The 117,309-nt window shown below is 39.7% G+C and overlaps 5 protein-coding genes across 7 annotated transcripts; 1 reads left to right on the top strand and 4 right to left on the bottom strand.

Moving 5' to 3' along the window:
• Positions 1-1,984: 1,984 nt before the first annotated feature.
• Positions 1,985-73,127, bottom strand: dnah7 (dynein, axonemal, heavy chain 7). The gene is made up of 66 exons (XM_058623008.1): positions 72,845-73,127; positions 72,587-72,689; positions 71,619-71,754; positions 71,286-71,367; positions 70,552-70,732; positions 70,382-70,454; positions 70,033-70,158; positions 69,395-69,514; positions 68,782-68,965; positions 68,505-68,684; positions 68,070-68,345; positions 67,252-67,379; positions 66,095-66,173; positions 65,637-65,861; positions 65,351-65,497; positions 64,876-65,055; positions 62,679-62,819; positions 62,224-62,585; positions 61,219-61,405; positions 52,083-52,276; positions 51,364-51,562; positions 51,053-51,193; positions 50,065-50,277; positions 49,871-49,980; positions 47,590-47,758; positions 46,885-46,987; positions 45,786-45,913; positions 45,330-45,542; positions 44,939-45,037; positions 44,476-44,724; positions 42,944-43,093; positions 39,968-40,150; positions 38,471-38,641; positions 38,088-38,219; positions 36,055-36,276; positions 34,684-34,881; positions 32,454-32,609; positions 32,191-32,359; positions 31,488-31,614; positions 31,041-31,260; positions 29,740-30,366; positions 28,789-29,034; positions 28,224-28,453; positions 27,768-28,098; positions 27,292-27,638; positions 25,870-26,050; positions 25,437-25,622; positions 24,527-24,690; positions 23,766-23,920; positions 21,975-22,165; positions 20,017-20,150; positions 19,441-19,776; positions 19,191-19,317; positions 18,301-18,495; positions 15,895-15,987; positions 15,589-15,765; positions 15,227-15,388; positions 14,925-15,125; positions 14,587-14,748; positions 13,544-13,729; positions 12,104-12,241; positions 9,053-9,283; positions 7,693-7,845; positions 5,531-5,708; positions 4,732-4,835; positions 1,985-2,497 (listed from the first exon to the last, which is right to left on the bottom strand). The coding sequence occupies exons 1-66, from the start codon at positions 72,914-72,916 to the stop codon at positions 2,291-2,293; spliced, it is 11,970 nt and encodes a 3,989-aa protein (XP_058478991.1). The 5' UTR covers positions 72,917-73,127; the 3' UTR covers positions 1,985-2,290.
• Positions 73,128-74,001: 874 nt separating this feature from the next.
• Positions 74,002-88,615, bottom strand: esyt3 (extended synaptotagmin-like protein 3). Its single transcript, XM_058622650.1, has 23 exons — positions 88,108-88,615; positions 87,016-87,057; positions 85,614-85,748; positions 84,611-84,687; positions 84,447-84,516; positions 84,265-84,354; positions 84,136-84,191; positions 83,316-83,436; positions 82,988-83,164; positions 82,699-82,781; positions 81,646-81,694; positions 81,314-81,403; positions 81,146-81,208; positions 80,975-81,034; positions 78,758-78,829; positions 78,563-78,649; positions 77,829-77,978; positions 77,298-77,626; positions 77,107-77,205; positions 76,023-76,154; positions 75,839-75,944; positions 75,668-75,717; positions 74,002-75,560 (listed from the first exon to the last, which is right to left on the bottom strand). Exons 1-23 carry the CDS (start codon positions 88,462-88,464, stop codon positions 75,521-75,523), a joined length of 2,535 nt encoding a protein of 844 aa, XP_058478633.1. The 5' UTR covers positions 88,465-88,615; the 3' UTR covers positions 74,002-75,520.
• Positions 88,616-89,848: 1,233 nt separating this feature from the next.
• Positions 89,849-101,656, bottom strand: parp14rs1 (poly(ADP-ribose) polymerase family member 14-related sequence 1). Its single transcript, XM_058653673.1, has 17 exons — positions 101,482-101,656; positions 99,695-99,798; positions 99,112-99,145; positions 98,086-98,316; positions 97,743-97,967; positions 95,408-97,650; positions 95,063-95,293; positions 94,698-94,919; positions 94,496-94,574; positions 93,817-93,963; positions 93,551-93,613; positions 93,180-93,356; positions 92,186-92,431; positions 91,401-91,997; positions 91,093-91,229; positions 90,745-90,919; positions 89,849-90,506 (listed from the first exon to the last, which is right to left on the bottom strand). The coding sequence occupies exons 1-17, from the start codon at positions 101,654-101,656 to the stop codon at positions 90,223-90,225; spliced, it is 5,370 nt and encodes a 1,789-aa protein (XP_058509656.1). The 3' UTR covers positions 89,849-90,222.
• Positions 101,494-107,047, top strand: parp9 (poly(ADP-ribose) polymerase family member 9). Of its 2 annotated transcripts, none has more exons than XM_058653694.1 (8): positions 101,494-101,635; positions 102,767-103,655; positions 103,880-104,095; positions 104,591-104,806; positions 104,933-104,993; positions 105,504-105,979; positions 106,061-106,220; positions 106,638-107,047. In XM_058653694.1, exons 2-8 carry the CDS (start codon positions 102,783-102,785, stop codon positions 106,922-106,924), a joined length of 2,289 nt encoding a protein of 762 aa, XP_058509677.1. In that variant the 5' UTR covers positions 101,494-101,635; positions 102,767-102,782; the 3' UTR covers positions 106,925-107,047. The 2 variants fall into 2 exon arrangements, with proteins under 2 accessions (XP_058509677.1, XP_058509667.1); XM_058653684.1 differs by lacking the exon at positions 101,494-101,635 and adding an exon at positions 101,645-101,786.
• Positions 107,048-107,638: 591 nt separating this feature from the next.
• On the bottom strand, positions 107,639-112,395 carry faima (Fas apoptotic inhibitory molecule a). 2 transcript variants are annotated; one of them, XM_058653706.1, is made up of 5 exons: positions 112,134-112,395; positions 111,347-111,477; positions 110,747-110,975; positions 109,112-109,161; positions 107,639-108,582 (listed from the first exon to the last, which is right to left on the bottom strand). In XM_058653706.1, the coding sequence occupies exons 2-5, from the start codon at positions 111,458-111,460 to the stop codon at positions 108,433-108,435; spliced, it is 543 nt and encodes a 180-aa protein (XP_058509689.1). In that variant the 5' UTR covers positions 111,461-111,477; positions 112,134-112,395; the 3' UTR covers positions 107,639-108,432. The 2 variants fall into 2 exon arrangements, with proteins under 2 accessions (XP_058509689.1, XP_058509697.1); XM_058653714.1 differs by lacking the exon at positions 112,134-112,395 and having other exon boundaries at positions 111,336-111,461.
• Between the last annotated feature and the right edge of the window lie 4,914 nt (positions 112,396-117,309).

The raw sequence follows: 117,309 nt of genomic DNA, 5'->3' as shown, positions 1-117,309 counted from the left end.
TTGTCCATGAACTGTATAGACAAATGGGCGTAGACTTCCAGTTGCTAAACGACGCAAAACAACCGGGAAAATTCACAGGCGTCACCTGCAACCAGGTCATTTACTCATCTTCTAGCGCTTTATCCTCCACATAAGTGTCATGGGAGGCAATGGTGCCAATCCGAGCTGACATACATGTAGGGCAAAAGGCGGAATACTCACCCTGGACAGGTCACCAATCCATCACAGGGACACATATAGAGACAAACAACCATCCACTCTCACATTCACACCTACGGTCAATTTAGAGGGACCAATTTACCTTAAAATAGACATCATATTCTATTGAATTAGACCTGATTGAGACCAGTAACTAATCACGAAAAAGTTTACAGTTAGGAATCAAGTGAGAAGTCGCCCTCTATTCTACTTCCACAGCTTCACTGTTCAAACCGGGAACACCAGGTCCATTTTTTTATATCCAGTCTATGGTTGTGACACGTGAAAATCATGTGCCTGACTGGCCTCATCGAGGATAAAGGCCTTTTTTTTTTCCACAGCAGACATTTTGACACTGTCACAGTAGGAAAAGTACAAGTTCCATTGTGAGGAGTTTCTATTTAGCTTCCTCAGTCTCAGGATGAACGTTAGCTCACTGTCACAATGTCCTGACGACTGGAACTGAACAAAGACGACTGTTCATCACCGCGAGGCCTTGGCGAGCCACGGCACACCGACCCTGAAAATGAGAGAGCTAAATGCAACTCGGCCATCATTCGTTTGATAATTTGCACCTGTGCTCGTCCTAGCGTGGCCTGTCAAAGTGTCTGCCATGATGAAAAAGGACCGTTCCACCTCTTTTGGCTGTTGTGGCGCCTTTACGGTCTTTGGTCCCGCTGAATGGTGACATGTCGTCGTCCAGTGTGACGTGACGCATTAGACTGAACGTGAGCAGAGGCTGATATAGTGAGCGACTGCCACCACAGAAACACCACCGTGTTTGACGGATGAGGTGGTGTTTTTAGGTCGTCAGCTGTCCCTTTATTTCCTTCACACATTTCTCTTTCCATGTTTTAAAATTGACTTTGAGCTTACTTTGTTTGATGTGTTTTTGTGAGGTACAACCATTGACTGTACATACAAAAGGACCCAGACTTGCGATCTCAAAACAACAACAAGCCGTTGTGTAGCCTCAATTCTATTCTTGATTTGACAGGCGCCAATCGGAGCATCACCTGTAACCAAAGCTGTGATTTATCATCCATTTTTCACTACATCATTTACAGAATTGACATGTTCTATTGAGGAAGACCTGAAACTAGTGATTCAGGCCAAATAACTCCTCAGAAAAATGTTTAATGATATTGAAATGGCTGCCACCGGAGTCGTCCCCTAGTGCAGTAAATTGTCGAAGAGCCAATTTTTTTGTAAGCTATTGAATATTTAGGCCAAAACATTGAAACAAAAACCCACGTTTGCTGCCTTAAGGTAACAATAATGTGGACGTTGTCTTTACTCACCAGTTTGCTATGTTGTGCATCGTTTAAATTTAAGAATTGCTGCTTCTTCTTTGAGCCTATCACATGCAAGCAGTTATTTTTAACGGACATTTACTCCCCAAACTTGGCTGTTAACAGCAGTGTTTTATTTTTATTTTCCAAACCAAACATTTACTTTAAGTTAACTGTCAATTCCAGCAAAACAATCTATTTGAATAAGTTCACATTTTTTCAGAATAAAAGCTCTGAACTCTATATGAAATTTAATTGTTTTTGTTTTAGGATTTAAGATTTAAGATCAGATTTGTTAAATCATCTGCCGGGCCAGTATTGGCCCACGGGCCACCGATTGCTGACCACTGTGGTGAATCTGAGGTTATACCATGACGTCTGCATCTAAATTAATCGCTAATTGGAAAAGTGTTACGTAAAAAGTGTGAACTATCTCACACGGTTTGATTAAAGATATAACAAATAAATAAAGGTTAAATAAAAATCAGATATGGTACTTTGATGCAGCATATTTTATTATTGTTAAAAAAATAAACTGAGTGAAGCTCAAAGCCTGAGAATGAGCCATTTGTTTATGAATTGTATTGTACCATGACGGTCACATGGATAGGTGATTTCTGTTAAGATACAGTGTCACAGACAATAATCCCGATTCCAAGTATTGTGACAACAGTTCAGAATTGTTTTGTGTAGATTTCTTCTGCACTGCTTACAATGAATTTCCACATGAGAAAGTGTCAGTTGTATTAAATAGAAAGCCCCCGTTACTGACCGCTATCCGCCTATTAGTGACCTTTGCTCTAAGAGCTGAGCTGGCAGAGCAGAGCCACGCCTCGTCTGACCCAGTGCTCAGCAGCCTCGCTGGTGTTGAGCGTCATGGCGACGACATAGTTGGTGGAGTGGCCCGTGGTGGACAGCGTGCCGCGCCGCTCGCTGGTCTTGTAGACGGGCACCACGTAACACATGGTCTGGGGGATTTCCTGACGCTTCATGGGCTTCAACCACATCTGACACATGAGGGAAAGAAAGGTGTAAGAGAGAGGTCATCATCAGCAGGGTCAAAGGATGCGGCACGGTCAACCACACTTTCATAAATAGCGCGTAGAAGAATGAAATCTCACCTTTAACTCTTCACATGCATCAAGAAACATAACATAGCTTTATTATTAGTAATATTAAAGGTCCTAATGTCATGGCCAGTTACTCACTGTGTTCACACCTAACGCAAAGCAAATGTTTCCTATGATGAGATTACAGACAAAGTCAGTACACACACACACACACTGGTACTAGACTGTATGTAGTGTTGACACAAATCACATGAATCCAGCCATACAAATCCCATGTCACTCGCTTGAGTGAAAACATTTCAGCTTGAGCAAACAATGTCATGAAAGCCAGAGATTCTCCAGTGTCCCGATGTTGTATCAGAAATGGACATGACTGTTGCTGTACATCAGAGGTCTCAAACTCACTTAATGTCAAGTTATAAAGAGTTATTTCTTTGTTTTGTTTTTTTATTAACAGATTAATTTTGCATCATAAATGTTCATATGGAGATCATTCCATATCAAAACCAACTTATTTTATTTTGAAATATCAAATATCATCATATATATTATTCAAATGACTTTTTCTTTGAGTTTGAGACCCCTGCTGTAGATGCCGCACCCCCCCCCCCCCCCCCCCCATTGATGTTTATTATTTATTTGATAGTATGTTAAACATCACGATTGACATACTCAAAGCACTAAGGAGACTAAATGGCGTCATCGGCACAATATGGCAGCACACATATAAGCAATGTTTTCACAGACACCCAAACCTGACCCAGCGGAAAGGAACCGCAGTAAAAATGTAAACTTTGGCTGACAAACTACTGAAATAAAAGCTCCCCTTTGGTGAATTAAAACGTCTTGGTTATGTAAAGGGATAAATTGGGCCACACTTTACTTTTGAGTTCTGAGTCTTTTGTCAGAGTCTCTTTTGCTTCCATAACAGACGCCTTTGTGAAGATTTGCATTTCACAACCAGCTATTGCTGCCTTTGTTGTGTTTTCTTTCTTTTTTTTACCCCCCTAACAAATAATAAACAGTTTTAATTAACTCCTGGTCTTGTCAAAAAACTGTTTATGTTAATAACTTGCTCTGAAATGTTTGAATATTAAAAAAAAAAAAACATCAGGCGTCTGCATTATTCATGATCACTTGAATGCGTAGTGAAGAAACAGAGGAAACAGAGAACCAAACAGAAAACCGGATCAGTCCTCGCTCCTCGCCACCGGCGCTCGGCTTCCATCACACTGTCAGTGTGCTTTGATAAACCATATTATACGGTGTTAATGAATGTGAGAATGAGGAAGGAGCGAGGCTTTCTCCAGGCACAATGAGAAGAATCCCTGTATTGAGTTCAGAAGACAGGGAGCCGTTAACATCCTCCAGAGTGGAGCTGCACATATAGTTGCTGTTCACTTCTCTCCTCAGAGACTCACAGTCTACTGATAATTAGAAAAAATAATGAATAGCCAGATTGTAGGAGTTTACAAGCTGACTAATGCAGAAATGACAGAAGTTGGCTTTTTTTTTTGGACACCTAGAGGGATTCACGGACGCAGAATCAATAATCCTCTTCCCCACAAACATCACATTTATGTATCGCGTTATGCAACAAACTGTTTTTGTTTTCTCTTCTGACCGGTTGCCTGCAGTGTTTTTCACTAATAATTACCAAGTTATCTCACACTAAGGCTTAATAGCTGCCCACGCCGAGGTGTAAACGCCTAACAACAAATAAAACCCACACACATTTCTTGCTGCTGCCCCTTCTTCTTCTTCTTCTTCTTCTTTTTAGCTGAAAACACTTTATCTGTGTTGGACCCGCACCTGCTCCAGCAATTATCACCAGAGCAAGACACAGCACAGTATAAAAATATAGACTTTTTGATGGCTCTCTAATTGCAGAAATGAGCTGCACATTATTCACATTTCCATGTGTGAACACAAAAGACTTGAAGGTGTCGTCGGTCTCTGTAAAAGCAAGCAATTATACACTTGATTAAGAGTCAGAAAGTACTAACTAAAATTATAAAACTAAGATCAAGTTCAGTTTTAAGCAGTCTGACGTGTGGAAGAAGTAAAATGTTTCAAATGATAAAATAAACAGACAAGGGAATAAATAAAGCTCAGTTCAGTCAAACAGCCAGGCTGTTTCTGATGATCTGTGTACTTGCAGAGCTCCTCACCACAGGCATCGGATCATGCAAGACCTTTGGGTAGGACTCGGCAAGAAGTTTGGTCTTCCTGTCCCAGCGGGCACCGTCGAGGAAGAGTCCACGGACGTAGACGCCTGATGCAAAACATTTGGAGGTAGAAGAGAGGCGGTGAGTGTTATTAATAAAGTCATTCACTGCCTTCACAGATGTAATAAAACTCTACCACATACACGGACACCGGCTCGTCTCTGCAAACACTGACCTTTGTACGTTAATATGGCAGGAATCAAGGGGTGAGATTTGGAGATAACTGACTCATCACACAACACCCAAATGCACAAACACACTTTCAGACTGATAGTTTGGCAGCACGGGCTGTGTTAGTGTGATGAGGCCCCAGCTGGGCTCTGATTTGAGGGTGAGACTTTGACTGAGGAACTCGCAGCAGAGCGGGGGGCACAGTGAGGGGCTGATTCAGATCTGCACGCAGACGAGCGGCAGGGAGGCTTCACTCTAACTTTACGCTCACTTTCTACTTTTGTCTGTCTAATTTTATGCCCTGTGTCAGTTTTCATCTGCTTCTTCTTTTCCACCCACTGATTATTTGTCTTTTCTTTTTTTTTTGAACGTTCTACTTTGAAATTTCTTCAAATTTTCATTTCCCTTTGACTCCCGTTCCTCTCGAAGTCCTTGCTATTTTTTTCATTAAGCTCGGGGATGTTTGAATATTTCTAATATTAACTTTGAATAGCTGTTCTAATCCTACTACCATCCTCCCACCCCCGGCTCATCCCTCTCTCCTCTCCGTCTCCCCGCAGCAGTATTTTACCGTCCTTTGGGGGCTGTTTGTATTGTCTGTCATCCAGCACTTCGAAGTCAAAGCCAAGCAGGTCAATAGGGACGGCATGTTTCCTAGCATAGTTCTGCTGGCTGGCTGTGAGGAATGCCTGGGTGAAGAAGAATCCCGATATCCAGAATACAGCAGGCATACCCTGATCATACCAGTCCTTGACACACAGGAGAGAAGAGAGTGACATTTTCCGACCACAATAAGACAGAATAATATAGTGGACACACTCGACAAAAGAAAAACAAGACTTGTATGAAGAGTACAAAGCATATTCGTCAGCTGAAGAAAGTGTGTGGGTCAGGGCAACATGAGCACTTTGATCTCTGAAAAGTAACTGAAAACACATCTGACCTGAGGTGACTGCAGTATTGAGTGTCCACAAAGAATCAAACACCATGTTCAGACCTGGCATTAACATCCATCCTGAGTGATCTCATCACATGCAGACAGCGAACATTCATTTCTCAACGCACACCCAATGCATCATGCATGTGTCCTCGGATCACAAAAACCACATCAGGAGGTGGTTTGGTGATGCTTTGGGCCATGTTTCTGAGCGGGCATGATCGCGATCCATTTACAGCTGATGCCCTCTGACCCACTGCCCACTCATACATTGAATTCTTTAAAGCCAACACCATGATAATAACATTGATCTTCACATGTTTTTTTTTTTGTTTTTTTTCCTGGTTCATGGTTTACATCTTATTTCATGTTACAGCAGCGTGAATAGTGCTTTAATTCACTCAGGCTGAAAACAGACACATAATGGACAGTTGAGGCCCTTTTCTACTATGGATACTATATATACACATATATATATAGACTATATTCACACATGACATACACAAACAAGTGACTAGTGACTTGTAAAGCAGTTGTTTTCAGTGTAACTGAATCATTAGAATCAGTTAATTTAAACTATGTTCAGTACTTCCTCCATGACCGGAGCACAGCCTCGGCTAGCTGGCAAGCCGGTGGAAACACGCCATTAGACTCTTTAAAAACATAATTTTTGTTCATGAACAAAAATGACAGTTTTTCAACAGTTGACACAATGAGTAAGCACATCAAAATTATTTTTGAAGCTACAAAAAAGGTGCAGTGTGTTTAACTTTAAAAATGTTTAAAACATTTGCTCAACAGAGAAGGTATTCTGCTCAGAAACTGCATTGTTTTTGGGAGCTTAAGATTTTCCTGTTAATCCTGTTCACCCAGTGGCAGGGTGAGGGTGGAATCTCTCTCCCTCTCGTTCTCTCTCACACAGACACACACAAAGCATTCTTTAGATTTGGCTTAGTCATTATTAACAGGGGGAAAAAAACCCGTCTGCAGTGGAAACAGACAAGGAGAAACATGGGAACTGACAGTTCAGTGAAGCAGTTCACTCACATGATAGACTGTGTGTCTGCCTGTGCCTTCTGTACCGGCATCTACATAACTCCTACGATTATGAGCGATCTTGTGTAACTGAAGCGTGACACAGCTTAAGGCAAGGTGACAGTCGACTCAAACAGTAACTGTATGTACTGAACTTTTTCATGTGATCCCAGCTACTTACTTCTGGTGCCAAATAGGCCATGTTTTTTTTCTTTTTTTCTTTTTCTTAAAACCCACAAGTGAATGCTGATAGTTTTTGTGAAAAAAATATTTTCACTGATTTTAGAGATGCAACTGGAAATGTTCTTGAAATACTTTACAGGGGCTGTATGTGAGAACACAAGTATCAGACTTTTTTTTAGAACTATTCAAGCCAGAACCCTGGTGCAATTTCAGGAACACATCCAAGTGGGTCCGTGTGAGAACACAGAGGCTCCGCCATGACTGCTTCAGAAATGCTCCTGCTGTGTTGAATGTGTCTGACCCAGACAATCTACTGCTGCATGACTCATGTGGACAATTGGGTCCCGACAGTTACTGGAGTCCATGTCTGAAAGCAGCGAGACGTGCCTTTGAAAAGTAGAGACCTTTCTATTTTAAAACTATATAAATTCTCTTCTCTTGTTTCCTTCTGTCTTTCCCTTTGTCTCATTTCATTTGTGCCTAAATTGCCTTAGCCACATAAAATCCCTTTTATGTAATGAAAATGAAAAACCCAACACACTTTTTGTAATACTGCAACCTCCCGATTATTTCAGTACCTGCAGAAATGTGAGTCGCTCTAGGAAGTCATTGACGTAGCTTCCCAGCGGTTTGAGGCTGGGGTAAGACTTCTTTAACCACAGGCTCGGGACGCGACCCTTGAGGATGCTGCTGACCACTTCCTCCAAGTCTGCAGACATCACGACGAGACCCTGGAGCACAAACACACGTATGCAAAAACATTTTTCTGCATGTTGTGTGTGCATAATTAAAGTGTCCAGTGTGGTCTTCAAGTTTCAATGTGCTGTGTGTTAACATTCTCGTCTGACCTGTGGCTTCAACGAGGCCATTTTTGTCCAGAGAACGGTCCATATTTTTTTTCAGACCATTCTCTGTGAACCCCAGAGATGGGTGTGCATTAAAATCCCAGTCTATCAGCACTTTCTGAAATGCTCAGACCAGCCAATCTGTCACTAACAACTGTGCCACATTCAAAGTCACTTTAATAACCTTTACTATTCCAATGCTCAGCTCAACTTCGGCAGGCCGACTTGCGATTGACTGATTAAGCATTTCAATGGGTGTACCTAATAAAGTGACCAGTGTACTGTGCATATGTACAGCCTCGCAGATGGTTTGGTTAGATAATAACTTAGCTGAAATCAAGGTACAGTATCTTGCAGGGTTTTGTTGCTGCAGGAGAAAACCGCTTCTGAAGTTAAGGTCAAACACATCAGCTCATGATTTGAAGATTTAAACGTTGGCTTCATCCCATTCATCGTCTCTCACACACACACACACACACACACAGTCAACATTTCTATAAATTATCCAATACCTGTACCTTACCTAAAGACATTGCCCCTAAGAGAGAAAATCAGTAACACACTGAGGGAAGTTATGTTGCTGTATAATCGATAATTATCACTCCTTTCCCCAGTGGTTCCTTGCTGTAGCTATTAGAGGGGAAAAAAATGTGGTGTTGAATGTTTAGAGTATTTGATTTCTGAAAACACATTACCAGAGTTTCTTCCTCTAATTGTTCAGCAGAGGTGAGCCTCCACTGATGAAATACTGCTTTCACTGCCCAGAAATACAAAATCAATAATGATTCATCATTTGGTCTGATTGTTTATCTAAAACAAACAAATTTAGTCTAATTACAGCGGACTGGGCCATATATCATGCTAAAATTATAGCAAATAATGAGGATCAGTGAGAGTAGGACCAGGATCGACTTTAAGGACACAACCTCTAGCTCTTATTTCTCATGTGTAAGGTGCAAACTGTATAAGCAACCTTTTAAACATCCATTTAATAATAATATCTGAATTCAAATATACTTCCTTTGAATTAATTATGTGTATAATATAATGTAACCTGTTTCCCTTCCTCCCACAGATCCACGTATGATTGTACCTTAATGGCCTTCTGAATGTTGACGCAGGATTCTCGGATGGTGCATAGCAGGTTGTTGAAGCGGCCCATTTCTTGCACCATCACAGTGTTCATGCTCTGATTGTAGCTGGTGGGAAAGCGCCTCATGACTGCCTCCAAGTCAAAGTCTCCAGGCAGCTTGCTCAGGATGTCAGCTGCCACATCAAACACCATGTCATCTGAGGATTTGGCGTCTCCGCTTGAGGAGCAGGACTGATCAGAGACACAGAGGGACAGAGGACGGATGAGAAGGAGATGCGGGGAGTGGTGGCAAAGATCGCATTGACAGTTCCTCCGTTTTTCTTTTTCCTTTTCTTTTTTGGAGAGGGGGGATTATCTTGTGCAATCTTTGATTTGTCAAATTGGGAATTTAGGATTCTGTTGCATTTCATGTGAAGCACTTTTCACTTCTAACACGACATTGCCTTATTTTGCATTATCTCTGTGCCATATTGCTTAAGATAAATGCTGTTATGATGACACAAGGATACCACTCAGTTTTACCTCCCTATACTTAACTCAGGGTTATTTCTCAGGGTTTCCTTCAGACACTACTGTCACGCCGTTTACAGAGGGATTCTAGCTTTCGAGGTTTAATCTGAGGATCATTTTAGGCCCTCCGCATTAAACCTAACACCTTCCACACACAGCCTCATGAGACAGAAGGCCTAATGGCATTTTCCCCCAATTTCCTCCAATGTTCCACTCAGTAATTTGATGCAGAATTATTAACAATTTTATTAATCATTCACACTCATATTCACTCACTCTCGTCTGTGACTCCTTCCTCTCGGTATAACTTGCACCATTTACCTACTTGATCCTCCGACGGTAGCCAGCGTTAATGGATAATCATTGGCTAATAGCACACTGGGTTACAGTAGGAGAATGACAAATAGCTGCTTCATCCCATTTGAAGGCGTCTTCATGTTTATCGGTCATTGAGACGGATGAGACCGCATTAGATGCAAATAAAGTTCACACATGACTGAAGCCATTATTAATCTTGTTGAATGGAGGTTATATGAATAAATGTCAGACTCCATTGGGCTTTAATTTTAACTTGAAGTCTCAAAGTGGCAATGCCCGTGGAAATAATTTGCCATTTGTTTGTAGCAAGCTGTTCTGTAGCTGTCAAAATATACTCTCGCTGTATCCAAGGAGCTGAAAAAGGCACATACAGAAACACACATTGGGGTGTTCTGCGTTGAATCCCTGCCCTTGTTTAAAATAAGTTCAAATCCCACAGGAAGTGAAACAATTGAAACTTTTGAAAATGTTTAGATGAGAAGAGAGGCTGTGCGCTGTTTTTTTAAATAATTTTTAAATCAAAAAATGGATACAAATCTCTTTTTTCTGCTTTTGTGGAAGAAGCTGCACTTCTGACATGTTCAAGCAGGCCTTGATGATGTGAAATGTCTTAGATTTGCAGCAAACATTGAGTGCAATGAGGAAGCTGAAGGATGAAAATCCTCAACAAGCCAACACAGACTAACTCTGTAGAGCTGAGATGTAATGAGGTGAGATCACAGATCCTACACAGTCACTGTGTGTCACATTGTGTTTTTGCAGTGCGACTTTGTGCTCTATGAGAAGTCTCTGTAACAATTGAAATATCTCTCTATATTTTCTATTTAAATAATTCAGCACATTGTCCTTTTGTGGAGTATGGAACATTGATGAGTCTGCTACTAATTAGGACATTTTTTTTAAGTATGTAAAAGTATTTTATTGGATGTACTGCATTCTCTTTTCATGTCTCTATCCATGCCATGTAATTGCTGTGAGACCGTGCTGCGCGTCGTCTTCAAATTGAAAATCTACCGACTAAGTAGTGACATTTCTATCGAAGCATCTGTGATGTTGGCACTGGTTTTGGTGTGGCACCAGAGCCGCTGGCTTTGTTTTCACTGGTACCCATGCCAGGCCACATGCTTGATATTTTATCATCCAGTTGCATGGTGACAAACCTCCCTTGGCCATTCATTCGTATAGTGTATCAATTCATTTAAGATCACATTGACTCCTATTGTTTTAGTGCTATTGTGCGGGAGTGTATTCAGCGTTATGACTTGAAATATCCTCTGGCTTCTTTCACTTGACACATTCTAGCAGGAGAAGTACTGGTGTTAGAAGACAAGTTTTCAGCAGCCTGTTTTTATGCTAATTATGGCTTTGGGCATAAAACCTAGAATGGAAACACAACATTTTAAAGAAATGTTCAAGTAAAGTTGATGTATTGATAATAGGTCAACATGCAAGAATGACGTTTAGAAATCACGTGACTGAAACCTAACTCCAGGCTCCGCATTTCACTGCAATGGAAAATATGGAGGAAACAGTGGACAAGAATGTAGACTGATGAGGAAACTCCACAACGTTCCCTTGACTTTGTGGAGGACGCACATACACATTCAAATATTTGAATGGTTTTGAGTTACATTGTCTTATGTGATTTAATTAGTTTAATTAAAGGTTCATTGGCAACCTTTAGGATGATGAAAAGAGCCATTATTGTCCCCTCTCTACCCACAGCAAAACCCATTTGACCCATAAAATGAAAGATTTTCATACAGATAAACTATATAGACTATATATATATATAAAAGAATGATGGTTTGTTGCATTTATGAAATTTAAGAACTACAAAAAGAAAACTGAAAAATAGTCCTTCCATTGTTTGTGGCAAATTAATGAAATTAAAAGTAATGTACTTTGGTATAAATAAGCAATATTTGCTTCTTTGTGTACACATTACTTCATTTAAGTGTCGGGAATGGCTTCCCATATTTCAAACACAAGTTTGTTGAGTTGTTTTTAACATCGCATTTGACATAGACATTGGATGTGACACACAAATATGAAAACACTTTTATAGCATTGATCTCGAAAAAATAGGTAAAAAATGAACAGCCGCAGGTTGCAGACCCCTGGGCTAGACCAAGTCAAAAAATACATCAGTCAGCATCACGATTAAATTTGCTGACCTCTTTTGATGTTGTGCTGCGGTATCGTATCTTTAGGTGACTTTACCTGTGTGAGTAAGATACTGTCAAACAGTAGCTGTGTCTCAGCCTGATCCTTGGTGATATCTGCATTGGCGTTCAGGCCAAAAATCTCTGGTGCTTGGTTCAGTGGCAACGACTTGGTGTATTCTATGTAGCTGTGGTGCTGCAGCAGAAAGGAGAGAGGAGTGAAGTGAGAGGACAACATCAGGGAACATCTCCAATAATAACAGAGAAAAACAAGTTGGCTCCTTAGACTGCTGACATTTATGATAATGACTATGTAAATGTGACTTTATGAATAAAAGATGCGGTTGCGTGCGGGAAGGTGGGGGTGGGGGGTGGCGGGCGAGTGGTGGAGAACAAAATGCCAAATAGAGGAGCGCACCATGGAATTGCACTTGTGTTAACAATATATCAACCTTCACTGATCGTGGTTGCCTGCTGTGCCTTGTTACACACATTTTATCTCCTAATGACTTTCTAAATGCAACTCAACAATATTGCTAAGCAACTGTGTGTCCTGTGATTTGCTCAGTTTAAATCCAACACATTAAACTTCGGTTGTTTGAAGGCAATGATATGCCCGGATTCATGTAAATGATGTGTCTGTGGTCAAGGAGGTGTTTCTGTCTGCTGGTGTAACTAAAGTAAAGCAACATTTTGGAATATATATATATATATATATACATATATATATAAAAAAAAAGACCTAACATGAGTGTAGTACATCACAAAAAGGCCAAACTCCCATGAATGTGGCCTAAAAATAGTGTTATGAAAGCAAAGCACAGCACAGCCATTGCACATCTCTATAAAACATGAATGTTTGAGTAGAATAAATACAAGATAAGGGTAAGGAGGCTGGGAGTCCATTTTCATCTTGTTGACAAAGGGTCGTATTTTCTGATTAGGTTCTCCTCGGACGTACACACAACAAAAGAAAAAGAAGCCCTTTACCACACACTTTACATTTACCAGCAGTAATCTTCAACTTTATGTGAATGGAGTGAGTGACACATCACTTCTGAGAGGGGATTTGCATCTAAAACAGATTTTGCCCAACTGCGAAATACTATGTAAAGATTCCCAAGTAATAACATGGCATAACCTTAGACTTTTAAAAAATCCTGTGGGTATTTATGTAGTGCAGTCAAATCTAAGCTAAAGCTGTGACAGACCCGGCACAAAGAGGGGGCTTCATTTGAATGTTAATAAAATTTAATATTCAAAACAAACAAACAAAAAAACTAAAATGACTTAATTACCCCAAGACAGACGGACATTAATTCACTACTTAAATGACTTTCTTACTAAAACTGCAAACTTTACTTAGTTGTGAATAAAGGTTTCGGCTCTAGGCCTGAGCTGTGATCTATAAAGAACTCTACTTGATGCCAACGCTGGTGTTTGCTCTTATTTTTTGCTTTTTCTTTGGCAAATGAATTTCAGTTTTTCTTTTTCTTACATCTCCTTCAGCTGGTGCATAGTACAGCCCACTGGGATCAAACTTATACTCGGGCTCTTCAATGATCCTTGAAGTGTAGAACATGGACAGAATTGTGCGCAGTGTCCGTCTGTCCCAGTCGTCTGTCACACGCCCTCCATAGTTGCACTCACCGGTCATGTAGCGAAGGGCATCAAATGGCACTTCCTGGAGGAAACAAGAAATAAGGCTTTTCCACGGAAACCAAATAATGTGCATGCATTAGGGTTAACAAATGATGTGTTTCCTGTAAACTGGTTTTGCAATGGAAACGGATGTAATTGCAGATGGGAGAGAGTGGGTTATTGGTCACTGTGGCATGAGTGTCACTTAGATACAGATGAAAATGTCACTGTTTTGAAAAAAATATCCTCAGTAGTTAATCAACAACACTTATTTGCAGCTACAGCAGAGGATCTGAGAGGAGACGAGGATTGGAGTGCTATCTGTCAGAAAAATGTCAAGAGGGCTTTTGAATGTAGCAGAGGCATCCTCTTGTAAAAACTTGAACTTTTATTATCTGCTTAAGATGTGAAGCTTAGCATAAGTGCAGTGATGACGACTGTCTATGCACTTATTCATTTACAGTCATTCTCTCGATCTTTTCACTTCTCTTTTTAGGCGACTGTGGATGTTCTCAGTAATCTCACCAGATCTTTTCATAATCTCAATCACCTTATCATATCACTGATGTTGCATTTTTCCAAATCCGTTCTCTTCTCTTTCGCAGCTGGCTATCATTTTAGTGATTTGTTTCAACCCTCCTCCACCTGATTATCCCCTTTCTCAATATCCAGCAGATTCCACTTATCATCATTCAGATCCTCGGGATTCTCTTCATCCCATCTCTACCACCGCCAGTGTCAGAACCCGCCGATACACCTGATGAGGCTTTTGCAATAATTTATACTTTACCAGTCTTTGTTAGTCATGTTGATGGAACTTTCTCCTCTTGTCAATAAAACCAGTTGATTGTAATTTAGATTTGCTTGTATTTCTAAGAACTTACTTTAAGACGAGCCTACCTGGGACTGTTCCAGGAACATGTGCAGCTGCTGCACAGAAATCCGGAGGTCAGTCTCATTGAACTCATAAGGAATGTTCCACCCTAAAGGTCCAAACTTCCTTCTCTCCTGGGTCAGGGCGTGGAAGAAACACAGGCCATACAGGAGCTTCTTGAAAACAACCTGAGAGGTGGATATGCACAAACGTAGGGCGCAGTCACAGATAAATAGTGATGATTATTATGTATAAGCACAGGCGGAACGAACGCACTTTGAAATGCACTGCGGGAGATGTAACAGATACAAAGGAGGAAAGGACACCCATTGATAAAGGAAACAAGCCACAGGCACACACTGACCGGTTTGCTGGAGCTCTCAAAAAATCCTGGGTCAGAGATGGGATCCATCAAGAAGGAGCGTGTGACGTTTGAGCGAAGGCCCTTGGGAGCCTCATTGGTCATCTTCACCCCGTTCTGAAGCACCGCCACAGGGAAGGTGGGGGAAGGGTAACTGGTCAGCCACAGCCTGAAGTCTGGGTGGGTGGTTTCTGGGTTCAGTGCCTGCTCGCAACCATGAAGACCAAGTTGATAAATTAATATACAAGGAGGAAAGTGACAGCACTTCCCCCACCTGTGTACAGGAAGCATGTGTGTGTTCTGACCTCACAGACTCTCTCCAGTGTCGACATCCAGGAAGTGGCCAGGTGGCAGTTCTGTAGAACCACCCATGTGCCTTCTTTTATGCCACTCTCAATCATTTTCATAGCAATAGGACCCTGGCCTTGGCCCAGAGAGAGGGAGGTCAGCTTGTTACCACTGAAGCCCTGAGAGAGGTGAACATTATCAAACACTTACTCACTGTAGGCAGCTGCTTCTCGGCCTGTGAGTCAGAATAACCTGCAGTGCTTTTAAAACCAGTGTGAGAGCCATGCAGTCAAATCTGGAGGATTCAATTTCTATTTCATGACCAGTTTTTACAAATAGCGGGCTTCAAAGCTGTTGAATTTCCCAGTTGCCTCCGTACCTTTTCATCTCCAAACTTGAGCAACGCAGCCATGGGGTCTGAGCCGGGGGAGAGGATGAAGATGAGGGACGCACAGCAGTGGCTATCAGCGAATGCCTTACTCAGGTTAAAGGGAGGTGCTTCAATGAAGGGACGACCCAAAGAGTCAGAAACAAACTCCTGTACCATGGGAATAACCTGGAGGGCAAATTATCATTGTTAATTAAAGATGAGTTGAGTGCATGTGTGAAAAGATGACTTTAATTCTCAATAGTGGAGATGTCGTGTCCAAAGGCGGTTGATTTTAATTATCCTTGATGAACTGACCTTGTCTGGTCTGAGACAACGAATCACCAGCATCCTCTGGAACTTGCTCAGCTTCTCCTGCCACTCATCAGGGAAGGGAGTCAGATGGGGATTCTGCAAAAATGCACAAATAGCACAAACTGTTGATAGAAGAATGAGTACTATGTACACAGTATGTCATTTCTGCTGCTAGGGGTCTCTGAATCAAAACAACAACAAAATACCTAGTTCGAGGATGATGAGAAGCAGCAGGGGATCATGGGAATTGTTGTCTTTTCTCCTTTGGTGTTTAAGCTTTATAGCGAGGGTATTGAATATACTGTACGTCATCATGTAAAGCTGTTTTTATTCATCAGTAAAACAGGAAATGTCCTGATCACATTGTATTTATGAAACCTGTAGCTTAATGTCTTTTTGCTGGGACAGGCTTTGGCGTTGGACTGTACTGTGTCAAGCTGTTGTAAGATTGAGCTATTTAATTAAGCAGAAAGAGGGATAATCTGTAATGTGATTTGGGAGGAGTATAATCCAAGGAGATGCATTAATATTGTATGAAAAAGGACAGACTCAGGAGAAGGGAAAGTAGAAGAAAACAAAGCGGCTACACAAGAAAGCATTCGGGACTCGGTCTGAGCAGTATGTTTGATTCATTTTTGGAAGTGAACCAGAAGAAAATGGCTGTGGGAAGTTTTGGTATCATTTTTCCAGGTCTGTTTTTCCAGAGATTTGTGGCTGTGTGTGTTGGCAGGTGCCTTGAGATGCATACACCTATTTAGGATCTCCTGGGGAATCTGTGTGTGTACAGCGGTGTGTTAATATGTGTGCGTCGCAGTGCATGTGTGCTTGATTGAACAGCTGTTGTTACATCAAGATTAAATAAACGTGAATTCTACAACTGGAACCAACTAGATCTAATTAGACAGAAGTGTTTATGACTGATTCTGCTGATGAGAAATCAAAGACGGTGTGTTTCTGTGTGAGTGTGTGTGCAAAGAGACAGCCGTGTGTGCAGCAGAATTTGATTAAACAGCTGTTCTTGCATTTAGATTGCGCAAATTTGACTAACACATCGAAAACAGCACAGATTTAATTAGACAAAACTTCAATTTTAGATTCTTTAAAACTCAGAAATGGAACCATCTAATCCTGACAGGAGAATCATCTCTATGTCTTCTTTTTCTCCTCTATACAATGTATATACAAAATAGTAAAATAAAATGGACAAAGAATCTCTTTTGAACCAGACACACACGGGAACAGCAATGTGTTACAAGATACTGAAAAATGATTAGTGCGTGTATTTTAACAACATGCACACAGTCAAAAACAACCTTGAACCACATCAAATCTATTTTGCAGGTATTAAACATTGTATTATTTTCAATATATTAACAGGTAATCCCTGGAAAATGGGTCAACATGTAATCTCATCCACAACAGATTTGGTTAGATAATGTATAAGTGATTATGTGTTCCCAATGAGCTCCCCTGTCAAGCAGAGGCTGGCCTGAGGTTAATGTGTCAAACCCTCTAGAAAGATGTAAACAATTCACTCTGCCTTTACTCCCTTTCTCACCCAACACCTATACAGTATATACACTGTATCTGCCTGTGAGATCAAAGGGACCATCATAATTAATTTCCTCTATTCCGCAGTTGCCTCTTTCACATGCAGGAGAAATTTGTTTCATACATTTGCCAAGCAGTTGTCAGTCTGGGTGAATCTAAATAGTCCAAAATCACAATATGAAGGAAATATGTGAAGGAGAATACAACCACAATTTTGTTATGGATGTATCACTGGTCACAAAAGTGAAATATCTACCCATACTAACAACGTGGACGACCAATACTTTACATTTTGCTCCTTACATATTGTACTGTTGGGCAGAGATAAGAAAATACAATGAAACTTCTTTCTTTGGCGTTTAGATAATTCAAACAGCTCCTATTATGGTAACTACTGAGAAACATTAGAGTCACACATTTAGGAACACGATTGATCATTTAGATGCAACCCAAAGTGTGTGGGAAAAAAAAAAAACCTGAACATCTTTATCATCCACAGGAACTTGCAGGATAACAAGTCAAATGTTTTTGTCAGGGCTAAATGTGTCCTACTTTCAAGACAACTCTCCTCACCATCTACATTAATATACATAATAACTAAATCTGCATTCTGGGAAAAGTTACAGGTTTTCTTCACCCTTCCACCCTTGGGTATTTTGATTTAATGGCGTCTTTCTTTACATGCTGTTTCATAAATGTAGGCTTTAACCTAGTTTGTCTGGTGTCTTTTACTAAGTGTTCCAACTTGTGAATATTTGTAAGAAATGAAAGCATGCTGTCGTTTCCCTCTTTGTCTTTAACTTAACAGAAACATTAACTACACCAAGAGGAAGAGCCGGTCGTCCGAATGACACTCACTTGGCTGTCGTAGACCTCCTTCCACTCGTTCCTGAGGCGAGCCATGTCATGGCGCAGACCTATGAACCTCTCCATCTTATCCAGGCGGCAGATTTCATCCCAGGACTTTTTGGGGAGCCAGGTGCAGGGATTAGAGTGGGGGTTGTCCAGGCCAACACCACCTGTCAGAAGGAAGCGCCACTCGCCGTCATCCACCTACAACATTAATTACTGTGATGAGGCCATTTGACAGTTACCACTGAAGATGAAAAATACAGATAATCTATGGTACATCATCATAAGCAGATCTCTTTTGATTTGCAAATCACTTAATTACTAAACAACCAGTGCTTCTGCACATGTTTTATATAGGGTTGTAACAACTGCCCTGTTTGGTACAGGATGTTCAGTTCAAGTTGAGTCTTGATGCATGTGGTTTACGATTATAAGAGAGGAAAAATATATCCATGTCATGTTGTACCTTGGAGATGCAGATCCAGTGTGTAACATTTAGGGTATGTTGATAAAAAAATTGATCCATAAGTATATTATATCTATGTGTATAACCACTCTAAAACTTGACTTGAAATATATTAATGTATGGCATTTGTAGACTCAGGTGGAGAGTGGAAGAGTAGAGAGATTTATGAAAGAGTGATTACACCTTTCTGGTATGTGAAGGCCACCGTAGTTCTGTGAGGCACTTGGGAGTCTCACCATTAAATATCACTAATTCTTACAGATTGCATTTGGGTCACAACAGGAACGGAGCCAAACATTGTGTAATGAACAGAATGACACAGAATGTGTACTGCTGCTACACCCCTAGTTATCAAATAACTTAAAATAATTGTTTTAATGTAAAGTGTTGTGTGTGTGTGTGCGCGTGTGTATAGTGTGTATATTCATACCAGCTTTTTGTGCATGAGCAGATTGACACTGAGGCAGAATGAAAAGAGCAGCTTGTCCTTCTCAAACAGCGAGCGACAGACATTGACATATAGTGCATAGGTGAAGTGGTCTTTCAGGATCTGTAGTCTGAAAATGGACATATCAGCATTTTAATTCAACCAAACAGAAAATAATATCAGAACATTTAACAAATCTTGGGTGACTTGCAGGGATTAGTGGTTGGCTTTTGCTTTTGCCAGCCGTGCTCACCTCTGCTCCAGGTCATCACTCTTTTCTGAGCTGTCAATGGAGCTGATGAAGAGGTTAATAAACCAGGTGAGGGAGTACTGGTACATGGGCTCAATATTAGCCAGGTCAGCAATGGAAAAGAACAAGATGGCTGAATGCACAGCGATGGGTGTGTAGCCCATGCGGGTCTCATCAATCTTCTGCTCCGTCACCTCAGCCACAGCCTGCTTTTCTGTGATTTCATTGGCCAGCAACTTGGAGCAGGAGAGGATGTTGACAGCCGTCTCATCCTCCAGAATATTGCCCTCAGAAGAAGAGAGCACCTCCAGGATTTTGTCCTCGATCTCCTTCAATTGTCTGGCAATAAAATACAAGGACAAAATGAACAATTCTGCAATTTGCACTTTGAGGAAGGAGACATTTTATTATATTACCTCTGCCAAGGAGGTTATATTTTTGCCTGCATTTGTCAGGTTTTTAACAAAATAACTCAAAAAGTAAAGAGGACTAAAGAAGAAATTATTAGATTTTGTTGGTGATCTGGTACAGTATGTATAGAGAAATTGCTTTCATTAGTTCTGCTGCGTGTTACAGTACCTTTTGTTCTCTGCTCCCTGCTGGATGAGAGCCTGCTTCTCTTCCTCCAGATCCGGCCTCTCTCGGGCCACCACGATGCCCAGCAGCTGGTCCTCGATGCCCTCTGGGGTGATCATGAAGTTCAGTAGGGTCACCTAGATGCACAAACAGGGGTTACAGGGTGGGGGGTTGTCTTGCATCAAATTTCCTTTTGGACATGCAAGTGTGGAACTTTACAGTGAAGTGTTGATTATCTCAGTGGAAGACCTGAGTCCGCACTAACCTCCTTACTAATCAATTCTAATAACCACTCCGTAGGATGCATTTACTTTTTTCTTGCCTGCGAAAAGGTGTTACAGCTTGAAGCAAAGGAGTGTCTTTTACCATTGCCTTGGTCATCATGCTTTGCACTTACGGAGAGGTTAAAAGCCCATATCTGCAATCTACTCCTCACCATAATAAACAAGTGCACTTTCTCTGAGGCCTAATTCCATTTCTATTGATGCTTCGAACACACTCAGGCAATGGTAAAGACTGAGAGCCAATATAAATCAGCCGTTTGTTCTTTTCACACATACACCCTCCTTCTTCACTTCCTTTTGTCCCTTGAGCTCCGTAACAGCTGGTTTCCTTCATTCTTGCCTCTTTGAAAAAAAAAAAACATAAGCAAAAAGTGTGGGGGGGGGGGGGACTGAGGCAGTTGTGAAGAATGAGTTGAATCTATCTAATAGCTGCCCATAAAGAGCAAATAGATGCTTGAAATGTGAGCTTTGTAAATGCTTTCCAATCCCTTGCCTCTCTGTAATGCAATTTCCTTTAATGCCCCTTTTCTTGGAATACTTTCTTGGGAGACTCCACTGAGGAGGTGGTATCAGTGAATAATGATTCACTATGTTGCAATGGTAAAAACGTGCTGTCCTTTGAGTGGTGTGATTTAAATAGACCTTACAAGTAAAAGTATTGCTCATCTACTGGTAGAAATAAAAAAAAAAAATCAATTGTGAAGAGTGATACAGCTTGACAAAACAAGCCCAAAGTATTAACTACAAAATGGCCTGTAACATCCAGCACATTTCAAGGTTCTGAGTTCCAAAAGTTCTGTTTTTGAGAAACACTAGGGATAGCACAACAAACTCTTGTTACTACTGAACGTGATAAACACACACGCACATACAGTATATCTTAAAGGCAGAGAAATGCAAACGTCTGTGTTGGTTCCTGTGAGAGCGCGCATTTCATTACTCCCTTCAGTGCTGGCAGCAGCTCTGCTGTGGAGGATGCATCTACCCAGAGCTGTGGTGGGACTGAAGGGCACCTGTTCCATCTGTATGGATAGGGTGCGTGCAGGAGGCATGGAGGATTGGGACCGGGCTCATTACTACAATACAGGCAGCTGCTGAAAACAACCATGACATTTGTGGCTACTGTCAGAGAATACTCTGACTTACACTGACTGCTATAACTAAAGGTGTTAGCAGACTCCCGTCTGTCTGTCTCACGGCGGTTGTTTGTGTGTGACTGCTGTAGGTGGGGATGGAGGTTGCAGTGGTAAAAGTAATGGGACTTTTTCAGATCCCTTACACACAGGCCTATAAATGGACACCGGCAGTGTGGTATGAATATATAATCAAGTCAGACTATGGGGCGCTGGCACTGATATGCAAGTTATTGCAGCACTGACAGCGTTGTTACACCATCCCTTGTCAAAATGTAGCAAACTGGTGTCAGGCCATTATACAGCGGTACACAATAGAGTAATGGAACTGCTGCAAATCCACACGGTTCTAATTAAAATGATGAACAACAATGTACCCGCTCTTAAAAAGTTATTTTGCAAATGTTATTAGCTATTAGCTATTTGACTAACTGTGTTTTCCATATTAATAACAAAATGTGTTTCTATAGTGTGAAGAGAATGACAGTGTACTGAGATGCAAAAAATATAGCAGTGCCTGAGGCAGTCCTACTCTAGCCTGTACCTTGACAGCAGTCTCAGGCAGGTAGTGGGGGTTGCGCAGCTTGGTAGTGATGTAGAAGCGAAAGTCAGGGGCATATTCAATTGTAGAGTCTCCCAGGCGGATACACATGGCACCTCCCTGTTTAAAAGTCTGTCTCAGCAGCAGAGGCTCCAGGATGGGGTCCAGCTCCTCACCGACATTCTCCAGCAGCACTGAAATAAAAAAATGTTTATCAATATTTTCAAACCAAAGGAGGCACACTATTTTTAGGAGATACCTGCCTTTATTCTGACACTCTAACAAACAAACCTGAGAGCAGTAAATTCAACCACAGTTGTCTAATGTTGACCAACTCTGCTGCCTCAACAGCTGAGCCGCCGCACACGTTCCAACATTCTGCAGTGAGACGACAGGCCAAGTGTTTTCCCACATCTCAGTCTTAGCTTTGCAATCTTCTGGCGTTCCAAAATAAATTCTTAGTAAATAAAGTGTTTTAACTTTTAGTAGAGCTCTTTAAATTAAATAGTTGTTCTGTTATATCATTGGAGCTACTACGTATTCAAACTTTCCCAAACAACAAAGGTCATACTCCAAACTTGTATTAGTTAGTAGGAGTCAACATTACTTGTTAAAAACACTTCATTCCCACAGCATCATTATTAATGCCATTTCACATCAAGTATGATAATGCTGTTTTCATGTTAAGAACAATGACCCATCTATAACTGGCATTACGCCTGAGCTGACTAAGAGGCAGTGACAGCTGATGTCTTTTCTCCCACAACATAGTTAACTGAAGCAGGGCAAGTCTTTCCAAAGTGTTCTGGATCATCATTTGGTCTCAGTACATCACATCAATCCTGCTAACATCTCAGTAGATTAAACAGTGCTTTATATTGTTTGATAAACATACGCCTGGCTGAAGAGATTTGGCAGAGAAGCATTAGTGCATTCATGTTAAATAAAAGAATACTGGCTAGCTGCAGCACAAACACCAAAAAAACGATAAAACTGAGAAATAAACAAACAGGCTATGGAAGGTGAACCCATAGCCTCCGGGGACTATTTTGCACCCTCCAAGGACAAGCTCCTTTCTGAACTGTAAGACTCACAGTCTGCAAGTAAGCAAAGCTCTGATGGCTGACGGAGTCATTATTTAGATGTCTTTTTAATGGCTTTATAGCTGTCCCTGTTTCTCTTTAATTCCTGTCTTGCCGTCACTCTTATACCCTCCAAACAATGCTACGAGAAGGCAAAAATATTGTTCCTGTGCTGTTGCGGTTGTTACACTGTGTTTTCCTTATAAAGAGATTGTCGTTTATTTTCTGAAAATCAGCTCATGAACCAAAAGGTCACATCCACACAATAGCACTGGGGATTCATGCAATGCTGTTCCAATTTAAGGCTAAAGAGAAGTGTATTCATAAAGACACACAAACAGACACTGGGAAAAAAAGCACAGAAAATATCATGTCTGTCGACACATGTCAAATTGATCCCGACAGGAGAAAAAGAATTGTTATGGATTTCTCCCGGGCTTTATGTTTGATTTACAGTAGTTTGACATGCTTATAGTGCAACAGGGTAATTGGAACACCTCACTCAGAAATATTGCTCAAATGAATTTTTCCACTGCAGAGCAGAGAACAAAGGACTAAAAAAACACCCTGTGCTGAGCAGTAATTATTCACTGTGGTAAAGTGAGACCTCAGCAGGCAGTAACAGGAACTACATTAATGTTGGGTTTAAGGTGCTTTTACAGACTGGGCAACAACAGCAGGGGGATCACATGCGAGAAATACTTCTACTCACCTGGTGTGCCAAACTGGATGCAGTTCTCTAGAGTGCGGACAAAGTCGGCATCAGTCAGTTTAATAACATGCAGGCTGTTGGCCTTCTCCATGTTTTTCACCCACTTGTTTGCCTGGCCTTGAGGATCAATCATGAGAGGCCACCGCCTGGCATTACTACACACACACACACGCATAAAGGGAGAGGAAGGCAGAAAGGATACTCAGAGATTCTGTAATTGTAAAGTATAAGACATTTTAAACAATAGGGGGTATTGAGAGGACAAAAAAATGGAGATGCAGAGAGCAGCTTCCATGTGAACGTTCACTCTCAGCACATTTTGACAGCTCACAGTTGGACAGCACACCGGGGGCCATGAGTGTTGTGATTAAAAAGCAATGTTACTGCTTCATTGACACAAACAAGCAGATGTCTTGTAATGGTTTTTTTTCCCTGCACAATGAGGATGAATTAAACAATGTCACATGGGCTTGTACAGCAGATTGCAATGTTCTGTCGTTGTCTCATTCTTATTTTAAACTGACTGGACATTAAACACTCGGTGGTTCAAATCTATACACACACAGAGAAAGGGTAACAAAAGTAGTGGCATACAGTAGCCAGTGATTTCAATGAGGATATTGTAAAAGAGGCCCCTTTGAAAACAACACTGATCACTTGCCTCCAAAGTGCTGCTATAGTGAACCTCTAAATGCCATAAATTGCTAAAGACTACTGTTTCTCCTTAAGAGAAATGACAGTGTAAAGGGTTTGATACTCACGCAATGATGATGGCGTTATCTATGGAGAAACTGTCTGATGGTAGGCCAGCGATGGTCCATGCACAGATCTTTACTGGATCACCCAGTGACGTCATCAGAGACATGCTGAGGGAACATGGGATTCCCTTAGTCTTACACAGATCCATCCACTCCTTTGTCTGATCCTGTGGAGGAGTGGTAATGACTTTATTAGGCTAATTCTGAAAATCAAGCATGTACACTCAAACAGACAGATTATAATAGCATAATGTACACAGCCAGAACTAGAGTGATTTCGCAGGCATCAAAATAAGCCACACTCTTAGATTCACACATACAAACATGCACTTGCATGATTAAAAAAAGGCAAATTAACTGTCATCCTTTGTGTTTTCCAGCACTACAATGGAAGATAATGGATACCTATCAGCTAAACTGCTGTTTACGTTTGATATTTGATGTATTTTTTGTCTCTTTGCCGAAACAAGACAAAGATTTTTTCATTAAATTATTGAATATGTTGACATGCAGCATGCAATGCCTCAGACCCTTTCATATGTCCAGTGTGGAAAATGTATTGGCAAAAATTTAACATACTACCCATGAATATGTTTGTATAAGTGGAGCTGCTTTAAAATAAAAATCTCCTTTGGTTTTTGTGATAGCATATCATGTTTCTTCAGCAGCCTGAATGTTTTGAATTGAAATCTTGCTCCACAAAATGAAGAAAAATGACATAATTTCATGTATACAAAAGCCACTATGGATACTTTCAGTGTGTGGGAAATGGAGGAGTGAGCAGAGCAGTCCTTCATTTGTTGCAATCTGCAGTCTCACTATTAGATGTCACTAATTCTTACACACTGGGCCTTTACTGACAACTAGTATTCCTTTCCACTTCAGCACAAAAGTACCTAATCCATCAGCTCACCTGTCTGTAGCTGGAGGTGAAGGCTCCCAGGTAAGCTACGATGCCTGCTGAGATAAGGATATCCCCCGTCAGATTTCTGTAGAGCTCTCCGAGATTGAGGGCCATTTCGCTCCAGCGCGTTTTCTCTCCACCCAGGCCTCCAATCAGCTGCTCTGCTCGCTCAAGCTTCTTACTGCACAGATCCACCTGTGAGACATAATCAGAAGAGGGGAAGAAAAATGTGTTGCCCGGCTGTATTTTTATCCAGGCTAAGGAAAGGAAAAAGGTCCTGCTAACCAGAGCAAATCTGTGCAACTCAGATTGGACCTTAATGGGTTAAGGGTAAATTATCTTTGCCTTGCTGTTCTCAGACTTTTACTTGAGACTGCGTTTAGAAATAAATCTTCTTTCCGTTAAAGAAAAAAAACATCTTTTGTCCAGAAAAAAAGCTGACCTGATTCTCCAGGTCAGCTTTCTTGTTTTTATTGGCTTCCAAAGTCTCCTGAAGCTTTGCGAGTTTATCTTGGACGTCTTTGAGGGCAGCTTGCTTTCTCTGCAGGCCCTCCATGGCCACCTTCAGCTCCCCTTCAGCTTGTGCAAGCTTCTCTTTCTTTGGAGCCACCACCTTGGCCACTCTGAAAGACAAATGAAGCATTCTTCATTTGGTTGGATTCACGAGGTATGACTACACATGACATGAAAAGAGCACCATGTTAATGGTGAAAACAGTGACTCCCAAAGGTCAGTCCACGTGAAGTTTGAAATTGTGTATTATTCTGACTTTACACATTATTTGGACCTAATAACACCTTTGGAGGTGTTATTAGTTTTGTTGACCCCTCACATTCTCACTGGAACTCATCTTTTTCTTAGATTATGGAACACCATTATGTTCTGGGTCTGGCATGAAGGAAAAAATAGATAGGTGCATGTGTTGGGCTGTGATTAAAGGTAATGAATTCATTATTTAAATGATGTTGTAGCATAGGTTGAATAAGGAATACTTCTCTGTTGTATCAATTCTATGAGTATTTTTACTCATCAGCTGGTCTCATCTGTCCCAATAGAGCTGCATTGGCATCAGTGGCATATTTTTTATTTTATTTTTTAAATAGGCTGTCCTTGTCCTCTTGTGCCTTATCCTCTGAAGTGTAGATGAACTGGATTCGCTTGAGTTTTCCTGAAGATGTTTCACCTCTCATCTGAAAGGCTTCTTCAGTTTTGAGTGTCTGCGGTCTCATGGGACCCATCATTCTTCACACTTCATTAGTCTCACCAGGTCACCAACTACCATCACCACCACCAGTGTCTAAACCTCAGGGGGATTGTCTCAGTTGCTGCTTAGAAGCAGATGCCCTCAGCTTTGATATCTCCCTCATGTTCAAGATTTTTTTTTATAGACGATTGGCACATTATTCTGTTCAATCTACAATAAATTCATGTTTCATCCGCTAGTCTCTCCTGATTGAATTGAACGAGGTTGGGATAGAATGGAAACCTTTTTTCCATTTACATGATGTACATATTTGAACAAGTGTACAGTATGTAAATATTATATGATAAAATGTATATGATCTGTCTGACAGTTTATCTGGGAGAGTGACAGCCAAGGCAGAGACTGTAGCTTCCATAAAGTGTGTCAGTATTCAAGACTGTCAGAGCAAGAATTGAAGTTTTCTCTTGAAATAATTAGCTTCTTGGATCACATTGAACCTGACCCAAGCATGGTACACCAGGAAAATGATAATTCCTTAAAAGTAATTAATGACAAAGCTCTGCTAATAAATAAGACAGATTAAAGCTCTCCCAAGCCATGCAAATACACATCAGTTTTTATAACCGAGAGCACAGAGGGAGAAGAGAGAACATTACTTACTTGTCATACTTGTCCATGGCACAAACCCATTTGCACAAGCCTTCAGCTGCAGTGGATGCAGTTCGAATCTTCTCTGGTACAAAGTCTGGATTAGTGATGTACTTGCTGCGGATGATGCTGATGAGATTTGATGGGATGTTGTCCTTGTCATACTCTTTGAGGCTCTGGAGAAATTTTATATCTCCCAGAAGCTTTTTAGCTGGGCCCCAGAAGTCCTCCACTTTTTTACCAGAGCCGGAAGGGTCTGGCACACGATCTGGCTTGAGGCCTTTGAGAATGCAGATTGCCTCCATCACCAGCTTGACAGCAGGAGGCGGGCTCTTCATGGACTTTACCACTGTGATATCCTGCAGATAAAAAGAACCACATTAGACGTTAGATCTTCCCTCCTCACTTCCCTATATCATTACACCTGGCATTTCATCCAACTGTAAGAGTATGATCTTATATAAAAAAGGAAAAGGAATTATCCTAACCTGAGTAGTGAGAGTGTTCAAAGCAGCCAGAGCTGACTCCAGCACAGGCAGGGCTTCAGCGAGGTCAGCATCACACTCATCCTTAATAGCCTTTGCAGCCATGGCTTGGTCATTGGCTGTGGCCTCATCCACTTTCACCACTTTCTCTGTCTCAGCCACCTCCACAGATTCATGCTTTATCACCACCATCATCTCATCCACCTCTTTGCTGGCCACAAGCAGCTGTGGCTGCAGAGCCTCCAGCTCAACCTGCATGGTGGCCACCTGATTTGCTGCTGACTCCAGTTTCTCAAGCCCCACCTCGTAGCGATGTTTCAAATTCATTACCTCACTGGACAGAGGACAGAAAGATATCATGAAAGATTCTAATCTATCAAGTCCCTTATAATTACTGCAAACATGAACCTTGACAGTTGTTTCTGATTTATAATCCAATCTGAAGTGAGAGGATCTTACCCTCTTTTTGTCTTTAGAAGGGCTTTGAAGGTGGAAATGAGCTCCAGGTACGAGGTTGGAGTGACATAATTGTGGCGCTGTAACTCAGCCAAAAAGCGGACTGACAGCTCAATAGTTGAAGTGTGGAAGCTCTTGCACATGTCAATGCACCCTTCTCGGCACTCATCTGTCATCTCGACATCCTCCAGGAAGCGGCAGGCCACCGCCTGCAGGGCATCTTCGGGCCAAGTCTGACAAGGCAGGAAATATTCAGTATATTCAGTGTATTTTACTCTCTGCTATTGTTGCAATTCAATAGCAGAACTTTATTTTAATCCCAAAGGAAATTCTTTTTCTTGAAATGCCAGCACAAATATCGGCTGTAATTGGTCATATATAACGGATTATAGGTTGAAGTTGAGAAAATTAATAAATAAATAAATATTTTGTGCTTCAATTGCCAGTGATGAGGTGACAATATTCATGCATTAAACAGTGCAACATTTCTGTCTCTGATTAACTACCCAGAGCACCTTGTCGTGCAACCCGCAGTGAATCCACACTCATGCATCATACATACACTTACCTGGAACCAGTTAATGGTGCAGCAGTTAATGAGAGCCGGGAAACGTCTCAAGCGGTTCCTGAAGGCATCTCCGATGGGACTCATGGCCAACACCACATGCAGCTGTGTGCGACAGCGCTCGACAAACATGTTGAAAAGAGACAATGAGCTTCCGTCCGTCTGCTTGTCCCGGTCACGCTGCCTGTCCAGCACGTGCATTCGCTCACAGATTTCTTGCTTCTCATCAACTGCAAACAGGTTAGGCACCTGGAAACGACCAAAACATGAACGTAGTATGGTATACATTTGGAAAATCACTAATAAAACACAACACCTTATCAGAAACACATTACATTGACTGTACATAAAAATAGATTGTTTGAAAAGTGAAGCAGAGGAAGTGTGATAGAAGTAGCAGTTAAGTCCTCAGGGGCGACCCCGCTTGTTGCAAAAATTAAAAACTGGAAAACGAGCCTACTTCTCGCTTGATTTATATCCTCAGAAAACATTTTCCTGAGGAGTTAATGGTCTCAATCACGAGTTGCAGGTCTCTAATAGCTCATGATCTCAATTTAGCAAATTATGTTCCCATTCAGAGGAATAGATAATGAAGCGTGGTACATTTGAGTGGACACCAGTGTGATTGACAGCTAGTGTCTTCCAGAAGGTTGCAGTTTATGTCTGTGAACCTCTGGTGGCCAAAACTGTCATGGTGCCAGTCAAATTGTGAATCTTGACACTTCAAAATGGGAGTCCCTTTTGCAACCAGGAGACCTTGTCTAGTTTTTATCTACAGTCTAAGAGTAACATTCACATCCACACATCTGACTATTTTCTACATCTTTGTTTACTTCTTTCTAAACATTTTACTAAATCTTTACCTGCAGACAATCTTCTAATTAGCTTGTAAATATAGGTGCATTAATGCATATTTTGATTTTGATTCTCTGTGTTCCCTCCCACCCACTGTACCTCACCAGTGTTGAGCAAGTTGCCAATGTCCTCCAGAAATGACTCAATTTTAATTTGTGTGTCTGTAAAAAGGAAAACACCATGGGCTTCACCCAGTGTGGACTTCTTCATGATAAGCTTCAGGTCATCATGCCATTCAGCCACTCCATATGTCTTGGAGATCTCCACTTGGAATAGCTCTGCTTCTGCCATGTAAGCAGCCAAGCGGGTGAGAGACTGACGCCCACTCCCGCCCACACCCACCAGCAGGGCGTGTCCACCCGGCTGCTTCAGGATGCGGGAAATGCGGCACACATGCTCAATGGCGAAGCGAAAAAGCACCAGATTCATAGGCGCTTTGCTAATGTTGTTAAATTCCTCCAGGTGCGAGTCAACCACCTGTCGCAGTGAGTCCAGGTCGTGCACTTCACGGTAGTTGCGGTCCTCGCCCTTAGGGTCGTGAAAGTCACAAAACATAAGGCTGCGCAGGTCGTCCTCGGTGACTTGTCCATCCCGGTCCTGGTCGAGATGTTGGAAGAGCTGATGGAAGTATTCTTTCAAGTGAGTCTCACAAACAACCTGTAAATGGCTTACAAGCCAGGAGCGATCTTTGTCATGGACTAATCGATCGTAGTACACCCTCAGGACCTGAGGCACAACAAAACAAGGAAAATTAAAGAAAGAGTCAGTGGTGTTGCAGCACAGACAGCAGGTTGCAAATTCAATTCATGGAACAGTGCAGTAATGGTACAGACAATTGTGAACACTGGCAAAAAATTAGCAGTAAAACATCAGTAGTATATATATAATATATATATATATATATATATATATATAATATATATATATATATATATATTATAATATAATATATATATATATATATATATATATATATATATATATATATAATACATTTCTAATTACTGTTTCCAAGACATTTCTTTATTTGCAGATACTTTAATTGGTGATATAATGGTGATATAAAAACAACACCATTCACACTCACGCTAATCCTCTTTAAGCCATGCTTTTACTATGTTTTTTGTCTTTGCCACTAGGATGACAAAATAATTGTATTATTCCATATTCAAAACACAAACACTGCATTGTGACAATCAAAAACTAGCATTCACCCAGTATCTCTTGTGACACAACACACTGGCTCTAGGGAAAAAGAACCTGTGTCCTTATTATCATCTTGTCACATCTTGTCTTTACAACAGTTACCAAACAGAAACCACGGAGGACAATAAAGTTGTCTGTTGCCCATTTAAGTAGCCCTCAGCCATTTTAAACAGTTTGCCTGTGTCTAACTTTACCTCATGCACCCACAGCCGTTTGAGGACACCCGGTTCATCTGCAGTCTCTGGACGTGAGAGGCAGATGCCCTGGATGACCCGTGAGACGTCACGCAGATTGAACAGATAATGAGACTTTGTGGGAGTTGGTAGCAGGTTCTTGGTGGCTTCTTTATACACAGACATGGTGCTATTAACGATCTGAGAGGTCAAAGCAGCACATGGCTCAAGGAAAGCAAACCTGTGGATGTCAAGACAGATAGTCATTGTGCAGATTGTATTTTTGAAAATGTATTTGTCTTTTTTTGGTGAATTAACACTGTCTATAAACTATCCATATATCTGCTCTACATTCATATAAATACAGCATGCTTTGTAAATATCATTTACTGAACAATGACACTGAGATCTTTGTTTTATGAAGGTTTGGTTATGAAGTGACACAAGATACATATTGTGTATAGTTACCGTATAGTAAAATGCCAGTCTACTATCCTAGAGAAAATCGTATACATCGTCTTCTCATCAAAAGTATTAATGGTAATCATGTTGAAGTGGCGCAGAAAACGTGGTGTGACAGGGTTCCGCCCTCCACCTGGAAACAAGCAGAACCAATTCAATTCAAAACATTGTGTGTATCTATTTCATGTCTCAAAATTCTCTTTTCAATCTGAATTTTATTATTTATCTCGAAAACCACAATAGCATTAAAAGATAACTCATTGAACATGGTTTTAGGCAGATATAACACAAACTGCTCACATACTGTTAAATTGTACAAAATACCAGATTTTGCATTTTAACTGTGCATTGATAGCATATTATTGTTGCCAAAATTATCTTAAACATGATGTTAGAAAACAATAAAAAAACAAGCTTTTCCATTAAGGATTGTCAGTACAAGTGTGTGAGCACCTGAGAGTGGCTGCCAACCTCTTTCTCTTGTAGCTGTCGTTGCCAGCTGCTTTAGTGTGGTCTGGGCTGCTCTCATGCTAGATGGGTAGTTGTAGTGTGGGTGCTCAACATTTGCAATTTATAAGCACTTTAAGGCAGCCAGAAGCTGAACAAAAGCACCTTTACTTTTTTCACCAGTCTAAAGCAGTGAAACGATATCACTGATATAACAATGATGCCTCTAATAAAATGCAGGAATGTTGCAGCCGCTCCTTACCAGGTGGTCCCATGGCACATATGATCTGGGTGTCCACAAGGTTGATCATGGAGCAGTCCTTCATGTCATACCAGTTCCCATGATCCAGCCACTGTCGCAGCAGCTCCACAGGCGGCTGGGCACCATAGACCTCCCTGGCTGGCATGTTCACATCATCCACAAATACCACCTGATAACATGTAACACAAATGTACATATAATAAATATAACTGTTGATGACACCACAAGGAATTAATGAGCGTACACTGATAAGGTGAATGTACCATTTTCTTCCCCGATGGAGGGCCGAACAATCCCTTGCGACGCTTATCCAGCTTGGACATAAAAATGTTTTGGGTCTGGGCAGCTGTAGTCTGGGCTGAAAAGTTGATGAATAAAGGGCTGTACACATCCTTCTGCAGCCGGTTCAATAGGAAGTCCTGAGCAAGAGATATTAGGAATATGAGCATGAGACTATCAAGACAGGTCACAGTATGCAACTATATTGTTTACTCTATATTATGGATGGATTGGGTGAATGTTTGCTAATGAACTGTGGCTTCTCTGTGTATGATTTTCAAACACCAGACACCTAAAGTGAAGGTTACGCAAGTCCATGGAAATGTCATGGACTTACTTCAACAAATCAGTGTAATCAAGGAACTCCTTTGGTTGATATGAGAACACTTGAGGCAAATAAAACGCTCATTACAGTTTTGAATTTTTGAATTTGAAGCATGTTCATTTTGTTTTCAACACACAGGTTGAACAGATATAAAATGATAATTTCTAATTTGTTTCTGACAATGGTTGTGATGAGTTTCAAAATCTAACCAAATGTGGCAATTAGTATGTATTTTATTAGATAAAAAGTAGATCTCAGTTAATTCTGGAAAATGACTTTGGAATGAAGTAGGAAATTAGTTACCCTTTGAGGACACATTCTAAGTAATGTTCTGTGGGTCAAAAGGGTAAAATCAATGAATTTTAGAGTCTCCACGTGGGGTTAACAAAGAGCCTTTTACCAAACACTAAAAAGGCATTTTACAAAAGGTCATTTTGATAAATGGGTCTTCTCTCTCTTTGTGCTAACAGCGAACATAGAGAAGAGAACACAGTCCTGTGTGATTTGATGTATTTAATTACAATTTAATCTATTGCCATGGCACTTTTATTACGGTGTGAGTTTGAAGCATGGTCTAGCTTTTCCGTGCACATGTGTATAAGCGTGTGCTCATCGTTCATACACATGCCTGTGAAATCCTGGGTAATGAGCTGTATAATTGAAGTGGGCTTGTGATGAGAATGATCACAGGATGCAGCCAAGGTGCATCATTATCCTCTTGTCTAAATTATAATCCAGTGGCACAGCTTGCCTCTGACTCACTTCAGAGATGTCTGGGGTCGGTGATGAAACACTGTGTGCATTTATCTGAAGGCACAATGCTAGTTATTTTTTTATGGACTGAGTTCATCACTAGATTTCCCCAATGAGATGATTTCTCTTTTTCCCTAGAGTCTCAAGTTTGAGTGCATGTATGGATGAGTTAGTGAAGGGAAGGGAAGGAAGGGGGATTATTCCTTCATATAAATAGCCAAGTGTCGGCTTAGAGACACTTCATTTCACACCTGGTACCAGTGGCTGAGTTGCTTCCAAATTATTTGTGTCTTCATAGCACTTAATCTGGTTTCCCTATGGCCGGGCCTATATTGCTTCGATATGAAGGCTCACTCATCCTATGGGATGATATTATTTGCGACGTGTTTTCCAGCTTATGATAATGATTTTTGCTACTAAAAATATAAGCCTAATCTTTACTTTTCCAAGAGCACAGGGTCAGTCTGAAGAAAAAATTAAATGTGTAAATCCTCAAATATGTATTTAAGTGTGCTGCTAATGTTTCACTGTGAGTAAAGCAAATTAAAGCAGGCCAGTTACAGTACTTTTTAAAGCTGTTGTCTGTGATGTTGTCTATTGGCTGACTTTTGGTTCCACGTACTTCCCTAAATAAACGCTGTAGATCAGGAATAGCTGTCAGAATATAAAGCTATTTAACACATACCTTTAAAATAGAAACAAATCAGATCACATAATGCTAATTCAGCTCCACACGACTCTCACTGTGTTCCTTAGTATAGAGCAGATTCTATCTCATGTGACTTGGCGACATTTCCGCCCTGCACACAGCATTTGTAATTTGTTTTATGTCAAGACGGATGGAGTCAACACTAACATTGCACTAGCAAAGTGAGACAACTGCAAACAGGTTGGGGTATGACTGAGAACACAAAGAAGCAACCACGTAAAGTTTCAGAAGTGAATTCCTCTGCGCAAAAAAACCCAAAAAACCAAAAGAACAGGCTGTGCAGCAGTTTCCCCCACGCTACTACTGTATGTACAAACACTACCGTCAGTCGGGTCTGATAGTATTGCTCGTTGTCAGATGAAGTACACAGCATATGTTGCAGTGTTTAGAAACTGATTATGACATTTAAATATAATAGTCAACTCACTGTAATGTAGACACTCTTGCCAGTACCAGTGGGGCCGATGAAAATCGTGGGCTTGTGGTGAGTGACGAGGAGCTGCATCAGAGCCATGTAGCGGATCGTGTTCTCAGTGGGTACAATGATCTCATTGAACTGTACATCTTTGCATAGAGGGGGTGCGATCTTTAGCTCATCTGTCCACAGCTCCCACCTGCCCCGTCCCTGAAGACAACATCTGTTTATTGATTTTGAACGTGGTATGGAGATAGAACAGATCAAGCATACAAAAAAACCCATGTGCAGATAAAAAACACATCGGCAGAAACACAGGAGGAAAAGTTAGACACATAATAAACCCATGTAACTTAACATAAGAAAATCAATAACAAGGCATTATGTTATCATTTTTCATTGATATAAAAACAGGTTTTGTACATCATAGTTGTTTGATGTTATGGGACAATTTCTTTGTGTAATTTACATCAATGAGTCTCTTTCACAACAGACATTTTGACAAGACACAGAAGGAAAAATTACAGATTTCCATTGAGCTGAGTTTCAGTTTATTGTTGCCGACAGAGTCACGTGTCTTACTGGGAAGTGAACAGAGCTGTTATTGATTTTATATTAGTAACATAAAGACTATTCCTATGTCAAGATGTCTGCTGCAAAAATGCCTGTTTAATTTATTGCTATATGTTTATGTTATACTGTGAAGCACTTTGAACACTAACATTTTATAAAGCAGACATATATAGGGTTGGTGGTTACAGTATATGTTCCAGAGTCACAATTAATAGCATTGTAACCACCAATCCTGATCCGTGGTAGTTATAATTAATTTTCACACTTACTTCCCCAGCCAAACATGACAATGGCAGCTATTGAGATACAGTGCACCTCACACACATCATTTCTTTTTCTTTGAAACCCTAAACTTTTCATAGTAGTAGTCAACAACTTTCCTATTTTCTTTTTTAAAAAATACTTATTTAAATATAAACTAGATTGTTTCTTTGATTTTTATTTTACAGTGAAAACATTGCTCTGTCTACCATCTTTCTTGATAGAAAATCGAATTTACTGGCAGCAAATGCCAGGCAGGTGAAGTAATGGGACCCATACTCCGGCGTGACACTTTGTAAAGGTTAAACACACAAAAACAAAATAAATAAATAAGCAGATACAGTATATGTTTTGCAACTCTGTACAGTCCACGTATCTCAGATGTCGATGGTGATTTCCCTGGTCAGGTATTGTAATTTAAAAAAAATACTGTACAACCATTGTAAACTCAGCTCATTATGATTTAAGTCAAAATATCAGTGTTTGCTGAAACCACACTCAGCGTAAATTGACCGACCGCAGCTGCAGAGTGACCAGTGAAAGACGTACCTCTTTAATGAAGCGATACTGGTAAAGTGTTCCCTCAGTGGGCAGAGGTACACTCAGCGGTTTAGGTGGAGCCTCCACAGTGATCTGAATGCCGTGGCGGGCCACCGTCTCATCACTGAAAGGACCACTCAGAATTTCCCTGACCACAGCGTCAAACTTCACGCGGCCAGAATCATCACAGCTGGCACCGAGTGACCACACCAGGCAGAACACAAAAATACCCTGTATGAAAGTTAAAGACAAAATGGTTCATGTTTTTTAGTGATTATAATGTGAATTGGTCCAGGAAGTCAGGTGTGTATAAAAGGCCTTCATTTAGACTGTACTGTATGTACATTATGTATGTAAATTGTTTGAGAGTTGGGCTTTGTCAGTGCAATTGTTTTAGTTTTTGTATATTCTATTACATATTTAATGTGTAACAAATGACAATATGTGTTTGATTAGTGTTGTACATAAGCTCTGAAATACACATATGGAGTTTGCAAATTACATATTGATTAAAATGTACAGCAACCATGTAAATGTGTAAACCAGTGTACAGATAATGTTATGAGACAAAAAAAACCCCACAGAATCCACAGAGAAGAAAATGTCTTTGTTAGACAATAACAGCAGGAATAGTGTAGGATTTGGAAATGAGGCTTAGCAGCGTCATGATAGCTCCTGCTGTTAAAAGGCTGATTAATTCAACACTTTGATAATGACTGGCTGAGCAACATGGGAGAGAAGTTTGAAAGGCATTCATCAGTGCAGCGTGCCACAGGGGGATAATAGCAGTGCTTTCAAAAGACATGATTCAGAGGCAAAAAAAACAAAAAACAATAAAAATCATTTGCAACTCGTGCAGGGGACAGAAAGACAGAAGAAATGACTCATCTACTAAAACTTCTCTGCTCTTTGTGGGCCTTTGTACGGGCTGATATGATGAGCACGGAAATATTTAAAAGGGAAAAGACCTCTTTGGTGTGTGCTGTATGTTGTGCCAAATCCAGTGCAACATGTTTTCAGTTCATAACAAGCTGAGTCTGAATTAAGCTGAAAATAACTTCAGGTGTGGATAAAGGTATTTAGGAAATTCAGACTCTTGTTTGAATTCTGAATTTAAGACAATAGTTATATTTAAAACAAAATGACAATTTCATAAAAGATGTCACAACATTTAGTCTGGTTTGAGTGAATTGTAGGTATTTGTGTAATCTGTGAACATGTACTGTATGTAGAAGAAATTCTCTCTCATGATACCGATTTGTTGTTTTTCCTCTTACTATTTCTATTTTTAAAGCTAATTAGCTACGATAATTGTTTACAATACAGACTTTATGCAAGTCTTTTTTGTTTGCTTCCACTAGGACAAGATCACATGAGAACTATTGGCTGGTTAGTTTTGCTTGTGTCACAACAATGTTGTTTAAAAGGTATAGTGCAAATTTACACAATGCTGATTAAACCTATCAGCTCCACACGACTCTCTCTGCGTTTCTCAGTAAAGCGGCGATTAGAGGCCGTTATCAAACGAAGGACGCGGCACACAAATACTCTTAGATCGTTTCTCTTCATGAAGACCAGAGGAAGAATAATAACATCATCATCATGAAGCATGTGCATGTTCAAAAAGTTGATTTCACAACGTGATGACATGCAAGCTTCTTTGAACAGAAGATGTGATGAAATGTGAGGCAACAGGTGAATTTGTCTAAGGTGGTCAGTTCAGTGATTTTTTGAATATGAACACTACATGTTGCATCAGGCAAGTACATATTAAACACTCGTAAAACAAATGAAACTGAGGCAACGGCTGTGCTGAGACTTGTCACAGTGGGAAGTGAATTTCATAATTGAGAGGCTGTTTCCAGGAAGCAAAGCTGAAATTCATTTCTTTAATTATTGTTGGTCTGCAATGATGCCATCTATTAGCATAATGGCTTTCACTAGTGGCGTAGCCTGCTGTGGCTTTACATTGGTGATAATACTTTAATAATAATCATTATCAGTGGCAAACAGTAATTGTAATAGAGAGCATGGACACAAACCTCCAACCAGGAGCGAACATCTTCCTCCTTCATGCTCTTTATCTTTTCTTCATTGTGAAACTCATCCATCATGCAGTCCATCAGATTCATTAGAGACTTAACAAGACTGGTGTCAGATGTCGGGGACAGTTCCTGTAATTAAGCAGAAACGGATGCATCACAAATGCAAAAAGAAGCAATAGTTGACCAAACCAGTCAATCAAGATTTATGGCTGTATAAAAACTGTATAACGTAAAAAATACACATACTGCACATTAATGTTTTTGTAGAGGAACACCAAAAAGATCCTCATTTGGATTCAGAACACAAGTTTCACTTTTACATAGGAACATTAGCTTTCATTTGCAAACTGTTGCTGTACTTCCTGAGGATGGGTCAGCACCTTGGTGGCCTTTCGAATGAGCTGTATGCAGGCTGGCAACACACGGCTGAAAAGGGCACGGATGAGGTCTTTGTGTGCGGCATTGATTGGCAGGGTATTGAGCCAGGACAGCATAAGCGGCTGCCAACCAAGTATATGTGGCTCCATGTAGATCATGCCACAGCGAGAGACCTGCCACAAACATACAGTGTAAACACATCTGAAAGCAGACATCTCCACCCAGTACTATTTGTTCATCAGATTATCAATATTAATGCAATATATCTTAGTTAGTGAAAACAACAGATTTTTTTTTTTGCCAATGAGGAAACTAGAAGAAGTAATGAATAATCAAAATTATGGATTTTGATTGCAGAAAATTACACCACCGTGTGTAACTATCTGGTTAATAATCAAAGGAAGTTGTGAATCTACACTGAACTGCTCCTTCGCTCATCATCAGTCAGTGGCATTATTCAAGACTGAGAACAAAACAATAAACCTTCACTTGATCATTTGTACTCATGCAAATTTGAGAGGAGAACAACAAAGGGAGGATGAGGTTTTAAGATAAATAACTTCCACTAAAAAAAGAGATATCAACAGAGAGTACAACAGAGATAATGAACAGAGTGGTCACAAAAACTTTGATGCCACTGCACGGGGCATGATGAAAGGAACAGATGCCAGACTACTATCATGAATCAGAAATAAATGTATAGAGTAGGCTAGACGCATTGAGGGAGATTGACCGTTTTAACAAGCATTTCATACAGGAAATGGTACATAAAAGCATGTTTATACATAGCATAAAACCTATACAAAGACTGCATTTCATCTCAAAGAAATGGAGACAGGTCTAACAACAGTCATCTCTATATGTCTGGAAAATTTAAGAGCCACTGCTGAATACATTTTGTTTGAAAAGGTGATAACATTAAGGAATATACTGTTAGGACATGCAGTCAAGGAATGGTTAGCCATCCAACTAACTTTTAAAGTAAGTACTTAAGTACTGCTGTCAGTGGAATACTTAAGTTGAAATATGAGTCTTTCAGTCTCTGGGCTCTGACAGTAAATTTAGGGGAAACTAGGAGGGACTAGGAGCAGCAACTACCAAAAGTTAGCTTGTGAGATGACATCACTGACAGTAGCTTTAATAACTGTCTTTTCACAGAGAGACACAGAGTTCCAACTCTATGTACAGTATAACACCGCACAAATATGTTGTTTTTTTTCTTCCTCCTTTTTGTTTGCCCTTTTCTACACAACTTGAGTACATAAGTGTAAATGGATTTTGCTTGGAGGGCATTAGAAATCAAAGCTTTTGTGTAACTGGGAGGATGAAAAAATGGAGGGTGTGAAGAAGCTGTTGACACCACTACCCAAAAAGGTGGTCTGAACTGGTACAGCACAAAGTTACAGTAAGAAAACAACCATGTGAGTAACTGATCCAAGGGGGTAGAGAGAACGCCGCATATTACAATAAAACCCATGAGTACAAAGTGTGCTTCTCACCGTAGCTGGTGAGGCCACCTCCAGGTCCATGGGCTCAAAGATGAGGCTCATTTGCGGCGACATCTGGATGATCTCACCACTCATCAGACACAGCTTCTTGTTGTCATCGAGCACTGTGTTCATGTTCTCAATCCACACAGCATCCACTGGGCCGTCAAAGATGAGCCATTTTCGGTCAGGGCTCTGCGAGACAAAAGAAGTGAGTAAGACTGTGCAGTAAACTGAAATTTGTGTACAAAAAAAAGAAGAAAGATTACAAGGACAGTCATTAAACTTCCTGGCTGAATATTATGTCACTGTGCTGGTGACAACCGTGGTTGGAGGCATTATGTTTCGGGGGGGTTTTCTGTCCATCCATCCTATTCTTGTTCAAGAGATATTTCAAGAGAGTCCTCATGATGTGAAATTCAGGCCCAAAAGTTCAAGGCTACTGTGAATTCACAACCCTTTTTGAGTTATTTTAAAAATGCCTCAAGAAAATCAAAAGATATTCTCTTAGATGTGGGTGGCCAAAAGTCAAAGATGAAAATCCCGGTGGCCTCATAAATCATGATTTTGGCCTCTTGAAGATAAGAATACCTTTGTAATTCAACACTAAATTGTTATGTGAGTCTGGAAAAACTGTGCTGACTGACAGTTGCTGAACACATGACTATAAGGTGGTAATTGTAGTTTCAAATACACAATCTTATCAGACAAATATAGGTCTCAGAATGTAATTTGTGTGGTAAAGACACAATGATAGATTGAAGTGCTTAACTGATGTTTTCAAGTGTCTATGGAGCTTACAGACAAGTAAATACAAAGTTGTGGGTTTATCAAGACAGTGTCTATATCCTCTAATCACATAAGACATAAAGTATTTACTTCTCTCCAACGAAAAGAAACGATCCCTGTGCTTCCTTTCAAGGTCACCAAAGAACTTGTGTGCATTAAATAACCGAGTTGAAAGATGTTTGTTAAATAAATGAAATTAACGCCTAAACTGTCATAATGGATGTTGACAACAAGTGTCAATTCTCCAGTTAAATGGGCTGGCAAGAGCTGTGCTTTAAATTGATTTGTTGTAATACAAACAAATGGATGTGTCTGGGCTGGGGCCATCTGGTGCTTGAGAGGGAAGTGTGCATGCTGTAATGTAATGATCTGACAGAGTGTGGGTGCAGAAAAAAAAATTACATTAGCTATGCAAAGAGTTTGATACACTACAGTGCTGCAGACTCCAGATTAGCACACAAAAATGTGTTTCATAAAATATGATGTTGAGAAAAAAAGTGAAAGGGAAAGACTTTTACCCAGACAGGAAAATAACTTTTTTCTGAATGAAGACAAACATTGTTGTTCCACGCCATTATTGCATCAGTTATTGTTATTGCATCAATATGTACTGCCGCGGCTGTCATATCTCCTTATTCATTGACAAAAAAACAATTTGTAAAATTATGCACACAGACCGTTTTTAAAATGACAAGTTCATTTGGAGCCAATCTTGTCATAGAACAAACAAATGATTTTCCATTACAACATCGGCGGAAGTAATTTGCCCATGTATGTGACACACACGAGTGTATCACAATGTATGCATGTGATTGACAGAGTTATTAAAGGATCTAAATTAAACAAGACAGCAAAATGTTTTTCTTCAACACGTTGTTGCAGCTTTTCTAACAGCCTGTAATTAATGGGAATGTCATGCCCTTTCTCGAAACATTCAAACTCAACAACTACGAGATAAAAACACATCTCATGCTCATCTCCTTGCTGCGCAGCTACCATGAATATAAAACATGAGTGAGCTACACCTTTGGTTGCATCCTAATGTACCACAAGTACACCACACTTTTAGGTTTGAAGCCATCCAGTTAAGAGCAGCAGCACTTGCTCTGTGAGTGATTCAGTTCTGAATTGCTTGTTATGGAGGAAGCAATAGAATAATTCTACATATCTACATGTCTGCTGTCAAAGGCTGTCACACAGGAGGGGAGCTGGTAGCACACAGTAGTTCTGCATCTGCAACACAGCATAGAGCTGAAGCAGGCATTTAACTAGTGACAAAAAAGTTGCCTGTTTCCATAGAGACAGCATGGGTTATAAGATACCAGTGCTAGTATGATGTCACAAGCCGAAACACACGGAGATAATGGCAACAAAAACCTCCATTATAGATCGACCCCCTTACATTTACAATTACCCAGTGTGTTGGAGTCAAACCTCCAGTATTCCTGTCCAATAGAATACGCTGGATTAATGTGCTGGCTTTAATAATGTAGTGTAAACTCTTCCCTGAAAGGAGGTCTTGTGTTCTTTTGGCAGCCTGTTTCAACGCAGAGTAGTTTCCGTCCCATAGACTCATAGAACCAGTCATGTTGTGGAGTGGCCTCGCTCTCTGATGTTGATAATACCTTTCCCAGTTTTAAACGGAATCAACAGGCAGCCAGAATATAAAAAGATGAAATACTTAAATATACTGTAGTTCAAGTTATTAAATATAAGCTACCATTGTCCAACATCTTTAAAGTTTATTCTGTTTAAAGTTTATGCTGGATGCCCCTCCTGATGCTGTCTTGAATCTGATGCCCCCTCCAAGAGCCCCCATGGTTTGAGGGATAGCAGCCAGCTCTCTTTTCTAAATTATAAGATATTAATTGAGAACGTACAACGCACATTTACACCGTAAGCACATGAAGAAACAGATGCTAAATTTGCCAAATATTGCTGTTTGTGTGCAATGTGTCAAAATGGACAATTATTGCATTTTAGCAGGACCCCATATGAGCATATTAGGCCTAGGTTTTGGATAGATTTAGGTTAAGGTTAGAATACAGGTTGGTGTTAGGCATTTAGTAGTGATGGTTAAGATTAAGGTCAGCGGCTGTGGAATGCACTACAACTTCAGACAAGAGTCAGCATAATAAATTGCTGTCATACTATATCTAATATAACTACAACTAATAATAATTAGGGGAGCTATCTTACCTGGGAGGCAGCAAAGTTTCTGTAGCTAACAGCCAGGATGCCATCGGACCATTCGTGAGAGACTGGGTCAAATTGGCCGTAAAGCTGGCCCATGGTGACGGATTTGGGATTAATAACTGTGATCTGGACCTGGTTCTCATCCATGAGACCCTGTTCAAGTCAAATACATTCAAATGAAGAAAAAACATCATATTCATATACAATTGCCATAAACTCAAGAGAAGTGGCTGTACAGGTGAATAAATAAAGTTTATATTGTACATACACACATACAACATGTTCACAGGTTAAAGTTTTCCTCCTAAAAAGACAGCATAAACAACAAAAATAAGTCCCTGTGCACATGACAGCCACTCATTCGACTAAGTTGTCATGAGCAAGACTAAAAATTGTTCACAGTATTACTGTCTGACAGGAAATCTGCTAATGGAGGAAGAGAAGCAAAAACTGCAACAAAAGGCTTCTCAGACAAGGTGTCACTTTGAGTTAAAAACAATGAAAGAGTGGGCTGCTGACAGGAAAAAAAAACAATACAAGAGGGGAGAGGGGTTGGACGTGATCAGTGGATGTGCAGCGACAAGGATGACTAAGATAAATGTGGCATTCCCAAGTGTTCAATCAGCAGGCCTTCATCTGTCTCCTTTGTGGGACGCCTCTCAGCCCTCAGCCATATACAACGAGCCAGGTCTGATCTTTCCTCTAAGATCGATAACTACCAAACAAGGAATACAGCACTGACAAATTGGATGGATGTGTTTACTTGGGACAACTGTGCAGCTCCGATGAGCCTTGGATATTGATTATAGTGCATATTTTTACTTGACATTAAAGTTTTGTTTTTATTTTACTGATCCAACGCACAAGACATCGTATCAAAATGCATAAAATGCACGGTGACCCATACGAAAACAAGGCTACATTTCCAACAAATAAACCAGTCTAATACATGACATGAACTCAACAGATAAGAGGTTAGACAACGACAGAACACAATCAAAAAAACAAGTGATTTGAAGTAGCTACTGATCAAGAAACTACAACTTGAGGCACAATATGCCACTTTTCTTCACATCAGTTGCCATTATCTAACAGCTGTCAGCAATATTGTTTTTTTGGCAAATGTTTTGATATCCACCTGTCTGTTGCTGTAGTTTGCATTATCTTCCCTCATCCCTATGTCCCCTCATCAACACATTTGGTGAGGAAGGTTCATACATCCACCAACAACAGCCTTACTGCACAAGCAGGAAGAACCATCTATTTTTGGAGTTCTGGCTCCTGACTGGATGAAAGTGTTGTAAGTGTTGATAGTGGAAAAGGTTCTCCTAGATTTACTGCCAGAGCCCTGAGACTGAAAACCCTGTCACTGAGCAAACACAAGATCAGTGACAGCTGTCACCATATAGCTATTTAACACAGTAAAGGAAGTACATCACTGACAGCAGCTTTACATCACATTTACTTTGTAGTTCATCAAACCTTCAGTGACAACATGCTTTTGCACTGATTGGAATTAGAATGGGCCATTGTACCTTTTTACTGACATCATGGAGAGCAGCCGCAAGCACACGGTAAGCGCTGGTCTTTCCTCCATAGGGCTCACCCACCAGCATGAAGCCGTGCCTCACTATCATCATCTCATAGATCTGCAGGATCTTCTCCACAAAGAAATCAGTGACTTGCAGGTTCATACGTTGGCAGTTTTCTTCAATGGCCTCCAGCAGGACGCTGTAGTCCCGCTTTGGGAGTTTGACTCCAGGGAAGAGGTCAGAGATGATACCCTAAGATAGACAGTGAGTGAAGAACAGAGAGAAGAGATTATTGTGGTTGAATGAGAGGAAGAAAAATACATACTACATCATTTGTGACCAAAACATGAGTCTCAAAGAGTAAGACAGATTGTGCAGCATGGTTCTAATAGAACTAAAATTGGCTGACATCAGTAGATGTGTGACAATGTGTTATTCAATACAAAGAGTCTCCACTCTATCGCACCTCAAATAGCTTCAGATCCTGGGCCAAAAACTTGGGCAGATTGACATCGATGATGGATCTCAGCAAAAGTGTGTCTTCATTCTCCTCTGGAAAAGTAAGCTGCCCCAACAGGAGAAAATAAAAATAGAACATGAGAAAACAAGAAGATGAGAGAAATTCATCAGCAAAGGCAAAATAGGTGCAAATGAAAATAAGCTGAATATATGGGGATTCATGAAAGCAAGATTGATTATTGATTCAATTAAAGATTTGCTGTGTAACATTTAATGACAGAAATTGAATATATTGTCTAAAATAAAAATGGTTTGGTTTGCACAGCCTCAGAATAAGCCACCATTTTGCACCATGTTTCTACAGCAGCCCAAATGGACAAACTCTTGTTACGAGATACCTTCAGGTTTCCAGCAGCCGTCAGCACAGACTTGACAGCTCTCATCCCATAATCATAGTGATGCTGCGAGGACAGCTGCTCCGAACAGAGTCGATAGGTAGCAACAATTTTCACAGACAGAGGCCGTGCATTCACAAAGCCACACGAGTAGAGCATGATCTCCGCGATCATTGCATAGTCCGGTACCATCATAGCCACGGTCCTGAACAGAGCCTGGTAAAAAGACAGAGTTGCGCTAAAATTAAAACATGTTTTGTTTTTTTCAGTTGTTTTAGTTTAATCATTATTAAACCACTTATGTCTGTAGATAGGCTCACAACAGATCAATAATTACAAGTGCTTAAATAAATAAACAGATAATTACGATTACTCAAAAAATAATTAAATCTCCTCAAGTATTGTATTCTATTTTTTTTTTTTTTTTGGAGGAAAATGCCAAAGAACGGGTGCTTTTGCCTTGAGGTTGTCTGGTAGCTCAGAGCGTCCAGCGTAGCCAGGGTTCATAGTAATGAACACAGCACAGGAGGGGTCCAGTTTTAGATCTGTTCCTTCAAAAGTCAGTATCTTGGTATGGGCAGCAATTCCTGGACACACAAAAAGAATTACAGTAATATATGCATTTGCCGATAGAAAAGGAAAAGAAAAAGAAGGAGGCAGTAATGAAACAGTGCAGATGTTAAAGAAAAAGAAGACCCATGTGCAGTTTGACGAGCTAATTGCTTTTCCATAACCCATGAAAAATGCACTAGCCCATCAGATACATGTCACTAGCCTGTACACACCTCAGTGCACACATAAATACAAACGCACACCTTAAAAGTTTACTATACAGGATGTTTTTGCTTTTATTGATTAGTAATATCGCAATAACCTTTCAGCATGTTGTAAATCCAGTGAATTGAGAGATAAGAAGACTTCTGCACCTCCTCTAAACTCTGTTTACAGCCTTGGGGAAAATTTGGGCCATGACAAGAGAAATTGATCAGTCACAGTGCAGTTGAGCAAGAGAGAGAGAAAGAAAGACAGACAGAGAGAGGGTGGTCCTATTAGCTGTGCGACTGATCCAAAATTGGCAGTGACTGCATATGCTACAAAGAAATCATAAAAAAAATTAGATGAGTAAAGTAGATATTGACAAAATGTTTCAGAGATGGAGAGGTTACTTCAGGTCAACAAGTCACATATGAAACAAATGTGTCTCCCCATGCTTGGGAGGAGCTCAGGATGTTAACCTTTTAAAACATGTACATTCAATCAGCTTAAAAACATCTTTAAAATAGTTGTAGCTCTAGTTAAGCAACAGAAGTCTGTTCTTTGGGCTAAGGGCCCTCCTTTGACTCTTGCCTCGAATGACGCAAGTCATTTGACACATAGGTGACTTTGTGGTGCTGTGATGAGAAAAGTTTGGCGGTCTGCTGTATGGCCTACACAAACTGTCCCAACTTCTTCTTTTATACTGATGGACATAGGTCAAATTTTCCTCTAGTTCACTGCCAGCTTGAGCAAAATCAAAGGGAAAGAATGGCAGACTGTGTGGGAAAAAAAATGCACAAACCTCTCTGTATGGTGAGAATCTGTTGAGCCACGACAGACAGAACCTCCAAGTCAATGCGGTTAAACTCATCAAAGCAGGCCCATGCCCCGCAGGATAGCAGGCCCTGGTTACAATCACAAACAAACACAAACACACCGACACACACACACACACACACACACACACACACACACACAAAAGAGAAAAAGAGGACTGTTGTTCTGTGATGCTCAAAGTTACCTGTGTCGAGGAAGTTATGTTTTTGCTGGTGTTTGTTTGTGAGCACTAACTCAAAAAGTAAGAATGGGTTTTGATGACATTTGCTGGTTATTGCTCAAGGAAGAAATGATTAGATTTTTTAGAGGTGAGCCAGACTTGAATGTATTAACACTGTGGGAAACTGAGTGGCCTTGTGGGAGATTTGCACTCTGAGTTCTTTTTTATAGATTTGCTAGAGGGTAGTGCCAGGTGGAAGTGACTGTTCTGGCTCAGCTCTGTCAGAAAGCGGGGGGCAACAGCATGTGGAAAGATCTATCTCTATATTAATTATCAAAAGTAAAACATTTGTGAGCTCTAAGTTCAACTGACATGTATTGAAAAGTGTGAGTGTCAGGTTTTCACTGAAGTTTGAGCGGTTTTAAGCACGGAGCACGCTTTACATTACTGGTGTTACAAGTTGTAGGGGAAAAATAGAATGCTTCTGTCATAGTAAGGGAACTGACTCACTTTGAAGAATTTGCCTAGAGCAATGTAGTCCAAGCCATCAGAGCAGTTGAAGACCACACATTGCTTGGCCACAGCTTTAGCCAAGTCCTTGGTTGTCTCGGTTTTTCCTGTACCAGCGGGTCCTTCCGGTGCCCCTCCCAGATGAAGCTGGAGGGCACCAAACAATGTGCTGAGGGTGGATGAAAAGACAGAACAAAGCTTATAAAATGTCAGTGATTTTCCTTTTGTATTGACAAAAAAAGCATGATCAACAGGAGACATGTCAGAAGAGGTCAACTTCTGAGTGCTGAGAAAACACTAAACATGATTGAAATGTTCAAACGTCTTTGAGCACTATTGACAGGAAACTTTTCAAAGCTGTGCTGCAGAAAGTTGTTTTATTTTTCTTACTAAGAAGCCCTCGTTTTTCTTTATACAGCAACGTGAGCAGATTGGTACAGCGATTCAGAAACTTTTCAATAATTTATAACTGAATAAATAGTTAAGTTAAAACTTAATTCTATAGCACATTTAAAAACAGCCCTAGTTGGCCAAAGTGCTGAGCAAACAATTCAAATAAAATATAAGATACATATATATATTAAAAAAAAAAATCAGAACTTCATACAAGTTAAGATAAACTTTGACACATAATCAAAAGTTAAAATCAAATTAAGCTATGCCGGTACAATACAAACCTGGGTACCTTTGTAAAGGTAGAGTATGCAACATTTATGTAATCCTTAATGAGCCACTAGAAGTGTGTGGTATTTACATCCTCCAGCCAATAACAAGGGGGCAGGATATTCAGGTTACAGCCCAGCAGTCATCAGAAGCTGCAGTAATGGCTAACCTATGAAACGCTATTTTGGTCTGAACACTGATTGGACAAAAGCCGTTCAAAAACCAGAGTGAATATGGAGTTAGTCTTTAATTACTGGCAAGCATTGTAGGAGAGGATGGGGATGAAGAGTGACACAGACACAGGCCTTTTTTCTGTTAGACAGGGAGGTGCTCACAGTTAGCCTAATTAGCTTGAAGATAAAATATAAGCATTTCTACTGTAACATTCCTACAAAAGTATAAACTGCCGTGTGCATAGTATAAATACTGCAGTAACCCTGGAGGTCTGTCGTGCTGAGTTTGAGCCATGAATCATACAAGCCACCACCGCAGCTAATGAATGAAATGGAAGAAAATGGAATGGAATGAAAATCCATTCCATTCCATTTTCTTCATACGACATGCTTGGAGCTGTAACTTTGGTGTATAATGGAACAGGTTTTTTTTTTAAGGTGCAGCATCCCATTTATATATTTCATTGTACCAAAATAAAGTGGTACAATTCCACATTAATGAGCGTACTAATATTGAGTGTGGCATGGATTCCACACAGTGTTGCAAATGTTCCTGTTAGATTTTGCTCTGTCATATCATTTGTGTAGTTTTTCTTCACTGCCTCTTGCTATACTACGTTCAAATCTGGGTCTCTGGGGAGGACATTGAGCTTTAGTGAATCACAAAATTTGCTTTGTGGCATTGTTCATTATTAAGCACAAAGAAGCCAGTAGAAGATGTAAACTGTGGCCATACCATGATAAACATAGTCACAAACAATACGCTGATAAACTGTATTATTCAGACCACGACTGAGTGGTATAATGCTAGAATGTTGACACAAGGCAGGTTGGGTCCATGTTTCCATACTGTTGACACCAAGTGCGTGACCCTTCCATCTGCAGATTGAACAAAAATCCAGATTCATTAGACCAGATTATGTTTTCCAGTCGTCATCTGTCCCACATTGAAGAGACTGTGTCCACTGCAGCATCACTTTTCTACTCATGATTGACAGGACTGGAAGTCAACTATGTTAGCTGCTGTTGTAGAACCCTACCCCTCAACACTGGACGTGTTGTTCACACTCAGATTCTGTTTTGCTCATCGCAGTTGTTTAAGAGTGGTTATCTGAGTTGCCATAGTCTAGCCTGTCACCCCCAAGCAGTGTAGTCATTATGCTCTGACCTTTCTTATCAAAAATGTTTCCTTCCACACACAGCCCTGCTGCACGCTAGATGTGTTATTATTTTTCACACCATTCTGTGTAAACCACAGACACTGTTGTGTGCTTTAAAACGTGTCCAGCAACAAGAGTCACGCCACACCACCAAAGCCACTGGCCTCACATTTTAATGTTTGATGTGAACAATAACAAAGTAAGCTATAATACTATACTTGCCAAGACACATTAATTTCAGTAAACCAAAAATTGGATGTGGGTGTGGATGTGTGGTAGCTTTACCGGTAACAGCGGTCAGTGAGAGGGGTTATAACCAGACGTGGTGTGTTGCCAAGGTACTCGTAACCATAGGGCAAACCGGCATTGATCATCTTAATCTGGAGGTGGTTTTCCTGCATACAATGTGACAGCATTTATTATGAATGGGAATAAATCATTTAATAATCACATTCACTGATCAGTACACCTCTACCTACCACCCAATAGTAGCGTAGTTGGCTGAGCCACTCAAAGTCATTCTCATCACTTATTCTCTTTTGCACAAGCACAGCCAGCACATCCCTGGCGTGGACGTCTAGAACAACAAGGGCTCCGAGAGTCACTCGGTTCTGCTTAGACAGCTTGCCGCGTACAAGTGCCACAATGTCTTCAATCTGTCTGTTGTTCTGCTCCAGGTAGGCTTCCAGGGCCTGAGGGAGAGAAGGATCAGAAAAGAGAGCCAAAATCAAAAAGTCACAGGTTTGGTCTCTGAATGAAGTACCAAGTTATTTTTGTGAACACTAATGCATTTGTATTTCTTTTATGAGCACTGGAGGCTGGGCATGACCTTTACTCTCAACTCAACTCAAATTTTATTTATTGAGCATGTTTAAAAAACAGCTGAGGTTGACCAAAGAGGTCTACAGAACCACATCAATAAAACAGCAAAAAAAAGTATAAAAGCATCAAACAGCAGAAATACTAGATGATATTTCACCACTTAATATATACTACACAAGAAATACAAACAAAAAAACTTAATCAAATATTACCTTTATATAGGGGCTTTTAGACCCCCCCCCCCCCTTCATTAAACAGGAATTTACCACATCTGGTTGTGGCGCTCGCTGTATCAACTATATAAGACATTTCCATTCACAAACAGTTGCTATATATGCAAACAACTTTACTTTTCATTTGATGTGACAGATCTGATTCAGTTTGCAATTCTAATTCACGCCAGCTGTTCGACATATATTAACCGCAACAGCAGAAGGTGTTGGTAAATTATCTCCTGCGAATTTTCAGACAGTCAGGAATTTATCTTTACACAGCTGTTTAACTCGAATGCAATGACATCACTCATACACAATATATCATGTTTTGTGCCATATAAAAAAGGGACTCACCTCTGCAGTATATGCAGTACGGCAATTCAGAATACGTACTGTATTTGTGATGCAGGTACAAGAAACGATTAATCACCTTCTGTCCTGACGTGATGGCTTCATGTATATGCTTGGTCCAGTAGACCTGTGACACACACAGCACCGTCTGGCCTGGCCAAGCACGCACCCAGTTGATCCTCAACTCCTCAGGGTACGCTTGGATCGCATCACCAATTACCTACAATGAGGAGCAAAGGCTTTACTGCATTCTGGAGAATATTATAAAAGGAAACATGGAGAAGTGGTGGGTGTGCAGGTTGACCTTTTATGACAGGTGTTTGTTTAGCTGCATGTATGTGTGATATAATTTAACAACATAGTCCAGCACAATCAAAATCAACACTGCACCTTATGCAATGAAGCAGTCATGCCATTCTCTAGCTCCAGAAGCCACTTCTCCACCTGGCCCCTGGCTTTAGAGGTGGAAATGACATCCAACAGCTGCACCACTTCGCCCTCACTGCTCTTCATGTGAGTGATGTCCAGCACATCAGTGAAGACCACACTAGCGATGCCTTCAAAGCACTTCTTTAGATGGTGTTGCACCCTGGGGGACACAATAGCATGTGCTTTTAATGTATTGTAGCTGAAATGTCTGAGGTTGTAAGTGAAATCTTCTTGAGTCACCAGCCGTCCTAACCTGCATGCCATTGGAGTGTGAAAGGAATTCAGAGTAACGACAGAAAACCCATCAGGAATCGCTGGATCAGTTTCTCCAAAATAAATAACTACGCTGCTATTGTAGGTACATATGGACACATTTCTGATGCTATTATTGTGAGTAAATAACAATATACTTCTACAGAAGTGACCCCAAAAATGTAGATTTAATTCAAGCAAAACAAAAACTGCCCAAATTATTGCTTGTTTTGTCTCCATCTGGACAACAACTACAAACCAACACCGTCATAATCATTTAAAAGATGATATCAGTTGCAAAACAATAAATTAAATGTTAAAAGTCCACATTATTATTCATACGAATCTCTCATGGGCTAAATGGTAATGCTATTGATTGTAATCACAGACAACAATTAATTTAATAAAGTATAATTGTGGCTTTTTACCTTGTGGGGTCTTTGGTCTCGGACAGAATTTCTAGCAGCTCCTCATTGGACAGGAAGAAGAACCGAGGAAAATAGAGACGCTTCTTCTCCAGGTAGGTATTGAGACCTTTCAGGATCTTGTCCAGAAGATTGTTGGACATCTTCAGCTTCTCCAGCAGCTTTTCGATGGCTATCACCGTCATCACATGCTTATCCTACGGCAGACAGCAAATAATCAACTTAATTATGTGACTTCATTCAACAGTTTCTGAGATTCAAATTCCAACATGGTTCATTTTATCGGTCGTCAGCAACACATATTACATATAAAAACGTATGACAAAATATAAATAAAGTTATTGTATGTTTTCACTCTTGTACCCTGGCAACCACTATATACTGACCTATGAAAATTATGAATCATGGATCAAGATTTGCACTTAATGAAGCAACAGTCTAGTTTTGTGTTCCCAGGTACATGTTTGGTCACTATCATAAAGAAGCAGCAGTAGCAAGGAGGACACAAGTACTTTTCCTCAGAGCTAGCGTTGTGTCATAATAAGCACCCCTGCGTGAAAAACATGGTAGATAGGGGGTGAATGCTATTTACTTCATTGTTTTGAATAACACAATTCCTTTGTGCCATAAATCAAGTTGTCATTTTACCACGAAAATCTGCCTCCCTGTAGCCAAGAGAATAACACATTGATAGAACAGAAGGTGTTGTTCTTCTGTCGCAATGACACTGTATGATCAGTTTTATGATACAATACAAGACGATACAACTTTATTGTACCATTGAGGACATCTTAGGATCAGTGTTGCTGCATCCATCAAATAACAACAACAAAAGAGGGAATTCAAGTAGAAACACATAACAGATACAGACACAAAATAAGTAACATTGCGCTAAAATAGTGCACAAAACAGTCCAAAAAATATATGTACATATCACTGTGTTAGTTTGTTTAGGATAATGATTGTTTCAGAACAGTTGCGATGACATGAGACGGATCTTCTAGTATCCTTTATGCTACCACAAGTACAGACTACGTTAGAAGGACTGTTGTTGTTTGTTCTCAGTGCTTTTCAGTCTGACGGTTGAGCACAGTTTTAAGTAAAACAGACAGATCAGCAACACACATCTATGCATTCTTTATCTGAGCAACATGTATCTATGGGGTCTAGATCTGTTTTGCTTGTTTCAGTCTTCAATCAGCTGTTTGAATCATCTGGACAAAAGCTACTGCCAGTGTGTATTGGAAAAGTTGGTTAAAAAGTTGTTTGTTGAGTCATGTAAAGTATAATTCTGTCTTCTTGACTTGTAAATATCCATCATGTTGATGAAACCACTGAATATTATGCAGACTTCAATTGAGGAATTATTCCCAGCTGAAGTCAAATTTCTGGTATCATTTACATTGTTGTTAGCATGTCACACTGACTGTGTGAGACTAGTTTTCTACACGTCAGGTGTGTGTGTGTAATGATGCAGTAATGTCTTTTACGGGCACTTTGAACAGCAGCCATTTGACATGTGTTAGCAGGTAAAGCAGATGTTACTGATCACATTAACAATGGCTCATTCACTTCATTCATGTCAGGACAGTGTAACAGTGAACCAGCATGCACCGTGAAACTGAGGACCATCATTAATATGATTATTCACACCTGTGATTATCCTACTGTGAACTGTCAAAATGGCTGCTGGGGTTAATTTCAGAGAAATAACCCCATCCTGTTTCAGAAAGCAGGGTAACTTAAACCTCAGTCAGTTACTAAAGTAACTGCGTCTGTGATCTTAACCTGGACAGGAGTAGGTTTCCTCTAATAAACCCTGAGTTACTCTCAGTCTCCTACCTGAGCTCTCCTAGTGCTGTTTCATTTCCTCATACATATATTCAGTGTGTTTCAGATGTGTGTTAGTGGAGATTTACCATCTGTGTCATTAAAAATAATAATAATCAACAATTAAAATTGAATTGAATTGAATATGAAAACAGCATTATGTTGGTGATAAAGCTTCTACACGTTGAATGATATTTCCTAGAATACATCAACAATTATTCAAATAAGTTACAGCCTGGTTAATTTTCATTGTCAGCGGCTATGCCATAGTTACTTTAACTATGTGAAATTATGTATAAAATACCTAGAATACATATACATACAGTATATTATCTAATTATTATCACTCGCGAAACATAGTGTAATACTTTCCTATCTAATCACAAGTATACATGAATAAATATTAAATGATACCATGCTGCAGTTGCTATGGTGAATCCTTACTGGGGCTCTATTCATGCCATCGTTTTAGAATGGTGGCGTGCACACTAAGCTCCGAGTGAACCTACTCTGAGTTGACGGAACCAACTAAAATCTTCTGTTGTGAAACTTTCTCATCTCGTGGTAAATTAACTCAGAGTTCAGGACCCTGTGCAAAGAGCCCAGTGTGTTCCACTTGTATTTTAAATGGTATTTGGTTGCAATCTTGTGAAGCTATGGTGTTACTACTTGGTATAGCACATCAGTATTTCTCTGCGTACTTAACTTTGTAATACTTAAATTTAAGTATTCTGTGTAAATCCTGTTAGATTTCATGTCGCTGGGAAAGACGCCATGCAAAGTACAGGGAAAGTGTTAGATGTTGTAATACTGAGTATATTGTCTATACATAATAATGCCAAAGTGGAAAGTTGTCAGGTAAAATGTATATTGTACAATGATTATGGTCCAACTTAGCTGTTCATACAAGCCAGGTTTATTGACCAGAATTGAAGGAAGCAAGAAAAATCAATGGCAAGTAGACCAATGAGCCAAAACCAAGGATCCCAGGAATCGTCAGGAGCAATCATTATCCTGCCCGTGTGGTAGGATGAAGCAGCTTAACACTCACCCACATTTATATTCTCCTTAGTCAGCACACACACAAAACCCTCCATACCGCTACTGACTTTGGCCCAGATTGACTTCGACTACTCCATGTGTTGAAGGCAGTAACTAAACATGACTCATGTGTCATTATATAATCATCGTGGGTCATTTAAGGTGTTTGGGTCCTGTATAATTGAAAATTAAAAGGGAAATATGAAACAGGGATATACTTAATGTTGGCATTAATTATGTAAATAAATAAATAGCACAGGATTTTAAGTGCTCTCAACTGAACTGAACTTGGAACAAAACTTGACTTTAAAAGGTCCGGTGTGTAACGGTTTATTGGCAGAATCTGAACATTCTACACATAACAGTGTTTGTGTAGGTGTATAATTGCTTTAAAATAAAAATCACTTGGTTTTTGGAGCGTTACAATAAGCATTTTTAGTGTACTCAAGGCAAGCTTGTTGAACTCAAGTTCAAACTCAGAGGAGGAAGACTGGCAATATGTCACCTGCAATTTACCATCTCCTGAGTTTCTTTAATAGTTTTCCTCATTTATCCTCCTTATAGAATATTCCTATCCCATTTCTACACATCTGAAACAGATGTATGCTATGTGTATGCTTTACATTTGTGTTACATTAATATTTACTGCTGCCTAGAAGGTATCCCTAAAAAAAAACTGCAATATCTTCCTTTAGCAACAACCACTCTGTAATAGAGATTTCACCAGAGGCCCATACAGTGCCTATGAAATATTTCAGCTCTGATATTACCTCATCTGCACACTAATTCAATATCCTCTGCCCCAGGAAGTGCCTAAATAAAAATTCTATCTAATCTTCAAGGTTTGACAGCGAATTTGTGAACCTGCTCACATAAACATGTGAAGCATGCAGCCTGATGTCATCCTATAAATGGAATGATATAAAATGCAAGGGGGGAGCAAAATCCATGTGTTTTGTATTTCTGTCTTTTATTGCTGACAGCTCCTAATAACAGTAGAAGGTGGAAGAGTCAAAGAAGGAAAATCTATCTTTGTCCTGTTGCTCTGCAGGTTCAAACCCACCGTACCAATACTGTACAATGTATTTGATTTAACAACACTGCAAGAAGTGACACCCATGAAGACTTAGAGTTGTTACACATTGGTGTGTTTACTTGTCTCCATACTTGAGAAGTAAACAATATAAAGTGATTCTCCACATTTGTCTCCCATATTTAACATCTAGCAGGACTTAATGGGTTTTCTCTTAGTGAACAAAGAAGCCAACAATAATACTGTTATCTATCGACAACTGGACAGCTAGTAGTATTCATATCAGCATCAGCAACATGTAATTAAAAATAACCAAAGTTGTTACGAAAATACAACTTATGTCTACTGCTAATTTTACTGTGATATCATTGTATTGCTTTGACCCTTTACAGCTTTTGTTTTGTTTCTTAAAATGAGGCGTGTAACCACAGAAAGACACTTAATCTCCCGTCTAGAATGAGATAATAATTATTTTTCATCTCTCATGATTACTATTGATTTCTTATGTTGACTCAAGCAGAGGCGGTAGTTTTCACGTCACCCTGAACTAACTTTTTCCTACTGGGCTCACCACACAATACAAGTAGCAAACAAATGAAGACCATGTGGGATGTGGGTTTTTCTATTAGAGGTTTGTACTAGAAATCAGTAAAACATAATTAAAATGTTTTAAAAAGCTAAAAAGAAAATAAACAGGGCCATTGGACAAGCTAAAGAATTAGATACACAGACAAAAAGTCTAATTTGATTGCCTGTGAATGGGCCGTACAATTATACTGGCTAAAGGAGGCTGACAGATGAACTGTGACTCGGCCTTTCCATCAATTTTATTAGAATTGTGATTTTTACACATTTATAATGAGGACAATATAATACAGCTATTTTTGCATTTAGTCTGCCAGAGGGGAGTTATTCATGAGGACGCTGAAGGGATAGCAATGTTCTACTGCAAGTTTTATGTGTGATAATTTAGTTTTTATGCAGATACAAATGCCTTCAATGAAGGGCATAAACAGTGTTCATCTGAGGGAGGGCATAAACCTTAAGAAAGCTATTTTATTTTATTTCTTCCTCTTTTTTCCAGCTGACCCACACTACATCCATTTTCTTGTTTCCTAAAAGCACATTCAGTGCAGCACTGTATCTTAAAAAGCGTGGTTTTTAATTCTCAGGAAATGACAAGAGGGTCAACTGTTTTCTTCTCCCTAAGCTTATTAGATGGGGCAAGACTGTGATGTGCTGAATTGTTAAAAAAAAAAAAAGGAAGTAGGTTCATTAAAATAAGTCTTTTACATCGATTTGGCACTGTTTTTATCTAAAATGTGCATGCAACAGTAGATAAATGACATATTAAAGCAGACAGCAATTAAAAAAAAACAAGTGGAGGCAAATGAAGTAAAGATGTGGATGCTGTGAGGCGCAGGAAGATCAGTGGATCAGGAGCAGCCCCCAGTGGTTGAGCTGGTTATGTCCCAATGTGAATTTTGGAAAGAACACTGTCGCCTCCCTGGTATTAAGGAACTGAAATGATTCCAGTTTCTTGCATTGCTGACCAATGCCACACATGGGGTGAAAGGAAGTCTAATTTGTCAGATTTTGATGCTGTATAAAACTATGCAGACAGATGTTTTTCCTACTACTGACCTACATGATATAGTACAAAATCATTAGCTGTAGAAACTATAGGAGATTATTAGAAGGTTATTTCAGAAGAAGAATCTGTATTCTGAATTCTGAATTTCACATGTATCTTTCCACAGCAGAGTTTACCACTGGTAAGCAGTATTTCCCATCACTAGCTGAAAACATTTAAATACAATTATATACATCATATATACAAAATTGTTACTAAAACTATTTAATAACTTTTCTACTATTCAACAGTTTTTTTTATTGTTTTGTTAATAAAACTCATTACCAATGAATTTCCAAATGTACCGTATGTCTTTTTTCCCCCCTTCTCTTTCATCTCATTTAAGTTACAAACCAGGAGTGGGGAAGCTCCAAGTCATGAACAAAATTCTGATGACAGCAATTATCCCTCTGTTATAATGAAAAAATAACCACTCTGGTCCCATCTGGTAGTATGCTTGTTAGGTCACAGTCGGGGGGAACAAAACATATGTGGCAATGTAGTTACAGTGCTGAAAATAGTCAGTGTCAAGCATCATTTAAATACAGTATGCAGCTTGGATAAAAATAACACTTTAGTGGAGTCTGGGCACCCACCAATATAATGCAGGCACGGTTTTTGGGAAGCAAAAACAGTATGTGAGTGGGACTTGCTGGTACTGTGGAGCTTCTACAACTGCACAAAAACAAAAGTAAAACGGATCTTGAAGTCAGTTTGTCTTCAAGAACTGCCCCTGGGCAAATCACTGATATGGTACAAGATTCAAATAACAATGAGGGACTGTGCAAGAGACCTCCAGTCTTTTGTTGAGCATGTTGTTATGGCTGAAAAACAGCTGTGAGTAACATCGCACCCATCTGATATCAGACATTTGACATCAGACGCCTCATTAAACAGAAGCAGCTTACCATCACAGCAGAAGGGTTAGTGTGATCAATAATTTAGTATGGCCAGTGGAGGAAAATTTATATAGTCCAATCCTTCTCAAAGAGACTGTTAACTGTTCATGTGAGGTTTAAAAAGACTGACAGTAGGCATGCCAGCTATAGAATACTAGTTTTGTTACCAAACAAAAACATCATCCTACAGCAATTTTCAAGTTATTAGGGGCAGGTTTTTACACCTGACCAGAATAAATGGCGGAAGATGGCTTTTGAGGATGTGTGTAACTTAAATTATCACTAGTTAACTTGTAGGAAAATAGTAATCTGTTGAAGATGGCTGCCGCATTTATTATTTAAAAAAAACCTTAGTGCTTTGAGCAGCTCAGCGATAACTGCTGAGTGAGAATAGCACTTATTCCAGAGCAAAAATGTATGCTTTATGGTGATAATAATAACCACAACAACAATAATAATAATAATCTTAAAATTGCAGTTTTCTTATTAAAGCAACAAAGTGCTTAGCATAAAGGGAAAAGGGGATTACCATGATTACAACAGGATAATTGCTTAATATAACAGGGAAATAACATAAACACAATAAATGTCATACTTCATAAAACTTTCTGATTGCAAAAACAATGACACAGTCACCCTCAGTTCCAAAAACAGATTTGGGAATCACAAGCTGAGCTCCATCTGCAGATGGAAATGAACACGCAGGCACACGGCGTTAATAAATATGTTTGTAATGTAGTTTGCAGGTTTAACTATGTATTGTGTGAAAGGTGATTAGCGCATATTCATGTCCAGTCCTAATGCCAGTTAACAGCCAAGATAGGGTGTTCAGTACTAGTTACAGTCATCAGAGCACTGTCACTGTACAGTTCATTACAATAGTCAAGACATGAGGAAATAAATGCGTGTGACCTTTTGTGAATGACATGATGTTTAGGAGTGGGAATACGATCACGATACGATACACGGCATATGGTCCACGATACCAATAATACCATGATACCACAATCATGGTGCTAATCAACATATTGCAAGGCAATCACGTAGTGATATATCACGATATCTGTCGAACTGAAGAAAACAAAACATCCGTGAAAAGTTAAAAGTGCAGGATTTCCCTATTGGTGAACATGGATGGGGCATCTGTTAACGTGTAAACTCCCTCTTCTTCAGCCAGGTAACTTCCGCCCAAGCATGCCTGCACACCACTACCAATAAAAATTTAAATTTCAATGCAATAAAATAAATATTTATGGATACACTGTATGATTCAATTGTCCACCAAATAATTCCCTCTACAGTCCCTTGGTTTCTATCTAGGTTTAAGTGTATTTGCACATGAAAATATGTCAGACAATTTTCCCAGTGAACAGAAAGTATCCCTCTTTTTTTTTAAGCCAAGTAAAGTTAACTCAGTATTTAAACTTGAGAAACTGAGCATGGGACGAGAGTGAGTGTAAAAGCTACTGTAGCACCATTTGTGAACACCACAGATGTGCACACATCTCATTAGTCTGGTCTGTAGGCAACCACATCCCTGTGCGTAAGCTCCCTGTCCCTTGGTGACCTCCTTTTCTTTGTGGCTCACTATGGCCCTGCCCCTTCCAGACAAAATCCATAATTTCTATTTGATGGCGCAGTCAGCCCGGGCTTTCTGGAGGACACTGCCTGAAATTGATGTGTCTCATTTCAGGTCTACTGAGGACGCCAATTACCCTTTGGAAACTCTTTGAGGAGGCTGATGCAACACTTACTTCCTGTCCTCCAATTTTTTTTCCTGCTCTCCATCCTTTTCCTCCCGTTTTCCTCCTCTTTCCACAACGTCTTTCTCCACCTAGCACTCTCTGGATACTTTTCTGCATCTACCTTATGATATTTCTGTGCCTCTCCTTTAAATCTGTAACCCCTCTCGCCCTGTGCTGTCACTCTGACTGTTTAAATGATTGTGAGTTTTGCCTTGTCAGGTTTATTTCGTGCTGGTCTAACAGTAGAAAAGCTCATATTTCTGGTAGATCATATACCAGGCCTGATCTGTCTGTCAGAGTTGAATTTAGATCTATATTTGCAATTGAGGCCACTTATGACTGTGTTTCCAGTTTCACTAATCAGCAACAACAATAAAACAGATAGCTGGTTTTAATGTTGCGGCAGATCAATGTGTTTTTGAAGAAAACGTGCAAAACAGGGCACAACAACAACCATGGCACATTGAAAGTCACTTAATTCACCTTTCATTCCCCATTCACATGCGCCCTTTAAACATCAGCAGGTTGTCTTCACCATGTCTAAATGCCTCGAGTTGCTGCCATGTGTGTTGGCTGATGGGACATTTGTGCTAAATGAGTAGTCTAACAGGTGTACCAAATGAAGCTGCCATGAGTGTTTATATAGTATGAGTGTTAATGTTAGCATTGTGGTCTTTGGAGCCCAGTCTTTACATCGTTCCTGGAACAATGTTCAACCAACAGGAAAAGAAAAAAGCAATGCTTTGAACAGTAGCTATCCAACTAGAGGATCTACTATCAATTTGTCAGTACTCAACCTTAATGTTAATGTAACACCACTGCCATTTCGTGTTTTTTATTTTAGTTGTATGATTCCTGTCTCATTAAATACTTTCCACTTCTCTTGCCAATAACTGGCCTGAGATATAAATCCACACCCAAGTGGCACAACACAACAAAAGGAAATCAAACATCTTACCATGGAAACCTGTTTCATGGTGTCCCTCCAGGTTTTGTCAACAGCTGTGAAATGGCGTCCTTCTTCAGGCATTTGGGTCATGATGTCTGGAGAGCTGAATATGGGCTCAAGGTAAAGCCAAGTGGACTGCACCTTTAACCATTCATCCAGGATCTCTTGGAGCAGCAGCAACTTGTCTTCCCATTCCCTAGAATACAAAATGTAGACAGGAATATACAGTTAATTCATATCACTTTACATACAGCTATACTGAAGAATACTAACATTCTAAATATTGTCACCTTAGAGATAAAAAAGCATTTGAGAACCGGAGATATTTAGTTATTTGTGCACTTAGAAGAAAGAAATCAGTGTGTATTCTGTACAAGGTGCTATTTGACCTAAGTGCAGCAACATCTGCTGTCATACACCAAGACAGATAATTCTATTAGCATTATTAAAGCAGAGGCTGCTTTAGCATTTAGTCCAATAATCCACGATACATTTTAAAAAGCTGCAGGGGAAGCCTGTGTCAAACTGTGCCTGGCAACAATGTGAAATTGCAATTTCACAAATCAGATGATGAGGAATTTCTATTATTTGCTTGAACTCAGAGGGAGAGGAAAAAAAAGTGGAAAGTTATGAATGAATTACACAGTTTGCTCAATTGAAACAACTGATTTCCAAAGGTTCGGGTTTCATATTTTGACTACAATCGTGACACAAACAAATTAGATTTTCAAGAGCTATTGCTGATTCCATCCATGATGCTGTGGGCAAACGACTTTGTAAATACTAAACCTAATTAAATTCACTCCAAATAAAATTTATCATGCACCATTTACTACTACCTTTGTCATTTGTAACACTGCCTTCTGTCTTTTGGGACAGTGTGTCTGTACTACAGTATGTAAGCTAATGAGCAATGTATAGAATGGTGATCTCTCAAACAGTGACTTTATATTAATTTTACTCTTTCAGACAAAGTTGGCACATCATTTCAAAGCACATCTTGATATGTCTTACCGTATCTCCACCTCAAAAGGCTTAATAAAGGGTGAGCCCTTCATAGTTTGTGTCTTGACTATGTGATCGTCCAAAAGCATCTGGACTTCATCCACAGATGACAGGATAGATGTGCCCGTCTCTCTGTAGGTCAGCAGGCTAAACTCTGTGTCACTCCACTCACTGGCCATTTTCTCCATGGCCTTCTCCAGGGAGTACTCCTTGCCAGCGGCCTCACTGATGCCTTCAAAGCTGCTCAAGTGCTGCTCCAGATGCATGGATAAAAAGTGAGCCACACAGGCATTAGCCGACTTTAATGGCGTGCCAGCGATCTGAGACATGGCATCCCAGTGGCGGTCGCACAAACCAGGGTTGCACAAAACCTGTATGAACAAAGAAAGTGAGTGGAAAGACATTTGAACTCAATGTTATTTTGATTTCTATAGATAAATTGTTATTCATATATTCTTACTAACCTGCACCATTGGAATATGCTCCTTGAAATCATCTACTTTTGCCTTTATAGTTGTGGCAATGTTTAAGGCATTGGGAACTTCAGAGAAGCCTTTCTCCAGCTTGTAAAGAGTGCGCCAGTAATTGCTAACGTCCTCTTCTACCTGCACGAGAGGTAATTTATTCAACAAAGACACAAAATTAAATAACAAGATTAATGGGCAGAAGTCAGTCATTCTGATGAAAATGTATTCGGGAAACAGAAAAAGTAAACCTAGTCTGTCAAAGAGAAGTAAGGATTTTGATTTTGACGGGCTTGTGCTATGGCTTCAAATAATGGCTGCTGAGCAGTTATTGTGCTCGTCAGCAGTATGGTTGCTATGGTGTTTTGGCTTATTGCCGATTAGGTACTTGGTAGGTTACTAGATTTTACTACCGTGTCATGAAGCGGTAGACCAATTCATTAGTCAGTCGATAAACAAAACCCATTTTTATTTAACTAATGGGCATGATTTCTAAAGATGGTCAACCTTTTGTCTTGAATAGTTAATAAAGAATTCAAAGGCAGATACATAGACGAATGAGGTGGCGTCTATAGTCAGTCAACATGATATTAGTATTCTTTGTGATAACAGGACCGCAGAGCTGTTAGTAACAGATTACACTGACAGTTATAGCTGGATATGAAGCTGATAAAGGAAATGATTCATCTTCACTTTCCCTCTCTTGTGACTGATTGGAAAAAGGCTCTGTGAGGCAATGAGGGTGACGTACAGAAGAGACCAAAGTATATAGACGTGGATAATTGTATAGAGATGAGATAATACCATGTGCATTGTTAATGATTGCTAATGTGTAAATAATAACACTGAAAGTGGATATTGTTGCCTTTTTGTGCCTTTATAGACATGGTTTCTGACAAGTAAAATGTAAGCATTTCAGAGTATAGTGACCTCACATTAAATTCACACTTCCCAATGTTGTTAACTGACATTAAAAGTAAAGTAGCCTGTGGAAACCCTGTACTTAGACCTTTTTAAATTGCCTTTCTCCTTACGCAAAGAAATAACTAAATGGTTGACAAACAAAATGAGTTGTTAATACATTGATAATAAAAGCTAAATCTGCAAGTTTCCAGAGAATATAGCTTTTGCCTTCTTTTCAGATTCGGCTGTACCATTGCTGACAACCTCCTCTTACACACAGTCACACAAGGACATGAACTCCCCTGCAGGGTTTTTTAGCCGCAGAGCAGACGCTTTATGTTTTCACTATCACTTATAGGGTAACAAAGCAACACTAATGGCACACATGGTGCAGAAATATCACCCTACCTGACACCTTATAAAAATTCTACACTCACAGAAAAATGCAACTTAGACAAAATGTGTGCTCTCTTATCTGAAAACTGGGGAAAGTGGGGAAAAGCAGAATTTTCACACCAAGCATTTTTTATCAACTGCCTCAGAATGACTCACACTTCCCGGTCTGCCACTGTGCTGCAATTTAATACTATCGACGATACAATTCACATTACAGTTCATTAGCAGCCTAAAGGTGTTTTCAGTCATGCACTAAAATCCAGAGATTGTGCAGAGCAGCTGTGTATGTGTGAACACAACTGTCTCTCTGGAGATTCTCCTGGCAGCCCCTTGCATAATCTGTGGTCTGTGCCTGTGAGTGAGATCATGTGAAACAGAAACAGGAGAAACTCCGGAGCAAGTCAATGGGCCAGTGTCCTGTTTTCCGCGTGCTCAAGCAAGGATACACCCCCTCACCTAGATCCTCTGGAGATGTTCCCACTGTTGTGTACAATTCTCAACATACATGAAAAGGGAAATACAAGCGTCCCGACCCAAACTTGCAGACATTACTCGACGTTCATGTCTGAAAATTATTCAGTAAGTATTAAAAACTTTCCAAGGAAAACTTGTATTCTGACTGCTCCCACAGGCCAAGATCACACACAGTTAAACAATACTTCCTGTCCTCCTATTTTAGTATTGTTAAACAACAACATATCAGGATGCTGATTGGTCTCTACACCCTAAAATTTTAAACTACAGTTTAAACTCCACGAGAGGGGCATAAGGTGAAAGGTGGGGTAGACCGGTGGACCCGTCGCTATTTAAAGTAACAATAATCCTACAACATCCACGCAAAAAGAGCTCAGGACCTGTATGGTAGCATGTTAAGCATGTCATTTTTGAGTACATGTACCTTGTCTGGGTTCACATCAGAGAGCGGCCCTTGGAGCCACTTCTCATACTGATTCAAGAATGCAGTGCTGGTCTCATAGAGGCGCAGGAAAGGTGTAAGATCATCCTGGATCTTCTTGTGCTGTGGATACTGGGAGACGGACCAACCGTAGGCCTCCTCCTCGAGGTTTATCACATTCATCTTTATGTAGTGGTAAAAAGGTTGGCACAAAAATAAGGGTAAAAAAAAAAGAGACAGAAGAGGTCAGATATGGTGAATAGATACATAATGGAGTGACAGTGAATGGAAGAAAAACACCTAATGAAGCCTCTTATGACTCCTGTGACTGAATTGTTATTGGTTTAGTAAATGCTGCCCTCTAGAGGTTAAATATTTGAAAGCACATACCTTAATTTCATGAAATAACATGCTACACAGGTCTGTCACTTGCCATAGCTTTTATATGACAGAGTGGCTGCTACAAGTTCTGATGTACCTTTTCCATGGCAACCTCCAGTTTGGCTTTAAGATTCTGGGCTTTCTTCAAGTACTTGCTCAAATCTGTGAGCTCACCAAAGGTGTTAAACTCCTCCACCTGTGCACTATAGCTCTGCAGTTCTTCCAGAAAGTGCTCACGAAACACCTAGAATGAGCACACACATAGTTACAGAATAACGCTTTAAACTGACATTAACTATTTGACTGTTTTTACAGAAAAATATCCAGATTTTATTCAACACAGGTCCGTTAATTTGTTAAATTAACAGATTAGAAACATATACCTTGAGGGAAATCTGGAATTGCTCTGCCTTTTCAGTAATGATCTGTTGGTGTTGGTTGAATATGGACGGCATGCGCTTGAACCACTGGACAGTCTGTTTGTTGAGCCTCATGTGCAGTGGCGAGAGAGTGGCATAGTCCAACAGGAAGCACAGTTGTGTGATGGAGTCGGTCAACCTTTGTTCCAACAAAGGCATCTCTGTGGTCTTCACCTTGTTGATGTAGGTCTAGATGGAGGCAAAACACAGCAACACAGAGTGAAATGACAAAAATATTTCAGGCTTTCTCTCACATAAGGTTTATATCAGCCTATTAAAAAAAAGCACCAAAGAATAGGACAAAATTTCGTCTAGAATGACTGGCTGCAGCTTTTATCTGTAATTCCATCCCTAAATGCTTGGATTGTATGACAGACAAGCATAGAAAGGGTGGCTTGCTTGACAAATTTCGAGGTGGTTACCTTAAGCTCCATCAGTTTGTGTGTGTCACGTGGGGTGCTCAGTGCCGTCTCTGCAATCTTCTCAAATTCATTACAAAGCCTGTGAGAGGGAGACACATTAATTCAGTGACAAAAACAATGGATTTCACAGACTTACAAATTTATTATGGCACAGCTTGGAACCTCGAAAAGAACAAATGGGATAAAGCAGCGGAGCCAACTCTAGGTTTGCCATCCAAAACGTTCTGTGTACTGCACGCTCCCTGTGACAAGCACACCAGGCCCTATTTACAGTCTGTGATCAGGCCTAAAGCAAGAACATTTTCTTTAAATTCCCTGGTTGTCTGTGTTGAGGCATGCTGCAATATTTTTTTCAAGCCAAGCTTCAGTTCAATAATTACTTTGTAATAAATTTAAAATGGGATGGAGCACAAGATATCATTAAAATATTAACTACTGTATATTCTAATGCAAGGATGAGTAGTTACTGACATAGATCATGACTGAGAAAAATAACAGTTCAGTGCAAACCCTGGATTAGATCATGCTGCATAATATATGTCATAAATTACTGTAGCTGCTGCATGGTTTCAAATTGAAAACAATTGTTCAATGCACTGCACTGTGACAGAAACAAAAGAGGTGATGGCTTAGGTTACATGAGGTTTAAAGGTTACAGTAGCTAGTGTTACAGTGTCAAAGTGGATCATGATGGACAGCAATCCAGAGACCACGAGACAACTCTTACAAGTAATGAAATAATTAATAATGCTGCAGAAATATTCCAATAGTAATACTAAAATCTTTAAAAAAAAGGAAGTCATGATGAAAATAAAATATAATGAACAAAATATTAACTTTTCATTACGTTTGGTATAGATTTTAATTCATGAGCACGTTTTCCCACATGCGATGAAGATCGCACTTATGTGTTTTGAAAATTTGAAGTAGATTTGGTAAATGGCATACATTCCATTTTCCAGCTGGATCTTGCATGAGATCAAACACTTATTTCAAGGCTTTGACACTTAAAAAAATTAGGTGTTTTTTCAAAACAAAACTTCTTTCAGATGATTTCTTGCTTCAGCTACATTTAGACCTTATTACAAAAATGTAAAGAGAGCACACACTGCTGTCGTGATGTTATCAAAGAAAGTGAAAACAATGAGCCAACTAACTTTTTGTTGATTTCCTGATGGTTTTGTAGCATCCGTGTGGTCAGTCTCTGCTGTAGCTCCTGAGCATGCTTGACCAAAGAGCGGATGACCTTATGAGAGTGGACCTCAAACATGCCCAGACGTACGACCTAAACCCCGAAAGTAGAAGTCAGAAACACGGTAATTATCACTTTGAAAATGAAATTCAAATTCAGTCACTTATAGGAGACTGTTTTATCAGACAGTGATCTATACAGAGTAATAACTAACACTAGACTGATGAAACATTGTTTAAAGAAGCGATATGCAGGCTTATTTGCATTCTTGATCATTCATTCCATTATAACCCTTCAGCATAATGTCAATCAAGTTATCTGACAGATAACTAGTCTTCTATTTCTCCTCTAGACTACAAACCTTGAAGAAAAGTACCGATCACAGAGCAGTTCATGAAGAGAGAGAAAGAGAGCAAGGGCACCCCTATTGTCTTCGTTGCTAGGCAGATACACATTCAAAAGCCTTTAGTAGACAAACTGTTATTCCAGCATTGGAAAAAAAACTGTCTATGCTGCAAAACACTAACAAAAAAAGAAAAGAATTGAAAAGTGACTGAGAAAATAAATGCAATAATCATCTGTCACATATGAAGCATTTGTATCCGTCTATGTTTATCTGGTAAGAGAGCCACAACAAACTTTAGTTTTAAATAACCTGGGGATGAGACAATGCCTACAACTGTTAATACATGGTAACATGATGATTTAACTTCAGCGGCTAGAATACACGTGTTCATTCTAATTGTAATAGATTTAATTCAGTTCCACCTTGTTGATCAATACCTCTTGTGAAGTGTACTGGATCTGGTCAGCAAGCTGCTTGTAGTGTACCACCTCCTGCTTCGTTTCCTGGAAGGAGTGCTGCTCACTGAGGAACTGCTCCACATCTTTCTCTGCCTGCCTGGATACCAGAGTGGAATATTGTGCGACATACTGGTGAACATACTCCTTTGGCCTGACACACTCGGCCCAGAACACCTGACGCACTTCCTCCTGCTGGGCCTCAAGGATCTCTGGCAGGATGTTGGGATTGAGGGTTTTCCCACCCTGGAAGTGTGGCTGTGAAGTACAAGTAGTGCATCCAGGCAAAAATAGATGTGAATTAGGTTATAGCTTACCCTGGTACAGCTAAGAAACTGATCCACTTTGCGCCATTCTTAACATAACACAGTCTGACCTATTCAGTTTTTCAAAGCACACACAGACTTTTCTTCTCACCTCCTCGGGGTACAGTAAGCTTTCCACACGAGGCACCACGCTGATGGACCTGAGCATTATCTCAAAGGCGTTAATGACAGCCTCCTCGTACTGTTTTAAGTCAGGCTCAAACCTGATCTGCGTGTCCTCCAGGATCAGATGCAGCACAAAGACTGGGTGTGGATCGACTTGCCCTAACCGCTATGAAGGGGAAGAGGAGGAAAAAAGCAAAAGAACAGCGATCAAATATTTACTTGTATAAAATATATTAGCCTGACATCTTTATGCTTTCTCTTACCTGATCGGGGCAAATTAGATTTGTGTAGGCTCTTAATGAGTCCAATCCAAGGCTCTGCAGCATGGAGGTCATCAGTGTAGCTGCACAGTTGAAGAAAGACGACAACTTGGCCATATTACTTAAAGGAGGCACCAGCTTGCGTCTGGAACCCTGGTAGTAAAGGTTTAGCACTTCGGAAATCCAACTGTCATAAAGAACAGAAAATGTCAATTTCAAAATGATGTTAAGGGAAGGTCAGGTAGTCATATACTACACAGAATAACTGTGATAAAATTGAAGAGAAATGATGTGTTGATTACAGAGCATTGTATTTGATGACTTTTTTTTTGCTAAACATGTAATTGTATTCCCAAAAAGATCTACACCTAAAATTAATCATGTACATGCTGTACAGATATGTACAGAAACACATTTGCACCACTGTATTTGAGTTATTTTGTTTTCAGTTCAGTCTGTATGCAAAATAGAATCAAATTTCATTAGGTTGGTAAATACTAATATAGGATTTACAAAACCATGTGTTGGGTTGTGGTTGGGTTAGGTTACGGTTCAATAGTTTGCCATGGCTTAAATAGGAAATTTGGTAGTGAAGTGACAATGTGTTCTCACTCACTCTTTTAGCAGGATTCTTTTGGCATTCTCCACGTGTCTAGTGACAGTTTTCTGGAACACAGACAGCTCCATCGATTCCTCTCTGCTGTGGAACTCCTGCACATCTATCAGACGCATATTTCTAAAAGCAATAAAACAGTAATCATATTTAGTTAGATTATACAGAAGAGTCACAAACTTAAAAGCAATGACAAATGCCATGTTTCCATAATTTCCATAAATTTACTGTATTTATTAAGTATATGTACAGAATATAAAAGTATGTCATGCACCATTTTTTGGCACTGTCTGTGTTCAGTCTACCTGTCAAATGTTGTACACCTGATGAAAGAAATAATTTTTTAACTAAAATATACTCAGATATGGCTAAATTGTCTAAATATTTATGTAATTTTAAAAAGGCAAACTTGCTCAAAGCGAATACAATCTCTACACACACATATATATATACACACACACACATATATACATGTATGTATATATATATATATATATATATATATATATATATACACACACACACACATACGTATGTATGTATGTATGTATGTATGTATATATACACACGTACACACACATATACACATATATATATATATATATATATATATACACACACATATACCATAGCATACTTACTTGTAAGAGGCATGCCAAAGGTATAGCATCTGCAGCATAGTGGGATTAATAGAGTGAAGATTAGCTCTAATCTTCTTTTGTGCGTAGACAAAATCTTGGTTCCACGGTTTTGGGAACACTGCCAGTCTGATAATGAAAAGCAACATTAGAACTCCAGCAAAATACTGTAAATGATTCATCATTCTACAGGCTTCCACTCACTGCTCATTATAACGTAGGTGTTCCTTGAACTGAGGAAAACACAAGAGTGTCTGTATGACCTTGTCGTCATAAGTCATGCTTCACTACTACTGAATATTTTCTCAAAAGATTAACATGCAAATTTCTCCTTCACGTCCTGCTGACTTACTCGAGTCTGTGAGGGGGCAGATCTTGTTCTCTGTCCTTGTTACTTACTCCTGGATCCCTGAATGTGTATTTTACTAAAATCACATAAGAACAAAAAAGGATATTCAAACATAGAGTATCGTATTACAACACTCAGTCACTAAAAATGTTGGAGGTAAGTAAAGTAAATACAGATAGCGGTCTTGACACTGAGCATGTAGTCGTTGTGGATCTCATTGATTAGCAGCTCCAGTGGTGTGTTCAGGCTCCTCAGGTGGGAGGGGAGCCTTCCCAGAATGTTCTCCTGCCAAGAAACCTCCAGAGGAGCCACATTCTTCAAGTCTATGCCGTGCTCAATGTAGTACTTATATTTCTGACAGAACAGAACAGAACAGAACACTCAGCAGTGGTAACGACTTACACCAATGTGTGACAAGATGTTTTTCATTACAATGCAGATTACTCGATAATGAAAACTTCATAAAGTATAACCTGGGCTTTGTGTGATGGACGTTTTGGTGCATGTGAGAAAAAGGAAAGGAGTGGAAAGAGAAATAGACGACTGCAGTAATGGATGCCAACTGCCATAAAACACCAAAGACTTAGAAAACTCTGTGTACCTGAGTTTCTCTTGTTTACGTGCCAAGTGTGTCCACTACACAGAAATGTTAAAAAGCCACTTAAATGTATGCAGCTTTTTTATATTTAATTTAAAAGAAGAAATAAACAGACAGACAGAACCTAGCAACTGTTACCAATGAGACCAGCAAAACAAAACAGTGATAAAGGCTACCACATCAAATGTTTTGAAGGGATTATGCCAAAGAATGATGAGAACAATCTCTCCATTACAGCCGTGTACACAACAACAACACAACACAGGTGATATAAGTATCCATTTCCATCAAGTGTGTGCTGCATTTCACCATTTCACGGTCACTTTGTGCAGTTAAATCTGAAAAGCCACACGCTGAGTCGCTGTTGTCCTCCTCCTCCTCCTTCTGCTGACTAAAAAGAAAAGAAAATGGAGTCTCTATGAATGTTTTATTTCTGCTTTATAACACACATAGCATTTCCTCTCTGACAAAATATCGTATCATAAGGAGAAACATCCATCCTCTCATTTGTTTAAGAGAATAGTTAGTTAGTTACTATATTATTGTGATCTCAGGCATGTCCGTCCTGTGCTGACAGATCCTGTAGACTATGGAGGAAAGTGATTAATACATAACTGAAAATGTCAAGACGGTGCAACTCACCAGATGAATTTAACCACATTTCTGCGGAAATTCTTCTGCTTCAGCAGCACTGCACTGGGAAACTGCACTGCCTTTCTGCTTTGGCCTCTGCTATGACACATACTAGGGCTTCCTGACCAGTTTGTCAGCACATGTCCTAAAACACAAGTATAGCAAATAAATTATACATAACATAACTACTACTATTATTATAAGATCGATTTGGTGATATATGTCGTCGTCCTTCCTCGTGCAATGCGGTAATCGGTACGCCAGGGCAAATATTTATATTTTAATTAACAAATTACACTCTGAAGTAAACAGTTCCTGCCAATTTTCACTTGTGCTGCTCAAATGAATGAGTGAAATATGGGGCGGAAGTTACCTGGCTGAAGAAGAGGGATAATTGTGTGGAAAGCTACGTTAAGAGATGCCCCATCCACGTTCAATACATAGACTTTATGCACATTGTTCTCTATGTGGTGAATAAATGGAGAAATCCTGCACTTTTAACTTTTCACTGACTTTTTGTTTTCTTCAGTTACACAGATATAATAATTGTCTTGCAATAAACTGATTATAACAGAATTTGGATATTATTGGTATCGTGGACCATGTGTCATATGATCGTATCGTGAGGTACCCCGTGATTCCCACCCCTAACTATATGTAGATATACAATAAATGTGCATTTTGAAACAAATGTATTAATTTAAATAAATCAACGTTTTTTCAAAAAACAAATTACATATTTTTTAAATTGAAAATGTATGTTAGGTAAAGCTGCAAGAAGGTCAAAGGTGGACAAGTGACACACAAAATGAGGGTTGAATAAGCACTGAAATAAGACAAACCCAAGAATATAAACAACACACGGAAAGTAACATGTATAGCACAGATTTATAGTAAAACAGACGATGAACAGAACAAATACAGTCACTGTCGTGGTGATACAGAGATATTATAGTTAAAGTAAATCGTTAACTCACTCTCCACGGCTGTATTGTCCTGAGGTTTCTGTCTCCGTGGGAGACCCAGTGAAAACGGATAGTTTTCCATCCATGGCTCGTCTTCACTATATAACTGTCCTTGCTGTTGTTTAACACACAAATGAAGTTTGTATTACATAAAAGAACACACCATACAGCATTAAAACAACATGGGGAAATATCAATGTGAAGACATTTAATTTTTTTACGAACGTCATGTCATAATAATGTTAAACTCCGTACTGTTTGTAAACTTACCTGTAGTGAGTTTTGTAGTAAAAATGCTTTCACACCTTCAGGACGTTTTTCCTTCTTCTTCGTCGAACTCATATTGTCGACATTTGTGAAAACTATTGACCAAACCTCTGTCTGTGCTGTGCCGTTGGTTGCTAGGGACGCAATAACTCCTTCAAAACTTTTAGCAGCTGTGCTAAACCACCTGCTCAACTTCAAATTTAAACGTTCCAGTTGCGTTTCTTCTTGTGTTAACTGTTTTAAAAAGGTTAACTTCACTCACTGTGTCTCAATAACGTGTTTTCATCACCTGTACAATTAGTGTAGGTGTCCGTTGTGGTCAGTTTAGTGATGGGACAGTCCATTACTACCGTTTGTGGGGGGGCACTAATGATATAGAGATTATGCCCGGGGCATTTTGTTAACTATTGGAGCGTATAAACATACACTATATGTTAGTTAGTACAGAAGTATAGTTTTCTTTCACAACAACTTAGTACAACTACGACCAGTTGGAGCTCTATTTAATGGAGGCTGCAGGTAAACCCCTACCTTCATTAATGATAAAGTCCGCACTTGTTTGACAATGATTTACACACACTGGATGGATTTACATGTGCTTTTGATTGTTATTTTTACACGTTTAACAGTATATATAGACATATTTCATTACAAAGATTTTGACACTATGGAAAGGCACAGGTTAACATAATCATGCACATGTCAACAAACAAAATAGAGCCAATTTACACAGTAATATTTGCACTTTACCTGCTTTGTGTCACCTACAGGTCTTTGGGTCTCTTTCACAACACGTAATTTAGCAATAAAAACATATAAAAAACATGGTTCTGGTCACTTGATAGCACCCTGAAAGTGAGGAGGGTAATCATTCATTTAATTACTTACACCTGTGCTTTTCCAACTGTGACTAGGAAAAGAATCCAACATAGATTTCTATAAATATATTTATTTTCAATTAAATGTTAGCCAAAACAACTTTATCAAACATTTTTAGAAACAACACTTTTAATGAAATCACCAGGTACCTAATAAGTGAATGAATAACAGATAAAAACAATCATTTTAAACCCAGACTAAAGACTTTTAAGGTTGTCATTTTCAGCACTGGTCACAATATCGGACAGTTAAAATGTACTTTTATGGAAAGCATCTCAAAACAATGTGCAACAGCATTTTATTTACATATATATTTATTATTTTCTGGAAACAGATTTCAGTATTAAAACTGAATATCAATTTACGGTCAGGTGGTCAATGTGAGCAGCTTAGGTTTCCCTCACTAGGTCAAAATGCCCTTGAGCAAAAAAAAAAACAGTATCCCTCAAGAGTTTTACTTCAAATGACCCTATACTGTAGCTACTAAGTCTTCCAGTTTTGTAGTGTAGTTATTGTTGTGTATTAAAGCATGTAACCCTTCCTTGTAGTGCAAAGTTGTGGACTGCTGCAACACATTCATTTCTGTTAATATATAACATAAAACTGTTTATCACTATTTACATAAAAATATAAAAATAACTACTTTGACTTAGTTCCACTTAAAAGCCAAAACAGAGACTTATTACTGATTTCACAGCAGTCAAGTTAACAGGTGTTAATAATGAGTCTTTACTCAAACGGAACCAAAAACTCGTTAATGTCATTAGTTACACCTGTGTTTACCTGCCGTTTCACGTCAAATGGTCGTCTACATTCTTAAGTTTTTGCTTAGTGACTGCATCACTATTCAGAATTGTTGAGTTTCTGAACAAATAAGACACTTTGTGCTAACAAAATAATAATTAAAGCCTAGCGTTTAAGTAGTTGCCTGCTGTCTAATGGAGTGTATTCAAATCAGAATGTTTTGTTAACATTACAAGTGAAGTAAATTGCACTAAAACCACTTATTCCCTGTAAAACCTTAAATCTGGGGTACACAACATATTTTTGGTGTTATTAAATGAAAAATTCTATAACAACTTTTTAATATAATCTAAAAAAGAGAAGCTGATTCTACTCATCCTTGGAGAAATATGTCAAGTGACTGGAGATATTCTGCAGAGCAGCCATTTTGACTGGTCACATTGGGAAAATCACTGGTGTAAATAATTAAATGCATATATATTGATTGACTGTTTCAGGGTGAATACTGGTTCAGGCACACTGATCTGACTTATATAAAATTAACAGGGATGTTGTTAATGTGATCAGTAACATCTGTGATTTTCCTCTTGAAACATGTCAAAATGGCTGCTGACCAATCACAGTGCAATATTGAGATAATATGCATTCCTACTAATGTATACAAATCTCTTGAAGAACAGGTCATTATTTCAGCATCGGTGACAACTGCTTACGCTGCAAAGGAACCCAAAAAATAAAAGGTGGGACAAGTACGATTTGAGACATCGGTCAGGTATGAAAAGAATGCTTTTGTTCCTGCACATCTGGTGGGACGGGATTATCACTATTACAGCAATCCTGCCTACCCCAGCTTTTAGTAGGACCAAAATGACTAGCATGTCCAGTATCTGCAGTTGGTTTCACTGCTGCATTTGCAAAAAAAAACAAAAAAAAAACATAATCTGATCAGTGAAGATAAGGAATATTCTCAGGATATTTATGAGGCCTGCAGTTTGCCGTGTTGTGACAGAGAAGCTGCCGTTCAAGCTGGGAGGAGAAGTTTGATCCCTCCGGTATCTAGCTGGATTTCTTCAGCCCAGGCAGCGAGAGTTCATACCTTTTAAAGAGGAAAGATATACGAAATATTAAGATACAAAAAACATTTGTTTCATCGCATGCAGATTAATCGGTTCATCAACAGTAATAGGAAAGAGGGGAATATACCATTCTGTAGTGCCTTTGACCAGATCTATTTGGGAAAGATCAACCACGACCTGTGGACACAAACAGAGCAGTGACGACCACAGCAGTTAGGACACTGGACACAATATTCTGTACATTTGTAACAAGCCCTTGTGTAAGGAATTTAAAAATAAAAGCACATGCATTAACTACCATGCCAATGTCTTTCCTCTCTCGTATGTGGAACATTTTGTTGTTTTTCACAGAAACATCTAATTTCCTTGTTTGCGCCGTCTCAAGTGACACATCAAACTCAAACCTGCGAGAAAAGAGGACCAAAATGAAGACCAGAAAAAACATCTACATGGAGGTCGGCTATCCGAAAATGACAGCTCACTTGTCGTTGAAGACGGGATTGACTGTCCTCCTTTTGACATGTGTCCTCTTGCGGTGTCTCCAGCTTTGGTCAGGGAGCAAATACAGGCGAACATAGGAGTCTGTGCCGTTGTCACTGCAGGGGAATATGTTGCTGTGGGGAACAGTTAGATACATTGAGTTGCCTGACCTGCTTTTGGGCAAAGTTGTTGTGAACAACTCAGAATTTGGCCGAGGTTAATTTGCAAAATACAAACCAGAAAATACAGATATGTGTTCCGTAAAAATGCTTCTACAGGCTTCAGTGTCTTTTGAGAGATCACTCAAAGTATTTTGATAGACCTCCCTTTACACCTGAACAATAATAGTAGCCTGGTGGAGATGAACCCAAATTAATTGGTAACATGTGTGTTTGTCTGACAATTTAATGTCAAAAATGGATGTTGTGTAAAAAAATAAATAAATAATTAAAAAAAGGCCCATTACAACACCAGGTTTATTGAAAACATGCTTGAGCACGGCATAAATGCAAATGCAAAATGCATGAGTTTAACTCACTGGACATAAAACCAACTGTCAATCACCTCAGTTTGTAAAAATGCCCAAAGATAACAGAATTTATTTGACATGAAAATCATAATTTCGCATCAGCAAGGCCAACGACAATCTGTCGATTAATTTCTACATTGGTCCATTAAATGTTGAAAAATGTTGATCAGTGTTTGTCAAACATGGAAGTGATGATGTTCTCAAAAGTCTTGTTTTTGTCCACAAACCAAAATGATTCAGTTTTAAGGATTTCTTTGTTTTATGGAGCAAAGACACCAGAAAATATTCACATTCAAGATGCTGATTTTGTTTTAATAATGAAAAAAGCTTCAAACCGATTAGTCGATTAGGCGATTAAATTAGTGAACAATATATAATCGAGTAATCGTTTCAGCTCTAAAAGTAATAATGTAAATATTCTCCACGTTAAGTTCAGCTATTCTACTTACAATCTGCGTCTTTTATCATGTCCTCCTAATAAAGTTGAATTTCTAAAATTTTGACCTCAACACTATGTGTAAATGTGGTGCCGCTGGGTAGTGAATTTCTAAGTGTACCTGCAAGCGTTGACCAGGACGATGAGTTTTTTTCTCAGAGAGCCGTAGCGTACAGTCAGGTGGATCTGCCCAAAAGAACCCTGGTGATTCCTGAGGGCCCTGTATTGATTCATACATAAAGAAAAGTTCAGGTAATGAAAGAAATCAGCACATGACACAATTGAAAATCACACACAGAAACATCGACTCACAGTGGATACGAGGCCCCATCTGAGAGGTCAAAACGCGAGGAAGCGATGGAGTTCTCCGACAGGAGGCTGTGAGAGTCGTACCGACGCATGCTTTTCGAGGCGGGCTGTGACCGCATAGTTTCAGAGGCCAGAAAAGACCCACGGCGGTGAGTCAAATGATCTCCTCCAGTGCCTGCTGGGTCATTGGTGGTGGGAATATTGTTGGAGGAAAGTGCTGGAGAGGAGGACGTTGCTTCGGAGGGAGCGAACGCGGAGCCGTCACTTCCTTTGTTGCCTTGTGGAGATGGATTCAGAATGATCTTGGGTGGAGGCTTTTCCACAGTAAGAACCTGTTGTGGGATTGACGAGACAGCAATTTTAACAATTGCAGGTTTAGATTTAATTAAATGACCCTTCTGTTAAGTGGCTAAGACCAGTTTTTCCTTCTGTCCCGCTCTCAGGAGGTTCAATGAAAACAGTGCTATGTGTGAAGTCAATGTTGATCATTATGTGCCAATACCACATGAAGAGGTTCAGGTTCTGTGTACTCACCCTGAGAGTGGCCTTCAGTTTGAGCTGGCTGGTTGCTCCAGAGCGCTCCAGCAGGAAGCGCTGGTCCAGTGTCATGTCGGACGTGTTGAGGAGGCGAGTGAGGGGCAAGCTTAGCGACCCGAGTGGAGTCTTCTTCTCAGGCTCTTTGACCTGAACCATGAGGATTCATCGATTTTTAGAACATTTAAGCGTTGAATACTTTTAAGTTTGTATTTCCTGTCGATATCTGACATTAGTCTATTTTATCCTGTGGTCATTTTTTACTTTTTTTTTTTAATTTTAGTTAAAATCAAATTCAATGACTTTTCAAGGACTTTACAGGACCAATTCCCTGTGCTGACACGGTTTAAGATGGGAGGGATAATTGTAAGAGCCGCTTGGCCCATGGTGTCCAATATTGATTTGCAGCATGCTCTGTATCTGGACAAGTGATTGTCATTGAGATCTTGAGCAAAGTCAGTCTTTGTAATTTCCTTTGGTGAGCCAGAGATCTTGGAATTTGCATTTTTGCAACCACGTCACGTAATTGCTCTCTCTTGCTTAATGTTAGTCTCAAGACAACAACGGAGAGAGACAGTGTACAGTATCCACAACTCCACGTTTGTTAAGCAGAAAGAGTGACTTTCAACAGCAATGATTGACATGTTAGATCATAGAACACTCTTGTTTTGACAATGCCGTCAGGCACAGTTGAGCCAATTAGATCTACTTGTGTTCAAATGTATGTTACAAACCTGAAGACTGAGCTTCTGTGTTTTCACGTCATGCACAAAGAAGGTGAAGCCCTCCTCCCACGATGGGTCTTTGGACGCAAACACAACCTGTGGAGGGAAAACAATTTCTTTAAATTTTTGGGTTTTTTTTGTAAACAACAACTTTACGCCACACCGATTAAGCATTCTGAATGTCGTCCAGTGGGGGGGCAGTACCTTGCTTTTCTGAACTTCATTATCAATGGAAAGTTCCACATAGGAGTTGGGATCAGGAACCCTCCTTGTGAGCTGAAAACAAAGCAAATATCCACATATGCAAATAAACTCATAATTGCTTAGTTGACTCTTTGTTTGTTTCTGACAGTGTCAGTAAAGGAACAATACAGTGGCGAAAACAGTCAAATCTTCATGTCTTTGATGCTGCAGTTTAAATAGGAAAATCCATCAGCTATAAAATAATGGTCGACAGATTAATCAGTTTGGATCAATTATAATCTCCAAGCAAGCACAGTCATTTAAATGCTTCATATGAAACTTTTGTTTTGCACCCACTGACAGTTGAAAATGTGGCTAGGATCGCCATCTATTTTAGTTTTCTTGATTTTCTACTTGTTTATGTTTCCTCTGAAGTCGTTGTATCCTGTCTATATGCGTTAGCCTGCAGTTCTTTGTTAAAAGGAACACATACACATTCCTTGCCATCATTTTCAACATTCCTGGACAAGGTAACATGAGGAGACTCAGTTTTTCCATTTTGTGAATGTAATTTGAGATACTCACCAGCAGGGGGCATTAAGACCCCATTGCTTCTTTAGTTTGGTTCCAAAATGGGATAGGTTTGTTTAAAAAAAATCAAATCGAAACCTTTCCCTTTAATTGTTCTTGGAGTAAGATTAGAATTACTTAAACAACCAGATGGGTGGGATTCGTAAGATTTACTCAAGTCTGAACGTGCAGCAAACGTGAGTAACAGGAGTGAGTAACAGAAACTGTGAGGGAATCTGTGACCACAATGGCAGTTATTCATTTGTCCCATAAAGCAGTACCACTATTTGCTTTACAAGTCTATAAAGCAAAGGTCCTCGCCAGAAATCAGAGGGCTTCTGTGTGTTTCTACGGGCCTGTGGAACGTACCCTGAACAAGCCTCCGGGGTTAGGGAGCAAAATTTACCTGCACCAACACCAGCTGGTAAAAACACACCCACATTAAATGACAGACGCGTACCAGACAAACAGGAAATACGAGCTGTGAACCTGGGACAAACGCACCTGGAACACCAACAGAAAGTATCTGATTCACAGAGAAACAAAAGGCCTGTCAACTGTGAGACTACTGTGAGAGTAAAGTGAAAGAGAATCGACCAGAAAATACCAATCTGCAGATTAAATCCAACATACAATCCAACCAATTCTTTCCAAACATCTTTTGAATACAATACATTCTAAAGGTGTTAAAAAAAACATAATTCATGAGGACGTAGGCAACCTTTTTATGCTACACATACATTTTCCAAAAATTGGAAGATAGTGTGCTCTAACAGAGATAAATCTTAGGGGGATATTCAGCAATAAAGCGTCTGCACGAGCAGGTTGTGTTAGAGAGAGAGAGAGAGAGAGAGAGAGAGAGAGAGAGAGTGAGAGAGAGAGAGAGAGAGAGAGACGCCTGCATACCTAAAATTCCTGGATTAAAAATCCTCATAAACCTGTGTCCAATCAAGCATAGGCCAGTTTCTTAGAAACAGTTTGGTTCTTTTAAGCAATAGTGTGACGCTGTGATTAAAGAAGTAAAAGGATTAGGAGTGACTTCTGATTGGAAACAGGTGTCGACAAGCAGCAGTGCTTTCATGTTTACTTTTAAATAGCGATGGTATTTAATCTAAACAAACCAACCAAACGTTAGATAGCAGGGTTAATAATAAGAAGAAGAATTTAGACACATACAGTGTCTTTCAAGGTATCCAAGGCCACTTTTTTTTAAAGTTGAATGAAAACTAAGAATGGAAAATTATAGCAGGAATACGGAATAGATGAATGAATGGATGACCTGAATTCCTGAATATATGAGACTGTAGAGGGATTCCTACAGTTTCAGACCTGGGCTTAATTTTAGTCTTGACTGAGAGAGAGGGTTGAGCCAATGTCGCCCCATGTGTCTCATGTGACCATTTGCGATCTGCTCTAACATCTGGTAACCGCATGCAAATGCTCACGGACGTCATTTCTGTGAATTCATTAATATGTGGCCACATGAGTCCTCAAACCAGGATTTGAGATTACATTCAAGATTTGGTGTGTTCACACCTGTACGTAACACTGTCCACATGTGATGGGATCACTCAGGACGGTGTTATACCAGGTCTGAACATGACACGTGACATGAATGTAACACCGTTTATGTGACGACGCTCTCTGCTTCAACAGCTCTCGTCTCACCCGAGCTTCCTTTGCGTGCTTCCCATGTTTGTGGAGGTCGGCGATCTCACTGTGGTCTTTCTGAAAAATAAGCACAAATACACAATATCAACACACAAGTTTAAACCGTGTTCTATCACCTGATCTCCACAACAACAACAACAACAACAGCAACAACCAAAAGCCACTCACTGGTATATTCGAAGCACTGTCCAGATACACTGAAAGCATTGCACAAGCAAGGCCGTCTGTAGACTGGGAGAGAGTCAAGACACAGCACAAAACACAGTTAAAATGCATTGGTAACTGTGGCAAGGAGACTGTCAAGTTGAGATTTAAGCAACCCTGGTGTTACAGTACCTTAGTCAGCAGACCGACATCTGTGTTCAGGGAAAGCCACTGGAGCTTGAGATGAACTTCTCCATTCTGGACCCCTTCCAGAGGAAACCACTACACCAGAGAGAGAGACAGTACATTCATCAACTCCACTTTGATATTAAGGCATATTTATAACAAATGACTGCGTGTGTGTAGGCTACTTTGTAAGGAATTCATTCAATACTCTGAGGTGTCCTCTAAAGCTGGCAATCATTTTGTTAACACCACATTCTTTTCCCCCCACAGCGGAGGGAAAACTGTACATACTCGACAAAAATCATTTAGCGTAACCACAACAATAAATAACAACTCACCCGATCCATTTCTTTCTCCCTCTTTACTTCTCCAAAATCAAGGTTGTACCTGTAACACAAAAAGGTGCACATGTCTTTATGAAATATGATAATAAAAAACAATAAAAAGTACTAAATTGTTTAGTTTCAGTGCCAATTACATCATCATTTATTATATACATTATATACATTCTACAGGTTCCGTTTCTCCAAAGAAACTTCTACATTTAAAGATTTACTTTCAAAAACGACTGTATAGAGTCACTATAGAGATGAGGAAAAACACCCATTCACATCACTCTGTAGATTTGTACTTAATTATTTGCTCACTACCTAATATTTTTACAGTATTTTTTTTTTCAAAAAATTCTGTTCTTGTTGATGTTGTTATTATTCTGTCTCTGTTTGGCCTCTGACGTCTGTGTGGATTTTGGCTTAACAATTAATTGAAATTTCATCAAAATCGCGATGCGGAGGAGTTGCAATATCTCTTAAAGCCAAATGTGTTGACTAATGACCATTTTAGATTAAATATTGTCCTGGCCTACACACACCTATTCTACAGACTGAAGAAAATGCAAAAATGTCATTTTAAACATGTTATTCAAATGAAAAAGAGAATAATTATGTAAAAAGTACCATTCCCTCTCATATCGTGAATTATATTGCAATAGCAATTTCAGGCAAAAATAATCGCAATTACATATTTAGTCAAAAACGTTCAGCCTTAGTGTGGGTACAGCAGTGCGGGGACAACAAGCTTTTATCATTTCACTGTCCATGGAGCACTTTAATGTTACCTCTGACTGTCTTGACATAAAAAGAATCACTTCCTGTGTGTGCCACATAAATGTCGCCAGGCAACACAAGATCTAAACACTGCTATAATGATTAACAGAGAGAGTCATGTGGAGCTGCTGGACTGGGCTGGAATTGCATGTGCTTCTATTTAAAAGCTACACACTTTTGTTTAACATAAACAAATTAGAAGGGAAAATAAAGGGCCAAATATTCTACACGTGACTCAAAAGAGCACTGGTCCTACTTCAGCAGTGATTTTAGACAGTGTCTTACCTTCCAATGAAGTCGTCTTTATCTGTATCATCATCGTATATCTCCAACTCCAACTCTTGCCCAGGGGCCTCGTGGACGACAAACTGCACACAGACAAAGAAGAGGAGGAGGAGGAGGAGGATGTTTTGAAGATGGTGCGATTGATGTAGAAGGACTACACCCAGACTCAGCTTAAAATAGCATCAATAACAATCAAGAAGGAACAATCTCTGCACTGACATTTAGTGATGTAAGAAACCCAAAGCAAAAAAATAATACTAAAATGACTGAAGTTCTAACACCACCTCACCTGGAACACTTCATTCCATACTGGGTTCAGATTCTCTTTGACGATCTTGCTCTTGAAATGGTTGTTGCCGACGCGTAGTGTCGCATACGGGTCAGATTTGCCCTTGACTAATCCCATCATGTACGTATCCTTGGGCACCAGGTCTCTGGCCTCCAGCAAGTGAACCCTGACCACACCCTGAGGAGCAGAGTTAAAAAACACAACATTAAAAATACTTATTTTCCCTTTATTCAAAATGTGTAATGGTATTTTTTATTCTTTTTTAAAAAAAGGGGGAAATGGGATCATGCTTGTGTGAAACGTGTATGCAAAAGTGTGTCTTACATACACGAGGTAGCGGGAACCTCATCTGATCCACTTTGACCTGGTCTATGAGCGGGATGCACATGCGATTAGGCAACACCATGAGCGAGGCGATGATGTCCAGGATGGTCTCCTCAGACAATGAACTGGGACGGGGAAGATGGAACAAGAGAGCTTTACAAAGAGACTGATAATGAAAGCACAAAACACTGGTGCAACCAGATTAGGCCTCACCAAATAAGTCCAACTCCTGAAGATAAGACGCACTTGTTTTTTTTTGCAAGATTTGGGGCCTGAAACCAAAGCTGGCTATGGCCTTAAATAAAATGTTGTTTAAATTGACACCTTCGAATATTATGTTTGGGGTTTTAGGAGAAAATAAAGAAAAAAAACAATTTTATTTGCCATGAATAATCACTTTTTGAGAAAATACTTGCTTGATAAAAAAGCACAGTGGAATAATGTGGTGTTAAAAATGCATGCTTACTTGCCATATCCTTTATTTTAGTACCGTAAAACGATTGTATGAATTATTAAAAGAATCCTGTTTCACCTTCTTTAAGGATTTATTCGTTACATTGTTGTTGTTGTTGTTGTTGTTGTTCTTTTTGGTTGGGAGTTGTTTCCTCCACATGAGGGTCACTGGTGCCAATCCCAGCTGACATAGGGCGAAAGGCGGGATACACCCTGGACAGATCGCCAGTCCATCACAGGGCCATTCATGCTCACACTCAGTTTAGAGTGTCCAATTTGCCTAATCCCATGAGGAGAACATGCAAACTCTATGCATACATGAAAGGCCCTTAACATATTAAAAAATAAATAATGATAAACAAAAAAAAAACCTGAAAGCAGGACTGTCCAGGAGGTTGGTCATGCCGGTCCAGTTGATCTGCAAGGTCTGAAAGATTTGACGATTTAGAGTTTGGAACACAAATAAGTGACACCACTCCACATTGTGTGAGAACACTCACCGGGCGACGGATGAAAAAGAAGGTGACTCCTCCCACTAACGGCACTTGACCAATGAGAGGCTCCAAAATGATCCTGATCATTCCTTTGAGCTGGAAGATTCAGGACAGGTTAACACATGCAGCATATGACGAGGGTGACGTAAGTGCAGAGGAGAGGAAAAAAAATGGATGACGGTGCTCACTTTGAGGCCTTTGACGCCGGCCGTGACGGGCGGCTTCACCGAGGCGTCGATGTCGACGTCGCCCTCGTAACTGCGGAGTGAAAAGTGTCAGTGAAAATGCAGAACATTGTTCAGAGTGGAAAGTGCTGTTGGAACGCAGATGAAAGAGAGCGGTTGTGACAGACCATATATTCATGTCCAGAACCACCTCCCTCTGGTCCACTTCTTCGGTGTAGGCTTTAATTCCAGTGATTTTCAGAGGCTGGAATTGGGGGTAACTCGTTTTAAAAGGACACTCCACAACCATCAGTTTATGAGATACGGTTGTGATATCGTTGTAAATAACATTGTAACCCACTGTACATGTGCCAACCACATATACACATGTGAGCTCATGACAGACATGCATGCATATCAAAGTGACAGTGCTTGATGGTAACATTTCCTGGTTACAAATGTGGTTATTTTTAGGCACAGAAAAAAAAACACCTGGTCAGAGTTTTTCCTCATAGCATCAACATCTTTTAGATCAGTGGTTCTCAAACCTTTTATACCAAGTACCACCCGAGAAAATATTATATAATTAAATAAAACATAATAGGAGGCAGATTTATTCCCAGTAAGACAATTTGCTCTCTCATCATCCTCCTCTTCCTCACATATAGTTCACACACTAGTATAATGAAATTAGATTGAGGGGGAGTGAGAGATAAGGTGACTACACACGCCAGTCAGAATTCCTCAACTCCTATTCAACCACATACCTTGGTATATACAGTAGAACAATATTTCTGATTTACTACCACCAGAGGAAGCTTGCGTACCACTAGTGGTACATGTACCACAGTTTGAGAACTACAAATTGTGCCATGTGGTTGAACCACACCTGGATCATGTCTCCATAACGGCATCGAATCCATAAAAACACAAGCTATCGCAGGGTAAAAAAAACAAAATACACCACTCCCCCTCTGACACATATGAAACAATTGACCAAAACATAACAAAATCATCTTCTTCCTGTACAGAATATACAAATATGACATTTCTCATGATGTACTTTTTCAGGCATGCCCTCCTTTAGAAGATCAAATTCTTAGGCACCTGGTTTGAGAACCACTGATTCAGCTGTCCATAGATTTAAAAGACAAGCTTGAAAAAAAGAGTGGAGGACAAACGTCAACTTACGATGTGTCCAAAGTGGACCTTAGTGAAGGTAAACATTCTGAGGGCCGCGTTGGAGAGTCTGACAGAAGGCTGGATATTTTCTTTGAGGAGTTTCTCCATGTACATCCCAAAGAAAGGCCAGGCCTGGTGCAACACCTGGACACATGTCAACACAGTCTTACATTAAATAGCAAGAATCATTTAGCAACAAAATCATTTGTGATGAGTCACTGACTTGCAAAAGGAAAACATTAGATCTTTCAATCCCAGTCTACACCTAATGAGAGTACAAACACTGTGATAAGTGTCTAAGTTAACCTTTTAACACATTCGCGCAAGTGCACTTTGCATCACAGTAATTACGCGAGACGGTTTGTGGTCTCGGAAAAATTCCAACAGTTTCTGAAAGCTGAGAAGTTGCGCGTCAAAGTTATTACGGTAATTTCACGCGTGCTGTTGCAGGAAGCCGACAAATCAGCGGCTTTGTTACCACAAATGGAAAGCGTGGGAAAAAACGCCTGCACATAGTTTCAATTTTATGGCCTGTTTTTGGACATTGAGACAAATATGTACTGTTAAATATACTGTTAAATATATAAAATATAATATATATATATATATATATATATATATATATATATACATATATATACATACACACATATACATACATATAATACATAATATAAAATATAAAATTATACTGTTCAAATTTAATCTGCAAAATCTGGTGTTCATGTACAACTACAGTGTAGAGTCTTTTTGTTTTCCTTCATTTTAAATTGTAACATGCAGTAAATTGTAAATAACTGCCAGATATTATAAGTTATTCTGGAAAAATGGACAAAAGCAGTTACAGGACATTTTATGGTCCCTCTATGGTTAAAACAGAAAGTGCAACAATGCTTTGGTTGATGGTGAAAAGAAAATGCCAGTTACTTCTGTTATATGGTGATATGGTGTGTATATATGGTGACTTGCATCCATCTTTCCTATCGCATCCATCGGGTCACAAAATGTGCAAAATGTTCCCATGGTGCAATAAACGTGATAAAAATCACAAAAACATGGAAGTCGGCCTGGATATCCACTGTCTGTTTCTGTAGGTAATACTGTATGTGTCGTTGCCCCTGGAAGCGAATGGGTTCTGATCTTAGTAAAAGTGAAGTTGCACAGTGCTGCTTTAAATTGTGAAATAAATGAAAACTAAAACAAGTACTTGGGCAGTCAGACACATACACAAGAACTTAGTCTCAACAATATGAATCAAATGTGTTCAAATAAAATTCAAATGCAGGCCATGAAGACTCTGCCATGATGGAATAACTGGAGTAGAAGTTAAAACAGTATAAAAGCAGTAAAAAGCTTTGCAGCATTCCACGTAAAAAATAACTTTCTCTTTTCTTTTTTTTATATACTGCACCTTGTTAACCCAGTCAACTTTCTCAACATCAGGGAAGTGGACCTACAAAACAAAAACAGACAATTATAATATTTGTTATATTGATCTTGAAACATATACATGATCAGAATCCGAATCACAATCAGGTTTATTAAAGTTTACACAAAACTAGACAAGTGTTCTGATCTGTGGTGCAAGATAAGAAGAGAGAGATAGAAACATAATATAAGGAAAATAAAATAGAAAAGACATTATATTGGGATAATGGTTGTTATTGATTTATTTTGGAGTCAACTAGGCCGATATATAAGATCAAAAATGTTTCTGTGATTGTTGCATATCAATTTAGCAATGTGTTATTCTGGGCTTCTCTCTCTTTTGTTATTATAATTTCAATTCCATGTCATGTTTACTGTCATTTGTAAGAACATTAATATCATCTCTACCTCCAGTTCTTGTCCATTTTCTTCTCATTGTGTTAACTGTTGGGTTTCTCTTTCTCTTTCTCTCTATATTTTTTTACTTTTAAAAGGGTCCTGTTTGTGATTGTGATTTATTTATGTTTGATTTATTTTATTTCAGGTTAAAGTTACTAATATTTAAAGACAAGAGTCCTGTTTGTGAATGTGATTGACTTATTTCAGATTAATTGAATTTATTTCAGGTTGAAGCTAAGTCTTTACTCATAAAGATAATTAGGTTATGCTCTAATTGTGCACCTACTTTGTATGTAAATGTAAAATTCTGCTGAATCGGGCCCCAGTTTGCCCAGGAGCGGCCCTGCCACTGTTGATAGGAGTGTTTTTAAGTAGAACATGAATCTCTAACATTCCCATGAGTCACTGTTTGAGTGGGTGTGGTGAAGAATAATGTGCTGCAGAGGGAAAAACATCCAGCAGAGGAAACAGCAGCAACATACTATTCAGTATTTGTCTCACTTGTCAAGTTAGACGTGGTTCCCGCCCAACTGTGGCATGTCACGTCAATAAAAAAAGGCGTTGTTGTCATGGCAACAGCGAACATAGAGTAGCAGCACTGGTTGTTAAAGTGTAACCGTGATAGACACCACGTCTAGTGAATCACTCATTAGTCCTCACTCACTCACTCACTCACCCATGATGCCATCTGCAGCGCGCTGTGCAGTTCCTTGTTGATCACGTGCGTCTCGTTGTCCACGAAGTCGATCGCGGTTCCGATGCGCGCGTCCTTCCACTGGCGGTTCTTGCCCCACCAGGTGACCATCATCATACACAGCAGCACCCAGCTGACGCTGAGGCCCAGGTAGCCCGTGAGGTAGACCGGGTAAAAGAGGAGCACGGCTCTGCCAAAGTACGTCAAGCACTCCATGAGGATGCGGTTGACCGCGGTGGAGCTCAGCTTCTCTGAGCTGCCGTGGATCGACAGGCTATCCCGGAGGCCCGCCGCCGCCTCCGCCGGCCCGACAGGCTGCAGTTGTCCGGCGGACGCCATCTGGGTCCGAGTCCCGCCCGAGACTTCAGGAAGAACCTGAGAGAGTTTCTGTCAGATTAAACTGAGAGAGAAAGCAACAGCTCAGTGTCTGCTGTTCTCACTGTGTGTGTGTGTGTGTGTGTGTGTGTTTGGAGGCAACCTCACTGCAAACTTCCGTGTTTGAAAACCCACACGCACACAGGTACACAGTGACACACCTGCGCCAATGGGTGGGAAATATGTGCAACTAAAACAGGAATTCCACCCTAAAACATTAGAGATGGGACATACCATTTTGTGCGTCTGTGTGTGTGTGTCTGATACCGATATCGCAAATTCGAGTATCTAGCAATACCGAAGTTATTCCGATATTATGCCGTAATTTTTTACCATTTTGAATGCAGTTAATCTTTATTTATCAGTGACAATGCAGTGAGACATAGTGGACATAAAGTGCATCTGTGGTGTACAGCACATATATAGAGCTGCAACTAACAATTACTTTCATAATGGATTAATCTGTCGATTATTTTCTCAATTAATCCAGTAATTAGTCCATAAAATGTTGAAAAATATTGCATCAGTGTTTGTCAAACCTGTCTTGTTTTGTCCACTAATGAAAATGATTCAGTTTTAACGATTTCTTTGAAGATATTCACATTTAAGAAGCTAAAACGATCATGAATCTTGTTTTAAAAATGAAAAAAAACCTCAAACCGGCAAGTCAAAATAATTGACGATGCATTTAGTAATCGATTAATAATCAATTATTCGATAAATTGTTTTAGCCCTACACATAGAATATATAGCAATTTGCTAGTTTGAAACTAAATTGCCCAACTTCAACTAGAAAATCAAACCAAATCACTTGAGATAAAGACTATTTACATATCTAAATATATAATGTTATTTCTTTAATAAGTTAAAATGTTTGGGATGTTTTTTTCTCGCCAACTTCTCTCCAAGTTTCTGAGAACAAAAAAATATGTAAAATGACAGTATATTTGTAAACTTAGAAATAATATCTTACTTATTATTAATATGAGCTATGCCCAAAATTATGGACAGATCTTGAGTTTCTCTTTTTTTGTAGCTACCCCGCTCCCTGAGTTCAACATTAAATATGCTGTGTCTGCATTAATCCAGAAGATGGTGCCCTTTCATACTTTGTCAACACACATTTGTCTTAATCCACAATAGTTTACCTTCATTTCACTGTATTTTCACCTTTTATTTGACCGTTTTGACTGTCAATGTGTGTTAAACAGTTTCTATACGTACAACTTCCCTTTCCAAGTGTGTTAGAGAATCTATGCAGCCTTCATTTAGCATCAAAAAAGATGTAGATTGTGGGCTTTTGTATGAAACTAATTTCAGCTACATTTTTGCACACTGCTCCTTTACAAACACAACACAATTCTGTGCTTGTATCAAGTTTATTTGCACTGACGTGGATTGTAACTGAGGAAAAAAAACAACAACAACAACCAAACAAAGAGTTTCCATGATAATATACACATGATGAGACGAATAGTTAAACAAACTCATCCAATTTTCATTGTATAAGAGAGACAGTTATACTGGTGTGACTTGTGATTACTACTGACAATTTGTAAACCAGGAAAGAACTAAATTAAACTTTTGCCCTTTACATAGATTTAATAAAAATGTAAAAAAAAGGCAAAAAAAAAAAGCACTACGTTATGATAAGTGTATGCTTTCCAATAGCAGCATAACATTTTAAGGCACGTGTTATTGTTATGATAGTGCATAGTAACGTCATTTGAATGTAATCAAATACTCAGGACAAGCCTGGCTGTCGTGGAATATAACAAACATGCTGGGATTGACCGCCTTGTCCACGACGCTGTCGTACATCTGGACAGAGCTGGCGCCCTTGGCTGGCGGCGTGATCATGTTTGGTTGTCCGACAGTGAAATCCCCGGTGAGCACCCGGCAGAGGTACATGCACTTCTCTCCATTCGGATTCGGCTTGGAGTATGTGTCATGGGCCGAGTAGTTCGCTTGGACGGCAAAGTATGTGCCATTGCCGTAACGAGCAGCTGAAAATGTAATGTAAGGAGAAAAGTTAGAAAATTCACTGTCTTAGAACCTATCATAAATATCACCTGGAGAGGAATTATTGTACTCTGCAGCTCTGTTGTCGAGGCAAATACAAGCATTTAGTCAAAAGATTGGTATCGGGTGATCGGTACACCCCTGATAATTCACCATCAATCTGGGATTGTCTTCAGGTTTTCAATAAATATGAAGGAAAGGTCTGATGAAACAACTTCTCACCGTTCTTTCCTGCGTAGCTCCTGTTGAAGCCGAGCTCGTTGATCGTTCCTATGGTGGTCTGGCAGGTGCCGTGAAAGAGACGTCTCTCGTTGTTCTGATGACCGTTCCTCTGCTCCATGTCACGCTTCTTGATCTGAAGGCTTTTCCACAACACAGGATTCTGGATTCTCTCAATCTAGAAGCCAGTTTATGAATTCGGGGAGGTGGGGGAAAAAGTGTTTGAATTTTCAGTTACAGATAATTGTCGGTACAATATTGTCACCAAAGTATGATGCATTGAAGGTCCAGTGGGCTCCTAAATTTCACACACTGCGCCTGTAAACATGGAGCGTGTTAAAAATGGGATACCTTAGTGACGGCACGATTGCAAGAGGCCTGGAACAGATTCAACACTTCAGTGTACTCGGGTGTTCCAGCCTTGATGGTAACAGCGTGACTCGACGTGTTGGGAGGCATAGGATCCCAGTGGACCGGTACTTCTTCTCCTGGTAGCAAAATAAACTATTTTAACTTTTGGGTACTTTTTGTGTATGTTTGCTTTGTAGAATCAAGATATCAAATGAATTTATGGTAAAAGCAAACACTTGATGGATTATCATCTCTTGAGTTATTATCTTTGATTGACAAGCAAAATTTCAAGATGTCTCTATCAATACCTTTCAGTTTGTCAATTCTCTTTATCTGCAGAGAATTGCCCTGGCTGTCAGTGGCTGGTCCTTTCGGCAAAGCGACAGTGTAATTGCGGCCCTGTACTGTGACTGTGACATTTGGTTGATTCTTCTGCCATGCTTGCTCGAGCTGGAAGTTTGTCATGGAATCAAAACTCTGAAACTGACTCCCTTGCGGTTGGTACTGCCAGTCTGCCACTGTGCTCACCAGCTCCACGTCCTTCTGTAGATCCTCGTCATCCTTCATCTTCTTCAGCATTTTCGTAATCACACTGGTGGCCTTCAGAACGTTCTTGCTGAATCCCTCGATTGTCAACGTGGCTTGGACCTTGTCAATCGTTATGTTCACCCTCTTCTGGATGTCAGCGATGTGCTGAAGGTCTGCATCAGAGAAGCTTAGGACGGCGGGGTCTGAAATAACGTGTGAGGTTTGGTCAATGGTTATCCGGTCAGTGATCCACTTCTTGGCTGAGTCAACGTTGGCCTTTGTGTCGCCGCAGATGTGAAACAAAGTTGGTTCTACTTCCACGGGTGCGAGGTCTCCTCCATTCTGTTGTTTGCCAGTACCATCGCCTTTTATAAATGCTGAAAGAACATATTCCACACTCTTTGTTAGAAATGACATATTCAAAACAGATTACGGATTGAGTGACATGAACATTTAACAGCTTGTTTCCACAAAGCTCTGTGTCTGTATGAGAAAAAACAAAACTCCTGCCCTCTCGTGTTTTTCTGTCCAAAATCAAAGCCCTGATTCTCTTCTCTGTACTTACATTTGATGGTGCGTATGCTTCCCCAGAACCAGCTGTTGTCCTTATCATTAGTTCCCTTATCTTTAAGTTTAGGGGCTTCTCTTTGTTCTCTTTGGAGCATACTACTGTGGAAGTCCTGCAGCATCTGGGGCTGGAAAATAACGATCCGAATTGTCTTTAGGGAGACGGAAGTGTTTTGGCTCAGCACATCAGTCACTGCGTCAAACATGGCGTCGGCCACCTGCCTTGCCTGAACATTACCTTGACCTAAAATGGCACAGCACATATTATTATAGACTTATGCAGGCATCAAAGGTTACAGCAGGGATTTTTTTAGAATAGCAAGTGGACGAACACACAGACACATTTGTGATCACAGAACATTCTATTAATGCAACCCTAACCAAATTCAGAAATGTATAAACCTAAAATTGCAATAAATGAAGCGACGGCTGTGAGCCAGATCAGGCAGTCGACTTATAGTAAGCTGCACTGATTTAATCATGTGACATATCTTCCACTTCACAACAGATATTTACTCAAAAATAAACAATTCTATTAACTGCCAAAATTACGACTAAGAACCAAAACAAATAAAAGGCTCCAACAGTTTTATATTATATTTATCGCATAATTAAATGTATTAAATTCCACATTAAATGATGTATAAGCTTGTCGAGTGTTCTACTTACAATTGTCTACATGTTTTGATTTTATTGTATTTCTATTCCAGACTCATTTGAGTTAGGCCCTTGCCCTATTCTCTTACCCTAACCTTAACAATCAAAACTAATCCTAACTGTTAACCTAACCATACATAATGTCTTCACCTTAATGTAATCATTTACATTATGGGGGACTTGCTTTTTGTCCCCATAAGGAAAACAACTTTGAGTTTACTCATGTTGTTTTCTCGACAACATGAGTAAGAACTGGAACACACACATAACTTTCTTATTTTTGAAGATTCCCCATGAAATAAAAATCTATAGACCAATAAGTTGACAAATCTCACCTGTGCCAATGGCAGGAAATGAGACCGAGGTGAAGGAGTTTTTCATACACATTTGGAGTGCGTCTTTCACAACATTATGGATTTTTACTGGGTCAGACTGTCCGGCCAGGTGGAGGATCTTCTTACACATCAGGTTACCAGGCTGGGTCAATATCATGCCTGTGTTGGCCTGGGCACCTACATGTACAGGTGAATAACTTTGTTTTTACAATAACAATCATGTGCATACATTTGGGTCACACTTATTTCTGTTAGGATGTGGACCACAGAGTTTAATCACAATTATAGCATATATAGCATTAATACTGGGGCTATAGTGTCACGTCAGGATGTGTCGTAAGAGGTTTATTTATAAACCTATGTTTCCTTACCGAGGGTTTGACATTCTGCTTCAACAGCCTGCCCAGCTGCATCCAGGATAGCCTTGGATACTCCTGGAGAAGAGAAAGACACAGTAAATGTCATATACTGCATAACGTCATCACAAAATAACCAGAGGGCACAGTCAGTGTTGATGTTAAACCAGTATGATGGGTAAAATATGTTGAATTTATCAAATGAGTATATGTGTATAGAATTAACTTAATCTAAGATTAGTCTGCATATTTCTAACATTCCAGTTCTCGCTGTCATGTACCTGTCTTAAGAGAGAAGGCTTCATTGGAGGAGTTGACAACGACTTCACTGGTCTCCTTGGTTATGTCTCCTGTTGCCACCTGGATCACCACACCTTTAATTTTTGTCTCGTGTGCTCCCGAGCTCGAGACCACTTTAGAGAAGTGACCTTAGAACAAATATTAAGCAAATGCTTGCTTAATTAATTAATTAATTAATTAATTAATCAATCCAGTAAATTAATGAACAAAACAATAGGAACAACTTGTCTGCCATTTCCAAACGCAAGAATGCCAAAGCCCAGTTTCAATTGTGGAACTTATTCTACCTGAAAGCCACCGCTCTGACAAATAATGAAGTGTTTGCTCAATCAATTGAAAGAGATACTTGATGTACTGGTGAGAATGTGAGGGGTTGATAAAACAAGAGACAATTATGACTCTAGGTCCACTGACAGTAAATAAAAAGATCAGATCAATCAGGAATAACATGTCATTTAAATCCAGTGGCTTTTCTTGTGTTGCTTCTGATTATTTATCAACGACTTATTTTAAAAATAAAAATAAACTGTATTTATACATTATTGTTAATGATCTCTCACAGCCCACCTGCATTGCATTCAGACCCACACACCCACCCATCACTAATTTAAGCAAATGAATCATCAAGCATAACAAACATATAAAAAAGCTGTCACCAACCTTGAGCTTGTGGTGAACTCGGGGACACTGAACCACCTGGGGCACTAGGGAACTTGTTCATAAACTCATCACTAAAAGCCTGTGGATAGAATCAAAGGATTATACAATACACTAAAAAAAGGCTCAATGTCACTTATTTGACATTGAAGTTTCCTTGGAAATTAAACACAAAATCAGTGCAGGGCTCCTTTTGTTCCCTTACCTGAATAGTCTGTGCGTCTTGTGGATAAAGGATAATAACAACCGTGTTCAGGTGCTTGGGTTGTTTGTTACTGCTAAAGGCTGAGATTTCTTTCAACAGCAAAGAAGCCACAAGGTTTTTTGGGAAACCCAGGTTTCCTGTGCCAATGGCGGGGAAGGATATGGAGGTCAGGCCAGTATCCTCAGCCGTCTCCAAGCAACTCTTAAAAATGTCACTCAACGTCTGTAAGGCAAAGGTTAAGCAGGTTAAGGAGTGAGCAAAGATGTCCTTTGTTTACAGTCTGCACTCTCATCATTAGACGTCCATTAGATTAATCAAAGTCAGACCAATCACGGAACACACATGAACACGTATAAAAGGTTTACCTTTTCAGCGGTGCCTTGTCCGTTGTCCCAATCAGGTGCAACTGCATGAAAGACTTGCTTACTCTTCAGCTTGCAGCCATCCGTCACAATTATCTCCCCAACATTTCCACCAGCACTCTTGGCATTTACCAGCTGCTGAAGTTGGGGTCCAGCCACACTGAAGATGGCGTGTGACACTGCTCCTTTGTTCAGTGCAAGATCTTCAGACACAGTGTTTACAGTCACCGCCGTCTGAGAACGTGTTAACACAATGTTAGCACTTGCATGTTCTTCATTCTATGTTTGCTTAGACAATCCATGTAATGAGACAGGCAACTGCGGGTTGCCTCTGTGTGTCTGACTTACCTTGGCTTCCTGGATTTTTCCTTTTGTAAGAATAATGTCCAAGCCCTCTTTGGTCTTCACGTGACCCAAGCAGTTTGGGTCAGCTGAAGAAGATCCTACAGGTTTCTTAAGTGGAGATCTGGTAGCTTTAGCCTGAAGACATGGCGACTGACTAGCACTGTCGTTTTTAAACTCACGTCTAAGAGCTTTCTCCATTGCCTGAACAGCAGTGTCATCGTTGTCCACCAAATGAATCCACCTCAAGTCATCATCATCACACTCATCGCAGTGTTCCTTCACTGCTTTGACGATGGTCGTCACACACAAGTCGAGAGGAAAGCCCTGGACTCTGCTGATGGTGGGCAGAGCAACAGAGCTTAAGCGATGCCTTTCAGCAAGTTCTAAGCTTCCTCTAACGGCTTTTTTCATTTGTACCACAGCCTTCTGGGATGCAGCTGGATCAAATATTGGTCCCACCACGTGGATAATTTTTTTGCAACAAAGCTGCCCTCCTGCATCAGTTATGACACATTCTCCGGGCTTGAGCTGCCCCATCGAGGCAATTATTTTGTTACATTCAACTTGCAGCTGGTGACCAGCGGCTTTCAATAGGGCTGCTGAGAGACCTCCATCATGTTTCAAGTCTTTGTTAGAAGAATTGACAACTGCATCAACTGGGTAAGTGCACATATCTGCCTTACAAACGGCTATTTCCACTCCATTAAATGTCTTAACTTTGTAAACAGGTGTTGGTCCCTGATCCTGTTTACCATTGGTGTCATCAACCAGTTGGACCAGGCAACCAGTTTCATCCAACAGTGAGGAAACATACATTCTTTCATTTTCCCGGAAGAACGTTTGGACTGCAGGATTGGAGACTTTTAAACTGTCACAGATGACAGAGTTGACCAAGACTTCGACCGAACTCTTGCAGTATGTGACCTCAGCTCTAGAACCACTCAGACAAATGGCTTCATTTCTGAAGGACACCACCACGTTGCCTTTCACCTTCTCCAAAGAAGATGATTTGCGTTTTTTAACATATTCAACTATGGTGTTGGGCTTGACGACAATAATTTCTTCAACTTGAGCATTCTGCTTTAAGAACTGGTGAAGCTCACTGCTAACTTTCACAACACTGTCCGTGTGACCGCACACCACAACTTGTTGATCAGTGGTGTGGATCTGGAGTTTTCTGCATGGCTTACTGTAAGCATTCTCTACTTGACTGACTAGATGCATCCACTCTGGCTTCTCCAGAATACTACAATCTTCAACATCAATGTACTCTGATATCAGAAGCCCTTGCAGGTGTTCTGTAGCTTCATTTAGATCTCTATCTGAAAAAGCAAGAAGCTGCACCTTCTGTGCATTGATCTCGAATGCGGCATTTATTCCATTAGATGTTAAGAGAGCATTTGTAAGCTCGCCTTCCTCTTCACCCTTCAACAAATCAAGCACAAATGTATCCATTTCTAAAGTTGATCGTTTTACTGAACATGTTGCATCGCATATGACTCTTTGTGCTTCCAAAATCTCCTCGCTGATGCCGGTTACCGTCAAAGTTGAACTCTCTGTCCTGAATGACATTTTGAGTTCTGGGTACACGCCTAGCAACTTTTCCTTTAGATCGTCATTACACAAGAGGTGGAATACTGACGGGGGCACTTTGATCACTTGGGTTATGCTCGATTTCGCCCTCTGTCTCCGTTTGACAATTTCTTTTATGACTTCACAAAGAGTGTCCTCAAGACTGTTGACATCGTCCTCAAGGCCAACCACTGATAAGACACCACTGGTTCTGTCAGGAACAACGACAACACCCTTATTCTGTAGCGTTTGTCTGAAATTCTCCTCAGACTCTTCCCACACCTCTGACTCAGGCCTAAACTTGATGGATTTATATTTTGACACAGCTTGCGCAAAGGCTGACTTCACAGTTTCCCCCCACTCCCTGACCATGGCTTTGGCTTCCATTTGCTTAAGTAGTGAGGGCATGGGGCTCAAGCACACAGTAGATTGGTGGAGGTTTACATCACAGAAGTGTTTAGCTAAGTCACTGCGAATGGACTCTGCTGCTGATTGACTGTCCTTGAGGTATCTCCAGACAGCGTTGTCAATGGGTTCAGAGACAGGAGCTGGGAGATTTAGGGAAGGCCTGTCTTGGCCATAGAGGGCAGTTCCCAATGATTTATAGAAGGGAAAAACTCTGATCTTTTTCTCTCCGATGCAATGCTTCTTCTTCTTCAGGACTTTCTGAAAAGCTATGGGAGAAAATTGCAATCGTTTTCAAACACTCTTTGATTGTCATGTATACTGACACACTAATATGCAACATGTTGTGCAATTGCGCTACCTTTATCGTCTTTAAACGTGATGACGGCAGATTGTTGCTCTTCATTGATCTCAACATTTTCTACATCCCCACCTTCAGTCTCAAAATACAGCTGTAAGACACCTTCATTTAAATTTTGGATGTCTTCCACCGCAACCTGCTTTGTGACTTCAAGAAGTCGCACTGACAGTCCCTTGCTTGTAAATGTCTTGCTTTCAGGGCAGCGCCTGACAAAGTCCAGGTTTTCTGTGGAATAGAGAGACAAGATAGTGAGGCAACAACTCTTTCATTCTTTTCAGTCTTTCAAAAAGACCTTTGGTAAGAGGAGCTGAGGGTTCGTATAATTCATTTTGGTGAATTTTACCTTTTGCCCCCTGGAAAGAAACCACAGTAGACGAGATTTCAGGAATGATTTCCAATGTGAAACATGGGGGGTCAGATGGAGAGTCGTGATTCTTTAATATGTGTTCCACCACCAACTCCAACATCATCCGGTCAAAGGTCTCTGGAATGTTTCCTAAAACAGCTGAGGTGGAGCAGGGCTCTTCCTCTTCTGCATCATCATCATATCTGCCTTTTGCCTCTGCAACATCCACTGTTGAAAGGACATTAAAAGCATGATTCATTCATTGTCTGTCGCACGGCAATCTGGTGCCAATCTCAGTACACCGCAGACATTCACACCTACGGTCAATTTAGAGTGAATTAACCTCTGCGTTTTCTTAGACTGTAGGAGGAAGCCGGAGAACACCAAATTCACACACACTCATTAAGAACTGAATGGGAAAGAACAAGAGCTGTCTTAGAATATAGAACACTGCCGTGAGATGCTACAGGACTGTGGTTATTAACTTAAAACTTAATTACCAATAATTAACCAAAAATAATAGGGAGAGGAAGATAGCAAGAAAGGTGTGGTTATGGTTGTTTTTTGTGTATGAATAGAAATAATCAGCAATAACTTGTTTTTGTAAAGGCTGGGTTAAAGACACAATTTTGGTGTGGGCATTATGATGATAATATAAACATTTAACATTTGTATGTACCCAAACTTGGCAACAATTTGGCCTCAGTGTAATATTAAATCACAAATAATAATATATATTTAACAGGATCTTCCTGAATTCACCTCAGCTTGGTGTGAAAATGTCCTTCCAGAGATATATACCCAAAAACAGAAGACTCTAACTTATTTATTTTTCTTCTTCTATGGATTAAAATAATCATAAATTGACTTATGGCTTGGAATGTACAGTTTCTGTAATCGGACACTATAAATTCCCTTAATCGCAAAGACGCAAGAAGGTGTGATGTTGCAAGTCAAACTGTATCTGTACCAAACAAAAGAAAAAGAAACATGCTGGTTTTATTTACACCAGTAACTACTTACATTTCTTGTCAAGTTGATCAGGTGAACCTGATTCCTGTTTAGAAAACACACACACACACAAAAACTTATGTCAGGATATAGGATCATTTGACACGTGCTATGTAACTTTGAAAAGTTTTGATTTTAAAGGAAAAGAGGAAGAAAGATAGATGGTAACAGTGCAGGGAGAGGTCATAGGACTTTGCAAAATATTAGTAAAGTGTGTAATATATCAGGTATATATTACAGTTAATGCATTCTGTGGCCCCTTACATTAACCTTATGTCTATGAGGTGTGGATAAAATATAAAAACAGGTTTGTGTGTACCAGGAAATGAGAAGAACTTAAAAACACTGATACAGCACATAATTGGGTGCGATCACTTACAAGATTGTCAGCGACACGTCAGCTGTAAAGAGCCAGTTTATTTTCTTACACAAAGCAAACACAAACCATTTCAGTGTGAAACATTTTATTGGGAGGGTGTGTTGAAGGGTCATTAGGAGGAAAAGGTACAGAGAAAAAGGTTAAGAATCAAAGCAAAACTTTAAAGATAAACAACAGAGGTTCCCAAAGCAGTGCACATTCTTTGCTTACACTGACCTGTGCTGCTTTCTCATCTGGAGGTAAGCGAACTGTCATTTTGAGAGTAACACCTTTACTCAAAGTCATCTCATGTGTTGCTTTCCCCAAAACATTCATCTGGTCTGTGAATGAAAAGAGGGGAGGTGAGTGGATTGTGGGGCTGCGAAAAGTTTTTTCGACGAATGATTAATTGGTCTGAGTAAACGTCCAGTGTGTGCGAAAATTATTTCCATTCTGGCAGGAAGGCAATATAAAATTTAAATTTAAAATCGGCTGAATGTATGAATTGTTGTTGTCATTACCACTGAATGAGCTTTTTAAAATCGTATCAAAGGCAGATGGTCTCTACAGAGGCCACCATGTTGGACCACCATGTTTTTAACCCACAGGCATCAGTTTCATTTACTACCCTATCTACTATCATTAAGGGCAAAAATGTCCACTTCAAATATTTTTTTTTTTCCTGCAAACAACTTCAGCCCTGCTCAAAACTATCAAACATTAAATCATTTGAAGCCTTTAAATGACAGTTTGCTACAAAATACCACAGACAATTAGTGTTATTTCACATTATAACAAATGTTGAGGGGGCTGGGGGATTATTCTTTTTTTTTTTTTTAAATCAGCCCTATATATATATATGTCAAAGAATAGCCAAAATATTGACTTTAATGCATTATTTTAGTGTAGCATGAGATTTAAAATGCACTACACTCTTAAGTTATCAAGGACAAGGACTTAATGACAGATCCAAGACTGATTAAAAAAAACTAAAAACAACATTGACATCAAGTAATCAAACTTGATTTATGCCGAAAAATAATCTGTTTTTAAAACATTTTGACATTTATGACACCACACAGTACTGGCCCAAGCCTTTATGGGACCCTAAGCTGAATTTCATATGAGGGTCCCACTCCCACCACCAAGGATTAGTTGGTGCTTGATTATTATTGATACAAATGTAACAGTGTAAATTGCATTAATTATAGTTGTGCTATTTACACCAAACCAGTGAAACTCTTTTTCAAATTCTTTCTGACATTAGAGAGCAGTAAAATCACAAAAGTGAGCAAGTATTACCCAAGTAAACCAGTTTGCAAATATGTACTAAAATGAGCAAATCTTCAACTCCAAAGCAAAACCAAATAACTTAAGCTTAACACTATGTTGATATCTAAATAGATCTTAAGGCATCTATTTAGTGAGTGTTTTTTCTCTCTCTCCACACACATCGTTGGCCATGCTTGGAAAGGGTGAGGTGAGAGATATTCAGCTGCAATATGTAACTTCACCAGTAGATCCCAGCAGTAAATTCCACACAATACCTTTAACATGTGAATTGTAGACATTTGAGGATGTCATCGGTTTCGTTTTGAGTTAAACTGACCAACATTTATATTGTAGCGACCTAAATTTAAGAGCACGCCCCGCCCATTGTCGTTACGGAGTTCAGAGCCGGAAGTGAAGGGCAGTGTGCGAGAGACGTGCTGTGACTGAAACGATTTACTGAATAAAACTAGCCGGGAACGGCGAAAGAGAGAACACGTCTGCTCGTCACTTGAGAGTGTTACTACATATATATTTGTTTTACCATTTTCTGACATTTTATGAACCAACAACTCAGATACATCGATAAATATAGATGTTATCCTCTGTGACATCCTGTAAATTAATTTGAATTGTAGACTTTTGATGATGTCATCAAGCTTTGAGCTGACCTGACCAACATTATTCGCCATTTTTTTGGCATTTTATTAACTAAAAAGTTTTTCTTTGAGTGAATTAAACCGGTCCAGACTCACCTCCCTGTGTGCGGAAGCGCAGCGCTGCTGTTCTGCTGCCGCTTTCATGTTCCACTTCACAGTCTCCGCCGTTGGCTTTCTTGCTTTGAAAGTATTTAGTCAACTTAAACTTTAATCTCTCTACGTTGTTTTTGTCGAGCTCGACGAGCAGAGGGTAAGAATACTCGTCCGCCATGTCTGCTTGCTGTTTGTGTCTGTGTGTTAGTTTCACTTTTGTTTCTTGGGAAACGATAGCGTGATGTTCGTGTGTTAATGACAAGTTGGGTTATACTTTCTCTTTCTCGGTACTTTCCAGCGTACAGCAGGTGAGTACACATAGCAGTATTGTTGTTCTTATTCTGTAAAGTTGAACGTTAACTTGTCTGAACTGAATATCTTCACCTAAACGGTTGCAGTTAAACACAACGCACAGGTGCTGTGTTTTGTTTTGTTATGTTATGTTATGTTGTGTTGTGTTGTGTTACCAAACATAAGATGGCGGCGGTTTGCAACGTTCGCAAAGAAAGCTAACGCTTCAAGTTTATCCGTAAAACTACGGGTAAAATGATAAAACGAAGATAGATAGAAACTGACACACACGACGTTGTGAACTGCTGTTCACGGAAGCTAACTTTGTTGTTTTTAAACGTGCAATGCGAGGCACACACGGAACATTCTAGACTCCAGTGAGGCAGAAAATAATGTCTGTGAGGCGACATGACATTGAGTTACGTCTGTCTTCTTTCGCTACGGTTTCCAATCTTTACGTTAAAAATAAAATAAAACTTCGGGCTGTCGTAGTTTAGAGTGCTCATTAGTTGGCCATTGTCTCCCTCTGCTGGAAGGGAACGTTAACACAGCACTTGTATAAAAAATACCAGCAAAAAGTGATATTGGAAATGCATTTTTTATTGTTCTCTGTTGAATATTTGTTTGAGTATTTTTTTTGAGTATATACAATCACAAAAAAATATAAATAGGAGTGACAATGCCATCAATGAGCCAAAATATATTGTCAATAATAAGCATTCCCAACTAATAAAGAAAACAGGAACACTAAATGCTGATTCAGCATTCTCAATTAATACTATAAAACGCATACTAATTCTGCTGGAAGGAAGATGAGAAGTCCTATAGACCTATAAAGACTTATGCATGTACTTTTCCCCATCTTTTCCCCATCTCCATCATTTTTATTGCAAACAAAAAATATTGATTTGTCACCCACCCCTAACGTGAGAATGCTTTGTAATAAATATCTCAAACAAACACTCAAGTCACCGTATGGGTTCCTTTTCTATCATAGCTCTGATTCGGGAACCATGTCTGCTACTACTGTAGTAGTTCCTCTCCATGAGTCTACAGTCAGCATCGTGAGACAGTGTGGACCCGCTCTGAGTGATGTCCTTCTAAGCAAATTTGGGTGTATGACCGTCATCGAGGGTGTGGATTTTGAACGAGATCCAACCGTTTCATGGCAAAGGAAGTCAAAGGTTGTAGCGGAGAAAAGGTTCACATGTGCACTGCGTGGAGCAGTAAAGGTGTCTGTGTGGAAGGATGATCTCGTCAATGTGCAGGTGGATGCTGTCGTGAACGCTGCAAATCCCAAGCTTCAGCATTATGGTGGCCTTGCTCTTGCTCTGTCCATTGCTGGTGGTCCACAAGTCCAAAAGGACAGTGATGACTATATTAAACAGCATGGAGACTTGCAAACAGGAGATGCAGTTATTGGTGATTCTGGGTCCCTGCCTTGCAAGAAACTAATCCATGCTGTGGGTCCCTGCCTGCCCCCACATTCCAGCAAGTCAGAGGTTACATCGGCTCAAGGGCTACTGGAGAAGGCCATCAGAAGCATTCTGGACAAAGTTCGAGAACACCATATGAAGACTGTCGCCATACCTGCTATAAGCTCAGGACTGTTTAACTTCCCACTGCCACTATGTGCAGACACCATTGTGTCCACTGTGAAACATTACTATGACCATTTGAAGACAGGACATCGTCCTGAGGAGATCCTCCTTGTGAATAATGACGAGCCCTCAGTAAGGGCAATGGAGAAGGCCTGTCGTGAGATACTACACTCCCACCCACCTAAGACCCACAGCTATGCAGCAGTGGCCAAAACCTCGCCAGTTTCTGTTCGCATCGGAAATGTTCTTCTGACACTGACGTATGGTAACATTGAGGAACAGCAGGTATGAATCTCTTTTCTTCTTCATTATTTGTTGAGGTGCCGATGTACTTATCTAATGCCTCGAAGTGTGAAATGCTTCATCCATATTTTTTAGTTACACAGAATTGGCAAAATAGGTGTCGTGTGAAATAGTTTCAGAATATAAATCTGCTTTTCTAGGCACATAAGCATTATGTGAAATCCTTGTTTTGACACATTTTTATTCACATTTTTGTATCTTTGCAGACTGATGTCATCGTCAATACTGCATCATCAGACTGTGATTTGAGCATTGGCCAAATCGCCAAAGCAGTGCTGAAGAAAGCAGGTCCTGGAATACAACAGGAAATTCATAGAAACCCAAAACGAGATAAAATCATTGCCACAGCAGGCCACAACCTGCAATGTAAAAAGGTGTATCATACTTTTTGCACTGAGAAAGGAGCGCATTCAGCTGAGCAGGTAAATTACACGTTTGAATTCATGTGGCATGGAGGGAAGAGTAATGAATAGTAACATATAATATTCATAATAAATATCTACCAGATTTGTAGTATTAGTAGAAGTACTATTTTCTTCTTCCTTCTTAGAGCATATGTTATATTTTGTTACATTTATATTTTGTTGCAATATCATATCTTCTATCTCTTTATAGTAAGAGTTGTTAATTCCCTGTATACATTTATACATATTAATACTCTAAATTAAGTTATTTTTAAATTCCTTTTAACATGGCAAAATAACAAAGTAATTTTTTTTTTTTTTTTAAACTAAACATGAATTACATATTCTTGAATTTTTAGTTGCACTATTCCACAAGGTACCATCTCCAGTAATCTCCAGACTAGGCTGTCACCACACTGTTAGACAAGGAAATATTAATTTTCTAACTTAAGGTTGTGCTAATTATGTGTTATGTATTATATGTCTTATGTCTCTATTTGTCATTCTTCACAGACCCTTTCAGCATCAGTGTTGGATTGCTTATGGACGGCTGTTTCAGAGCAACACAGTTCTATTGCCTTTCCTGCCATTGGCACTGGAGCGCTCAGGTTCAGCAAAACACATGCCGCTCACATCATGTCAGACGCAGTGGCTGACTTTGCCCTGAAGTCCGCCTGCCTGTTGGAAGTTGTTTTTGTCATATTTCCATCTGACAAAGACACATTTAAGGTTGTACTAACATCAGGAAATCCTGATGAATACTTTTTTTATTCAATGTTGAATCTTGCTGCTCTGACTCATCGGAATAACCGTGTGTGTGTGTGTGTGTGTGTGTGTGTGTTAAATGTCTTCCAGGCCTTTGAGCAAGAAATGGGATCTCTCCGAAAAAGAGCACAAAATCCTGGCTTTCCACAGGGTGACGACACAATGCTTCTATGCTATGGTTTACATTTGCATCTGTGTAATTTGGCTGATGCATTTGTAAATCCTCCACCCACGGGCTTGTTAATACTCCTGCCCCTGACTTACAATCTGCGATTACAATTATTTTTTTTAAAAAAAGAAAAAAAAGCTCAAGCCAATTACTTAAGTTGCCAGGGAATTTAGTAATTGACTTTGAGTTGAGTAATTATCAATTAGCTGTTGCAGCCCTAGTCGTTTTGTTTATAATCTCTTTGTTTTGAAAATGGATGCGTGTAATTAGGACTGAATAATAATATTATTATCGAATAATAATATGTGTATCAAATAACCATTTTAGTCAATACTGTCCTGACCTTTACATATCATATTCTACGGCCTGAAGAATGTCTCGTCGTTTCACACAGATCTGCACAAATATCACACACAAAGAAAATGACAGTCAATGTTGTGTGTGTGATCCTAAATCGTGGCAGTAACTGTTGAGTTATGTTTTGTCCACTAGCTGCAATGCCGAGAGATCTTTTCCATGACATCAAACCTCCCACCCCGCAAATAAGCCTGACCGGCCCGTCCGATGAGTTGACACGCGAGGCCAGACGATGGCTCGCCCACCTTCTCCAATCTTCTGGTCGCGTCACCATCTGCAACAACTTCATCCAGCACTTGGGCGACAACGAATATGTTGCCCTGTGCCAGCTGACCGAAAAGGGAATTTTCATTGAGGAGTCCTTTGAGAACGGTCACTCAGAAATGAAGTTATTTGGGAGTCCATCGGATTTTGTTGTTGTCGCTGCTGTGCAGGTGGAGGCCATGCTCTGCCACGTTCAGAAGGAGTTTGTCAGAGAAGAAGAGCAAACCATGCATATGATGAGCACTGAGAATGAGTCTTTTTTTAAAAAGAGGACAGTCAGTAGCGTCAGCGATGAATTCAACCGCAAATCCACTAAATTGAGAAAGGATGGGCTGCGAATGGTGAAGGTACAGACTTGTCTGTCTGTTACGTCTCTTCAGAGTTTATATATATATTTACTAATGTTGTTTTTTTTTATTATGTTTCAGTTGGAAAAGGTGGAGAACCCTGCGCTGGAGATGATATTTGAAGTCAAGAAAAAGCAGCTGCAGTGCTATACTCCTGACAATATGTTTCAGCGCATACCTGCACAGTTCTGTGACATGATCAGTCGTATTGGATTCCACACAGTGTGTGCACCACCTGCAGGTATGACGCATGTACAGCTGAAATAGACACTTTAAGTTTTACCTTAACTTTGTCATTCTCTTTGCTGCTGGGTTGGGGTTTCTGTGGGACAAGGAGGACTCCGCTTACAGCACTAAGGAACGGCATTATTTTTAACCAGAACAATGACAACAATGGCCATCTTGACCTTCATTTTGTTTCCACAATTACATGTGTTAATCTTATGTGTTGGTAGGGATGGGTGGGGGTTTGAGTTGCACTGCTTTGTATGAAAAATGCTATAATAGAGTTGTCATCACCTGCTCTTGGGAAAAGTACCCGTGTTTTTGGCATCGTCTCAGTACCTTCATTACATCTAACGTAGAGACAACTTCAGATAAACAACTTAAGCTAACTTCAATTTAGTTATGTATTTATTTACTTCCCTTCTACACACAGAGCCAGCGTTTGGAGAGGGCATCTACTTTACTGGTACGGTGAAAAGGGCCATGGAAGTGTGGAAGCAGCAAAAGGAGGAGGAGTACGTGTACTTCGTGGAGGCTGACGTGCTGAAGGGAAAATCCACCTCCGGTAAACCTGGTCTCATCGTGCCACCTATCAGGGAGACAAATCCCCAAAGTCTGTATGACAGTGTGAGCGGAGGACCTGACGTCTGTGTGATATTCAGTGGTTATCAAGCTCTGCCCAAGTACATTATTACCTGTGAGGCGATTGTGAAGGACTAAATCCTCCACTCTGTCCTTTTGGTTTATTGTGAAAGAGGAAAGTTGATTATTCGTTCATTCTGAACGATTGTACGCACTGGTATTGTGAGTGGACTTGGTTTAATTACACAATTATTACATCTACTGGGGTTGCAACAATCATTGGTGTATAATTAAAATGTATATCCAGATATAACTACAGAAATCACCAAGAGGCTGCTCTATATGAGGCTTCTTACTTTTATTTTCAAAACCAGTACTGACGTTATTTAGAAAATGTTTAAAACTCCCCTTTCTCATGGGATTAAACAAAATCTGTCCTTTAAATATTACCTTCCCTAGCAGGTAAAAATGCACCATCTTGTTGCAGAAATACCTTTTACTTCAGGACAAGATAGTTTCTCTGTGGCATCACATGGCATAAATAGAAAAATAGTTAAATCTGATCTAATAGAAATATCAATTGATTAATTTGTTCATCTTTGACAACTGATTGTAAGTAAGGATTGAGTAAAAGTTTGTCTTTAACACCATAATAATGATTGTCTAACTCTTTTTATTTTTTTCCCAAATAATTCACATTTTATTAAAGGAATATTACAACAAGTTCAACAGCGACATCCTGATCGGCTCAATGCATTTCATGAGATTGAATACAATTCCAAATTTTACGATCACACTGAACAGGAATCGAAAAGGAATAATGTATAAACATAAAATACACCACATTCAGTGTATAAGACACATATTTTTAATGGTACAAAACTATTAAAGAGCATTAAAGTCACTTTGACGACACAAAAAAACAAACTCATGTTCCACGTAGCTTTTACTGGAGCTTTGAGCTCCATCTCGCAGTCATCAGTGGCCATAATCTGTAATATCATAATAATAACTTTATGATTGTCTGTGAAAACATATAGGATATTTTTGACACATCCACAGCAGTGTGCTAAAAGCTGTTGACATACAACTTAAAAATGACATGGCTGAACTAAGACTAAAATCACTGAGCACCTCAACAAAACAGGATTGAACAAATATGACTCCTCTCCTGAGCAGTGCACACCGGAATGATGCTACATTCAAGGAATAGTCTTGTACCCTGATATTTAATCCTACCGTGCAGCATGGAATGCAGTGAGTGACTTGCAGATTTAAGTGAAAATAGCAGAGGGCTACGTGAGTCAGGTTGAAGGGGATAATTATAACACATCTGAATTTACTACTCAAAAAACTGACAGTAAATCACCATTTGTGATCAAAATATATCTGCAACTTCTCTTCTACAGCTGCCCAAACAGCAAGTCCTTTATATAATTCACTGCTAACTATACAACTTCTATCATACAGCCTTTACCAATATGGCTAATATATCCCCCAAAGCATGGCCATTATAAAATATGAGAACATATTTTTTTTTGTCAGCTGGTCCCTGACACCAACATATTGAAAAAGGACTATCCCCAAAGCCATGGCTACGAAGAGTCACACGTGTAAACCGGCCCAGATGTGGACACTCGCGCAAGTCACTCTGTGCACTCGGCTACTTCTGTGCCGTCCACGAGCAGCGTGTGAATGATGCCGTCTCGTCTCTTGCCGCTGCTTACGGCCTTCACGCAGCAGTTGTGGTCTCCGAGCGTGAAGTGTGTCTCCGTGCCGTCGTCCACGAACTCACCCTGAAAGACGTCCAGTCAGATGCAGAGATAAGACAATCGTTCAGTTATGCTACGGTTGTTGCTCAAATTACATTCAAAAAAGACCGAGTGTGTGGAGACAGTCCTCCAGTTTCCTCAGTGAGGCAAATCTTAAAGTACCAATGTGGTGACTAGCCACCAGAAGGTGACTCCGCTGGTAGCAAAAAGTAACTCTATTTGAATAAAATTATGTAGGAAATGTAGCCTACTTCTTATTTGATTTATAATGTTAATGGTCTCATTGACTAATTTCAGCTCTTCAAAAGAACGCTATATTAATTTTATAAATGATGTTCCCATTTCGAGAAAAATAGATAAAGTAAGGCACCCATGGTGTCAAAACCAGAGATTCAGATTGTTAAAGTTGATATAAGACAGGTTGCCACTTGATTTAGATGGACAATTGTTTTTTTCAATTTCAGTTTAACCAATTACTTCTTAAAAGTGGCATGTGTATCCTTTTTAATAAATAACATTGACACAGATATGGAAATAGTGGTTTTATACTTACTGCAGTTTCTATGTTTTGTCCATTACACCAAACATCCATAGTGTCTTTCTCTGCAGGAAAGGAAACGCAGAATCACTGTAATTATCCCACTGGAAATAAAAGCATGTCATGCGACTGCCAGTTGCTTCAGAAGTTATAGAATGCATGAGCAGCTGGTATTGAGATGTTTCTGTCTAACTCCGTAAGGTAGTGGTTAAAGATAGAAATGCACTGTGTGACAGTTTTCTGCCATTCAGTTGAGGAAAAAAGTGATTTGTGAGCATTAGCTAAAAATCCTTTAGCCCTAATATGAATCCTTGTACAAAGACCATATTTATAAATCTATGTAAAGATTTAAAAGTGTAGCAAGGAGATGGTTTTCTGTCAATCTCTGACTTTATATGTGACTTGTTGTTACATGTAGTTGGCTGAGTGAGGGCTCATATATTCCTTATCTAAAAAAAAAGTAAAATCCATTGTCTTCAGCTCCTAAAGGTCAAAACAGACATTTGTGTGGCTGAAAAGCAGAGGTAGAGCAATGAATCGTATTCTAATCAAAACTGCTGAAACAACACAATTAGCAAATTGCCTGGAATTAAACTATAAAAAAAAAAAGAGTACTTGCAGATTGGAAATAATTCAAATCTTTAAGCTCTCTTCCTTGAATTAGAGTTTAAGATTTAACTGAAGCTTGACTTGACAAAATATTATATTGCAACTGCAGTTTCAGTATCTTTCAGAAAAGTCAGAAAGTAGATATTTTCTTTTTTTGTCTTTGGGCTGCATCTCTCTAGAGGTCACCACATTTGATTTGGCAGAAATACTAACCCTGCCCTGCCTGACGCACCCCTCAGTCATCCGAGCATGGGACCAGCACAGGGAGTACAGTAGATGTAGCCCCCATGTGGCTGGGGTCAATTTAGAGTGTCCAATGGGCAAAATGGGGCTTGGGCACCTTGCTCAGTACCCCAGCACTTGACCTGGCAAGAACTTGAACAGACAATGCTTTGGTCACAAGCCAAGTTCTCTTTCTGCTTGCTAATGGGCTGAAAATCACATATTAGATATTTTCCCCAAATCTTTCAGCCCTACTGAAAGGTTAATGACCATTTCAGGTCCTACACTAACAAGTTTATCTATGTTGTGTGTTGTCAGTGAGTCTGTAACTATGAACAGCAGCTTTAATCAGTTTTAACAGCCTCAAAGCTAAAAACTACAGACCACACACTCTGTATTTCTACCAGCTCAGTGAAATTATTCCACTTGTTTAAGATGTTTCAGATCTATAGATTCAGTGTAAAGTATGTCTCGTACATTCTGTACACGCGTCAGGTAGTTTACTGCCCAATCAACTGTAATTGGTAAAATTCTAAGAAGGATAATCTGACCTCGTTGACAGAGGTAGGGAAGATGGTGTAGGGCTGAAAGGAGTTTAAGAGCTTAGCCTCGGTGCTTAAATATTAGTGAGTCATCGTGAGAGAGCAGAAATCACACTGTGCTAACTAACAATTTCATGTCTGTTCTAATTGACGACATGAATGAACCAAATAAAAGCAGACACTAGTGACTGGATTTACTTTTAAGGGAATTTAGCTGATGTGTTTGCAGGACAGCTTAATACATTCGAATACAGTGTAGAAAGACAGAGGAGCTCACCCAGCACCACTCTGCAGTCTGTGCCATCCAAGTTGAGCACCCAGGTGCTGGTGACCTTTGACCTGTTCTCCATGTATTTCTTCAGGCTCTTCCCATTGATTTCCAAAGTGTACTCGTAGGCGAATCCACTGACTGCATCAATGTTGATGGTCGCTTTGGTTTCTGACTGGCCCACGCTGAACATCTCCTTCCCCACGAGCTTAAACATCCAGTCCCGTCTAAGTATCTCCTGTGGAGCAGTGTGAGAGCAGAAAATTTAAAACTGACCGTAGGCATCTCGCCATCCTTGTTTGGCAAACTTGGGGCCCCCAAACAGCTTTGGTATGGATATTTTTATTTTTATTTTCAAGCAATATTTTAAAAGTTTAAGTCAGTGCAGGCTCCCCCTTGTGGCACTATTAGAATCACCAGGACTGCATATTAACGAGCCAGGCAGCATTTTCATGAAACTTAGGTGAGATATTAACGATTTTAGCCACTCACAATTACTGCGACTAAAAAAAATCACCACCAACAACTTATTATGAGTCATTTTCTCTTCGCGATGCGCGATAATACCGTATATTGTCGCATCAGTTACTTAAAATACCTGATTCATACCTTTCCATCGACGAAGATGACCCTCTTCCCGGTGGTCGTGCCGTGTTCAAACTCTATCCTGTGGACTCCATCGCTCAGCGCCACCTCCCACACACCAGCCAGATCCGCGGACATCGTGACCTCATAAGAACCTGCCGGACACGGCGGCGACAGCAGGACAACAGCCACAACACTCAATGTCGAGGCAAAGGCACCTTTAACAGCGACGGTTAGCTGTGTTAGCTAACACTAACACAGCGTTTATCGGCTCGTAATGATGGAATACGACTTCATATGACTTTTAACTGTGGCCCGGAGACGCCGCTGCTGCTAAATAACGTCTGTTGGAAGGCATAATATTAAAACGTCTACAGTTAGATAACTTGCGATGGAATAAAAAAACGTGGCTAGACGATTAAAAACAACAACCGTCAATTCGTTACTGATTTTTATGCAATGACTTCCTGTGTTAGGGATTTGCTTTCAAAGTAAAACAAACATGTTTGAATTAAGTAACCTGAATAACCTCAGAATTACGGAATGCAGTGATAGAGGTTCTACTAATGTATATTTTTTACAGCTGGCTACAAGATGCATCCGCGTATTAATTGATAGCCCGGTTTACACTGTAGTAACAAAACCTTGGAGTTTTATTTTGAAAAGCCAACGAGCGCAAGACAGCACGCGCCAAGCACTACACGGTGTATTTTTTTTGTAGCTCTTAACGCTAATGTTTCCCTTTCTACTAAACAAGAATAGGGATTAAACCCCCTCAGAAAAAGCCTCTATCATTGTACATCGGGATTACCTGCACGCTCCTGTAAAGAATAGAAGACGGCTTTGCCCGCAGTTTGCTCACAGACACATAACAGTTAGCTGCTAACGCACAGCCAAGCTGTGGCTATTCCGTTACCATGGTAATGTGATATCCGCCTACGTCCACACAGGGCCACGCCCACCATGGACCAACGGCAAATGTACAACTTGATATAGGAGTTTTACAAAGTGCTGCAGAGAGAAACAGAAGCACTCGCTGCACCTAAATCAACACGGAGAGACTATGTTACCTAGAGTCTTAGTATGACCTCTTTGAGTTCAGTAAAAATTCCCATTATTGTTAAAATAGAGAACAACGGTCACATGATGTGACAGGGTTACTGTTCTGTTCACCCTCTGATGATTAAAAGTAGTCAAACTGTTTATTAAAATCAAGTTTGACCTTAAACCTCCCTGCAGAGATAGACCATGACTTCAACATCTTTTTGTCTTTTTTGGAACGAACATGTTATTTGTTTGTTCACAATTTGTCCACTAGGGGGCAGCAGCAGGCTTGATCCCATCCAGCCCTATTGCTAGCTGGTGTGGGACATCCTGGAGTTGGAAGAAGAAAACAAATACTTGAAAATGTTATGATATTGGAGTGTGGTGGACGTTTCAGTGAAACTTTTAAAGGGGCAGCGCATCATTTTTTTTGTACCCATGTTCATTTACCTCCACGTGTACTGTTCTATACTATACTATACTTGCCCTATATGGGCAGCCCGTGGCCAAGAGGAAAATCGGGCTTGTAACCGATCACCAGTTCAAGTCAAGGGGCTGAGCAAGGCACCCAATCCCCATTGCTCCCCAGGCACAGAAGCAATGCTCCTGTGTTCACTACTTGTCTTTATAAAGGATGGGTTGAATGCTGAGGTCAAATTCACTATCACTAATGGGTTTATTTTTAAATGACTAATTCTAAATCTAGGATCCAGTGTTATAAATAAATTAAGTTAGAATACTCCTCATCTCTGCTCCCCCCCCCCCCCCCCCCCCCCATTTCTCCCGTTAATCTGCAGATTTAATGGTGCTGCAAAGCTAAATTGCTACATTAACCCCCCCTTGAGAAAATCTGCATTTATTTCTCCTTTTTAATGAAACATAAAGTGAAGCAATCAAATTGTTTATTAATAACACATTATAAATATAAAATGATTCAATAAAAATAAGAAACAAAACATAGCAACTTGTGTTATTAGTGTGTGATTATTGATTGTTTTTGTGTCTTGTAGGGTAGTGTTTCCCCCAAATCTGTAAGAACTGAGAAAATGAAGAAAACAGGAATGTCAGCACCTCCCACCACAGATGTTAAACTGCTTTGCTGACAAGCCACCACAGGGCTCACTGGTAACTGTTGAATCTCAGCGACCCTTTACCTCCCCCCATACCTGCCCTCAGTGCATATTCAAAAGGAAATGTTTCCAAATATAACTCTGCCACGTCCATTTAAAGACTGTTGTCTTTTTTCTCTCTCTCCATGTGTTCAGCCACACACTGCTGCTGCTGCTCTAATCAGCACAGTGACATTCCTCCTTGTCCCCCCCAGCCCGTTCCCCTCGTGCTCTAGTTAACCAACACAAAGAGCGTTTGAAGCAAACACACTTCAGAACAAATTCATCTAGATTGTTCTTGGAGAAGCGCGAGTCATAGGCTCTGAGAGCTTGGTGAGAAAATGGTTAAACTTGGGGGAGAAAATACCTTTAAAAGGCAGTTTAATGTCATTCTTGATGGAAAAATGAGTAAAAAAAAAAAACAGGAATGTGAAAGTGTGAATGTAGGTAAGAATAACCTGTACCAACTGAAAAATAAACAAAGAATATACATGTATGTTTTTTTTTCTGCTGAATCAGTTTCAGAGAGGCGCTGAGTCAGCGTTTTTAGGTCGTTTTTTTTTTTTGAAGGGAAGTAGCTTGTTTCCGCTGCCCTCAAGTGACCAAAGGGGGAAAACATTACTAATAATATTTTGTAAAGGAAATATGCATTTAACTACAGGGCTCCATATATGATCTTAAAATCATTCACCTGCATTGTCTAATCTAAATTACTTCTTCAGTCACCTCTTTCCACTGCTTCACAAACCTTTTTTTTAAATGTAGGTTTCTGCACTGAGGGTGAGACCTTTGTGTGTCTTTTGTTTTGTTTGTTTTCTTTCTGTCTTTCAGACGCCACTGAAAATGGGATGCTTCATCTCTATTGGTGCCCTTTCAATAAATCTGGTAAAGCAAGGTATGATTAGATGTTTCAGAACTTTCTTATATTCTTCTTACATATATATATGTATATATATATATATATATATATATATATATATATATATATATATATATATATATAATCTGTGTTACAAGACATATATAGACATATATATATACATATATATTCCCTCCACCTCAATCATGTACCCATGATTTGTTTCTCTCACAACATAGATTTTAACGTGTAGTCTGTCAAAACTGGAACAAAAGAACAAGCTAGAGCATGTCAGATAGGAAAACGCATGGTACGTACTTTCTATTCAAAAAAGGCATTTTTCCGCACATATATTTAAGAATGAATACATTCTATTTGGACAAATTAAAGAAAAACTTTACAAAAGTACAATTAAAAGGCAGGAATAATCAATAATGTTAAAAAAAACCATTAAATATTTGAGGTATCACAACAAAATAAACAGATAAAATAAACTAAACTTTAATTCAACAGAAAGAAAATGAAGAACTCTAAGAATCATAGTAAGACCACATAGTAAATGAATACAGACGAAAACAACAGATAATCCAACACAGAGACCAGGCTGTTTGAGAATTGTCATTCTGACACAGGACCCCTCTCACACACACAAACACACACACCCTTTAATCTGCCCAATGCTCCCTGTTTGTTTAAGTATTTGTGTGCTTGATGGCCAAAGATTATAGGCTGTGGACACTTCACTGACAGGTCCTGGCTATTTAACCAGGGTTTAAGATGGACAAGAAAACAGTAGCCACTCTGTACACGCCTGCTTTTCAGTGGAGACGCTGTGACAGCGACAGCTGTAAGAGCCTTCTTTACACTTTTTTACTAAAAAAAAAGTGGAATCCTTATAACGTATAACAACACCCGCAAAACTTTTATTTATGACCCCTTTATTTTATTTGGCATCAGCCTACTAACTCAGTACACAGCACGTTATTTACCATTATCATCAACTACTTCTATGAATCTCTTTATATTTTTGTTCTTTTTATTATTCTTGGTCTGAATTTATATATATAAAACACTGACATTGACAGGTACTTTAGGCAGATAGGTAGCTTATCTTTTCATTTTTCCAAATAAGATTAATTAATTCCTTAAAAAAACCCTATCATGGACATTGTCTTTTTTATTCTGTACTTTATTCTCCTTTAACCTAGACTCATCTTACTGTTATTATTGTGTGTAGCTTTGGCTATAATCTTGCACAGTTACATTTGTATCATCCTTCAAACTGTGTTTTTTAAAATATTCAAATCTACTGGACCCTTAATTGTGGAGTTTATAAACCAGTCACTTTTTTTTTTTTCATACAAGCAGCGGTTGAACCCAAATTAAAGAAATAAAACTTAGATCTTACAGAAATGAACATTTACACTGGTCTGAAACATGTCGTTTTATCGAGTACACGTTTTCCCTTATGATCTTGTTTTACGTGTGAAAAGTGCTATAGAACTAAACTTTATGATTCTCCATTGTTTATTATCAGTATTTTTTTCTCTGATTACTTCCTTTTTGTTTTGTGGTCACCTGTTAGCAGACTTACAGTATATACTGTTTCACTTGAGTTTATAGACAGTGTGAAACTGGATGTTTTTTTTCTTTTTCTGTGTCTACAAGTTAAGATAACCTTGTAAAGCTAACTGATGTAAGACAGAGGTAGGTCTTGTTTTCTTAACTCTGCCTTATCTGCACTGACTTCTCACTCCTTCCTCTAATGGGCTCTAAAGTCATACTATACTTGTGTTTGTTTTGCGAGGACAAAAGGACAAATTTTGTTTTTTTTTTGTCTTGGACACAGTAAAAAAAAAAACCCAGCTCTTATTTATTCAGTTAAAGGCGTGTCCTCAGACAAGGAGCCCAGAGGCTTTGAGCTGGATTTCAAGGTTTATGTGACACTCAGCATTATTCACAAAAACCTGAACCACAGCATGTTCCAGAAACCAAGGCTGAACCACTGTGCCATTTAAGATATTTCCAAGCATCCAAGGCAACTTTTTAAAATAACATGTCTGCTCTCACCGAGGCAGAAAGAAGCCATAGAAACCATGTTGCCAACTCATACACTGTGTGTGTGTGTGCTTTAAACAGACGGACGTCTGTGTTTTTAAAGTGGTTGGAAAAGACTTGACGTGTCCGAGCTCCTCGGACATAGTGACTGCTAAGCCCTGAAGGTTTGTTCTGACATTCTCACAAAAAAGTGCCAACAGGGCAACGTCCAGTGATGAGTCCAAACTCGACAGTGAGGAAGGTGCAGAGTTACTCATTTCTACTGTAGTTTAACACGAAACAGAAAAATACCCCCTTAATAGGTTGTTAGAGGGCGATTGTATAAGTAAACTTAAGTATGTCATAGTCTGTCAGGTCCCATTAAGTTACCTTAATTATGTTTTGTTTGTCATTTAACCTCTGTCTTCTCTCCCTCCAGTGCCGGATGTTCTTTACCCCAATGTGAGACATTATCTTATCCTTGTGACTTTGTTGTGATTATATCTTTGCCCATGTGATTGAAATTTAATTCCTGTCTCTGAGTCTACTTTGTGTGTCTTCTGCCTTGAGTTTGATATCTTTAGCTCATCAAAGTCTGATCAACATATACGACTCAATAATTTGTTTTTCATGCACATTTGAGCTTTGCATACATGGAACTCGGGTACCAAAGCTCCCTATAAATTATCCAATGAAAATAAAGTCAAATCAGAGTGCTTTTCGTTGTGCTTTTGTTCCTGCGACTGACCAGTACCCACATGTTTTTTGGCTGTGGAGGTGATCTCCGTCGTTTTTTCTCTAATGAATATAAATATCAATTTCTTTGACTCCTCTATAAGCTTCGTTTTGGTCTCCACCACCTTCTGAGGAAACCAGGGGCTTTTTAGCTTGAAATCGAATAAAACAATTAAATAAGATGACATTCGTTCAAAATCAGC

Source organism: Solea solea, chromosome 2 (genome assembly GCF_958295425.1).
Source record: "Solea solea chromosome 2, fSolSol10.1, whole genome shotgun sequence".
In the NCBI taxonomy this organism is placed as follows: domain Eukaryota; kingdom Metazoa; phylum Chordata; class Actinopteri; order Pleuronectiformes; family Soleidae; genus Solea; species Solea solea.
Note: the sequence above shows the minus strand (reverse complement) of the source record. Positions and strands in the feature narration are given on the sequence as shown.

Excerpts from the sequence above, each read along its gene's own strand:
- dnah7 (XM_058623008.1), bottom strand. The coding sequence starts at position 72,916 with ATGAGTTCGACGAAGAAGAAGGAAAAACGTCCTGAAGGTGTGAAAGCA. Across the intron at positions 19,777-20,016 it reads CAGGGAGCAGAGAACAAAAG|ACAATTGAAGGAGATCGAGG; the intron begins GTACTGTAACAC and ends TTTTATTGCCAG. Across the intron at positions 18,496-19,190 it reads TGCTCATGCACAAAAAGCTG|GTGGATGACGGCGAGTGGCG; the intron begins GTATGAATATAC and ends TTAATGTTGTAG.
- esyt3 (XM_058622650.1), bottom strand. The coding sequence starts at position 88,464 with ATGGCGTCCGCCGGACAACTGCAGCCTGTCGGGCCGGCGGAGGCGGCG. Across the intron at positions 85,749-87,015 it reads AAGTTGACTGGGTTAACAAG|GTGTTGCACCAGGCCTGGCC; the intron begins GTGCAGTATATA and ends ACATGTGTCCAG. Across the intron at positions 75,718-75,838 it reads AGAGGAAAGACATTGGCATG|GTCGTGGTTGATCTTTCCCA; the intron begins GTAGTTAATGCA and ends TTGTGTCCACAG.
- parp14rs1 (XM_058653673.1), bottom strand. The coding sequence starts at position 101,656 with ATGGCGGACGAGTATTCTTACCCTCTGCTCGTCGAGCTCGACAAAAAC. Across the intron at positions 93,614-93,816 it reads AGCCTTCTCTCTTAAGACAG|GAGTATCCAAGGCTATCCTG; the intron begins GTACATGACAGC and ends TCTCTTCTCCAG. Across the intron at positions 91,998-92,185 it reads AAGCATACGCACCATCAAAT|CATTTATAAAAGGCGATGGT; the intron begins GTAAGTACAGAG and ends ATGTTCTTTCAG.
- parp9 (XM_058653684.1), top strand. The coding sequence starts at position 101,734 with ATGACAAGTTGGGTTATACTTTCTCTTTCTCGGTACTTTCCAGCGTAC. Across the intron at positions 101,787-102,766 it reads TACTTTCCAGCGTACAGCAG|CTCTGATTCGGGAACCATGT; the intron begins GTGAGTACACAT and ends TTTCTATCATAG. Across the intron at positions 103,656-103,879 it reads GTAACATTGAGGAACAGCAG|ACTGATGTCATCGTCAATAC; the intron begins GTATGAATCTCT and ends GTATCTTTGCAG.
- faima (XM_058653706.1), bottom strand. The coding sequence starts at position 111,460 with ATGTCCGCGGATCTGGCTGGTGTGTGGGAGGTGGCGCTGAGCGATGGA. Across the intron at positions 109,162-110,746 it reads AGACTGCAGAGTGGTGCTGG|AGAAAGACACTATGGATGTT; the intron begins GTGAGCTCCTCT and ends CCTTTCCTGCAG. Across the intron at positions 108,583-109,111 it reads GACAAAACATAGAAACTGCA|GGTGAGTTCGTGGACGACGG; the intron begins GTAAGTATAAAA and ends GACGTCTTTCAG.